Genomic DNA, 140,400 nt, shown 5'->3' with positions numbered 1-140,400 from the left:
ATTTCTTTTCTTTGTGGTGTGGAGACCTGTGTTTGATGGTGCTTAGTCACCTGAAAATGACCTGAAGTAGTCTTTTTCTTTTAAATGGTGAGGCTTTCCAAGAGTCTCTTGAGTCTAGGGAATAGAGTTAGATCCACACTCAATAACAAGCCCAAGCCGATATGTGACGCAAACAAAATGCAGAAGTACGGCTATGCCGTGTTATATCAGCTGCGATAATACAGGATATAAAAGTGTCTTATCATGACATCGTCGCTGTAGCAACTACATGCTTTAATGTTCCCTAGCATGTACAGCAGTGACACAAGCACAGTCATGTCATTGCGTGAGGCCCATCTCAGCGTCCGATGTCGATTTATCTCAAACACAATACTTTGCAAAATATGCAAAAAAACCCTTTTCCACTCTAAGTTTAAACAACAAACATGATTCACTGTTTGACGGAAAAATATACTGTCGAGCACAACCGGGCTGTTCCAGAGGATGTTAGCAGCTGGTCATGTGCAACCCAAAAGTAAACAAATGACTCAAGAAAGCATCAGTATCTGCCCTCTTTAGTTGCACTACATGGAACAGGAAGAACAAAGTGTGGATGGACATTATTGATTCGGTTTCATGGTAGAAAAGCATGACTTTAAGCGGCTGGTTAAAAAGCTCGACCCAAGATAGAACATCCCAAATAGAAAATATTTTTCAGTGTATAATGTGACAATCGGTGTTGAGCCTTTTTTTCCTATTTTACTTCTAAAGTCAAGGGAAAATGCTGCTTAGGCTACTTTTGTGCTTACTTGACTGACATGCTGACATGCTATGTCACTGAAACATCAACCATCATGCTGGTGGTTGATGTTTCAATAGAGTCACATTTCAAATTAGGTAGTGTGTAGTGCTAACCAGTGCACCACTGTCGCATTTAATTATCTTAAAAGCACAAAATCCACAATAACACCTATTTTAAATTGTCTGTAAAATAAATTTACCATGTATAAACGTTTGTAGTTTTTATATCCTTACTTTGGGCACACTGGCTGATTGTTGTCATCTCTTCTAAACAGAAGAACCTACTCCTACTCAGAGCCACAGCTATACAGCCAGAACAGTGGAGGGAACTACTTTGACACACAGGGCAGCTCAGCACAGGTGTCCACTGTGGTGACGTCACATGGCATGACCAACAATGGAGGAGGGGGCACTGGAGGAATGAGCATGGGTCTGGCGGGGGGTCAGGTAATCAGCAGCAGTTCTGGGGCTTACCTCATGGACAGTGCTGGACCCCACCCTGCAACCCAGACCGCACGAGCTTCACCAGCTACTGTAAGTTGCATAGCATCGACTGTGTGGGTCCTCAGTCTACCTTTCCCTCTTTGCGTTTGTGTGTTTGTTTCTTGATCTGAGTAGTGTTATGTAGTTTGTTGTGATTTGGTAACTTATAAATTTTGCCTGGTAAGATCCAGGCCAGTAATAGTTTGCTTGGAATCTCCCTATTAGCATAAATGCTGTTTCTGTCATGCTTCATCTATCTATGCACTAGTTTGATCCGAAATGTGGATCGGCTATTTCTTAATTAGAGTTCCAAATTTAAACTTTGAAGTTATGTCATGTGTGCAAAATTTTCATGTGTCCACATATTGTACCATATCATACATAGACAATTTTAGCGTGCTACTCTTCCTTCATTGTGTGGCGTGTGCTTTATCTCTGGTCATTATGTGGTGCTGATGTATGAAATGCACTGTGTAGGCTGGGAGTTTCTGGAGTGATGTAACTTCTACCGGCAGTGTTCACTATCATCTTTAATGTTATTTGAGCAATATAGGGGTTTGTTTTTATCCTTTATTTTATATGTCTACTATTTCCAATCTTTGAGGAAGAAGACAGGGAAGTGATAAGAGCTAAGAGACAGGTGCAGTAAGGAGGGGAAATTAGGGCATGCTTATGGAAAATCGTAGCCTTTTTATTTTGCTATGATTATCTGAATTCACTGTAAGAAAATATTTTGCATTTTAGTAAAATATCTACTCATAAAACAACATGTGCAGTCAGGTTTCACAGGACTCTATGCAAGTCTATGAAGACCTGCGTGCACCCTTATTGCTTTGCATAGGAATTAAGAGGCTAAGTAGCAGCCAGGTGCTGCTAATTATACGTTATTAATTGATCATCAGCAAGCGTGAGCACCTCTATAAAAGCAGAAGTTTGCTGGTTTGGAGCATTCAGGTGTGGGTTAACACAATGTCACAATCTTTCCAGCAATTTACCCCAAGACTGTGCAATAATCAGAGAAATTGCAAAAAAGAAGAAGAAGAAAATGACAGGCCTCAGTTAGCAATTTAAATGTTAAAGTTCATTACCACACAATTAGAAAGAGATTGAAGAAGTATGGTTTGTTGGGAAGGGTCGCCAGGAGAAAGCCTCTTCTCTTTAAAAAGAAGAACATGGTGGCTAGTTTTCAGTTTGCAAAGTTGTATCCGAACAAACCAGAAGACTTCTTCATCACTATCTTTTGGATGGACGATACCAGAGTGGAGATGTTTGACCATATGGCACAGCCCCACATCTGGCAAAAGCCAAACACAGCATATCAGCACATTCACCTCATACCAGCTGTTAGGCACGGTGGTGGAGGGCTGAGGATTCGGGCTTGTTTTGCAGTTTGTAGTGATCGAGTTCACCATGAACTCCTCTGTAGACCAAAATACTCTAGAATCAAGTGTCAGGCCATCTGTCCAACAGCTAAAGCTTGCCCAAACTGAGTCATGCAACACAATGATGAGCCCAAGCCCAGCACCAGATCTATAACAGAATGGCTGAAAAAGAAAAGAATCGAGGTGTTACAGTGGCCTAGTCAAAGTCCAGCCCTCAGTCTAAATGAGATCTGGACTTTTATGCAAGAGAGCTGTGCATAACTAAATATCTGCAAACCAGAAAGAACTAAACCAACTCTGTACCGAAGAGTGTGCCAAAATTTTTCCATAACATTGAGAGACACTGATAGTCATACTGAAAAGCTGTTGCTGCTAAAAATGTTTCTACAAGGTGTTGAATCACTGGGTCTATTTACTTTTTTCCTGGACTGTTATGTACACTTCATCTAAATTATTAGCTTTCAAACAGTCTTTTAAGAGTCATATTTCCAACTACTGCATATCTCACTTTGGAAGTAAATGTTCTTGCACTACAATGACCTGCTGAGAACTAAGAGCCAGGCGTACATACTATGCAGTCACCCTCACTTGAGCTAAGTGTTTGGTTTTTACCTTAATATATACTATTGGAATCACGCTGAGACACAGCACATATTTACCAGAAGAGCACTAAATAGTTTTGAACTGAGAATGGTTAACTTTATGCCTCGTGTTCATGCCTTCCCCCTCCCTGTAAAATAAGAGCCAGTCTGGTATTACAGAGTCATTGTCATCTCGAAAGGTTTTCCTGAATGACAGGTTGTCCTGCTCTGCTTGGGTTTAGCGGTGCTTGCTTTGGAGTCTTTTCTAGATTGCCTTTTTTTATTTTCGCTTGTGGCCTATTCATGTGTGTACATCAACTCTTTATTTTTCTTGCTTTTGTTTTCATTTTCCCCTCTTACATTTTGTTGTCCTGTGCTTCGTGGTTTATCAGATTGAAATGGCGATTGAGACTCTCCAAAAATCTGAGGGTTTATCCAGTCAGAGAAGCTCGCTGCTCAACAGCCATGTAAGTTGCTTTTATGAACGCTCGCCCACGTCTAACCTTAACTTTTGCTAAACTCGCTCTCTTGCTGCCTCTCTCCAGTCTCTGTACATTTAAGTTCAGTGTGGTGCCTGCTATTTTCGTTGCTGGTTTTAATTATTACCGCTTTAAATTTTCTGGCTGCTATAGAAGCTTTTGCAGAGCAGTGATGGAGCAGTATTATATTTACGAACTGTTGGCCTAAGGTTTTTGTAAGGACCAACATGGAAGTCTGTTAAGTTAAAAAGGAAGATAAAAAAAAAATGTCATCAAAAACAATTCTTTCTTGCTGTTGTAGCTCCAGTGGCTGTTGGACAACTACGAGACAGCAGAGGGAGTAAGTCTGCCACGATCTACTCTCTACAATCATTATCTGCGCCATTGCCAGGAGCAGAAATTGGACCCTGTAAATGCAGCTTCTTTTGGCAAACTCATCCGCTCCATCTTCATGGGTCTCCGTACAAGACGCCTCGGGACAAGGTTAGCGCCTTTTATCTTCTTCTTAAGTAAAGAAAAGCTGTTACATTAGGGATTTGACATTTTAATCTATTAGAAATATGCCCGCCTCCTCACTGTGAGTCTATCAGTGTGTTTTAACTTTGGGGTTTGTGTTGCAGAGGGAACTCCAAATATCATTACTATGGTATACGTGTGAAACCAGATTCCCCACTCAACAGACTCCAAGAAGACATGCAGTACATGGCACTCAGACAGCAGCCTGTTCAGCAGAAACAGAGGTAGAGCACACACAGCCTGGACTGAAATATTAGCAAGTTGTAGTTTTAGTAGGTAGGAAGCAATGTGATTTTGGTATTGGGGGTTTTTTGTTATTGTTTTTTTTTTTTTTTTTAAAAGGTTCAAGCCAGTGCAGAAGTTTGATGGTGGCTCTGGGGAGAATTACTCAGGTGGAGGGCAGCACCATCCTGGTGCTGCAGAGCAGACAGTTATAGCACAGAGCCAGCACCACCAGCAGTTCCTAGGTCAGCGGCTTTTCTTTTTATCCAAAAGTCTGTTTAAAAAAGGAAAAAAATGAACTGACATATACTGGCTATTATGTCTTTTAGATGATTCTGTTGTGTTCACTTCCAACAGATGCGTCGCGGGCACTCCCCGACTTTGTAGAGCTGGACCTTGGACAGAGCAATACAGAGAACATCAGCCTAGATGATGTGAAAGCTCTCCAGTCCCTTTACAGAGAGCACTGTGAGGTTAGACAAAGTGCTTTTTATATTCAATGCAGCGTCTCACACACACACTGCACACTGGGCACTTAAGTTGATGTCACAAAGGAAACGGGTCAGGATCCTCTTTCATGCTAAAAGATGGCTGAGTAATCCCTTTCAATGTTATCGCCTTCATTGATGCGTCATCGTGTGTGTGTGTGTGTGTGTGTGTGTGTGTGTGTGTGTGTGTGTGTGTGTGTGTGTGTGTGTGTGTGTGTGTGACTATTAACCCGGGCTTAACTTAATTTCTGCAGGGCCCATATGTTTTCCACTTATTTTCTAATAAGACTGTTTTTCTCTGTCAAATTAAGGTCAGTTTTGTTCTCTTTATCAATCATAACACCATCTTTTTTCTTAATCAAGAACTACAGTAAATGGGCTCTTACTTACATGGTGCTTTTCTACTCACTTTGAGCAGCCAAAGCACTTTCTCACTACAAGTCTCTTTCACCCAATCTCAGACACATTCATACAGCGCTTTTTTTTTTTTCTTCTTTCTTTCTTTCGATGTGTGTAAGCGCTTTTTAAAAAATTTTTTTTTTTAATCTGACATTCGCACTTACACTCTGATGGATGTATCGTGCCCAAGGATACTTCGACACACGGACTAGAGTAGCCAGGGATCGATCCACCAACCTTCAAATGTGTATACCTGCTCTACCATCTGAGCCACGGCCGCCCCACAAAAAGCTGCTAATACTAAAAATACAGTAAAGTACAGTTTTGCTTAATTTAAAGAAGTCTGTGAATTTAAAGTTTTGTTGGGTTTTTTTGGATTGAGAGTGGGGGAACTTTCAAAAAGATCAGGTGTGACAGAGATGTGTAAATGCCAGCAGCTGACATTTTGAAACAGAACGTTCTCCTCAACTCTGATAATGACCCAGAAACTAGGGATCAAATCATCCACAAGTGTTGACCACAGCTCTAAATTTTCATTTTATCCAAATTAAAAAAGTTAAACAAAAAAAAAATGTCCTTGCAAACCCATAGTAGTGTGTAACCTTGCAGATAGTTTGGTATTTTAATGTCCGTGTTAAAGGTTTCCGCTTGTTAATACAAAAGGAATGGAATTTCATTTTAGCACTAAGTGCAATGAAAAAAAACTGACAATATAACAGAATTGACTGGCAATAGTTTTTAGAAGTCATTATTTTCAAAAGAACAAAGAAAGCAGTATCAGTCATGAATGTTCTCTTTTCATTTCAGGCTATCCTGGATGTGGTTGTCAACCTCCAGTTCAGTCTGATTGAGAAGCTGTGGCAGACATTCTGGCGTTATTCTACCCCGGACACTGTAGAGGGTGCTACTGTCACAGAAAACAGGTGAGGTCAAGTAAATGATATACATGCAGTATGTTGTGTCTGAAGGAGAAATATTAAAATATTTAATGTCAGAAATTAAAAAAAAAAAAAAAGGGTTAATCTGGGTTTTTTTTTGTTTTGTTGTGTTTTGTTTTTCATTTTGTAGCAGCATAAGTGAGATTGAAGCGCGGCTCCCCAAATCACAGCTATTGGTGCTGTGCAGAAACGAAACTGTACTCAAGTGGATGAGCACCTGTGACCATTTAATGTACCAGGCCCTTGTGGAGATCCTTATTCCTGATGTCCTGAGACCCATTCCCAGTGAGCCACAGACACACATGACTCATGCTTTATTTGTTTGTTTGTGTTCATGTTTATGACAGCTCAATCATTAATGCAGTGTTGTCAGATTTGCCTTTCTGTATCATTTGTCAGGTGCCTTGACTCAAGCCATTCGCAATTTTGCCAAAAGCCTGGAAAGTTGGCTCACTAATGCCATGAATGCCATTCCACAGAGAATGATCCAGACCAAGGTATGTTATTGCAGATGTTTGTATTTGGCTGCATGGCTCTCAGATCACATACTTAGAAAGCATGAGTGTGTTCCTCACCCTTAAGTATGCATACATCGAAATCTAGAGACTGAGATCAACAGCAAGGAGATGGTTTGTAAAGTGGCTTGCAGATGTATAGCAATTGTGTGCAGGCTAAATAAGGTGAAGTAGTTCTACCAAAGTAAGATTTGCAGTAGGATGCATTAAAGCTTATCAGGTACATAAATAAAACTTAATTGAATTATGGTGGCTGGCACTGAGCATAACTTCAAGGCCTGGCTGTAATAACACTACGGTTTAATAATAGATAACATGAATACCTAGAGCAGACTAATGTGTTTACAATACGTATGCATGTGTACTTAAAAAAAGATAATATCTGGGCTCTTGTTTCTTTTAACAGATTGCCGCTGTTAGTGCCTTTGCGCAAACATTGCGCAGATATACATCTCTGAACCACCTGGCTCAGGCGGCACGTGCTGTGTTGCAAAACACATCACAGATCAACCAGATGCTCAGCGATCTCAATCGTGTTGACTTTGCCAATGTACAGGTAAGAACTAAAGATCTTAACTGCTGTGTCAAAGAATAGACACTTATTCATTTTTTTGTCGATTGTTTTCTGAAAATGTCCAAATAAAACCCCTGTGTGACTGTTGCATAGGAGCAGGCATCGTGGGTGTGCCAGTGTGAGGAAGGAATGGTTCAGCACTTGGAGCAGGACTTCAAGGCCACATTACAGCAGCAAAGCTCTCTGGAGCAATGGGCAGCGTGGCTAGACAATGTGGTCACTCAGGTCCTCAAGCCCTACGAGCACCGGCCCAGCTTCCCCAGGGCAGCTCGACAGTTCCTGCTAAAATGGTCCTTCTACAGGTCTGTGGTAGAGGGTGGGAAATAAGTGTATTCTGAGACACACATGAGAGTGTGCAGCATTGTTTTGAAAAGACAAAAACACTTTGGTGTTTTATATTTCTGCAGCTCGATGGTGATCAGGGACCTGACCCTACGCAGTGCTGCCAGCTTTGGTTCCTTCCACCTGATTCGACTGCTGTATGACGAATACATGTTTTACCTGGTGGAACATCGTGTGGCTCAAGCTACTGGAGAGACACCTATTGGTGTCATGGGGGAGGTAAAGATGTTGCATATCTTGTTTTCTCTTTACTCTCTCTTTTTAAAATGATGTTTCATAGTTAGTGCCGTTGTCATACACTATATTAAATAACAACCTGTAAAATCATAGAAAACAACTAAACAGAAAATTCTTTATGATGATTGTTTGTCTTTGCAGTTTGACAGTCTCAACACCTTATCCCTTACTAACATTGACAAAGGTATGTAAAATGATAATATTTGCTACAAATATTGTGAGATTTTTTTTTTATGTCATTGAATTGTGATGATTTCTGCATCTTCAGTCGTCTCTAAAGCTTCCTTTTAATGCATGTGTTTGCTGTTTTCTCCTGTCTAGATGAAACAAGTGGGATGGACAGTGACTTAGAAGAGGACACGGAGGAGTCCGGGGAGCCTCTTGCCAAGCGGGAGAAGTCGGAGCACGAGGTAATCCAGGTGATCCAGGTCGGGGCACTAGAAGATGGGTCCCACCCTGTGGTGGGTGTTGTCCAGCCTGGTGTACTTCACTCTTTGCCGCAGCCCCCACAGGACCACACTGAGCACATCCTTACCCCCTCTGTTGGTACTCCGACCATCCGCCACTGCAGCACCACAGGCAACACCTATGCCTCTGTTTGAGGGTCTGGGGGCACAGCCGACCTTGTCTGGCCTCTTTTTGCCCTGTTACTCTTCACATATCTTTCTCTTTGTAAGTCTTGGTGTTTGTGTCCTTTTTCACACATTGTCTCTGTTTGCACCGGTGTGGATGTGCTCTCCTCTTCCAGCCGGGTCAGTGGAGGAGCAATGAAGTGCTGATACACTGGCCACGCTGTTCTGTCCTTGTCTTACTGCTTAGATTCTGGATGTGCTCGTTAAGTCTGTGCTCGGCAGCTGATGGAAGGGACCTGAAGGAAAAGGACTAATTCGACCCGTTAAATGTTTCCCGTTTCTGCCTCTGTCTGTGTATGCAGATGGGTTTTATCCCGAAGACAAATTACTACTGATAACTACTGATGTCTCAGAGCTCAAATCCATGTCACTAGTCCCAGTGGAGCAAAGGCATTGATTGACTCAAGACCTTACCTATTGTACATAATAGTTTTGCTATAATTTCAATTAATATTACATAAAAAAGAAATCATGGTGCTATCATTGTGTTTTGGGTTTTTGTTTCGTTTTTCCTTAATTTTCTAGTTAATCCTCCTCATTTTAGTATGATTTCATGTTGTCACACATTCCAACTGCTGATACACTTTTGGTTGAACAAAAATGTTTCTGTATGTAGCTAACAAAACTGACAAAGATACAACTTTATATATGATTTTAAATTAAGGATCATGGGGCAGTTTTTTTCCGTTCCCTTTGAGAATGATTTAGTAGCCACCCACCGATAGACACTTATAGCTTTTAGCCACATAAAAACTAAGGAAAAAAACCCTAAAGAGATGTCACTGCTGCTACTCTTGTATATAGGAAATTGAGAAGAAAGGCTGTTAAAAAGGAAAAAAAAAAAGTCTCTAATGCTAGCTTTTCTATGCACTCCGTGCATAACGCTTGCCTTCGTTAATTTTAGATGCTCTGTAATTCTGTTTATGTGACAAGCTGTAATCTTGAAAACAACTCACCCGACATGTTCCCCTGTTTTTGCAATTTCTGTCTTAATGAAATTCCTTAAGTTTGCAGTGGACCAAAAACTAACGCGAGGAAACTGAAGAGTGAGCCAACTGGGGCCGCACAGAAGTTGTTTCCTGTCCAACAGTGCCATGTTGCAGAGCAGAAGGAATGTCAGGGATTTAATGTACCTCGGCTTTATCATAGTGCCTTATCTTTAAATGCAGCTGCCCGTGTAGTCCTGACTGTGTGCTGTAGAGAGCCTACAGCCCTTCTGCATTGTCCAAGCCACAGATTTGGCTTTTCTGGTGACTCGTGGCTGGATTTGGGCTGGCTCATCAGTGTTGAGACCAAGGGATGCAGGCGCAGACACGCCCGTTGTTTCCTCCAGCTCAGCTCTACTTAGCCCGCTACTTATCTGAATCGTGGTCTGTAGCCTCTCCCCTGCCCTCACTCTGCCCTCTCAAGGCCTATTCTTGCATTATTAGCCTTCGTTTTTGTGTGAAGTGTGTGAACGTGCGTGTTTGTGAACATGGATGCTTATGTGTGCGCTGCGTTTTTATGTACGCATGTGTGTGTTTATGCCTGTGCGTCTGTGTGCTTGTGTGTATTTGTTGGAACACATCCATCAGTCACCCTACCTCAAACCAGTGGTGCCAGCCCTTTGACGCGTGCAGCACAGTCACCTAACCTTATTGCACACACACCACTGTACTGCACAAATCTCAACGCGATAGAGAAAGTCTGCATTGCTTTTCTCTCACCTCTGACACACGTTCCTTTCAATTTTTAGCCCGTGACATGCTTCATTCTTTGTTCCCTGTTTAAAGATCATCTTTGTACAGTGGACCAAAAGTAGATATTTTCTGATATTCAAAGAGATATAGAGAGATATATATGTATAGTATATATAATGATGATACACTACATATATTTGTTGTTGGGGTTTTTTTTGTTTTTTTTAACGTGGTTGATCTGATTGTTTCTATGTGAATGTTTCTTATGGTAGCTCATCTGTAATTAGTTCATAGACTGTGAAATGGGAAAGGCATGGTGACTAACTTCTGATTCCTTAGACTACATCTATACTTGAACTGTTATAGCCTTCTATGTTGTGGAGAATATTGAGATTAATCCTCTAAATAGGAACATTTTGTTACTAAAATAAATCTGTTCTTATTTTTTCATGCTTGTTGAAATGCTCTGTACAATTTCTCTGCAAAAATGTTTATTTATTGATATTTATTGTGATTTTTTTTGTTTTTGTTTTTGTTAAATTGCTTATGCATATGTTATAATGGGTACTAATGATAACTCTTGATTATTCCGCTGAAAAAAGAGCAGACCTGTACAGAAAGGCTGGATTTTCTTTTCTTTTCTATTTTTTTTTTATTTTTGTCATTTATGTTGATTTAAGGGTAAAAAAAAAAAAAATGCTGTTATCACAGCCCTTCAGCGGCTATCTTTAGATGCTAGCAGTACACTGGTACTTTTTGTTTTTAGCCTTGCTTGTGTGCCTGTGTAGAAAACATGCTTAACATTAGGGAAGTGTGGGAAAGTGCAAATGTCTTTTCAGCTATTGGGTCAGTGGACTCTACTTGATGTTCAGCCTTTTGGGGATGAGGATATCTGAAAAGTAAATTCTGACATTTCCAAACCCAGCTTCCTCACCAATTAAACCTATGCTACATCTGTAACACTAGCCCTGCTTGCCCTGCCAACGTGTAACACTAGCCGCACTTGTCCTGCTGGCTTAAGAAAAAAAAAAGTCACTGATCGTATTGTAGAACTAGGCTCAAATAAATCCAAGATTTTAACTGTATTGAATAGGAACAGCTTGAAAAGTCTCCAAAAAGAGCCAAGCAAACAGAGCGTCGGACGAGACACTGACGCCCTGGCTCTCGATATTAAACTGAGTGCAACTTAAGAGAACAGAGAAAGTAATGAAAAATGTCCAATAAATGGAGAATTTATTAATCTCTTTTATATTGTGGAAATCCTTATATAAATATGTGTTCACGTAATTGAAAAAATGAAATGCACCATTCCCACAGGCTCCTTTAATGGGGTTGTGTCTATAAAATGTTCAAATTTGTTGTGAATCTGGGTGTACTGTTAGGAATAAAGGTTTTGCAGAATACTTTTCTTCTTTGCTTGGCAATGGCATTTTTACCTTTCTCCAGCTGGATTATGTTATCATCACTCAGAGATGAAAAGTTATTTTGTGCATTCGAAGTGAAAATGGCTTAAAATGGATTTACTGGTTTTCCTTTAGGATCAAAAGTGCTTTCTGGTCTTGCACACCCTGCCATGTGCTGCTAGAAGTTTCTTATTTTTGTATCTTTCTCACTAAGTTTAGCTCTTTACCCAGTTTACTTTTACCAGATTGAGAAAGCCAAATCAGCATCTGGCACAATCTCAAAGCCTGCCTCTTTCCCAAAAGCTGGACCAATGTTGATACAGCCAACACTATTATACTTTATTTCTGAGTGTCTTTGAGATTGATGAAGATTGTTTTTGTAACCACTATTTGCAAATTTCCAACTAAGACCCTGGTGAAAGCTGAGAATTGCCTCTTCAGCTGAACAATATGGCAGCTTCACTGACCCATAGCGGACTCCAGTGCCTTTAATTTCACCCCGGCCAGAGCAGTGGGCCTTGGTGACTATTGGGTCTCTGGTGGGCTACAGATAGAGGCTACAGAGCAGACATTTCCTTGCACAGGTGCTGCCACTAAGAATGCTGAGGAAGCATAAAGACGTCCTCAGACTGGACTCCTGATTATTTACTGGATTTGACACACACACACACACACGCGTGCGCTCATGTTGCTCATGGTAGATTGCCTGCATTTTATTGTACAGAACTGGTTAATGAACCATGATAAAAAACTGTAAGTAAAATGCTCTCTCATTAATTTTTTTTTTCTCATGATCGTGATTTGTTTTGAATATTTTCTGAATGCTGTGACCCGTTTTGAGATTTGTAATTTTCCTTTTTTTTTTTTTTTTTTTTCTTTCTAAGTGCCATTTGACAGTCTAGTGAGTCGTGGCCATCTGTAGCACCCTCTAATGCAAGCACAAGCATTTGGGAGTGGCGTTTAGGGAAGGTTTCTATTTGGCTTCACCCTAGACAAAAGTGTGTATATATCAAAAACAGAAAAGGTATATTTATTTGTGTCTTAACTATTTCATTTGTTCTTTTGGTGAACATTTTATCTGATATGTTGGCTCAAAGTGCTTTTGTGATTACTTTCCCCCTTCTTTTTTTGGATAATGTATAGTATCTGATATAATATATACACACAAACTTCATGTGACTTTCCTTTTGTGTGCTGTTAAGTTTTCTTCATATAATGTATATTTTTCAAAATTGGCAAAGCAAACCAACGTGTGTAGGATGATTTGTATCGTGTATTTTGCATATAAAAAAGCAAAAAAAAAAAAAAAAGGATGATTCGGGGGCTTTTATATTTACGACATTATCATTTAGTGTGTCGTATTGATGATCATAGAAACTATTAAAGACACATGTAGTTTGTTTTTCTGAATATTTCAGATCTCAGCTCAGGCTAGCTTTAGTGTTGTTTTTCTTAAAATTTGTGACTTGTCTTTGCAGTAATAAACGTTTTCTTGTTCAAAGCCGGCGTCCTTTTTAACAAGCTTGATCCACTCACCGAGCGATGCCCATTAAATTTTATTCAACCATATGCATACATATAAACATCAATAGCATTCGAACTCTGTATGTATTCAGATTGTATGGCAGAATTGTAAAGAAAAGCATGAAGTTGCATTTCTTGAAAATTGTACAGCATTTTTCTTTTTATCGTTTTTTTAGAACGGGTGGTTCATCACTGTAAAAGTAGCAAAAAGAGTATAAAATACTGCAACAGCTGTAGGTAAACAGAGCTCCAGATAACAAAAATATTGTTTGATCAATAATGCTGAACAAAACTAGAATGGTTCTGATAATTAAAACCGAGCTTGTACAAGCGACATAATACTGAAATGACTACGGTCCAATAACCTTTTCGCTTTTTTTGGCATCAATATGGCTTACACTTCCTCTCACAGTTCACCCCTCAGTTACTCAGCTAGAATACGTTAAAATAAAAATGGGTAATTGTGAGCCATCTTAAAGAAATACTCCACCTAAAGTGTCTCTAAAGTATTGAAGTCAGCCAAATACACCAGTCAAACCTGCTGCGGGTGAGTGTTTGAAAGTAAAAACAGATTTTGGGCAGATAGCACATAAACCGCAAGTAGTTTGAAATGAAAACCCTTCAGCTATGCTAACAGATTATATGATTACGACAAGTAACCACAAATGAGACTATGAAAAAGACAAATTAATTACAAATTAATAAAAGTGCTAAAAGACACTAAGCTAGTAAAAGAAATACAGTAACATATCAACACAGGCGTGAGATTTTTATTTTTACTATTTCCTAATTTCAATGAAAATTTGGCTTTTTCAGTCCAAGCCATTACTTTCTCAGGGTTAGAACAGCCTTGACTGGTTGTTAAAAAAAGGAACGTTTTATGGCGTTGAAAGAGAAACAGAGTTCATCTAAGATGGGCTTTTCAAAATGCTCTGTTATTACAAAAAAAAAAATTCAAAAAGAGAATATAAATCATAGCACATCAAACAAGGACTGCCAGCACTGGAAAAATAAGCAAGATTACAGTTTACGAGAGCATGGCTAATGTAGAACATAATTTTACATTAATGTCCTGATCTGTGAGGGGGAAATAACTCCAGGTACATGAAGCCGTATAAGAGAGCCATAAGAGGAGGACTGGACCGGCCGTATACTCCAGCTGAAATCACATTTAGGATGAGTTGGGATCAAACACCTAAATTGTTTGAGAGCCGAATATTTCACTAAATAATTTACGCAAGAAAATGGATGAATTGGCATCGCACAGCATCAACACTAAAGCTGCACTAATATTCTCAGTGAAAATATTTTCTTTAATTCTTATCATTGTACCTTGAGTGTTTTTGTAACCTCAGCCTTGAGGTTAGAGAGGCACAGGCCGTGTTCGTTTGATGTTAAGCAGCCTCACTTAGTAAACAATCAGCCTCCTTTTTCATGGCCGTCCTCTTCCACTGCGCTGTGAGTCCTCCCAGTGTGACTCGCATGTTCCTCCAGCTGTTTGGAAGTCACTGAAACTGCAAACCCGGAGTCTCTCAGAATTCTGGAAACTGCTTGCAGTGCTGGATTTTAAAGAAGTGTGTTTTGGAGTATACTGCTGGCCTTCATGTCCTCCTTCCTACTCCTAGAAACTATTAACCATCCCCGTGTTTGCAGTCCTCCTTTGGCACTCCAGGCTTATAGTTGGAGTTTTTCTCTTAAGAGTAGAGTCTGATTTTTTTTTTTCTGTTTTTACCTGTTATTTTTCATTTATTTATTTTTTTAGTTTTTTCCTAATACAGTTCTTATGCTTTAACTCAGTCAAGAGGTTGAGGGTCAGCTATGGGCATGGTGTGCAGAACTTCGTCCAGTAGTTGCAGGGCTCGGTGTAAATGAATCTCAATCCAACAGGGTGTCTCTTTAATGCTTTGCCGTGGGTAGTCCGGCCCCCAGCCCTTCACGAAGCTCATCCGGAGGATGCACAGCCTGCGCAGGTCATCGACCCCAATGCCTGCAGCAGCTGACAGACCTGCAGGGGAAATTACAAGCGGCAATTTTTAGATCGACGTGGCACTACAGGCCAAACCAAAGCAGAGAAACGTGAGGCAACTGAATCCGTGTGTCTGTGTGGAACATACTAAGTAGGTACAGTTACCACACAGAGACTACTACTAATATACTCGTTCGTCCCACTCACATCAGGTTGCATATTGTACTGCATTTCCACTAAATTTAATTTAGCCTTCTAGCCTTACTGACTACTCAAAGCACTGCAGACTAAAGGTCATCCATTCATACAGTGCTTTACTCTACACCCTTCAAGCACTTTTTTTTACCTTTCATCCATGCACAATTGAGCTAAATATGCATGTAGCCAGATGAAGCCCACACAGGCACAGGAAGTACATGCAAGACGCACACAGAAAAGACTCAGTCTACCCACTGCACCACCGGTCAGCTATAAAGAAGTTTCTTCTTGTCTGATATTTAACATTTACCAAACATAAATAGAGCTTGTCATAAAAACACAAGTAATCATAACAATATACTTGTTCAAGGCTAAGAGTGGTAGTAAGAAGACTCACTGATCGCAGGGGCGATGCCTCCCACGGAGCCTGGACCTGGAATATTCCCAGCGACTGCAGCTGCTTGCGCTGCAGCTGCTGCCTGAGCCGTCGCTGCCTGCTGCTGCATCTGCCTGTGGCACTGACGCAAGTCAAACACCTGGCAGGGGACAAGGCAAATGCTAAAAATCTGTCTACAAATATTGAGAGACTCCGTGTATATATGGTCAAAATTCTCTACCAGTACAACGAAAAAGGGACACTTCACATAATCTACTGAGATTATCATTAGTCCAAATCTCATAATTATGCTATTCGCACCTTAATGTAAGCACTGGGGTAGATCTTGTGAACTGCGTCACCAGGCGCACGTCCAGCCTCTCGGTCCAGATAATAGCTCTGCACAAACACTGCGTGATCACTCAGACAGCGCACCCAGACATCTCCTTCACCTTTGCACTCCAGCTGCACGCCTTTGCCGATGTGGAGCCTAACGACATGAAGGACAGGAAGTATATAGTAACCATATTTGACATGAATTTCTTCACTAAACAATATCATGATATATTTTAAAGTGTGTGACATAGTACCTGGCTCTCTCTATGTTCTCCGTCCTGTGGACATTGCTCAGTTGACCCAAGCAGAAGCGATCCCCTCCCGATGGATCGACATAGCCATCCACAGTCACTATTGGACATGTGGATGGAACTTTAAACGTCTCCCCAACTTGGACATCCATCTCAAAGTATGCAATCGAACACCAGTATTCTGGAGCTGAAACAACCAGCAAGCAACCAGAGGTCAATCAAGTTCACTCATAGCACAATTAGGGATAAAAAAAAAAATTTAAAACGCAAACTGTCTTTGATCTTCTTCTTAGTACTTACCAGGGTGGTTGGATATGGGTGGCTGGAATGCAATTTCATTGGTAACAGGCCCTGTAAATCATGTTGAAAATAATTACACGTGTATTTTATTTAGAAATGAGTATTGAACACATAGCAGCTACAAATGACCAAAAGAGGCTGACTCATAAACATAATGCACTGACCAGACGTCGATGGTGAAGACTATTTTACTAATTTTCAAATCAACTTTTAAATTTGATAAGCTTAACTCCACTCACACATTAGAAGTATTATCTCTAATATCTTCAATAACTCATAAATAAACCATCACCTATTTGGCTTCACGTCTCTGTAGAATACTAATGTGTTCTGCTACAGCAGCCAGTCTTTAACTAAACTACTTAACAGGGTTAATTAGCCTAAAAGCACATTTGTCTCCACTGGCTTGAACGCAGAAAATTACAAATGAATTTATCAGATTTGACTTGTCCAAGCTGTTCAGAACTTGTGCATGTTTTATATTCACTCACAGTAATGCCCTGTGTGAGGCATGGGCGGATGATGCTGTAGGTGCCCATTCTGGTGCTGAGGCCCCGCTGGGGTGAAGCTGGGGTTTCTGTTCCAGTTCGGGGTAGGATCTGTAAGCATACATTTAAAACAGCTCCATTAATAAATAGCTTAAAACAAAAGACTAAATAAAAGTAACTTTGGCTAAATAAGTAATCAAATTAATTCATTTCCTTAAAAAATGCTTATTTAAATCTAACAAACCCCAAGTGTAAAACAGCAACATTTAGATTCACAGTGTTTTTAAAGTAGCTGCATTATTTTAATTTTGCAGAAGGTGCTGACACTGTTTCGTGACTTACTTGAGGGTCCGGCACTAATGGTCGAGAAAGCAGAAGTAGAAGCTGAACTGCTGCCCTCTGATGGGGGAAGTAGAGCAGGGCTGTTGAATGTTTCCTGTGGGCCCGGCCTCGACGGTGGATGCTGGATCGTCGGCAGGTGATTTTCAGAGCTGGAGTGAGATGGCTGGTTATCGTAGTCATACTCATCCTTTACTAAGAGTGGACCTAGCAGAACAGGACATGGTTAGAACTGAAGAACATTCACAGAAATCTATGTTGAGCAAACAGAAAATGCTCACCCTACCTGAACTTGAGAGGGTCAGTCCTGATAAGTCTGCAAACACATTTAACAGCGAGACATTTTAATCAGCATCACTCTAAGTGTGGCTTATCAAGAGTAAAAATTAGGCAAGAAACTTGGATATTTTAACTAAATATTATGTATAAATATGAGATATGACATCAAAGAAAATGATCACGTTGAATAAACCGTAACATTCTTATATAAACCCTTTATTAGTACTCTATATATATATTAATAACTCAAAAATTAAAATCTACTCACCAATTCCAGGAGAGACAACCCTCTCGTAGTGGTATGGGTTGACACAAACATTGTCACACTTCAGGTCAAACGCATACTGGCAATATTTCACGTGTTTTAACTCATTCTTGTGTAGATCAGGCCATCGCCATAATCTGGCATAGACAACGTGGGGAAACCCTTTCCGCCCCGCCACCTAGAGCAAAGAGGTGCATCAAATTAGACAGGTCCTTAAGTTTTCCAATTTACAATCAGAGGGTGTAACACCAACAAACACAGAAGTATGAATTTGCTACTTTACCTGTAGGCGTCCATCCAGAGTCCGCTGTATGGTGACACACTTGCTAGGATGAGCTCCATTTGTAGTGATGGCTGTAATAAGGGAATCCAGCTCATCTTTCTTCTCCTTGAGCTTCTTGACGAGGCTCTCGATAGCTCGCTTAGCGAAGCTTTCGCTCTCTCCTCCCTGACGGTGGCACATGAGGCTGTGCACAATGCTCAAGCAGGCATCATTACTCGTGGGGGTGCTTGTGATTGACATCTTGCTCCTTAGGTTTCAACCTTGGGGAGGCTTTCCAGCTGTATCCTCTTTACCTTTACCAGAAGAAATGAGAAGGTAAAATTACCGTCGAGTCACTGTTGCCCAAATTTAGCAACCTAAAGCAGGAGGAGAACTGTCTTCAGTGAGAGTTGAGATAATAATCAGGATTTCACACCACAATTCATAAAGTAAAAATCAATCTGTGAATCACCTCAGGTGGGGAAGAAAACTAACTGACATAATACTCAATGTACTGGCCACAGAAAGAAGAGTTTTTCTGGCAACTTTTCCAAAGAAGACTGCTCAAGGTTGTCTCTGTATCTTTGATTCAATATTTTATGCACATATGAACAGGTGCTGATAACAATGTTGTCATTCTGACATCTGAGTTGTATGGCACATAATTAATTTGTAACCGTTGCTTTAAAGTTCCCATTCACCCATTAGCAACACTGCATTGACAAATACAGTATGTTGTATGGGGAGCAAAATAACTTCAGTTTCTGAAAAAATAAATTGATACTCAGTTAAAGTTTTACTTATTACTACAGTCTCACAAAAAACAAAATGTAACTAGCCTTTGTCCTAATAAAGTCATTCCATCTTAAATCAGTGTAAACATTCTGATTGACCACTTTGTAAAATTTGAACTTAAATGTTTATATATGTTTTTCTTTGAACTCTGGGGCCATGCTCGAGATACAAGCATGAAATTTTCATACCATAAAAGCCAATCAGAGTCTGCAATTTGGGACTAAGATAAAAGAAAAGTTCACATTTCTAATTGTCTGTTTTCGGTATCGGTCACAAATTACAACCCCTAGTTCCCTATAACGCTAAAAGAGGCTAGTGATAATTTCAGGCTTTTATCTTTAATAGTTTTTGAGATATTCGTGTTCAAACAAGTCCTCAAATTTCAAAGTGGGGAAAACGTGCTGAAAGTTGACAGATTTTTGAAAAATATGTGTCTTTAAAAGTATTACACATATGAAGCTAAAACTTCACACCCACAATTATACCTGTACAAACTATGGGTCATTACATTTTTAGGCAAATCGGAGAGGAATGAGCAAAAAAAAATGTTTTGTTTTGTTGTTGTTTTTAAAACTGGTGATTTAAGATGAAATCACCATATAGCTAATGGAAGCGGGTAACTTTATATTTCCTCTATCCCTTATACCCCAGTATGATGCAGCCCAGCCTGGTCGGTACTACACTGCTCGTGATCATGAATAAGTGTGTATTCATATTAATGCACGTTTAGCAAATGAACAATTAATGAACAGAATAAGGAGAGCCAGCAATTTCCAGTTCATCCTCTGTTAGCATTAGCTAACACTGGGTTACTCGTCAACTAATTCTATATATAAATCACAACACAAATCAAAGAGGAAATGTTGCGCACTTACAGTGATACCACCGCTGTAGCCTTGTTCCTGGATGCAGGAGATAATATATGGTTTACTTTATCTACGAAGTGCCAGCGTTAACTAGCTCGCCTTAGCGTTATTTCGGCTAGCTTGCTAGCACACGCTAACATTCATCAACTTCACGCCTAGCTCGCGAGGGTCTCCTGTGATGGACCCAAACCTAAAAACCTCGTCAAACGTTTCAGTGTAATACTCGCTAAACTCGCACTCGTTTATATGTTCGACTTCTTATACTTTACTGATAATGTGAGGGGGAAATATAAATGCTAACAACAACGCGTTTTACTAGCTAGTTAGCCACGAAAATAAACAAAAAAAATCTCCACCCACCACGCTCCATCTGCGCATGCCCACGCAGGAGATGACAGGCGTGCCGCTGCGGTGCTGTTTGTTTATTTTACAGTAAAGACAGTGAAAATCGCCGCGCTGCTGTGAGCTTAAAGCTCATATCTGAGAGCGAAAAGTGACTAAATTGTTACAGTGAACCTATTCATTTTTCAAGTATCAAAGTTTCAGTGAGTTCTAGGATATTCTACGTGTACACTGCACCAAATATTAATTTTTTTTTTTTTAAAAAGAGATGTGTTCCTCTGTACTTGATCAGATATTATTTATGTTATTCATACCATGACTTCCTGTCATAAGGCTTTCTTTTGTTACCCCTAGCAAACCAATGTTTTGAACAGCATGGCTTTGTGATCAAAGCCACAATTAACTGTTCCTGAGAGATGCATAGAATACATACAAGCATAGAAAAAAACATTAGTCTTGGGGTTTATTTGTATGCTACATATGCTGGCTTTATTTTGTGAAATTGCTTTATGTTTAACATTAATATCTGTCATTGCTACATATATAAGTTTAAGTATTTAACATTTTTTCAGATGCAGAGTTAAACTGGAGACAATGAGTCAAGTCTCAATCTGGGACTGTGAAAATGACCTTTGGTTGAGCGTAAATTAAATGGGCTACACAGAGAGATCATTTAATTTCATCTACTCGCATTTACTTTATGTCTCCAGCTATTTTCAGTTATGGTGGATCAAACTATAATCATTAAACAAAAGCTATGATTTCAAATAATTGATTAAAAACAACTGGGACACTTAAACACTAGTTTTTCCAGGAAGATCTTTTCTGGTTCTGCATACAAATAAACATTCCCATTTCCTATTTCCTGTTGCATGCCACTAGTTTCTACCTGTAAATGCATGACCAATCAGTCCCAGTCAGCTTTAACATGAAGCTACTTCCCACTGTTAACAGAGCAGTGTTTTAGTGACGTTTTTCTCAGTTGCTTTGATTCATATGAATAGTTTTACTCTCCCAAATTAGACATCATCAATTGTGTAAGTCGGCTGATCTAAATGACAAAAATCAATCAATATGCTAACAACTCAAATGTGTATTGTAAAACATTTTACAGTAGTAACAATATACTTTTCCTAAAACAGCTCATACATGCAGCATAACACTATGTATATATAAACTGCAAAAGACCATAACTCATCTCAAATCTGTGATTCATGTGTCAAAATCAAGATGTTTGCATGAGCGTATAAGTCTGTGCAGCCAAAATAAAAAATTCCTTTGGCACAGTGCAAACCAGGGGGTGGAAACGGTTAGTTATTTTGTCACAATGACTCTTGAAGTGTGTTACTCATTGTCTAATTTCCTAAGAGTTTTGTTCTGCAACGCTTCACTGACATTGAACTCCTGCTGTGCCACACTGTTAATTTTCTGAGTATAACAGACTGACATTTTGTAGTAGTTATGAAATGTTGCATTCAAAAGCAAGGTTGGAAAGGGAAAAAAAATTGCTTTCATGTCAAAAAGAACGTTTTCACAGTACTCAATGCAATCCTGTGAATAACTAAGGAGATTTTTATTGCTTCTTTTAGTGCTGCTAATCAAATACACTCTATGATCATCAGAAAGTGTGAGCATCTTTATAAAAGAAGAAGTTTGAGCACATTCAGCTGTGTGCTAACCCAAAGCCAAGGAGGAAAGAGATCAACAATGACCTTGGAGAAGCAGGAAGGGTTATTTATTATTATTATTATTATTATTATTATTATTATTATTATTATTATTAACCTTTATTTAACCGGGGGAAAAAAACTCTTGAGACTAAAAATGTCCTGGCCAAGCAGGACAGCAGTGCCATCATAGTTTCCATAAATTAATAGCACATACACAAACAAATCCATACACCAGCTAAGTGTGTATGGATACATGATCCTAAACACACCAACAAATCTAACAAAGAAATCTGAAAAAGAAACAAATCAAGATGTCCCAGACAAGTCCTCAACCTGGCTGAAGTCCTGTGGCACAACCTTAAGAGAGCTGAGCATAAACAGTTGCCAAGAAAATCTTAATGAACTGAAGCAATATTAAAAATGATGTGGGCCAGAATTCCTCCATGACAGTGTGGAAATTGATACAGTCATACAGAAAACAATCATCTCGAGTTATTAATACTAAAGGTGGTTTTACAATAACAGGCCATACTTAGCTTTTCATAGAAATCCTGGTAAAACCTTTTTACATGGATGGAAACAACAGACACAGTAAGAAAAAGACAGAAATTGTACACAGCACAGAACAAAAACCTAATGATCTGCAACATGTAAGGCATGGCTGTCGACACAGAGCACAGGCCTACTGTGTACAATAGTACGTTATAGTAACAACTGGAAATTGAGGGTGATCCTGACGCTTGCCTGGGCAGCAGATTTTCATCCACGATCTTTTCTTCTACATCTTCCTTTATACTGTTGTGCTCTGTTTTTACTTTCCTTTACATTGCTATATCATCACATATCCTTATTCTTATGGGCAGGCTGTTGCCCGCATTAAATGTTTATCTTAGCAGCTCCTGCAACACCACAAATTACTGTAACTCTGCTGCGTTCAAGCTCTATAAAAATGCTTTACAGTCTTCATACTCATGACTTCTAATGTGTGTGTTTGGCAGATTTTGACAAATAAGCAGGCTATTCTGAATATGATGACTCACACAATGCGATAGTGCTGCATTAATTTGGACGATTAAAGTATTGAACTGATATAAATGTCTGTTTCGCTCACACAGACATAAGCAGGCTGTAACTCTTCACACTGTAAACAATTGCACTTAGTCATTTGCCTTATTATTTATTATAAGCACATGTTTAGGGGGATTTTACATATTTTGAAAACTTCAGCAGAAATATTCGAAAGCAACTCGAGCAAAAGAATATATAGAAACTTGCAGATGATGTTTGAAGCACACAGTGCTGTTCGGCCAGCATTACACTGAACGAGAGAACGATGCGTCCTTTACATTACATGCAAATATAATGGCAGAATAAAGCAGAATGCAGAACCACGTGTTCTTGAAGAGTATTTCTTTGAGTACAATACAATAAAAAACACAACAGCAGTCAGCTATCATCACAACATTAATAGTCTGTAATAGCAGCTACTCAGTGTCAGTCAACATATGCAGCACACAATTATTATGGAATTAGAAGGTGAAGAATACACCTACACAGTCCACTATTGTTCTGAAAGAATATGCATTTTTACCACCCTGGTTTTATACAGCATCAAAGTAATTCTGTGACTCAGCGGGTAAAATTTCACTTTGTCAGTTAAAACATTTTGGAGGTTAATAGTGTTTTGTTTCATGAATGAACTGTTGTGGAAAGTGCATGTTCAGTACTGAGAAATCTAAAAAGGGGCCAAGAAACGTGCCAAAGCGGCTGAGAGCAAACATAAAAGAAATGGTCTAACATGAACAGAAAGCTTTTCAAATGTCACGTTCTGTACCTTTAATCTGCAACTGCTGTAACAGCGAGCTTGACCTTTTATGGGTTTCGCTGCCTTGGAAGAAAGGAAAGCCTATTTAATGAATGTTTCGTGGATATTTTAGGCTGAGTAGAAAGTGTTTACATGTAAAATGTTTAACCTTAATGAGATTATGTTTATAATAAAAAAAAAAACACTTTGCAGAAATGAAAGTTCTTAATGATAAGAAAAACAAACAGTAAGACTTTTTCTTGTCATGAATTTTCATTGAAGCTCTCCTGTTGGCTTCATTCTTGGTATATATTTGTGGCTCATGCTTTATGCTTACAGTTTTTCTCAGTCACTTTGGTGCTTTTCTCAGATCAAAATGAAAATTCTCAAAACTATTAATGCAACCTCCGCAACTTTTAGTCATTTGTGCAATTTCTCCTTCCTCTGAACAAATTGCAAATGCTCTTGGACATGTATCAGGTGCTTTCATACAATTCTCTGCCATCGACAACATTATCATTTGCTTATGTCATGTCAGTTAAAATGAACTATACTTTTGGATGCTAAATAGTAGTTTCCAATAAAACTAATAGTCTTTATTTCATTGCTTGAGTCATTACATACAAAATTGGTGAATTAGTTTTCAAATGCTGTCAAGCAAATGCTATACCTTTTTTTCATTATTTTTTCCTGTCCCTGAAATTGAACAATTTCTCTCATGCCATACTCCCTGAGAATGAGAGGGGTGGATGTCAACTCAACAAGTATGTTGTTGTGTGGGATAATGTCCCTTTTCACTACTCACATCTCAGACAGACAGTGGTTTGCAGCACATGACAGAATACCTGTTGAATATCTCCCTCCCTACTCCCTATTCCTTAATCCGATGGAGGAGTTTTTGTCTGCCTGGAGGTGGAAGGTTTATGACCGCATGCACAAATGGCCCTGCTAGCCATGGATGCACCATGTGACGACATCACAGCAGAGTCATGCAGAGGGTGGATTCGCCACTGCAGGAGATACTTTCCTCGCTGCACTGCAACGGATGATATGCGTTGTGATGTAGATGAGAATATGTGGCCAGACAGACAGGAACGTCTGAATGTGCCAGAATGATTTACGTATGTTCAGTTACAATATGTACTGTTATATTGTTCACATTTGTGCACAGCTCTACCAAAAGGGTGTTTCTCACGTTTTTTCTAAATACGTGACTGTAGAGTATTTTTCTTTTGCACAATGTTGTAGAATTACAAAAATCCTACACAGTAAAAATGTGAAACATACGTATTCAGTGTCTTGTACTCACTTACTTCCATAACTACAATAATGTCTAACTTTACTGTATATTTTACTGTACATGGCTGTGCAAAAAGTGTATAGTGCTCTCTTGAGCATTTTTAGGTAGTGTCACCGAGTTCTGACCTTTTTTTGCATTGGAAGACACTGAGAGACTACTGTACACTGTCCTAATGAAAACATGACAAAGCCATTTGATTATCTTGTTCATCAAGATGGTGTCAAGACTTCTCATTTTGATGACACTGACAGTTTCATTGACATGAATACTTGCTTTTGAGGAATGGATTATCGATTTTGAGCAAGTGACCTGCTTTTGCAGGTTATCCACTAGGTTTTGCAGTTTGCACTAATTGTTTTGAGAACTACACTAACTGCTGTGCAAATGTTAATAGTGATGTGAGAAAAGCACCAAAGCGACTGAGAAAAACTGTAAAATAAAATATTTCCCACATCCATTTTAAATAAGTTCCACAATGATAAATTAATCCATTCACTGCCTGTCCGTATCTCTGCCCTGCACACTTGGCCCATGTAAATCTGTTCGTTGCGTGAGGATCCTATTAAGTTCCACAGTGTTATTCCATTATTGTTATCTACTTCCGACTGTTAACAGCAAAAGCTAGGTGATGATGTGACATGTATTTTTTCCATTTGTACCGTTGCCTTGGCCTTGATAAGAGTGTAAGCATGCCAGTGTCAAAAAAGGGAAGTGGGAGGGTTCAGAGGGCAGCAGGGAACCTGATGGCAGAATTGTCATTAGGACAAGCTGGCGCTCGAGACCAGGAATCTGACACCACCTTCTCACAAATGCTACCACTTGGAGTGGCGTCTCATCCTGAGTGATGGCCTACAAGACTCCAGGCTCTGACACCTCTTTATCACTCTGGTATGGAAGCAGGCAGAGTGAGGCCCGCCAGGCATGTGGCGCTAGAGGGACGGGGATTACGGCTGACTGATGGGGAGTGCGGTGATTACCTGACAATGAAATATGTTGCACAAGCTCAAAAACTGCTCAGTGAACATATTTGTTTTCAGATATTTTATTTTTTTTTCCCAACCGTATTAGCATTTATGTCGAAAGCCAAAAAGCAAGATATGAATGGCTGGTATAAAGCATGATTTCACAGCAGTCGACTGCAAGATTAAGCAAGAGAAATAACATTTTTCAGACAAGAAGCCCCCGAAGAGCTCCAACATACCGTAAAATCCTCTCCTGGTCAAAAGCCATCGAAAATACATTTTCTGCAAGTATGGCAAGCAAATAGGAGAAAAAATGTCAGTCTTTAAATCATCTGGCTGGCTCCAACATGCCACAGGGCAAAGAAGTAAATTATGTCATTTAGAAATTTGTGGCTGAATATCTCAATATAAAGCATTTCAGCAGGATTGTTATTCAAATAACACATAAGGTTTTTCATAATTTAAAAAAAACACACATTACAGTTTATGTAGTGCATAAAATATGTATAAATTATTGAAATAAATATAGATATTGAAGAAAATGTGGAGACTTACAAAGGAAGTTTTTTGTTTAATTTCTCTCAGAATCCCAAAATATTCAGAAGGTTATTGCTGTTGTCTGCATTATTTAGCTTTTTGGCTCACTCCTCATGATGTGGCATGAGACGGGAACAACATTTATACTTTGATTTTCAGATATTTGCTGTCAGACAATCGTTTCCTCTCTCTTGTTTCGACTACAGTAATAGATGATTGTGGTTAATGATTTGCAACATTATATCGAAAGGCTTATAGTCTACATTAATATAAGGATTATTGATTTATCTTTATACAATTGCAAATTTACATCATGTGTTCATTTCTAATTTACAACTAAGTCCTGACCTGTGCTTTTTACACACCAATGCATAAGATCTTAGATAGATAGATAGATAGATAGATAGATAGATAGATAGATAGATAGATAGATAGATAGATAGATAGATAGATAGAGATGTTTCTAAGATGATGACTTTTAGATCCATCACAACACAGTCTTAGTAATAAGTAATACTCTGAGGACTATCTGCAGCCACACTCTGCCACCACCATTCCCTCATACTTGTGGTTGAAAGTAATCGCACCATTATCGTGATAAAGTAGTGAGATTGGCTCCAACTTTGTGGGTACACAGCAGGCACGCGGTGCTCTATCTGGATTCTTTATACTCAGCAGCGTCTGCACTATGGCATGTTTGGTGGGGGAGACCTCAGAAGTCATAGGCGGGTTGCATACGCCATTGCACTTGTACGCTTCGTAGCCCAGAGGTTGGATGATCCATGAATCCCAGCCAATGTCTTTAAAATCCACAAAGAGAGGTGTTCTTTTGCATGACTCGCTCTTAACATTGCGACGGATTCGAGGAGGTGCGTCATAGATAAGGTTGGACTGCGGTTGCATGAGAGACTGCTGGTTTAGCTCGTCCTGTTTAGCATGGCCGTTCTTGTGATTAACATGCTCCCAGAAGGGTTCTTGGCCCCTGCCCATGTTCTCAGGAAGGTCATTCTCGTGGTTAATCATTTGGATGAGCTCTTGTTTGTCCTGTTTGCGGTCTCTGCTCTGATCATCTGAGAACACAATCATTATTGTATTGTGTTTCCCGTCCAAGCTCCTGTCAATGTCCACCAAAGTTTCTGCCTCCTCTGTGGCCTCTTGTGTGGCCCCTTCATCCTCTGACCCCATACATGCAAGATGAACCTCGAGTCTGTGAGTTGCACACCCTGACTTCCGCCAGAGTGTAACCACATGCGTCAGTTCAAATGACACCCAGCTATTATCTTTTGCATGGATATGCTTTGTCACCAGTTCCTCCAGATCCTTCATCTCCAACACCTCCTCTTTACCCCTCCTTCTTCCTTCTTTCCCCACCTCTTTAGTCCAAACAACTCCCTCATGTATTTTGTAGATTGTCACCTTGCAATCAAAGCCAGCAGATGGTCTTTGGGCCTTCCAGACCAAAGTGAAAAGTCGAAGTTCAGCTAATGTTATTTGTTCGTGGTGAGGCAAGGAGATATTAAACAGCAAGGGATATATCCTTATACCCCTGGGTGTTATACCGTAGGGGGATGAATCTGAAATTAAAGGATGAAAAAGCGTGCTTCAAACTTTTTGTATGAATCTGCGTGATCAGACTTAAGGCACTCTCACTCATAAATTGTCAGGATGAAATAAAACAATGATAATTAGCATTTACAGTACATCACTTTCCCCTCCATAAGTCAAAACTGTTGAATAATTTAAATTCCTGAACACAACATTAAATGTGACAAGAGTGTGAAGAAAGAAAAAATGTAAGTGGTAATATTTAGAAGCTTGTACCTTCATTATTGAAGCTGCGCACAATGTTGGCTGATGGCACAGCAGTCCGGTCATTAGCAAATCGGTTGTACAGCTCAAGCATGTACTCTGGCGGCTCTTTGTGAGCAGCAATTTGCCGGGTCTGGGGCCTCAGCTTTGTGAGGTTCAGCGTAGACAGAAACTGGCTTAGAAAGTCCTGTGCATCAACCAGTGGATTATCAACCACAACACTACCAAGTGATGCCCTGTGATGGTTCTCAGCGGGGTTGATAGGACTGCTCAAGCTCAGATGAATGATCACCAGAAGCAAGTAGATAAACCCAAGGTTGGAGAAAAGTGAAGTGATCATGGCTGAATGGAGGAAATGCTTAATTCCAAAGAGTAGACATCAGAAAGGAAGATGAGAGCCTTTGGAGAAAACACCTTGTTCCAGAGGTTTCTCTGTTAAAGGCCAACAGGTTGCAGTTGGGGACAAAGGGAAAACAGCTTTGCCCTTGTTGATCTGGTGGTTAGGTTCTGAGGGCAGGGCTGTGCTGACCAATGTGCTGTGCATGTTTGGAGATCGCTAAAGCATGGGCTGCCCTCTCTCTCTGCACAAGGCTCTTATGACATTTAGTCCACTGATATTCTCATTTACATGCAGTGAATTTAGGCAAAAAAAAGTTGAGCAGAATGTTCCATTTTAAAATCAAATAATCTTCCGTGTGATTTGGGTGGTTTTCCATATTTTTTAACCACAAATTGAATTTTACATGTAGCACATAGACTTTCATATAACTGACGCAACCAATATTTATACTTGATACTTATTATAATCTCATAGATGTCTTGTATTTATTTATTCAAGCTTTACCCCCTGGGTTGCGTGAAACATTTCAATTCGTCATACATTCTGTACGTATTGCAGAATTAAGAGAAAAGTTGAATTTGACTTTGACTGCACTTGCAAAACGAATTAAAAATAAAATATACTGGAAATGACTTCAGTTTTTGCCTTTGAGAGTTTTTCTCAGCACTTCCTGCCTGATGTTGAGACTGATCTCAACACGACTGTGACCCACTAAATGCAAGTAATAGATTGCAAATTGACTGATGTATTGACAGTTATTTCTATTGTGTCTTCCTACTGTTATTTTATCTGTGCTGTGATTTTGTTCTTTAAGTCCTTGTAAGGTGTCCTTGAGTGTGGTGAAAGGCACCTGTATATAAAATCGATTATTGTTATTAATATTAAATAAAAAGTATGAGCATTTTATGGTTTGCAATCTTCACAAAATGTCTCAGTATCTCAATTTTTGATTCGCCCTCTTAAATAAGATTAAACATTTTTACAAGGGTGATGAAATCATAATCCTGTTTGTGCATGGTTTTATTTGATTTTTGTATCCACAGCGGAGTAGCTCTGTGAATTAGCCCTGCTCCGGAACACATGTGAAAAAATTCAAAATACTGTTTGTATGTAGGCTGGTTTATGAGATATTTTAAAGACTAATGTCTATATTATATATTACTTTCATCTGTTACCTGTCTAATACAGCTATTAATGGGCTTGTTTAAATAATCTTTGATGTCTTTGACACTATCTTTGAAACTATAGGCACTCTTTTTTTGCTTAAATTATTCTCCTAGCTTTCCTCAAGGAAAACCAAAGCCAAATGTCATTCCCATCATATGTAATGATATCTTGAGGCAGATTATAAGCGTCGCCTGGAGTGCTGCTGTGTTCAAAGTTCTGCAGAAAAGAGTGTCGCAAAATTGCAAACTGAGTGCAAAGCAGACAATGAGCATTCAGTTTCGGCATGCTTGGTAAACAAATTAGTGTCATAGTGTGAATGCTTTCAGAAAGACGGCTTCAATAATCGCTGTTTAAGCATTCGGGAAAAAAAATCTGTCTGACTAGTGGGAGGTGTTTAATCTAACAGGTGCACACTGATAAAACAGAACGTGGCATAAACTTCAGTCTGGAAAATAAAAAGAAAAGCAGAAATGAGAAATTATGCACATAATTTATTTTCATTTTCATTCAACATCGCAATGCAAAAAGGAACACTGCAAAGCAGAGTTGTATTGAATGTAGGATCGCTTACTGCTCTTTGCTAATACACATAAATAACTTTTAATTAATAACATGAGTATTACAATAAACATTACAATATAAATGCCTAAATTTAGAATATTAACAGTCCTTTGTTACACATGTACAATCCCATTTTTCCTCTCATGAAACAAATGGAATAGAGACACAGAGATTGGCAAATAGCCATACAGTCTACTCAGATTAATCGAGAAAAACAAAATTCCAAGTATATTTTTGATGGTTAGGTCAGTGATAGCCTTAATCCTACATGTCTCAAACACTTAACAAAAATAGTTCGGAAATGAACTTAGATCAGAATCTATTGTAACCCCAAAACCTACTGATGTGAACAACATCAAATCCACATTATTTTAGAATTGAATAGCTTGAGAAACAAGAAGTATACTGTAGCTAAGGAGTAAAATACAAATTGCACATGTCATATTCTTTGGAGTTATGATTCATCGCAGTTTGCATATTTGGGCTATTTCATATGTCATACTTAATCCCTCGTAAATTTCAGGAATCCAGTACACCTATAGCATCCCGAAAAGCCATAAAATCTATCAGCAAATAAACAAGGATACATGTAGGCATTTGGCACATCTTATTATTATGTAAACAAAGGAAATCATTTTTAAGTGGATCTGTTTGTTTCTCTGTACAAGAATGTTCAGGTGGCACGAGTCCAGGTATCCTCAGTGGAAAATGTCTCTGCAGGATTTGACTGGTTTGATTGGCCATGCTGTTACGTTTACACCCAGGAGTCCAGTGGTGGAGGTTTGTTATCCATGAGGCCCACAGCAGGCCTGCCAGCTCTGATGAAGTGCTTTCTTTCACTTATCGCCTAGGCCGATTTACATGAGAAAAACAAGCCACAAGAAAGAAATCCTTCAAAACAAAATTCGGTAACCAAGTTTCAATCTGCTAATCCTACATGCTGTAGCAGTTACTCTGTTAAATTACAGTAAAATGGCAGATATATTTGTCAGTTTTCAGCTGCAACCGTTTGTTTTGTTTTTTTCAGTGCGCTGACTGCATAAAGCACCGTTCACACAAGTAGCCCAGCCCACAGCCCAGAAGGCTTCCAGGCATCACATGACAGAAAGTGCACACGAGAATGCAAATGTCTAGCGCTGAGATCTCAAACATTAGCATGTCTTTAACCTGTCAGCTACCTAATAATAAAAAATAATGTGATATTGGAGTGTGCCAATGTGCAATTACTGCAGACATATTTTATATTGTCACGTGGTCAGCCTCCTGAATGTTCTATGCAAACGGCCGATTGAGCACAAACAGCATTTCAAGGAGTATGAATGTCCACGAAGCTGTGTGTTACATGTGAGAAAGGACAACTATATAAACTATCCTGATGAGATTCTTCCTAAAATGTCCAAAGTGCATTTGTGAAAGTTTCTTACTGTAAAAGAAAAATGACTGCACTGTGCTCTGTTGAATACAAGCTTTACTGTAAGGTGCTGTAAACTGGTTGGTTGTCATATATTGTTCCTACTGTAATCTCCATAAACAGTTTATCACAATAAAACTGACTGTGTACACCTGACTCAAGTAACCTGAATTTATTTTCGTGTCTTTTTTCAAACTATGATGATATATCCTTCTCTTTTTTGCTTTATTAAACATTTCATCAGCTACCCTGAGAATGCGAGCAGGGCTATTTAATAACTGATTAGTAACTACAGGACTCCCATAGTTCTCAAAAAATGGAAAAACCAAACCTGCATCCAGAGCAAGGTTTTAATAATGCTTTTTTTTTTTTAAGCATCAGAAAAGCATTAAATGAAAGCATTAAAATGAGTAGAACTTAAACATTTAGGCTTTGTGCACTGTTATCCTGTAAAGATGCACAGCCCAGTATCATTTAAAGCTCTTCTTCGGATGTTAGCTGCCTTTTGTTCTGTTCTCTGTCAGATAGATCAAACTTCAATAACGTTGATGTCGGGGCTCTGGGGTGGCCAATCCAAGACTGACAGGGTGTCATTGTTGTTGTTTTTCTGTGCACGTATGTGTTTTTACTGCATTGCCAGTGTGTTTGCTAGATGAAACCGAAATTTCCAATTCAGAGTTGAGACTCCATAACTTCTGTTTCCACTGACTTTCAGGCAACTGTTTCTGTTTCCCCAACTACTTTTCTGTAGTTGGGAAATACTTCATTGTTTCCCTTCCTTAAGAAAAGCATCCTGACAGTTATCCTTCCATAGAGACCATTTCTGATGAAGGGCCAAATAAAAACCTTGTGAAAATGGTCAGGTACAAGGACTGGACTAGAAACGAGTGAGAAAGCAGCCAATGTCCAAAGAAAAACTATGAAGGCCCTTCGGAAAGCCCAGAGAACTATTGCTCAAGACCCCTGTGGCGCTTTGGAAGCAAAATATAATGAAATTAACAGGTCACTCAAGAGTTCTGCATAATACTACATCTATTTAGCACCAGAAGGGTCCAAGCAAAGTCAGTGTTAAATGTTAAAAAGCCGGATTACCTGAAGAGTGTCTCTTTCCACAACAATGGGCGCCTTTCCATCTCCAATTCTATCATTTGGCTCCAAGCTTGAATAAACATCTGCAAGAGAAAAATCCTATTATATCAATAGTATCATTTCTTGAAACTGATACTGATCAGCTTCGTTTTGCATCTCCAGTGGCAGCTGTAGCGTTTAATCATTATGGTGCTGTGAGCATTACAATCAGAATCAGAATCAGAATCAGAATACTTTATTAATCCCGAAGGAAATTAGGGTTACAGCAGGCAGCACGCTAATGGCGCATGCGCACCATCTATCCATTTTATTCCACTCCAGGGTCACTGAGGGGCTCAAGCCTCTCCCAGTAGTAACAAGGACAAGACTATTACACAAACACTAGAATTTAACCTCACCTTAGACATTTTGGAGGCCACTAAAGTGAAGATAATTGCACACTCAGACATGATGATGTGATAATAAGAGTTTATGAGTAGCCTAAAAATCTATAACCATTAATCAGACACGTTTTCAGTCAGTGTGTGGCAGTCTTAATCTAAAAAAATCCCATCTTAAATGCATCAATCTTCACTCAACAGGATTTTTTTACTAATAAGCAATTAAGATAAACTATATTCATGTCAATTTCTATGCATGTTATTCATTTATTTAGTATGTGTTTGGGGGGGGGGGCACATACAAGCTAAAAGGTGTGTAACTTTTACCTTACAAATTTGCTTTGTGCCATTTAAAACCAAAAAGCTCAGAGAAAAACATTTAAATGCAATCATTCACTGAGAAGATTGCCCAAAAACCTCCACCCTTCACCAACCCCTAAAGGATGTTTAAGTGGTGTTTATGTTTTGCAAAACAGCCCTGAGAGAGAAGAGAGTAAACCTGTTTAAGGGGAAGCTAGAGGTCGCTCTTGACGTGGGAAAGTGGGTGTCCTTCTGAAATCAAATGTGACTGGTGATGCATGAGCCTGTCCTGCCTCCAGGAGAGACTGTTCAGGCTAATAAGCCGAATCTGTGCACTGATAACCTTGGCGGCACATCACTGGTTTGGGGGCAGTGTTTAAGAAGAATGTAGTCCGGGACTGCGAATGTTATGTCTTTGTCCGTGACATGAGAAGAACCTCAGTGTGTTTGACAGCTTTTTTATTCCCAGAGCTAGAGGACACTTTTCTCATTTAGATGATGATTTAATAAAAATTCACTGAAGGAATGCACGCTGCAATTTTCTGACCTTGAGTTTTGTCCATGAGAGGCAAGGTGATGTCATCACTTCCTTGCTTTCCGCTCTTGGGTTTTTTTGGCACTCCGGTAGTTGTGGGCTTTGAAAGACGACAAACGTAACATTACTGGATGACAGATGGTTTGCTTTTTGTGATGTTCTAATTTTATAAAGTGGCACGACACTGAAATCCTCTGCTAAGTGGCTTAAAGCTTACTATAAACACTGCTTTTCTGCATATAAATCAAGGCCAAAAATACACTCTCAACCTTTCTTTCTTTCCTTTTTTTCCACACAGATCTTCTTGTTTCTTCCTTATAACTATTTGGCAGCATGCATTGCCATGTGTAAAAAGGTCTGAATGATCATGCTTGTGTTAAAATCAGTCTTTTCTTGAAGTTTTAAATTGGCACAAAATCAACACAGATACCTTAAAGTGGCTCTTGTTCCAGCCGGCTTTGTTCAGAGTGTTTCTCAAGTCCTTGTAGGCCCATATTGTCTGAAGCACATGGGAGGCTGCCTTTGTCTCCCGCGCTGATTGGCTGACAACGGATCATATTGGATATTGTATAAAAAAAGCAGAGGAAATCTCTAAGACAGTAACGTCTCAATGATTAAACTCTAAATGCACTGGAACATGGCGAGACGATGCACTGAGGCAGAAGTCTAAGAAGATATTACGGCCAATAAAACTACGATGATACTATCTTTTTTCTGTTTTATCTATAAAAATGTTATTTGATCAGCCTTTTTTTATTATTTAAGCTTATATATTTAAAAATGTGTAGATGTATAAGATTCGGTTTTTAACCTTGACTTATTGATGGCCACCAGCTTCTGCACAGCATGACCCTGAATGAGCAGCCGCGCGTTCTCTGGGTTATCTGTGATGATCTCGTGAATAGTGTTCAGTATGGACACCACCGTATCCCCCTCGAGATTCTTTGCTGGATGCTGCTGCCCACACGGCAGATTACCGACGAGGTCCCTCAGAGCATAGTTCCCTGCAACCAGAGACAGACAAAGACGAAAATGTTATCTCGGCTATGCGAATAGAGCCAAACGTATACAGGCGTTAGAAACCTGTACCTATTAAATCTTTGTTTCTTCTGTCCATAGCCAGGTTGCGAAGAGCAATGGTCACAGCTCGCACAGCTTTGTCCACGTCTGAGCGCAGGAGCTCGACCAGAATAGGCAGACCTTTCTCTTTTCTCACTGTTGCCCGGATATAGCTGGACCACTTCAGATGGAAACACAGAAATGAAAAATAGCAGAGGGAAGACGTCGTGGTTTTTGGTTGTTTGGTCAGTCTTAATTCTTAGCCCTCATAAACATGAAGAAATATTTTCCAGTGAAATTCAACTGAAATATAAAAAAAATAAATGTTTGTTTATTCAAATAATGACTGAATAAGGAAAATATGCTTGGTATAAACTGAATGGGTTTAACCAGATTTTTAAGTGTATAAATTTTGAAACTGTAAGGTAGAATACAGCTTTGGCTGCTCCCTTCACAAGGGGGTCACCACAGCGGGTAGCTCCACATACATGATTTGGCAAATGTTTTACACTGGATGCCCTTCCTGAAGGGATTTGCATCTCCAGCTGGGATCAACATGGTTAGGCGAATGTGCCAACCACTACACTGGTAAAATCTAAAAATAAATACATAAATGAATAAGAAATCCAATTATGCACTTTTATCTGCTCTCTTTTGACATGATTAGCTGTAAAAAAAAAAAAGTCATTTTATTTCTGGAGCGGCCTTCTTCTTTAATGGTAGTGACATTCATGGTGCACTATATGTTACAAAGCACATTAGTTAGAAGACCTATGGACCCACTTGGGGGGGGGGGGGGGATGGGACACACAGCGGCAAAAGCTATTTTGGATGCCGATGACACGGTCAGACTAGAGAGTAAGCTGCGTAATGATGTCGCCTGAAAAAACAAAACCAACCAGTCAAGAAAAGAAAGCTTCACATATCCCCAAGGAAGGACTTGAAGAGGTTGTCTCTTTTGATTGTGATTGCTGCAGTGATTGGAATAGAGGGTAAATCGATCGCTCCAGTTTAATTCACTTACGGTATTTCTTTAGGATAGAACTTTATTTTAAGCATCTTCTTCTCTTCTCCTAATACACGTGCATTTATTTAGTGATTTTGTAATCTTACTGACCACTCAAAGCATTTCAGACAGCAAGTCCCGTTTGAAGCATTACAGTCACGCAGTACTTCATCTAACCCAGATCCACAGTACACAAATTAACCTAACATGCATGTCTTTGGATAATGCACAATGGAGAGCAAACTCCACACAGAAAGGTTCCAGCTGGGATATGAACCAAGAGCTGTCTTGCTGTGAGGCGACAGTGCCAACCTCTTCAACACCCCTTTTTAAGGCTCTTCTTTAGCTATATTCTTTATAGCTTCTCTATAACAATAGAGAGTATAATCAAAGCAAGTGTCACATTAAAACTGCATTCATTTAAAGTTTAAACACTTCTCAACAGCAACCCAGGTAGTTGTGCGTATAAGAGATAACTCTTCTATCTACTCACAGCCCAGTGTCCCGCAGCGAGGTTCTGCAGCGCTCCTGCAGCTGCCTCCAGGGTGTTGTGGTTGTGACTGCAGGTGAGAAGAGAGAGGTAAAGCCTCACCACCTCCGGCTGGTACAGCAGCTCCAACCCTTGAACACAAAGTCAGAGAAATATTACTCTAAAAAAACAAAAAGAAGAAGAAGAAGAAGTTCCCAAACCAGTTTGCAAATATATGTTTGTGTTCAAGACGTTTGTCTATGTAGGTCAGTTCAGGTCAGCAGGTTGGTAGGTCAGGGGCTAAATATATATTGTTTAATGGAAGAGTGTGGTAGAAAATTACTACTCCAGCTGACTCCCTACTGCAGAGACTTTTTTTTCTGTACTAAGCCAGGGGAGCGGAGGCTGCTGGATGCCTGACAAGTATAATAAAGCTGACCCTGAACCATAACATGCTTGTCATTCTGATTTGCATTCACAGACTGCAGCGTGGGAGGCATAAGCTGTTCTCTGATCTCTTTTCTAATGACAGCCAGATCCACATATACAGTATTCAAGCATACGGTACAATAGTGATTTCTGTTCTTTTCTCTTTTTTTTTTTTTCTTATACAATACCACATAAAGACATGTGGGTCATCCAGTGTTTTGAGCAAACGCCAGATAAAACGTTCAGTCTTTGAGTTGATGGGCTATTTTGTTTTAGTAATGAAATTTTCCACAAGTGGCGCAGGTGCTGATGTGTGGCTTTGCATTTCAATGAATTCTCTTTGAGGCCATGCCGAAATCATGCTCGCACAGCAAATAATGTAACGCAGAAAGCAGGTACTGATGACTGATAATAATGATAGACAGTGGAAGTCCTTCTTAATACAGTTACCTTTCAGCTATTTACAGTAAGCCTGATGCAAAGGTACTCTACTTTTGTTGTATTTAAAGTGCAGTGTGAGGCTTATTACTGTATTATTGGATACCTTTCATTAGCTCTGTACATTTTGGCAAATCCAATGTACTGTATTTTCTGTCCATAAATCCATTTTTCCAACCTGCACATCACAGATACACACATGCACACAAACACCATTTTTTAGTCAGAGATAATGTCAACAAATTGATCGTGGTATCACAACATCACCGCTACGGAAAGATTCTGGAGGAATAAGCAGACTGACCTTGATTGAACCACTCTTCTGATTAATGTGATTTGAAGGGAAAGAAGAAAGAACAATGTCAGAACAATGTAATTATGCCGCAAAAACGGACACATCAGCAGAAAACACATGGCTCCTCCGTGTAGCGAGACACTGAGCAACTCATCAGGCTAATGTTTTGTTCACAGGGGTATTTGTCAGCTTTAGCATTGCTGAGAACCATAAAACTTTAAATCACTGTTAACTCAAACCCTAATGGTTCCCCATTAAGTTGTTTCCTTCCCCACAGAGTGCTGCAGCCTATTAATTCTCAGCAACATGTCTAATGTTTATTTAGGTATATAATGTTAAAAATAATGGTCCAGCCTTTGCTGTCCTTATTGTTGCATCAGTGGCATGGTGCAAAAATTGCATAACTGATGTAACAAAACATATCTAGGCGTTTTCCAATTTCTGAACCTTGCATTCCAGCCCAAAAGTAAAATCTATCATCAGCTCCTCTGTCTGCAGGAATATGAAATATTCAGACTCTGAGAGGCATAAAAGGATAATAAAGAAATTTGAGGCCTAACAGCAAAAAAGGCAAAACGAACGATCTGGTCAGAGATTACAGCTGTAAAGTGTAAACAAACAAAATGTATCCCGCTGAATATTAGTACAGAAAATGTGTGTCAAGCACTGAAAAGGGAGGAAGAAGAGAATAAACATTTTGATAGTAAACTGTCCATCCCTCATAAAATTACTGCGGATATGTTTTAGACATTTTCACCTTGTATACAGCATATAGAGTCCTAGTTTTGAGTCACACATGCTATGATGTATCTTACCAACCTTTGGGTCTTTTTCCTGAAAAACAGTCCGGTTCATTTTTCTTTGGATGCCCGATGGATCTCATGAGATGATTTCCGTGGGGCTCCTGAAATCGCTCCGCTCCTGGTATTTCTTTGTGAACGTGATAGGACAGGTTCCGAAGGATGCAGACGCAGTTCTCCACCGACTACGTGAAGAGCAGTGATGAAAGATTGCAGTTTAAAAAAGGATGTATAGAAAAATAATTCTTAAAATACCAAATCAGAGACATTAGATTAGAGTCTCCTTATAAAAAGGAGAATTTTGAGAAAATCTCAAGAGCTTTGAAGAACCTCATCCATACCTAGATTGCTTTGATGACGTTTAATAACCGTCTGAATCTGGTGCTGTTTCCAATATTAACTTAAATTTGAGACTAAAGCAACTTGACTTTCAGTGGATTTTCTATTTCAAGTACTTTATAGTTAAAGTACTTCAATAAATATACTCACAAACCATCCCTAAACTCTAAAAGACAGAACATTTTTAAAAAAAATAATAAAAACAGAACTTCCACTTAAGCAGTAAGAGAGACTAAACACGGGTTTAATTAGAAAGACAGACACTAATAAACAATGAGCTCAAGTAATAAGCCAATATGACCGGGGTTTAAAGATTTTATGCTCCGGTCTCCCAATAGCAGGATCAGAGGGAAAAAAAATCTGTGGCCCGGAGAAATACATCCCGATATACCCCATCCATCCTATGTCCACTGACACTGAAACGAACAAACTGAGAGCAACACAAACAGTTTTCCCTGAGTGGAATTTCTACAAACTGTTGTTTAGAGCAGCACTTGAAATCCCCCTTGTTAAGTTTTATGGGCATTTCATAAAGAGGGGTATTTATACCCATGGTGTACTTGTTGTGCTGTGCAGGTTCAAAATAACTCAAAATACTTTACTAACTGTAATAGTCAAGTAGTAGATAAATATTTTATAAATGAACACTATAGATAGCTATGTTTATTCTACTGCTAAAAGTCATGAAAAGTCGTTTTAAAAGGAAAAGGGCATAGAATTTAAAAGTCAAAATTATGCGGCTAAAACTGTACAAAGATTGGGAGAGCTGTGGAAAAAATAGTTCAATATTTAGTTACATTTCTTGGGTACATGGCTGAGACGTTTAGGTTCTGTGTCCAAATGGTGGAGTAAATGTGAAGTTTACCAAACTGGCCCAAGCACTGACAGGTTAGCTGGGTAAAATGAATTGTAACAATACTAAAGGCCATTTTAAATAAGTTTGGAGCATGACTCGTAGTGTTGAAGAGTTACTGAAGTTCATCTGTCAGGCACGTTTGTTGGGCATGTCCAGTACATCTTTTCATCCCAAGAGCGATACAAGCAATTAATCATTCCATCAAGTGACTCCCACAGACCTGTTTGGATTCACAATTATAAGTACCTCACTACTTTGTTAAAGGGTTGGTAAACAGTGGTTGATAAAAATGTATATGACTGTATAGTAGAGGTGTAAGTAGCTATAGGGGTTATTAAGGTTAAAAACTATATGGTGTATAAACATGCAGTCAGTGATAATGTCACAAATATGCAGCTACACTGTTGTATATTAGGAGTCACCAGCATCACCAGTTATGATGTCACAATTTTAAGCATGGTTACATTTCTCTGCAGCTTTGAGAAATAATTGTCATCATTAGAAGCTACATTTAGATTTTTATTTACTCTTAAACTTGAAATAAGAGTAGTGACTGCAGCGACCTTATTGTCTGTGTCCTTGTTGACAACAGCTGACTGAAGGGCATGAAGGAGCGCAGCCACCAACCCCTCACACTCTCTCAGTCTCTGTCGAGCCTCGGCCCCATCTGAGCTGACGTTCCTGCAGAAACAACTTTGTTTGCAAAGCTGCACAAACTCCATCACAAGTGAGCTTTTACCGGCTGTTTGTCATATGTTCCACAACGGCCGGCGGGTTACCTCAGACATCCAGAGGTGTTCTTGAAGACTGTGGTCCACTCGGCGCTCTGCAGTTTCGAGGGGTCTGCTAAGTCTCTCTTCCAGCCTGAGTGTGGGATGATGATTTCATCAGTCAGTGTTTGAAGTCCGTGGTTGATTACCATCATCTTTAGTGGCTCGTGTGATGAGAGGTTCCACAGGGTGCCTGCAGTGATAGAATACAATTATGAATAAAGAATAAAGTTGAAGAAGTAGCTTTAAAAAAAATCAGCGATACCTGTCACTAACTCTTTGACCTCCATGCTGCTGGTCTTCCTCAGCAGCCTAACTAAAGCTTGGATTCCATCACAGTTCTTGATGGCCATCTTATTATTGTGGTCTTTCCCGAAAGATATGTTGCGCAGTGCACCGCAGGCCTTGCGGTGGACTTCTGCCTTAGGATGGTCTAATAGTCCCACCAGAATTGGCACTCCATTCAGGTGGCGGACCTCTTGCTTGATTCGGTCATTCTCATAACACAGGTGCTGCAGATAGGCTGCTGCGTTGGACTTGACCGGGTCCATTGGGTGGCTGAGCATGGAGATCACCTCATGCAGGTTGGGATCTCTCCAACGCGGGTCTCTTCGGATACTGTCCAGGCTGACCATGCTGCTTCGTTTGTGGGGTAACTGCAGGGTCTGCGCTCGACACATGGCCTGGAAGAAAGGATTCAGGTTCCCCTCCAGCTGTGCCATGAAGGCGTCGTCGTAGCCACTTCTATAGAGACAGATATATACACACACACACATTCATGTGTGGATCAGAATTGATAACAATACATCTCATATATCAAGTCATCTGGAACATGTGTTTACTTCCTTGCTAAAAGTGGAGATTATTAATAAGCGTTTTTTAGCTAGTACCAGTACCAAAATTAGCCAGTAGCCGCTTACCTCTGTAGCTTAATAAACAATGTGCCTAAATTTGCTTGTGCATTTTGGTTGTGTAGTGGCCACAAATTTAAAACTTTAGCATTTTTTTTTTCACCTTTGAACAAAAGCCAGGTTTTCTCTTTGCTCCTGCATACAGAATTTATGCTTAGCTATGCTAACAATCACATAGCTTCAGACTCATAGTACTGTATGTGAGGTGGCATCTTTCGTCTGCATATTCTCAACAAGAAACTGAACCATTTCCCAAAAACTATCGTATTCTTTAAAATTCAACAGCCTTAATTAAGCAGATTCACATTACAATCACTGTGTCTAATAGATTGAGCTTCAGTAAATTTACAAGTGTTGTATCTTTGGTAAACAGTTCTGTCTGTCTGCGCGAGCGAAGGAAAAGCTTCTGGCAGCCAATAACAGGTGAAACCTCCTTATTTATCAACTTTGCAGCAGGCTGCCATCACCGATTGATACCAGCTGCTACTTAACTGCTGTCCATCTGTCTTTCTATTATCCAGGCTGACTCGAGACTGGAGCAAAGACAGAATCTGGATGTTTGTGCAGGTAAATAATTTAGTATATAGTATTATCATTGATAAAAGATTAGATGTACATATTTAAAATGTTAGGTTAAGAGATTTATAATATTTTTTTCGGAAATTGTCAGGAATTTTTCTAGAAAACGTGTCAATAACCTTTTGCTTTAATCATGCTAGAAAAACTAATCAGTTGTAGTGTGGATATATGCTTGCTATGAATGTCAAAGGTCAACTGGCTTTTCAGATTAGCTTCAGTTTGTAGAGGCCATTTGTAAAAGATGAACTCGTTACCAGAGACCTTGATATTTCAATAAACCAAACTGCTCCTTCGCCTCCGACTAGCCCCTCCTCAAAACATAAATTACCCTAAATAAACTCACTCCACACCAAACCCGCTCAACTGCTTCACTTAAGAATGTCCTGTTAAATCTTCACCTCTATAGTGTAGAGACTGACTGACAAACCAACACGAACATATTACAAATTACAAATTCTCCCCTCAAATTATCTACATAAGGACTGATCTGTATTTGTCCCCATCTGTAGGCCACAATGAAAAAATAGAAACACACTGTGGGATCCGTAACATGTCATCTAATGTATCATTACCTACCTGGTTCTCGAGGGCTCCCTGAGAAGCTCCATGGTGGTGATTGGCCTAAACTGGTGGATTCCCCCCAGTGTTGGGTAATTTAGAGGTGGGTGGTTGGTCTTCATATCCACAGGGTTTTCTCCCCGTTCACTGTGGCCGTCCTGTTCTGGCTGGCTGCTCAGGCCTGCAGAGGCGTAGCTGTCTCTGAGGAAGGGTAAGGTGTAGTGAGCCCCTGACTGGAAGTTTTTGGCGGACCAGTAGCCATGGAGGTTAATTCGGGACAGGCTTCCATATCCTGCACATAAGTCACCACCGATACCTCTGTAGGCATCAGGTAGGGCGTACACTGCGCTCTGACTGTCTGGGTTAGCTGACTGAGGCTCAGAAGGCTGCACTATCAGCTGGGGTTGTGGGGGTGCCATGGTAGTGCTGATGGTTGTTGTGGTTGGTGTAACAGCCTCAGAGGGCTGAGTGCTTGTTTCAGGAGTAGGCTGTTCAGTGGTAGCGTCATCTCGAACCACTGATGGTGATGTGAGATCAGGTGAGGCTGATGTCTGCAGGTTCTCCTGCTGTATCTCTGTAGATTCTTGGGTCTCACTCGTGGCCTTTTCACCCTCTTGTTCCACAGCCTTGGACTCCTACAAAGATAGACGCGGCTGTTATCCCAGTCTTATCAGAATCTGTGTTAATCTTCCCACTTTTCTCTCTTTCCTTTTAATCCCAGAAAATTGATGTTTACAGTGACATCGGGAGGTATTTGGTCTGGATGTACTACAGTTGCACAAAATTGTTTCTGTTACCTGCAGTGTGTTAATCATTTTGTTTTTAACTCTACGGCATATCCCATTTCTTATAGTGATGATCAATCATCATCTTTTTAGCACATCCCTGGCTTAGTGAGCCTACAGTAAATAATGACTTCTTTGTTTCTGCCAAAGGATAATGAATTCCCCTTAGTTGAAAATGAGTTCAGATTGGAATCCAGCAAAAGAAGTTGAGGCCCAGCCACTGTTTGGAAGCAGAGTCAATTGCTGGAAATTTAATTGTCTGGTGTAGTAAATTGATTTTTACTTTAACTCTTGGATTGTACAGTGTACGATAACTTATTGTCAAATTAAACTAACCATATTCAATTCTATGACCAATGATTAATACACCTTTTAAGTCTGTGGACTTGCCAATCAATCAAAATCTACATTAACAAGGTGCATTAAGTTACCAGGTGGTGGCAAAGTGTGACCCTAAAGTCATTAACCTCAGTGTCTGTCTGCTGTGGGGTGTCGGTTTCTGTGGAGCTTTCATTGGTTGAAGTCATCACAGAGGCAATGGAAGTGGGCGTGTCCAGTTCGTCACTGGCTGATGGGTTATCCAGAGCTCCTTCTTTGGCTTCCTGGGACAAAGACAGTGGAGGAGGCCCCTCTGCGCTCTGCTCCTAAATAATTTAAAAAAAGAACCATGTAAAGCTTTGTCAGTGATCACATTAATGGTGTGTATTGTGTACAACCCGACCCGATCAATTAGTCAGCGTTACTAGGAAATGCATTGACTAATATGAAAAATGGGGGAAAAATACATAACATTATTCAGAAAAAGTAATTTAGAATAGGTTTTGTGAAACAGTTTGTCCAGCAGCACATGCAGCAGTGTATCAACACAGCTGAGCAGATGGTGGTGGGGAGCCAGGCAGTGGCTGTTTTATGAAATGTTAAACAATTGCCCCATCATTTTGCTTTGTCACTATACTAACTATAGCGCATTCTATCTTTATATATAGTTGTGGTCAGAAGCTTAAATACACTCATCATGGACAAATGTCATGCTAAAAAAACAAGAATTAAGTGCAGAAGTTTCTGTGGAATCCATAAAGGTTAAAATCATACATACTGGCTCAAATTGTCCTTAACAAGTTGCACTTCAACCAGATGCTTTTGGCAGCTAACGACAAGCTTCTGGGATCGTTCTAGGTGGATATTTGACCGCTCTCTTCTTGGCAGAATTGTGTTAGAATTCATTTAAATTGTTTGGTCCAGCTTTCAAGTGTAGTCCGTACATTTTTGTAGTTTCAAGTTAGGGTTTGAGTTTGTAATTCTTGGTCCTTTTTTAAGAATTTCCATATTTATGATCTGCTATGTTCTTGTAATGTTGTTTTTTGATTATGTGCTGGAGTTTATAGTTTGTTTGTTTTTTTGGAAGGTTATATTTTGGTTCTTGAGTTCTAATTATCATGTCTTTCCTATGTCTTTTTGTCAGCTCTCCATCTTTAATCGCTTGGTGTTTAGTACTTACTGTGGTTGGGTCCCTGGGCCTAGGACCCAGTGTTTTCAATGTTGTCTTGTTTGTGCATTCCCTGTCTTATCTTTATATTGCTGTACCACCTGATTCTGTTCACCTGTGTCTTCTTTTTCCCATCTGTGTCTTCTCTCCCTAATTACCTTGTGTGTGTATGTAAGCCCTCAGTTTTCCTTAGTTCCTTGTCGTGTCATACTGTTGTGTTTCCTCCACATCATTATTCCAATATCTGGACTCTAGCCATGTGAATTTCCTGCCTCGGCCCCAATAAAAGCCCCACTTTATTTTAGTTAAGTCCTCGAAGTCTGCTTTCTCCACCTTCACACTCCTTATGACAGGTTGAGGTCAAGACTTTGACAAGGCTATTCCAGAGCTTTATGCTAACCTGCTCTATCTATTCCAAAACCTGTTTTTTGGGAGGATCGTTTCCTGCTGGAACACCAAACTAAAGTGCTTTTAGCTATCTAGCTGTTGGTTTAAGGTGAAGTTGAAGAATTTGGAGATGGTCCTAGTCTTCACCACTGGGAGCAAAACTGTCCAACAGTATAAGGCTCCCACCACCATGCTTGTCAGCTAGTATCGTGTTTTTAGGTTTGAAAGCTTCATCTGTACTCCTCCAAATATACGTCTTGTCAAATAGCTCATCCATTGTCTCTTGACCATAAAACTTCACTTGAGCCTTGAAGCTATTCCTGAACATCTAACCAATTTCCTCTCATCTGAGGGTGACATTTTGGGTTTTCTTCCAGACCTTGGGAAAGTGGTGACACATCCAAATGTTTTAAGTACAATTGTCTGAACTAACGATCTTGGAATATGCAGTTTTTTAGAAATGGCTCCTTCCTAACTTGCATAAATCTCCAATTTTCCATCTTAGATCTTCACTGAGTTCCTTGGGATTTCTCATTGTTCTGATTATTGGTCAGTCCAGTGAGAGCTATCAAACAAATCATTTTTATGCTGGCAAAGAGAAACTCACTCATGAAAATCATGATCACTAATGAGAATTTAATAAGCCCTGGCCTTGTCCATTTAAAAGACTTAGAACCTTGTGCACTTGTGCAGCCTATTCTTGTATTGTAAAGTGATTAAAGATATGTGCTGTCATTCCACCCTGGAAAAGGAACAGCTTGAAGATATCATTTAACACCCCAAATTATCATGACACTCATGCCCATGATGACAGTGTGTAGACGTCTGACCAAAATATAACCGTATGCATAAGAATATATAGGATATATTTACATATACATATTTGATAGTACATAATTAAATCCAACTGATTAAAATTGAGAAATATATTGCTGTCCATGCTCTAATGTACATAATTCTTACAATACATTAAAAAGGACATTGCAATTTAGTAAACAACATTATGATAGCATACTGTGTCATTAAAGCAATTGCACATAATAAGGAAGCTGCACTTAATGTTGGGTTGTGAGCAGAGTCAGTGCTGAGAGCTCATCTCCTTTCAATTATCATGTAATTTATGTAATTCAAAACACAAACTGTGAATTCCTGATGAAAAATATACTCACTTTTTAAATTAGACTAATATAAGTCTGGAGGAAAAAAAACACAACAATCTCTCTGTGTATGAGCTTTTTTGTGAACTGTAATCTAATTGGGCAAAATGTCCACTGGGAAAACAATGACTCAAGCTGGTTCAGGGCAGTTCTGTCCATGATCATGCCTATCATGCACAAAAAAAAAGAGAGAGAGAGAAAGTAAAAGAAACGTAGCGACATAATAAGGAACCCTAAAAGGAAGCCTTATATGCATACTAGAGTGCACAGATCAGAATCAGTTGGCTTGTTTCTGCCATCTTGTAATCTAATCAAAAATATCTAGAATCCCTGGATATATGCAGAATTGCTTTCTTACTTATGTGCACTGGAGTGTGCTTCCATTTGTTTTAGCTGTAATAGGCAATTCCTGAACTTTCACACTCAATTCCCGTTAAAATTGAGAAACTACTCCCCTTATTTAAACTGATAAAGTTATCAGCCAACTTTCTCAGCACTTGTGAAAACTTAAAACGTTATGACTTCAGGGAGCTAAATTATCTTTCAATATTAAAAAAATATATATTTGACAGTCATTTTACAAGGAAGCTTTCAAAGACTAAGCAAAGATAGAGTGCTGTGAAAAAGTATTTGCCCTCAGTATTTGCCCTTGATTTCTTAGTTTTTCGCATACTAGTCACACTCAAATGTTTCAGATCATCAGACTATTTTTATTATTAGACAAAGATAACCTGGGGAAACACAATCTAAAGAAACCCAAGAGCCGCTAGGAAACAAAGTCGTGACATCTATCAGTCTAGAAAGCGTTGCAAAGCCATTTCTAAGGCTTTGGGACTTCCCGAACCACCTAATCAAAGCCGTAATCAAGAAAATGGAGAAAACTTGAAACAGTTATGAACTTTTCTAGGAGTGGCCAGCCTACCAAAATGACTCCAGGACAGCTCATCCAGGAGGTCACAGAAGAACCCAGAATAACATCTAGGCCTCGCTCACATCGGCTAAGTTCAGAGTTAATGATTCAGCAATAAGAAAGAGACTGAGGAAAAGTGGGATCCATGGAAGAGTTTCAAGGAGAAACCACTGCTGACCAAAAAGATCACAAAGGTTTGTCCCAAATTTTCCAAAAAACATCTTGATGATCCCCAAGACTGATTTGAAAATATTAAAAATAATATACATGTGTGATGGTCTAGGGCTGTGTTGGTGCTTCAGGATCTGGATAATATGCTATAATTGATGGACTCATGAATTTTTCTCTCTACCAGGAAATCCTGAAGGAGAATCACCAGCCATCAGTTCAAGCGCTTACTAAAGTTATTTTAGTCTAATGTTAATTAGACTAAATGTATTCTTAACTATTTTTTCTATGATATTCTGAATCTTGTAAGTGTGACAAATATGCAGCAAATAAATAAATCAGAAAATGAGGAAGGGGGCAAAATGCTTTTTTACAGCACTGTATATTTATTACTGCCTCATCTTCGGTGCTTGCAAACTGAAGTGGATGGGATAATGCTGAGTTCCCCAGAATTAAGTATGCATCAGATCAGCTCCACTGGCTGAAACATCATGCAGGTAATACTGGTTCCTCTGTGTTGTTAAAAACTGTATCTACCTTATTCACAATGTGTTAAGTAAGAATTTCTTGAAATGGCCCATTAGCGAAACTCTGAGCAGAGCGACACTGTAATGGCACTGTACGAGTCTCAGACAGTTAATTACTTAAAACAAATCGGTGAAACGTGGTTTAGCATCTCTGAGCCCTGAGCTGTGCTACTGCTCTGGCACAAAATGTGGATATTTCCATAATTTAATCTTGTTTATTTCAGGCAGAAGTTAAATTTCCCCTCCAATTTAACAAAACTGGTTTTATTAAGCAGAGTGGATTAATTATTGAACATCTTGGTCTGAGAAATAACTGGAGGAACTTTTTGACTGTAAACACATTTTCAGCTGACTTTAAACTTCACATTTATTTCAGTATGTGTCTGCAGAAATTTGATTAATGGCTCTGCTCATTGTAATAAATGGCTAATGTACATCCTTGGGTCTTCAAGACCCTCTGAGTGAAGAGTTAAAATTATACAGGCAATAATGAAAGCGCCCAATCAAAACAGTAGAGTACAATTAAAATCTTTTATAATGAAGAAAATCATTCAACTGCATCATCAGTGAACCATCCTCAACAAGTCCTCCAACTAATCGAAATCAATTTTCCCCGTGATCACTCAACGGCACATGCACAATATACTGAGATAAAACAAAATAAACTGTTAAATCTCCCCAAGCTTTCCTCTTTCTGAGGCTGCGGCATTAAACTGAACAAGAGGCGAGAACTAAAACCCACTGCATTAAATCAGGCTGCAGTGAGCAGCTAACTGAATGTGTGGAGAGTGCGAAAGAGAGCCTGATTCGCTTTCAAACACCTCACCTCACAAGAGCCCCTCATATCCATGTGCAAAATGTGTCAGTGGGGAGTGGAGATGAAAGGGTCACCCAGGAGAAACTGGCAGCGGGGGGATGATCCTAGCCTGAACACCTCTGGGGGAGGCTGATTGGATATTGTTAGGCAGCATTAAATGAAGGCCTGGCCAAAAGACAGAAGGGGTACTACTGTCCTCTACAGAAGGTTTGATTAAGGATTTGCAGGATGTTAATAGGCTGGACAGTGGCCTGTGTGCTGTCTCTGTCTGATTCAAGCTCCAGGGAAGGCCAGGCCCCTGTGAGTCAAAGCTCATTTAAATAACTCACTGCACCATCACTAAGTATGCTCGCAGAGCCAAATAGGTCAAGATGATGATTCTGAATCCGACTGAGATTTAAAGGGGGAAAAAACGAGTTATAGTATATAGATGTTAGGTGCAGTGGTGCAGGGACAGAATGACATGATTAGAATCTTGTTCCCATCAACTCTCAGAATCGAGGCCAGCAGCAGCAGCACTCAGGGTTTTATTTTGGGAGGAAGAGGCTGATCTAATGCTGACTAAGTTCAGATTTTGGTGACCAGCTCAAGGGCATGACAGACACAAGCCATGATTCAATCTGGTCTCAGGTCTATTTCAAAAAAAGAACAACGGGCATTCTTGATTGCATTTACATGTGAGGGTCAAAGTCGTTTAGGAGTGATCAAACTGAGGTATAAATTTGCTTAAACAGACAGCTTGTCTTTATCCGAACGGAGGATTGAAACAGTAATGCTGCCACGGGATAATAAAACATGACATCAGCCTGCTGATGTCAGAAGACATTAGTCACAACTTTGTCACAACTCATCTGCCCTCTACTATCTGTTGAATCAGTGATGCTTAAGCGCAAATGTGCAGAATAATTGCACTGAAATGGCAGACGCTTTAATAAACTCCTCTTATTTGTGGCTAGTTTCCTGCAGAAGGGCCATTATGCAATGCATCATGTTTAAGCTTGATGTAGCCACGCTTCTCTGTTTGAAAGAAATACTGATTCAAAATGACAATCCAGAGTGAAAAAAATGGGAAGAGGAAATTCTTCCTCAACATTTCCATCAGAAGCCAGATTTCACTCCTGATCACAGGCTGATCCTCAAATAGTTAAATGCTGCATGGTCAGATTTAATGTCTCACTGATACAGTACATCATGGCAATGCACTTAGCAGAGTGTGTGCAGCATCACACCCCCCCCCCCCCCCCCACACACACCACCACCCCCCACACCCCTCAAGAGGAACAACCTTTCCTCTTAATGCAATCAGATATGATTCTCCTCATGATATTGCCTACAACAACAAAAAAAAGCATGCATGTTCACACGAGCACACTCACAAACATGCGCACACTTGATGAAGACCTTAGCGTCATGTCCCCATGCACGCAAGGAGACCGCACCGACCAGCAGCAAGAGGTAAGGAGGTGAAGCTACTGATGCCTCTTTCATTCATCATGACAGAGGCAGAATGCAAAGCTGTGGATTGCTACAGTTTTCTCTCTGCAGGAAGAAAAAAAACTGATGGGCAAAAAAAAAGAAAAAAAGAGGGAGGGTACAGAGCAAATAGAGCCATTCCACCACACACACTTACCTCTTTCACTTCAGCAGGCATTGCCAAACCTTTTCTGCTTCCCCACAAATGATGAACAAGATGCGTCCCCCAGTGAGACTTGTGTTTCTCTGCCTCTGCTGAATATTGCCTTGACTCTCTTTCAGCATCTGAGGCAGTTCAGACATGAGCAGCCATCCTTCCTCCCTGCTTGCACTAACACACGTCCGCGCTCTCCCTCTCTCTCCCTCTCTCCCTCCCGCTCTCCCTCTCTCTGCCTCTATTACTCTTTCTCTCACAAACACACACTAGACGCACCATGCACACATTTGCTCAACACAGACGTTCCCTCGCATGCGCTCTCTCTCTCACAAACACACACAAACACACGCACGCACACATGCTCTGAGCGAGAATGAACGCGGGGCTCTCTCTCATTACTGCACTCCTCCTCTGATCTGTACTGCAGTTAATGTGTGTGCTATTAGCGAGGTGCTGAATCAACTGTGTGATGCCGAGCTTAGGTAAGTGCAGAGCCCCGCAATCCCTGTGCTCTCCCCAATATTTTCTGCCAGCTCTGGTCCAAGGAAACACGTGTACACACATGCACTCACACTTACAAGTGTGTATTATGCACACACATGCAGCTACACACCATCCCCTGTGGGCTCACAAGCTGATGCAGCTGGAGCAGAGCAGCCCGCACTAGTTCAGTACTATGTCACCCATGTGCAGCATAACAAGGAACAAGGGGGATTTGAGCAGTGGAGGGATGGTAGCATGGCTAAACACTGCATGCAGCACTGGACAGAGGAACAGGCTCCGTGATTAGTGAACTAAAAGATTAGCTCAGAAAAGTGAAACAAACAAATCAAGCCCCTTTTCACAGCCTATCACTGTCTGCCAGCAAAGCCACCCCATTCTTTACCTGCTCAATTCATTATCATTTAGTTTATATGCGCCCCCCCCCCCCCCCCCCCACAAAAAAAAAGAAAAAGCACACTAAAACAGCAGGTGAGGTAAATGCTGCACCTTTTTTTTAGGTGTCATCGCCATAAAATTTTGAGTTACTCATTGCAGATGTCCTTTGTGAATATCACAGCTGATCTGAGGCATAATCCACCACTCGACTAGATCATGATAAAGTCCTCTGTCTTACTTACTTTCTCAGATGAAAAAAAAAAAAAAGCAGTCCAGGACATCTTCCAATTTTCCACCAGACCACTTGTACTGAGACAGCAGTAATTCACATAAAAAATGATTTGCTATCATCCACAGACCAGTGCTCTCCAGCTGTCTGTCTTATTGATTTAAGAGAACCCATCGCTATCATTGATCTTTCATATTGCATAGTCTTTCACAGTCTACAGCTTGTCCTTCTCTAATCTAACACATCTGCATCTTTGAAGTGTGTTTCTTTTAACAGTAAGGCAATCATCCTTTCCTCTTTGTCATATTCACGTAATCCTTTGTTAGTGAAAAACCTGACGTGTGCAATTTCATTTAAAATATACACATCAGTGGAGTATCTACTAAAATCACTCATGTGGCTCTTCCAAAGGAGCCTTCGTTTTTATGTCTCAGAGATCAACAGATTATGCTTAATACAACATTTTCATGAAATTTAAAAAAAAAATGCAAAAGAAAATCAAAGCAACATCCATATATATATATATATATATATATATATCCCTCATTTTTGTAAATATATTGTTATATCTTTTAATGGGACAATATTAAGGATATGACACTTTGATACAATGTAAAGCAGTCAATGTGCAGCTTGTATAACAGTGTAAATGTGTTGTCCCCTCTAAATACCGCAACACACCGCCATTATTGCCTAAACTGCTGGCAACAAAAGTGAGTACACCCCTTAGTGAAAATGCCCAAATTGTGCCCAATTATCCATTTTCCCTCCTTCGTGTCATGTGACAAGTTAGTTTTACAAGGTCTCACATGCAAATGGGGAACAGGTGTGTTGAATTTGGTGTTATTGCTCTTACACTCTCTCATACTGGTCACTGGAAGTCTAACATGGCACATAATGACAAATAATTCTCTGATGATCTGGAAAAAAAGATGGCCTAGGCTATAAGAAGTTTGCCAACACCCTGAAACTGAGCTGCAGCACGGTGGTCGAGACCATACAGCAGTTTAACAGGACAGGTTCCACTCAGAACAAACAAAATGATCGACCAAAGAAGGTGAATGCACGTGCTCAGTGTCATATCCAGAGGTTGTCTTTTAAAAATAGATGTATGAGTGCTGCCAGCATTGCTGCAAAGGTTGAAGATGTGGAGGGTAAGCCTGCCAGTGCTCAGACCGTACGCCACTCACTGCATCACATGGCTGTCCTCCAAGAAAGAAGCCTCTTCTAAAGATAATGCATAAGAAAGCCTGCAAACAGTTTGCTGAAGACAAGCAGACTAAGGACATGGATTACCTGTGGTCTGATGACACCAAGACAAACCTATTTGGTTCAGATGGGTCAGGGGTGTGTGGCAGCAACCAGGTGAGGAGTACAAAGACAAGTGTGTCTTGCCTACAGTCAAGCACGGTGGTAGGATGTCATTGTTTGGGCTGCATGAGTGCTGCTGGCACTGGGGAGCTATAGTAAATTGAGGGAATGGATTTGTGGATGGCAACATGTACTGTGACATATTGAAGCAGAGCATGATCCCCTCCCTTCAGAAACCTGGCCACAGGACAGTATTCCAACATGATAACGACCCCAAACACGCCTCCATAAAGACCAGTGTCTTGCTAAATAAACTGAGGGTAAAGGTACTTGACTGCCCAAGCATGTCTCCAGACTTAAACCCTATTGAGCATCTGTGGGGCATCCTCAAATGGAAAGTGGGGGAGCGCAAGGTCTCTAACATCCACCAGCTCCATGATGTCATCAGGGAGGAGTGGAAGAGGATTCCAGTGGCACCCTGTGAAGCTCTAGTGAACTCCATGCCCTTGTTGCCAATTTTTTCCCCCTAAAATAATCTTCACTATCACTATCCTCTGTAGATATGAAAACTATTACAGCTGTTGAGTCTGGATAGGAGTGCAAAGAGGCAGACTGATATAAACGTACAAGTCAATCAATGTGGATTTTGCAAAATCCATGAACAAAACTAATGAAGTCCTACACACAGTTTAATAAAGTAAAGAACATAAAACCAAGTGAGCAAACAGAATGGTAACCATATGACAAGACAAATTCTCGGGGGAAGGACTATTTATACACATGAGATAATCAAAGAATTGAAATACTAAGGAATGAATGAGAATCAGAATCAAAATATTAAACAAAACTAAGAACCAAATAGTAAACAAAAATTCAAGCCATAAAAACACAAGATCCTGGTACCACGTCAGGGATCATGACAAAGAAAAGTATGGTGCAGGATTTCAGAGAGGATTTGGTCACAAATCCACACATGATTATTAGTCAGTTAGCAGATGGCGCAAAACTTTGTGAATGGGACGGAGATGGATTTTTTTAAAAGCTCACAAACCTAGAGAGTGCTCTTTAAACCAAACACCTATTAAATCGTAATCTTACATCTTGACCAAACCTTGTCTCAATTTGTTCCAGTTAGTTTAAAAAAAACATGAATATATTCAGGCCTATTTCAAGTTATAAGTGACCAGATTTAATATTTGTGACAGATGAATTTGAGTTAGTGTGAGAGAATGACGCTGCTGAGCTCTTTAAATGTGAATTATGATGGATGAGGCCTTTTCATTTTTAAAATGAATTTGATGACATTTATTGACATTTACAAGGTTGTGAATTTTGGGAAATTACTTTGACTTTACTACACTTAAGGGTACAGAATGCCAGCTGTATTAATCTGTGAGCCAAGACTAATCTGTCTTTTTCTGTGGGCTTCTTTCCATATTTCAGACCTTAAACTTGCAACAGATTGCGCATAAGCATTAAATAAGTCTAAACCGCAAATTTCACTCAAGGAGTTTTTTCTTTATTTTGTCTACAAGCTGAATAGAGAAATTGCTTCACTGCTGAATGACAGTAAGAGCTGCTGTGGCACAAAGAGTCTGTACCCACCTGATATACACACATCTTTTCAGTGTGACAGCATGTGTTGCCTGCAGGCTCCTTCATTTTTACTGAACTGCTTTTAACTTCCAGCCGTTAACTTCAGCCTGAATTAACCCTCCTACAGTGAACTCATTACTCAGTCCGTCCACTTAAGTGGCCTTTCTGGATTCAAACCCCAAGTGACCATTTACCCTCTCTCACCCATGTGAGCCTCAGCACACCAACTACCATAGACATTTTCAGTGTTTGGAGACCTTCCTCCACTGGGTTTGCCACATGTTTAATCATCAGGTGTCATTCATCTACCATGGCATTCATTTAAAAATAAGCACCAAATAAATATCCAGTACTACAGCAAAACATAATGACAGTAGCAGCAAAAGAAAAAAAAGAGGATGAGGATGTAATAAATAAGCCACATGAGCTAAATAAATTAGTTTTCTCTGCTTTGACCCAGACAGCAAAGTCCAGCTCAAACATGTGCAGACGTCAATACTTCAGCAGCTGTTGATAAAACAGCACGTGGGGGTGTGAAATGGTGTTGCTAAAAGATTTCATGTGTAGGAAATAAATCACCTACTTAAGAATAACATCAAAATAAAAGTATTTCCTGTAGTCCAGGTACACTGAAAAGGGACATGAATTTATTGATTCTAAAAGAAATATGACCAAATTCCTCGATAGCATCAGCAAAGTCTTGATGCTGCTCTGCATTTTTATTTGTTTAATCAATTAGTGAACAGATCATAAACACTGTAGAGTGCCATTAAATATTAGAGAGTGCGGGGGTGTGGGGACATTAACATTCAGGAATTTTCCATGATGTTGCTGCTGTAATCACTGCAAAATACATGCAACACACCTAAGACTGCTTGCTGATTTTTGAAGAAAATACTTTCAATTTGTCAGTTTTTAAAGAAATTTTATATTAATATTATGTTTTTTCTTGGGTACTTTTATTCAAGACTTTTATTTGTGACAAGAAAAAAAGAAATCAAGGTCTGATCAACAGGGGAACAGGTGCATAAAGATGGGGTGTGACACCATCAAAGGAGGCTGTACTGTCAAAAATGACATCAAGACTTACAATTTGCTTGAAAACAGCTGGTAGAGAGAGGAGAGCAGCATTTGGCTTTAAATAGATATAAACCTGGGTGTCATCAGCATAGCAGAGCTGCCCCTAATTAGTGCCTCACTCTGGCCAGCTTGGACTGATCATTTTTTGCTTAAATAAACATTTTTCAATGGGTGGGTTTGTTTTGTGTTGTGTGGTAAAACCACCGCCTGGATTTAACTAAGCAAGTGAAAGTATACCACTGAATAATGACTGGAGTTGTTGCTGACAACAGATTATTTAATTATGTTTGAATGCATATCTGGTGGGTTGAAAAAGATTTTACTCGATTTCAGGAGGGCCACATTATTAGCCTGCATCAAGTAAATGGAAAATCGAAGGAGGGTGCAGAACTAAATATTGGATTAAGAGCTTATCAGTGCATTATTAAAACTTGGAAGAATCATTTTGAACTGGCAGATTCAAAGAAGAGATGTGGTCTGGAAAAAAATCTTGAAATTGTAAAAAGTCAACTGTAAAAATCACAGCGAAGTCACAGCCAAGCGAAGAGACTCAGAGGATTGGAAATTTGAGAATATCTGGGATGTGCTGGAGAAGACTTTACACAGCGGCCCAATTCTCCAATTGTCGGTGGCAGATCTTGGTAAAACAAGCTTGTGACATTGCATCAGCTAATTGAAACGATGCCACAGCGAATGTGTGCCACCATGAAAGCTAAAGCCTGTCTAATGAAATATTCAAGTGTACAACTTTTATTGACAGGTCAGTGTATTTATATTAGATATTATGCAAATAAAAAGTCAAAAAAGGAGGGAAAAGTAGGTTATTGTGCCGTGCTAAAGCACTTGAAATAAAATTATAACTATAATCCCCCATTTTCCATAGACTTCCATAAACATTGCATATGCCTTACACAGGTATATATTTATATACATAAAAATTGAATACTGTGTTAGTCCATGGACTAGATTGAAATTTTCACTGTCCTCCCTCGCCATATTTATTCATGTGTCTTTGGTACTTTGCAAATGCTTTTTGCATTTTTTCCCATGTTTTATGTTTATACTTCTTTATTCAGTGACCCTGATTAATGCAATAACAGCCACATTATTTTAACGTTCATCAACCTGTCTCGCAGTATCCCCTCAGGGTCTGTGGATCATGGTGGAAAACTGCACCATGCATCTAGACAAGAATTCAGCTATCAGTGTGGTTTTGTATTCAGTGACTCTACTTTAGTTTCCAAGGGATACACTGCTCTTAAACCTGAAGCACATCTCAGATCATAATAGCAAGACTGCAGTACATTTATGAGAGTTTAAATAATCCATCATTTTGCTGTGTTGTTTAGAAATGCGAGAACTGACTTTCTGAGATAAATAGGAGATTTCTCTCTTCTTTGTTTCCATGGTCTCCAATATTTCTTTATTCAATGAGTGCAATTGGGAACAGAATGTAAAACTGGACTCTATCGTTGCTAAAAATACAACAGCCAGCACTATATGCAGAAATTTGTATCCAGTTTGCACATCTATCAGACAAAGACAAATCACTGAAAACTGGGGCAATCTGTGTTTATAGGTAAATGCGTTATTTTACATACTCGGGTCAGATAAATAGATGTTTGTACTGAGCTGCATTGTTTTATAACACTACCACTGCACTATGACAAATCAGAAACCTTTTTAATTCTACCCTTTGCAGCTTTGTGCACAAACAGGCCATTCAAACAAGTCCCTCTTTGAGAATCGCAACATGAAAGGGTTAAAACTTTCCACAGATTCAAGGTTTAACGATTTTTTTTCACGCCTTTTATGATAGTTTAATAGTCTAACAAGTGCAATTTAATCTTTTGTCACAAACTGATGAATTACAAGACTTTCCTTGAAACTCAGAAACCCAGGGACCCTTTGTGGCGAATACAAAGTATCAGTTAAGGTCATTGTTGAGTGCTTAGAATCTATTTAATATATGAGCATTTGCCAAGACTCCGACCAACTGTTATACCAGGAAATATCTTCATCTCATAGATTTTCTCACATCTTTTATTAATTTCCCACACCTTTACGCAAATATGCACATGAAACTATGTTTTCTAAAGTAAAGAGTGAATAGTAACCCTGTTCTGCACTGTTTATTACTTCATCTGAAACACACACACGCACACTTCTGCGGTCACACACACCACCTTTAAGTTTCAATAATGCCGTTTGTGGCTGCTGTGCATGTGATGAAGGCTACTAAATTGCTTCTACAGTATGGCAGAGATGAATGTAATTATTGCTGCCCATAATCTATACACACAAACACACTGAGGCTGAGCAGTACAGTGCAGCAAGAAGGGTCTGCTGACAAACACCCACAGAGAAGAAAACATATTACATTACACTGTGTATTGTGATACATTAATTGCAATGAAATGCCCACACAGTCTTTGGTGCTCAGCGGGGCATTTCACAACCTTTTCCTGCAGCCGCACAGAGGCACACGTTCAATGCAGACTTCTGTCCTAATTAAACCCCCGCACTACCCACCTCTGCTCTGTTCAGCTGGCATGTGCAGCTGAGGCTAATTCATTTCAATACCGAGACAAAACATCTACAAGAGTTTACAAAAAAGAAAAAAAAAGCACAGGAAATTGGTGCCAGCAGTGTTGAATGCTGCTCATATTTCAGATGGTGGGTGCCACCCAGAGCACATAATAACGCTGGAAATACCAGAAAAGGTCACCGATTCGGCTCCAGGAGCGAAAGGTCAGCTTTCATTTTCATATTCAAATATTTAAAGATGATCTACACATTTATTTTCAGCGAGTGAAACTTAAAACTTAAAAACTGCTTCTAGAGGGGCTCCTGTCAGACTGAGAGTCTGTCTTCAGACTATAGATGGCAAAGCTTTACCTTGTGTCCTGACTTTTCACTTTGACTAAATGCTGCGCCCCGTTGGCAGCCTGTAGAAACAGCAATAGCTGCCTCCCAGCATCACCTGCACGGAGAGCAACTTTGCTTCAAGCGGTGCTACGTGGCATCCCCTTCCCAGTGACTTTATAAATAATGTAAATATTATAAAATGTGCCCTTGTCTGACAAAGAAAAAGAGCAAGTGCTGCTATTAATCCAAATCCTCCTTGTCGAGTGTCACTGCAGCGACTTCTTAATCACACCAACAGAGAGCCCGGGGAGGGAAATGAAATGCATCAGTGCCACTGCAGCTGAAAATGACAATCAGCTAGTTCAGCGATGCCTCTGATCATCAGGCATATCAATGAGGTGGAAAGAAATAGAGAGAGAGGGAGGAAGATACAGCTCCACAGTCATTGGCACGAATGTAGGTCAGTCAGCTGCAATTGAAGAAGTTTCATCAAAGATTTAGGCGACTTCCGGATTGATTGGGATCAAATCAGATCATGTAAAGAGGTTAGCACGAGTCCCCATAACATGTATGTAAGAAGACCAGCAGCACTGCAGAAAAGAAGCATTTATCCAGAGGCACAAAGCATATATTACAGAGTACAGCTCAATAGTTTAAGTACTGAATATTAATTGTTATATAATTAGGGTTTTTCTTTTGATTAACGCAGAAGCGGTGCTCGGGACACTAAAAAGTGAAGCTACTGCTGCTTTGACTGACACAAAAATAAGACCGAAACATTTCTGATAAGAAAGCCGAGGAAGCACAAAGGAGAAAAAGCCTGCGCTCAAAAACCCGGCGTGGTGGGTTGTGCGTCTCTTCACTCTACGGGGGAAACAATTACAGAAACAAATAACTCTTTCAACGTGCACACAAACCCTTTAATGACTGTTTAAAGTTGGATGTGTCATTTAAATCCGCCAGCATGCATATTTGGGGTTTATGTTTTTATTTTTTTGCACAGCAACCAAGCTGCAATAGTTTCGCACTTTGAGATTAAAGCTGAGACGATGTAGATTAGACAGACATGTTTGCAATGCACGGTAAAAATAGCATGATGTAAGATGGAGGGCTTTCCAGACAACACAGCCTGCACAGAATACTTTTGATCCCTTTCCTCTAACTCAACGACCTGCAATCCCGTCTTTGCACAGCATCCCTGTCATTACCGTCATTATCACTTTACCCCCGGCTAGAAAAAAAAAGGAGGCTGGAGATGGGGAGACGGGGGAGGAGGGCGAGACAGCAAGAAAACAACAGAGCGAAGGAGGAAAAAACATCACATCATGGCATCCAAATGCATTTCATTAAAGTGAGTGATTTCTACAGCACACGCATGAGTAAGATTTGAAGTCGAAAGGGTGAAAAGTGGAAAATATGAAAACCACAAGAATGATGTATGCTTCTGGATATGTAGCCTCAAATGAAATGCATAGCACATGCATGTGATGTGATGTGTGGGTTTCTGCTACTGTGTTGTGTGCTCATCTGTCACAATGGGATTGTGATGCTTCATTGTGTCCCTGATGTACATTTGAACAAGTACAAGGCATTAGCGCTTTAAATTAAACCATCCTTAAGAACAAAACCTGACCAAGTGTGAAAATCGTCGCCAAGATTTGTTCGTGTGTTGATTGATGCCATTGTTTTAAGTTTCAATGGAGCAGAAACAGAAACGTTTTCTCCTTTTTAAGCCCGTGGCATCCGTCTCAGCGCTGAGCTGTCTTATTTTTTAAAAACATGTGATGTTTGCCCACGCTGTTTCCCAGACATTTTCATAACGACATCTGTCCAGAGTGGAAAGAAAAATCTCAATTCAGCCACAAAAATTTTATTTGTTTCCTTTTTCATCTTCTTTTCATTTGGCAAACAAAACTATGCATCACAGCCTACATCTGCCGAGTGGAACAGACAAGGCAGCAGCTCAATTACTGTCATTTTAAAAATCTTGACATTATCCAATTAAAGTCTACACTCACTGGCCACTTTATTAGGTACAACTTGTACCTTACTTTTTGGCTAATTTTTCATGGGACCGATTCAACAAGGTGCTAAAAACATTCCTCAACCAACTGTTGTCATAAAAGGATGGACGTGGTCAGCAACAACACTCAGGTAGGCTGTGCATGGCATTAAAACGAGGCTCAGTTGGGCTCAAAGTGTTACAAGAAACTATCCTCCGTACCATTACGCCACCAGCAACCTGAAATTTGTGTTGTTGATACAAGGCAGGATGGATCCATGCTTTGATGTTGTTTACACCAGATTCTGGCCCTATGATCCAAATATCACAGCAGAAACCAAGTCTTAGCTGAACAATTGTCCAATTTTGGTGAACCGGCGCAAATTGTAGCCTCTGTTTCCTGTTCTTAGCTGACATCAGTGTGTGGTCTTTGCTTGCTGTAGCCTTCAAGATGCTTCAAGAGATGCTCTTCTGCATACTGTGATTGTAACACGTGGTTACCTGATTTACTGTTCCCTTCCTTACGGCTCAAAGCAGTCTGATCGTTTTCCTCTGCTATCAGCAAGACATTTTCACCCAGAGGACTGCTGCTCGCTGGATATTTTCTCTTTTTCAGATCATTCTCTGTAAACCCTAGAGGTGTTTGTGTGGTGAAAATCTGAAACACTCACACAGGCCCATCTGACATCAACAACTATGCTATGTTCAAAGTCACTTAAACCACATTTCTTCCCCATTCTGATGCTCTGTTTGAACTTCAGCAGGTCGTCTTGATCATGTCTGCATCTTTAACTGCTTTGAGGTGCTGCCAAGGAAGCTCTTTTTTACCTACTGCTACACATCCAACCAGTCCTCACTGGGTTGTTTTACTTTACATACTCTGAAGCTTCACCTTTTTAAACTTTAGCCAGCTCAGTGTTTACATATTAAAAGAGCGCTGCCTACTAGCTCTTACATTAGTAGCCAAGGAAACAGCAAGTATAAACCCGAATCAGAGCTTCAGAGAAGAAATGTGCCTGTTATCTTAAAAAAGTGATATTTAATAACCCGATCCTTTTACATTTAAGCTGAAAAGGCTTTTAAAGAGGAATTGGAAATGCCTCGTCACGATTGACCTGATTGAGTCTTTTATGGCTTTTTACGACTGTAGTGTTGGGTTTTGCAACGTTTCACTGCTGCACATTTGTTGCTACTGCAAATAAATAATAGCGCACTTCTAAAAAGTGGCATGGAGCACTGGTTCGCAGCTCCTTGACAAGAATATGTCAGTGACTCGTATAATTTGCAGCTTATTCATATTCCTCCTGGATTCTCGCATTGCTTTTAAGGTCCCGACATTGTCTGTCATCCTCCTCCCTCTGAGTTTCTCACTGTCATCTTCACAGTCTTCACAGAAAAGGCTGTGTAATGCAATCTGTAAACGTGTTAGACATTTTTTCCAATAACAAGCACTCTGATGACTGCCTAACAATGTTGTTTACATTTTAATTGTTGCACTCTGGCACCGTAATGGAGAGGCTTCCTTTTTGTGTGTGTATGTGTCATGTTTCACGTCTTTTGTTGTCAGGTCTTTAACTAAGCTGCGAAGCGTGAGCTTTTTTGAATTTACCACACTGGTGAGAGATCTGTCAGCAGTGCTGGAAGTTCTTGCCAGCACTTTAAATCATTCAGGCCTTTCAAGACTTTCTGTCATCTTTGCACTTCTGTCCGCCCTGAGGTCAAACGCAACAATAACTCACCTGAAAACTTGGCCTCAGAGCATTGAATCTTGTCATTTATTGCCTAAACAAAGACAGTCTATCAGGGCTGGACATAGTAAAAGTTCCTGTTATCAGAAATATTTCTGCCAGAAACACTGAATTAGTCATAAGTTTGCTCTGACGCTGAAGGTCGACCAGAAGAACGGACCCGTTAAAGCTGTCGGAAGCAGAAAAAACATAGAAAAATCTGTCACTTGATTCTTCATCTGATGCTTGTGAAGCATTAACACCACCTCTTGCAGATGAATGAAGTCTTGGTGACATTTCTTTTTTCTTTCTAATTAACTTAATGTGACCCACTCGTACTGTGTAATAAAACTGCATTTGAGCTAGAGCTTCCTATGGTCTTTTCCATTACTCGTAGCCCCTGACATAGACATCATCATGCTGTTTTCTGGCATTTTACCCAAAACTGCATCATCTGCTGGATCATGCTGTTCTAGCTGAACATTATGCCTCCTTCTGAAATTGTTCACTAGAGGGTGCCGTGCACAAATTTGGTGCAGAGAGTGGCAGTATGGAGCCACTACCCTAATATACCTATCGCACTCCTTACGGACTCATAATATGTTTTTATCCTTGTATTATCATCATTGCTAAGCAAATATGTGTTCTAGCAATTTCTATTAAAGCGTGAGGTTTTTTATTATTATTATCTTTATTTATTTTGCCTTTTTCAGTTTTATTACACACTCTTCAGGCTTTCATTTATAGCAGGTGTGGTTAAACTTTACATAGAAGGGAAGTAAAGCACTTTATTCTCACGTCCTGCTGGAAATACCGTTATTTTGCTTGTGACGTGATGTGTCGCAGTCATAGCAGAGTTTCGATTGGCCCAAACACGGCTGGCAGTAGAGACACAACTGCTCATTTTATAGGTTCCTATGAGTATATCCACGTTTTTTTTAGTATTATAGAAGAATTTTATAATTTATAGCGAAATATTATTGTGAGACCCTTTATACTGAATGAACTGCTGGAACCCTGGATGGTGTTTTAGTGGCAATTCACATCACAAATAAATAACATAAGTGGAAATTACAAAATAGGTTTATTCATATAAACAGCTACAAAATTCTACTAAACAGGGAGTTTTCTTTTTTTGTTGTTCAGGAGGAGGCAAAGTGTATTGTTACACTGTTTCACAAAAGCATTATCAAATGACATACAAACAAATAAGTTAATCTGTATTCTTCACAAAGCTCTTCTGAGTTTATAGAGCTCCCTCTGTCTGTAAGAGGAGGCACAGCTATCCTGAGATTCACAGGGTTGTTTTTTTTATTTATTTGTTCAAACTTACATGACCTTGCAAGAATATAGTTTCTATGTGTATCCATCATTGTGTATTTATTTGTCCCACACCCTCCTACAAAGGGAAGTCCCAAATGGCTTCTTATTTACACGCTGCGGAGCTGTGAAGACTGAGACTAACGCTGCATAGATGAGTCATTCACACCACCAGAAACATGACTCTTTTCTTCTTTTCTTTTTTCATTTCAGGGCTCCCAAAGTGACAGAGTCTTTCCCCTCGCCGGAGTATGGGAGAGAGGAACGTTTCGTGTTGGCATAGGAGGCGTACAGGGGGGCAGAGGAGGTTGAGGAAGAGGAAAAGCGGGGCAGGGTGGACGTAGAGGAAGGGAAGCCTGGGGCCGGCCTCTCGGGAGGGTAATAGGCCGGAGAGGAAGACCTGCCCCTGCTTTGTAGGCTGCTGCTGCTATTCTGCAGAGGAGAGCTGGAGGTTTTTGGACCATGTGTGAGAGAAGATGTGGACGAGCTGGAGAGAGGTGAGGTCCTGATGTTGTAACCTAGGACGCCCGTACTCATGAGAAACTCCCTGGAGCCGTAGGCTGGCGGAGTTGGTCCCCGGGAGCCCGGAGGTCGAATGTTGTCCGGTGGTAAACTTCTCCTGCTTGGGATGTCATAGATCCCCATATCAGGGCTGAAGAGCGCCTGGGTCCTGACCTGGCGACGGAGCATCCTCTCCCGCTCCTCCAGCTCCCGTCTCTCATGAATAGAAGCCATGATGGCTTTTGAAAAGTTATCATAGCGCGCAGCAGCAGACAGCGGAGGTGTCATGTCTGGAGGAATGAGATCCCGAAGACTACCTCGAGGACTCTGAGAAGCAGCATCTCGCATCGCCAAACCCAAAGGTGGGACATCTCGCGACATTACGCTTTGGGATGCAAGGTCTCTTGGCAACAGCCCTTGGAAAGCAGGAGAAGGGACTCTTTGAATAAAACCTTGGAAAGAAGGCGAGGCATCCCTGGAGGTTAGACCCTGCAAAGAAGGTGAGGGATCTCGAGGCTGAGGAGACTGTCTGCTGATGCCCATAAACACGGGACTGTATGTGCGAGGATGCGACCGCTGCAAGTTCCCGTCTGTGCCCAGGGTCATAAAGTGATGGGGGTAGCTGACTGGAGGGGCCCCTCTCTGAGCCATGGCCTGAGGGTCTGCAGGAATGACATTATCATAGGAGATGCTGCTGCTGCTGCTGGTGTTGTGGTTGGCCAGCAGGCTGGAAGAGGACAGGATGCCAGGCAGGGGACTGGATTCCAAATTGTCAGTATGCATGGCTGGCAGCTGGGATTTGCTGCCACTGCGGCTGGTGTGTTTCAGGGTGAGAGAACGGGAGTTCAGCGGCAGAGAGTTGAGCTGCAGCGAGCTGGAGACAGCGCTGGTCTGGAGGGAAGGCTGGACAGGCAGGCTGGCCTGTTGGCTGCATCTCACAGGGCTTCCTTTAGACTCAGAGTGGAGGTCAGGACCTTTGTTGCTCCCTTGCTGATCTGACGTCTTGAGCAACTTAAGCACAACAATACAAAACAGACAGCAGAGTCTTTCAGACACAAATCAAAACCAAGGCTTATATACTGAGGAATAAACTCTGAAAGTCACCTGTTCTGGAGGAACGGGCGATGATCCTCTGGATATAGCCTCAAGGACAGGTCGTAGCTGTGGCACGGTGGGAATAGATGCAGGAAGGACTGTTTTATTATGATGCCCCGGATCTAAAAAAGAAGTCAGCTTCAGATTAATGGCATGCAACAGCAAACATATGGAATAAAACCACCAATGCATCTGAGCAAAGATGGCTTAAAGGAGTTCTTGGCTTTTCATCATCAACAAATCCCATGGAAAAAAATAAAAAACAAAGCAACAGTGCATTAGTTTGTCTCTAAATACTTCCATAATCTCTCTAAAGCACACACGCCAAAAGCCCTCTGATAGATAATATAGATGTAAACCTATGAAAAGTGGGTCACAAGTTTCCATTTTACCGATTTCGAAAACCAAAAGTACTTCCAATAACAGAAGATGTATCTTTTTAAAAAAGACTTGATAAAAAAAAAACCTTTTAAGATGTAATTATTGCACATTTGGTGCAGTAATCATTGCAGTATGCACAGGAAGAAGAGTATGAGCCCACAATCCAACAGTACATGTTTATTTATCAAATTATAATTAAGTCCTCAAAGTGTCCCCCTTTTCTCTTACTTAATTAAAAAAATGTTACAAAAAATGTGGCCGCTTCACTTTACAGATGCATGCTTATCACAGGATATAAACATATGTGTCATTTTAAATTACCATCCATGGCAGCTACTTGGCTCTTCAACAGACCGTGGTCTGGTTTCGGAGGCAGCGGCGGTGGAGTTTTCGGTTGTTTGATGTCTGACAGCTTGACAGCTCCGGTTGAGGTTTGCTGGCAGAAGAAAAAAAAAGCCAGAGACATGAGAGATATAGCTCATACATCATATATCACTTGACAAGTGTGTGAAAATATTAAGCTCTTCGTGCTTACCTTATTCTGGAGACTCTGTATCCCGTTGCCTCTGACTTTCACTGGCATCTGCCTTTCAATTTCTGGCCTCAAAAACGGAGGCTGAATGTGGATGACTGCTTTCCTACAGGGCCTTGCTGTGTACCTGGTGTCCCAGGACAAAGACAGACAGCAAAACAAAGTTAGTTTAAAGGTTTAAATTAAGCAGAAGATGTAGGAGGAGAACGTTTCTTACTTTGGAGAAATGGGACTGCAAACTAGATGCTCCAAGTTGTTACAGCAGCCACGTGTAAAAGGGTTTACTCCTCCCTGAAACTTTCCAGTTACCTGTGAAAATATGAGGAAGTATATTAGAGTTTTTACGTGTATACATACAGTACTGTGCAAAAGTCATACATTTTGCTATGAAAATGGGAAATAGGTGCAGAGATTTATTGAAATGTGCAAACCTACATGGAAGCACAGTCTTCAGTAATAGTTCCCCAGGACTCTGAAGGACATCAAAGCTGATTCTGTCTTTTGTTCTGCTCTCTGTCAACATGATCCCACACTGCTTCAGTAATGTTGAGGTCCACTGAAGAGGCCGATCCATAACTGATAGCGTTCAGTTGTGTGCTTTTATATCAAGCTATGCTTTTATAGTAATAGCAGTGTGTTTTTGTCATGCTGAACAGTAAAGATTATTCCCAACACCAGCAGCTGAAATACAGCCCAAACCATGACAGAGCCTCCACCGTGTTTTGCAGACAGCTGTAGACACTCAGTCTTGTTCCTCTCTCCTGACCTCCACACATATTGACAATTTAAACAACTTCTCATGTGGATTCATCACTCCATCAGCCACTGATTTCTAGTCTAGTTCTTGTGTAATCTGGCATACCTCAGCCTTTTCACCTTGTTTCTCTTCCTTAAGAATGGCTTCTTGACAGCCAGCCTTGCACTGAGACCATTTCTGATTAGGCTTCAGTGAACAGCAAATGGATCAGCTGAAGGGTCAGATGCATCTCTCAGGTCCTGTGTCAGTGCTTTGCTATATTTTCACCTATTTCATACAGACCTGACTTTATGATACTTAATACTCCATCTGCTGTAAGTAGTTTTTAGACTTGCCTCTTCTGTACTTCTATACTATTTTATGCTTGTCAAACTGTGTTATCTTTGGCATTTTTCATAGATTCGGCTAAAGAAATGGGAACAAATGATGTGCATTTGCCACAAGCTGCTAGTAACAAAGCACAGATACAGTTTAAAACTGATTCTTTGCCAAGTTGTCTGTCTTATGTAGATAGTTAGGTGCTTTTTTACACTTGGACAATTTATAGGTCATTGTTTAGTGGCTTAACAATATTTTTTAAAAGAAACATTCCTCTGGAAATAGTCAGTTAAAAGCCCTGGACTGAAAATAATTGAAGACAATCAGCCCTTGTCCAAAGGAAAAGTTTGAAAGACCCTCAGAAAACATGGAGAACTATTGCTCAAGACAACTTTAAAAAAATTAAAAGTCTGGCTCCTTGGAAGTATATGACTTTTGCACAGAATTGTACAATACAACATCATTAAGTCCTTCAGTTTCATTCATATGCTTCTATGTTCTCAACAGTAATGTACATGTATGGAAAAAACTGACTTGTTCATTGGTGGTTCGTCCTCTGGATACCAGATACAAGTGGAATCCAGTGAGACCGAGGACAGGGATCAGAAACAGCCCTGATATACTGATCACTACCAAACTGGGAAAAGCAATGATAAGGAAAACTACTTCTAGTTAGAATCAGTTAGACAAAATAGTCAAAATATGCAAGCAAAGATAGCTGCACACATATATTGAGTGTGCATAAGGATACGTGACAGTGCAGTGCAGCTTCCATAATTCATCCATGTGGTGCAGCACATATATGAGGCCAAAAGTGAAGACACCAATCATGTGAAAAGTCAGTGACAAGAGAAACAGAAAGAAGTAGCGGTAGTTTCGCCTCCCGATGCAGTTGTTCACCCAGGGACAGTGATGATCAAAGTCCTGAAAGATTGAGAAAGGGGGAAAAATACTAAAAATCAGTTTTTCGCTGGTATGGTGTAGAACAGTTTGTATGTATGTAGCATGAAACAGTATCCCGTACTGCAGCATTTATGGCTTAAGCTAATTTGCGATGCTGATTCAAAACAGGGCCTTTAAAATGCAAAAAGCACCCAAGTACACTGAAAATTCTATAAAACGCGAGCTACACAACAGAAATATAAAGACACAAAGCTCACAGCACAATAAAAACACAGAAAATGAGAGAAAAAAATAAAAAAAGGCAGCTATAGAACAGTAATACCTGCTGTGCTTTGTAAACACATACTTTTCAGTAGATGCTGTCTGAGCCCGTTTTTCAAATTGTATTTCTACTGAGTCCACAAAGGATCTGAGGAAAGGATTAACCTGATTAATGAGATCTCTCCCTCTCTCTCTCCAACACCCTCTGGCCATCATTCACCCTGCAGAAATCCCCCTTATTGACTTTCCTCCCGACACACTGCTACACTCACTCAGAAGCAACAACTCATTTTCCCTCTTGATCTGTCCCTCCGTGCCTTCCACACCCTTATCACACAATTCCTCCATTTCAATTTCCCACCGCATTTGTTTTTGTGTTTTTTGGTTTTTTACCCTCTCAATCATCTAGTTTTTCTTCCGCTCACCTCCACACAGTGATCACAGATGCTGCAGTGGGAGCAGCGTGGAGGTCTGTAGAAATGGCAGGACGCGCACCACTTCATCCGCACCTGGACGCCCTTCACGTTCACGTTCTTGTACAGCGGAGCGCGGAACTCATCATCCTTGTCTTCATCCTCGCTGGCTGGGAAACAAGATGTGAAGTTGCTAAAATAAAACTCCCAAATAAACTAGTGATCTAGTCTGCTGTAAACATAATAAACATGACCCCTTCGCTTTGATTACTAACCCACTGGGAGCACGCCGGCATCCATAAAGGTTGCCATGGTAAAGTTGGCCAGCACGAAAAGGAAAAGGACGGCACAGCATGGCGGCACCGCAGGGCAGATGGTCACAGCCAGCCACGGGCACCTGAACACAAACACACACATGAGAATATTCATAAACACTATTTCCTGCAGTTGCACTTATGCAAATCCAAATTCCAGCTGTAATAACTGGATGGGTGTTTTTGAGCCCTGCAAGCATCCAACACTTAGAGGTTAATTTTAACGCAGCTATCAAAATTTTAAAAAAAGAAAACGATTGTAAGGGATCATCTTCATCCCATTTATTGTGATGAGAGCTGTGGATTCCAAAAGTAATTGTTTACAGTGACAGATAAGCATGTATTAGCGTGTGCTCAGCAGTGCCCACAACAGGAGATTAAACGATGGAGGTCTCTCCTTGCACAGAATCTTTCTGCACCTTGTGCCTCGTTACACAGCAGGGTTTGAACGATAGGTAACTTTCATTACCGAATAATCTGTCGATTACTTTTGAATCGTTTACTCTTTAAAAAGTCAGAAAATAGAACGACGGCCACCGCGACATCCCTGATCCCAGCACAATGATGTGAACGTTAGTGTCTATGTGATGAGGCAAAACAAAAAAAGCTGCAGATAATTACCCTACTAACTCATTAAATGTTCAGCCCTCTAACCACAGCCTGCACACTGCTACTAGACAGAGAACTACAATAAAGGGTGACTCATATGGATATAACTATTAATATTATAACTATAATAAGCAATTAAATGGACAGAAAAAATGTCAAAAGAAGATTTGGCGGATTTAACGTTAAGTTGGATTTTGATCTGTTTAATTGCATAAAATGTTGCAAACTATGAGCGCTACTAACTAATTAAAACCGTTGTGAATGATTCTACTCTACTGCATGAGATTAGAGCGAGAGAGAGACTAATATCCACTGGATTATGTTAGCAGTGTTTGATTGAACATCAGTTGATTGGACTATCTAATCTATGAGTCTTTTGCTTATGGATTTATCAGTATGGGTTCAGATCAATAATAAAATACTATAATATGATGTATCTTTTAGGACTGAAAGGGAAAACGTGTCAAAACAGGTTACGTGATTTATTTATTTATTTATTTCGAACATGACTTCATGGAACATAGTTGATTAAAAACGAAGTCTGATTTAAAGTGAAAACGCCACAAAATTAAGAGTCCTCCAATCCCCAAACCCCCCTCTCAACCTACCCACCAAACCCACACCCAGGCTGGTTTTAGGGCAGGGGTGGGGGAGGGGTCTCGCCCCGCAGGAGGAATGCCTGCTGATGCCATGCCAGCTGCAAACACAGTAATCCCTGGATTATGAACTCTGGATTACAGACAATTTCTGTCAGTCCAGTTCATTGTGGATTCCTCACATCAGATGCTTAACACACAGAATACGCAGTCAAGGCGACCATATATCACACAGCACGATACTATATATTCTATAACATGACATAAAGCCACTACATTTATTGTTGTGAGGGAACTTCTCACAAAACTTGCAATCTTTGCTCAGCGCTTTCAGAGCAAAACACATCTTTTGAGATATGAAAAAATGCCGCACAATAAAAAGATTTGAATCTTAAAATATAAAAATATGTGAGAAAAACATTAAGGAGCAGAATACGAGCCTCCAGCCCACGTAGTTTTTTAGGGATTTGTGTCCAAGTTCTTCTCACATAGTGTGGTCATGTTTTACATGTCCTTAAACTGTCATAGTTTATTGGTTACGTTAAGCAGAGTAACACTGCTCATTGTCATTTGCAGTTATCTCTTAAATTACAAGCACGAACCACATTTTAACCGAAGAGAAGCTAGATATGGACCAGACTGTAATGTGGATGCATCCACCAATTGATCTGAGACCATCTGGACCGCAGGGAGGGACAGTTTATTACGCCGCAGGCCCTACCTAATGAAACAGTCTGGGCAGGGGCGCTATTAAATCACGCAGAACAGTAAGCTGCTCTGCAATCTGCACACTGCGCTCATCCCTGCAGTGGGTCAGTGGCACGGCAGACACCACTCAGTCGGTCAAGCTGCAATTTCACTACTGCCAGTAGCCAGGGCTCCTTTTGTGAGCGCTGCAGTTACATAAATGACATCATAATCTGTCAGATTTCTAGAGACAATAGCCGTGCAGAAAATGCCGCTCGTGAATACATTCTCCACACGCAGTGTGAATGCATTTTTGCACCTTTAGCTTGGTGTTTTGAATTTCAGTGAGAAACTTAAAATAGCAATTTATCAATAAAATGTCAGATTAATGGGATCAGTACACTCAAAGGTTTCGGTGGTGCAGCATAAACTTGGTCTAGTATGACCGTGAGAGGCTGAAGGTGATCAGCCAACTTTGAAAAGTCTTTACTGTGTAAGTTATTTAAGCGTTAAGCATATTATAACTGTCTTCGTTTGACTATTGTGAAATAGTCAACTGCTATACAATAAGCAGATCACATGCAAGATCTTGAGAAATTTAAAACCAGTATTTTTGGAGTTAGGGGCCCATTTAAGCAACTGTAGCTTTTTTAAATGTCAGTATTTGTCAATGCAAAAATGCTTGCATCCTAGCAGAGTGGAACACAGCACAAGGGGGATTTCTGCTGCACTTTCTCATTTCTGCTCTTTGTTGGTGGTCTGGCAGTGTTCAACAATGCACCACACCTAAAACACTGACCCAAACAAAAGTTCACGGTCAGAGGAACAAAAGCAGGAAACCGGTTAACTGGTGAATTTTATCAGGCAAAGGAAGACAAAGGAGCCGCCACGGATATAAAGGTCGTCCTCTGACACTCCCAAAGCCCGACTGGAAACAGAAATGAATGTATGCATGCTCGTACTGCTAATGCTCATAGAGAGCTGCTGACGCTGATAATTGCATGAATATTAGCAGATGAAAGGAGATGTGGCTGCAGGGTAACTGCGATTTCTGGAGAGGAATTTTCATGTCACCTTGCTCTGGTTTAAAAGCTAAAAACACTTTAAAAACATGAACAATGATACTGTGAATGTGCACGTGAGCACACACAAAGGACATAACTTCAAGGGTGCAAGGCCGTCCTGGTTGGTATTCTCTAACTACTGTGTGTTTCCATGATTCACAGGAACCAAAACGATGATGTTATGGCAGATGACAACGATGTCCCTTTGATTCAGTGTTACAGGGGACGGGCTGAACAGAGTGCAGCACCTGTCCATCTCTGCTTTTCGAGGAAAAAATACATGATAAACAAGCTATTTAACCGGCAGTCCACAAAACTCAGTGTCTGCTGTTTATTCCTCAAACAAGATGTTTCTGCTTAAGGCAGTTGTGAGTGACCTTTAAGTCTGCTTTAGCTGCATGCAGTATGTACGACCGCACAGCTAGAAGAGCATTTTAGACACTTACATTAAATTGCACAAATAATAACAAAATGTTATACTGTTGGTCGGTAAGACAGACATATTGTTTTGTTGTTTATCTAAAGATTGGGATACAGTCTGTGGGATTCAGAGGTCCTGTGGTCAGAATATGTCGATCTCTGTTCTGCAGAAATGTGATAATTAATTAAAAGTGTATGTTATAAGGTCGCTTCAGCTGACTTGCACTCACTTTCAATCACTTGCAGTGTCCTAGTTTTGCTGGTTTGGCATTGCAGTCCCAATTAAGCAGTCTCTTTTCAATCTATCATGTCAGGAGTTCATCGACTTCTTTTTTCTCTCATAGGATATAGATGGTCTGCAGGGATGCTCAAGAGTTTCTGGCCTATGAGCTCTATGTCTCTATACGTCTCAGGCCTGAAGAGTTTTCCCCGTTTGTAACATCTCTGTATTCTAACATTTAAAAACTTCTGAATAAAGGAAATCATTCCACATTAAAACACTCCATAATAAGAATGCAATACAGAGACAATGATCAGCCCCAGCATCAAAAAACACTGAGCATTGCAGTTGATTTTACTTTGATATGCAGCACCCACTTAAACACTGTTGCACCCCACCCACCAATGGGAATGATGCTCCAACAGCACCAACCTCACACAGCTGTACAATGTGACCATAGACTGTATATAAAAGAAGGACATGGCTTCCGTGTGTGAGAGGTGAAGCCAATGCATTTCCCACTTCCCATGATGCACTGAATGTTTCTTCTTCACTCAGCTCTTTTCACTGTGTGTGTGTTAATAAAAAACTTTGCATTTAATCATTAGTTATTATTAATCTCTGACTCTCTTCCACAGTGTGTCTTTTGTCCTGTTTTCCTCCCCTCACCCCCAGATGGGAGAGTTGAGGCTGAAATTTATGGTTTTCGGGGGGTTTTATGGTTAACTCAGTCTTTTCCCGAGTTGTAGTTGTGTGTCTTATTTTGAAAGAAATATTTACGCGTTACCATAGCGACCAGAGAGCATTAAGGGGCAGAGAGGAGGATGTTACTCTCAATGTTGTTGGCGCATTTCAGGAGGACGCTGCTAATAAAGTTACACAATTACACAGTGAATTCGCATTTACTATTATATTTACAAAATACCACAGTGTTTGTCTTGGTCGTATCATTTTATTTAGTTCTATTTATCCGCGACACCTTAATCACCAGTCCGTGAAAATTTTATCGGCACAAAAAAGGTTGGGGACCGCTGCTTTAAAGAGGGCCTAACTTGTGGGTGACATGGTGCCACTGTATGCCCCTTGTTTTTTAAGTTAGATCTGAGCTAACACACCAAGGCCAAAATGCTCGGCTTGAGGCTTAAAAGCTGGACTTCACAAACCAGTGGGTGGCCTAATGGCAGCTGTGTCTATGTATGTGTGTAGACAAATCTCAAAAATTACTCAAGAGCAGAGCCCAGTCTTCCCCAACCTCCAACAATCCCAGATCCCATCCAACTGACCATCCACAAGGTGTACCAAAACAAACCAGAGACCCCACTCCTCAACACACATGACCCAAAGGTTCAGCTGTCAATGTTCTGGTGCCAGCACTACAGGACACCCCTAAAGGTCACTTATTCATGCCCTAAATAATTAGATCTCCTTCAGAAGTACAGGAAGAACCGAAAATATTAGGCAGATGGTTTTAATGTTGTGGCTGATCCACCCACACGGATTTCTACAGCTACATCTCTGCAGATTAACCAGATTAAAGGTGCATAGTTTTAAACAGGAGAGCAAGAATTTAATTTTCACATTCTTCTAAAGCAGGGATATTTAAAACATTTCAGTCACATACACAGGAAAAATATTCCAGGAAACTATCAAAGAAAAAGGAATTGCAAAACTATCCCTTCACATTTACAGTAAACATTTTCACTTATTCGGACTCTTATCTCCAAATAACCTATTGTGAATTCAAAGATTGCAGACTTGGTTTTCCCAGATGGGGGATGACATGACATCAACCAGAGGAATCTAATCCCATACCCCCAATCTGGTGTCAGATTCCAGTGGAAACAGTGCACAGCCTGAGAATAGAGAGAAAAACTAGGGCAGATATGGCTACAGAGATTGAGGGGTCAGAAGGCTGACATATAGCCTATGATGTGGGAGCCTGCAGAAAGTCAATGATGAATATGGAAAAGCTTTATCATTTAGTGCATTAGTATTACTTTGTAGTTCTCTGTGTAGCTTTGAAATGTTTGGACAAATTACACAAATTTATAGTCATGGTTTAAATTGGATTCTCAGGGTATTATAGAATATTATATTCAAATTTGGCTTGGGTGGAGTCTTTTCAGTCTTGGACATAACCTCAATTTCCTCACAAATAGGTCAAAGCCAGTATGACTGAAACATCATCTCTAACATCTCTATTGCATATTTAAAACTATATTTTCTTTAGTTTGTCACATATTGCGAGAAACCTTGAAGTGAATTTTCAGGGCTTTTGCAAGAGGGGTAGCCTCTTTTGATTTCCTTTAGCTAAATTTATGACACATATGGGTCACGGTGACACACTGAGACATGCTGATTGTGGGTGGCTTATCCCGTAAAGTAACTGTGCTCACACTTGGGTCCTTAGGGTGCACCGGGCAGGCACCCAGACCCAAGTCCAAACTGCCAGCTAACCAGGTCAGATGTTAGCGGCCCCGTCGGGTCTGCCAGCAGAGTGAAGACAGTGAAAAGGAGAGGAAATTTTGCTCTTTTTTTAACAGCTTCTTGGATTTTCAAAATAAAATGTTAATTTAAAAACGGGAGAATAAAAGTGGAGTAAATTGCATTCAGTTTAATAATCTTTAGCTGTGCCAGAGAGGACACTGGGGGTATGTGTGATATTTTTCTAACGCTTAAACAGGTCTATTTGATATTTAGTAGCTGTGGATGACAGGTGTCTGAATGCATGGCTCAGCTGAATGATCCGTGCAGTAAAACACCAGTTTCCCGTGACTCTTTCGTACTTACGTGAAGACGAAGAACAGGGAGGAAGAGCCGACCAGGAGGCAGGCGGCCGTGCACACCGGGATGAAGGCGCTGGGTTTCAGCGAGTCGGCGCCGCTGGCGGGCATCCTGTCCTCTCCACGCTCATCAGTGTCTCATACCGACGAAACGCACGGCGAATACACCGTAAAAGTCCCTGCTGGTTTGTTTGCAAAGCCCTTCATAAATCGCAAAACGCCGAGAAACGACAATCATAGTTAAGGGGTGAGGAAGAAGAAAAAAAGCCCGAAAGCTCAAAAAAACAAAATACAAATAAAAGCCCGCAGAGCCGCTCCTCACTCCTGCGTCCCGGTTGGTCTGTCCCGGCCGCCAGCAGCGCACAGATGCCGCCTCTCGTCTGTCCCAAAGGTGGTGCTTTTACTCATCAATGACGTGAAGCACTACTACACTTGGCCGACTGAGACCCCCTGCTGTGATCTCATGAACTACTTCTTTTCCTCCAGTTCTCCCACCATTGTTGCACATGACCACTGCTGCTCATACCAGTGCTTAATAACACCACTGAAATAAGATCGGTGAAGGGTTTGCAGTGATGAAGTTAGTAAGTTATTTACTGGTGCGTGGTTCCTAAGAAATTCATTCATTTTCACTTAAGAGGCTGTGGAAATTCTTTGCCTTGTCTTGAAGGCTTTTCAGGGGTGTTTCCACTAGGCAGGAGAGGGCGTGAGGGAGGGGGTCCCGGAAATCGCAATAATCAGAAATAAATTGTGCCCTGTGTCCTTTTACAGATTTATTGCGTTAAAGTGGCAATCATTTTGTGTTGATTTGCAAAGTGAAAAAAAACAGCATTTAGTCGTTATATCTACGATAAAAATTTGTTTAAAGGACCACATGCGCAAAAGTGTCATTCCACATAATGAGTATGTGTAGGGGCAATTTTCAAAATCGTGCACACTGTATTATTTTAGCTTTGTAACCAATTATCTTAGTTTCTTGCTGAGTAATTTGAGCTATAATAATGCAATTTATCAGCAGATTAATAAAAAAAAAAAAATACATCTTTAAAAACTGGGGGGGAGGGGCTGGTGCCACCTCTACCCCACCAGACACGCCCCTGCTGTGGTTTAACCAGGAAGACCAAGGGATTAGAAGATTTAAGGATGCACAACAGTTATATTTTCAAGATTTAGCAGGCAGAGGCAGAAACTTTGTAAAATTAAAAGGACAATGTTCCTTCTCTAATCGTTAAAAAAATCATGGAGAAAATCACAAAGTCTAGCTACAGTACAAAAGATGATAATTAGGACACTTTTGTCATGATTTCCTACGCACCAAAGATTAGTGCCGATGAACTCTCAACTGCTGGCAGGAATTCGTTCGGTCAGAGCTCCATTCACATGTCTTTGAACAAGCTTTACTTGGATTGTTGGGAAATTATGCATTTGGTGCCCGGAGATGACTGAGTGTTTCTGTTCTTTGTCTCCATACATGTCAATTATCAGAGGACTCACAGCTTTGGCTGCTGGCCCTTTTATCTCACTGTTTGTTCACTGAACTGTCAGATTTGGCTTTGGATTTACCTCTTTCTGTGTTTTACTCAGATGGCAGTTTCTATAATCTACCAGGGGAAGTTTCCTGGGAAGGCATGACATGAGAAACACACGTCCATCTCAGTGGGACTGCACAATGAAAGCTCCATGGAGTTGGGCCATTTCTCCCCTCCTCTATAAATGTCTAAAGCTAACAGCATCCTCCTCAGATTATATAAAGGTTGTGAAGCTCCCACACTGATCTAAAGGCTGACAAGTTGTTGCCTGATCTTGTGAAACAATGGAAGAGTTGATTGAAGCCATCATCAGAGCACTCATGTTTATTGCAGGGATCCTGGGAAACAACTGGCTGGCTATATGCTCCCTGCCCAGGCACAAATCCAGCATCCGCACAAACGAGGTCCTTTTCATCAATCTGGCCATCTCCAACCTCATCACCAACTACCTGGTGGACCTGCCTGACACCATGGCAGATTTTGCTGGGCGATGGTTCCTGGGGAAGACCTACTGTGGAGTGTTTTGCTTCTGTGCTGGCCTCTCTGAAACCAGCAGCATCTTCACAACCTTCTTCATCAGCGTTTTCTGGCACCAGAAGCTGGTCGGCTCCCTGAAACGAGGCGGCGCACCGGTGCAGATGGACAGCCTGTGCCTCGTGGGCTGTCTGCTTGCTGGGAGCTGGACGGTGGCTGTGGTCTTCAGCATCCCACACTTCTTCTTCTTCACACTGGAGGTGGCAAATGACAGCCACGAAGATTGCATAGAGATCTTCCCTAATCCAAACGCTAGGCAAATATATGAAGCAATTTATTTAACCCTGGCTAACGCTTTACCTATGGCTGGGATTGTATTCGCCAGTGCCCAGATTGTCATCACTCTGCTTCAAAACCACCAACGTATAAGGAGTCATAACTCTGATCAAACCAAGGAGATGGTTAAAGAGGAACGAAAGAGATCTGAGACCAAACGCAACAAGGCATCGGTCAGCATCATCTCTGGTCCAACCACCTCAAAAGATCTCAGAGATTCTACATCTACAAACCACATTTATACAGGTGTGCCTGCTCCTTCCTCTCCAAACCGACAGCCATCGGGCCATAGTCTCTGCAATGCTCCCCAGAACTGCAGCGTTGGAGCTCAGCCAAATCTCTCGAGGCCCTCTCAGATACCATCTAAACCCCATCCGAACTCAAGCACTCAGGTGAGAGCTGCCAAGAGCGTGGTGGCTGTAGCCAGCGTGGTGCTGGTATGCTGGCTGACTCATTTGCTTCTGCACATTACTAACAACATCCACACTTCATCAATAGTAGTGGAGGTGTCCAGCTACATCGCAGCCTCCTACACGTGCATCATTCCCTACATCTTCCTGCACGGAGTGAAAAAACTCACTTGCTCATCCAAAAGATAAAAAGACACCCAGCTCTTTCTCTTGAGCCTCAGTGTACTCTCTTTTTACTCAGCTGTCCAACACATTATATCAAACTGCTTCACTGTTTATTCATCTGCATTTATTTATACATTTTATTTCTCCTGCACTATAAAAGGCTAGATCCAAATCGGTCAGCACACCGTTTTACAAAGAGGACAGAGAAGTCAGAACTCAGACCTATTTTAAGCAAATATTTCGAAGGCTTTGCAATGCCCACAGTTGCCTCTAAACCTCTGAGAGAAGCACGATATCTTCAAGACCTCCTGACTATCATTTAAAGAGCAGTAAATTCAATATGACAAGTGGCCCTCACCTACTTAGAACAAGCTCTCTGGTAATTTCAGAGTGACAGTGTGTGAATAGTTTCACTGTGACTGGTTGTACGCTTAACAGAAGGTACTGTCATCTTTATTGTATCTGAGATTACATCGTCACAAATAAAAGATGGCTTTTTGCTTGTACCAACAGGTTGCCATATGTTCAGTTTGCTACTTTTCAGCTATAAAAACACATATCTGACAATCATGTGTCTAAAACAAACAAATGGAAAATGTTTACACATACTCCAGGAAAACCCTGTATTTGTTCTGGCTTAGGTTTCTACAAAAACATTCAAGCATTAGGAAAACAGATGCAAACAGATGCAAACCTTCAGACATTTTCCCTCACAGACAATTACTATACTGGAGCGCGTGCAAGTATACCAACAAAAATAAACCCAACATCAGGTCAAAATCTGTTTATTTCTCATGAGGCTAAGAATCAAAACACAATTGTGTACTCCAACACACAGCTAATTGTAATTTAGCAATTACTGCCTTGTAGGGTTGATGTTTCTAAGAAAGCATGAGTGAGGGAGTCAATTAAAGATAATTATGTAAACAGTGTCACATCCACCCAAAGCAATTAAATGCCCCTTTCTGCTGATCATTTGTAGAGTTTCACACAGATATATCTCAACCAAGAACACGTGTGTGTCTAGTTCACAGACAACACCTAGTTTCTGTGTAGTGTTTTGAAAACATCCTCCAAAGTGCTGTTTTATTTCATTAAAAATGAGTTTTATTTATTTTTCTTCCAAGTGGGCCAAAGTTTGCAGAGTTAAAAAAATCGTTCTGCTTTCAAAACAATCACAAAAAAAGCACTCACACACAATGGCACCGTTAAATCTAACACCCAAGCAGACAAAACATTCATTGTAAATAATAAAATGAAATGTGTAAATGACTTGTGGCAGAAAAGACAGCATTATGGCCAAGTTATGTACATAATTACAACATGTAAAACTAAACTGTTTGCAGACAGGCAATAGAACAATCAAAATCACTCCCCTGTGAAGAAATGGCTTCAGTTGGGGACATTTTACCAGAAAAATCAACCATCACATAACTGCATTTCCACTATAACCAATAAGCTGTAAAATTTAAAGGGATTTCATATTTGTGATGAAAAAAAGTGTCTTCTCATCTTTAGATATATGACAGCTATTTGCACACAATGCAAATAACAGTCATTCTTTCCAAGGTTGTATTTCTGCATAATGTTTAAACTAACAAAATGTATCAAATAAGTTATAAAAACCTGTCTCTCCAAGCTGCAAAACAAACTGGAGGGGAAAAAAAAGAGCCAAACTCTACTTTGTAATACAAACGTCATCATCATATTGTCCTTTGCTGACAATGTAAACACACTTTAAATCAGCAGTTTTCACTTAAGGCCAACAGGGCAACACCCACAAGTCACCCGACTCTTGACCACAGTTACATCAGTGGAGTTTCTCCAGCTTTGCCTGCAGGGACTTGAAGTTGCCGATGGTTTGTTGAAGGACAGAGTTTGGGCTCAGGGACTGCAGCTCCACGAGGTAACCGCAGATGTTGTCAAGACACACGTTAGTGAAGCGACGTCTGCAAAAAACAAAACAAAAACAACTTTACAATGTTTGGAAATGGGATGCTTCATATAGTCTTACTGAGCTCTGACCTGAATAAATCACAGAGAAATGATCAAAGTGCAAACTAAACATCACACGTGGCCAAACGAGGTGAGGTTTTACATGTTTGTCCACGGTATCTGACTGCCTGCTGGGAGCTGGCATGACGGGCATGATCTGTTGCTTAGAAACAGCAAAAATGCATCACACTGAAGAGGGGGGAAAAAAAAAAAAACCACACTAGTGTGATCAAGATAAGACCTGTATTTAAAGCGTGATCATTTTGCTCCTTTTATGGAACATTTAATACATTTTCTATTTTTGGTGTAAAATTAGAAAATGTAGTCGCTTACTAAAAAAAAAAAATGTTCAGCGTCATTACTCTGTTATGCTTTTTAAGCACTTTCTTCCTGTGCTGACAGCATTTAAAATTTAGCTTAAGATTATATCTAAAGTCTTGAAAATAAACCAAGATCATACTTTCCGGTGTAAATGTCTCGCCAGACTCGTCCCTGGAGAATTTATATTTTAACGTACCAACTACACATGTGCATAGCCAGCAGACTACCAGAAGGAAGACTACAGGAATGCCTGCTCGTGCATCGGATCTGCAGCTGTCCTTGTCCAAAATGGAGAATAATCTGGGCCTGAGAGGTTCTCAGTTCTGATCTTCACCCCCAATGAGTAAACAAAAGCATGCCTCTTATGACTTCTTTGCATGTAATCTCGGTTAAAGTTTCACAGGTTCATCTGTAGTACAAGAGAGATTAAGTGATTGTGTTTTAACTGCCTCTGCAAACTTAAACTCCCTTCCAGTACTATTTAATATTAGTGGTTTTTATTGTATATGGTTCATTTTCATGGACTTTTTTGCTCTGTTCTTTTAAATGGCTTTAAACAGTGTGCTTTTTTTCCTTTCAACATCTGTCCAGGGGACAAAAGTTCAACAGAGATTTAACCAACACCGGCACATGTACAGTAATGTTGATGAATGTGTATCGTCTCTAAAAGAAATAAAATAATCAGCTTACACACTGACTGATGGCAACAGTTGTGATAGTAATGCTCACTGGGGACCTTAGGTTAATGCTGTGAACACTACAGCAGCCACTACAGGCCAGGAGCTGAACAGACCGTAATTACCTGTCATAAGTTGGTACCCTGCTGGGGTCTTCTACATATCCTGAGAGAAGTACATGGATACACTCCACTAAATGAAGCGGTTTCCTCAGACGTTGCCAGCAAGGATCCTGTGAAAAATTTAGAAACAAACAAACAAAGGGTTGGTTTTTGGATTCATTGAGATAGGTGGATCATTACTGAACAGACTAAAAGAAAGTTCAGCTTAAAAAGTCACAGGGTGATGCATGTACCCGAGTTTTGAAGAGCTGGTCATAGACTTCCAACAGACGTGGCAACTGCACTCCAATCTCCTGCATAGTGGATGTAACGAATCCTACATCCCAGTTGAGCCGGCAAACCTCCTGCTCCAGGAACTTTACTAGAAACTCTGCAATCACAGGACACATCAGCTCCTTAGCATCGCATACTCAGCAATATGTTCACTCCCGGGTACGTAATTGATTATGTGCATGCATGCAAGTACCGATGATTTATATAAAATTAATAAATGCCTCCATAGGCATGACAAGCTTGAACATGCTGGTTATAAAAAGGAGGATAGTTAAGCAATTGCCTTAATCACCAACATGACCCTACAGACCTGCACACCAGAGACATGCTGACATAAATGATGCTAAAGGGAACTCCAATTATATTACTGTTGACAAAATTTTAAAGTGCAAGCTGGCAAATTTTAATCAGACTAAAACTCAATGTAATTACAGCTTACCCAAAGGGAAATATCTCGGTGTTCCAGCATAAATCTTTCCAAGCGATACCAGCTTCAGATTAAGAGACCTCATTCTATCTACTGGACTCATGGCCACAGTATCTTCCAGTTCTGAAAGAGAGAAGAGGCATAAGTGAGATATAAAGCATGCAAAAAAATACATAAATAAAAATATAAAGCAGAAAGGGTGTGTGTGTGTGTGTGTGTGTGAGAGCGAGAGTGAGGGGGATGGGGTGTCCCAGGTTGCATTTTTGCAGGATGTTGACATTTCGCTCACCTTTCTCCAAAATCTCCTGCCACAGCGAGTGCACCAGGATCGGGTCAGAGTGTCCAGCGCAGTGAATGATGGCCAGTTTGCATTCAGACAATTTGAAATGATCGGCAAACTCTCCATAGAGCTATGCAACAAAAACAGTTCCACAAACAAATTTCTATTCACTGTAAAAACAAAACTCTTTATCCATCACCTTTAAATTAGGGCTAGCGTGTTAAAATACTCCTAAAAACACTCTTCTCTGTTCCACAGTTGCACGTTACCTTTGTGATGTCCATTAGCTCCGAGTCCAACTGAGAGATGACATTTTTCACAGAGGGATGATGGGAGTACTGTCTGATCAAGGTTTCCTGTATCTGTACTTGGATACGCACAAGCTATGGCAGACAGGAAGTAGACAGAGCGTGAGCAGAATGTGCTGAATTTCAGGCTAGGATTTCTTTCACTGTAAGCGTTACAACGTCAGGGTTACCTCCATCTTCTCCTCCAGCTCATGGAGGAACTCTCCGTCAGATGCCTGAGCTGAGATAGAGGATGAACTCTTCGCAGACAGGATGGCTCGAGCGATGTACTCCAAACGCTGCTTCAGTGAGATCTCCGTGCTACATGATCAGAGTGCAAACATCAAGGTACTTTTTCTAAATTGTTTTTTAATAAGTTGAATATAACGTATACACTTGCTGAAGGAGTCAGTGTTGGAGGTGGCCAATTTTCCATGTTAATGTGTTGCATGTTGTGGCGTTGGCATTGTGCTGCTGTGTCCGAACCTGTGCATGTCGGCGAGGCGGGCCAGTACGTGGGCAGCTTTGCCAAAGTTACGATTCTTCTCGTAGTAGCGCCACAGGAGGTCCATATTATGAACTTTACTCTGGTCCTGCTTGATCATATGCATCAGATGTTCTTCCAAGTATGGAGAATTCACCTGAACCTCAGAGCACAGGGACAAACACAGGTATCATATACTGGTGTGCAATCACCATGACAATGCCAAAAGGCATCTTAAATTTGTTCATACACAAATGTGTGGAGGTGTAAAAAATAAAACTGCAAGAATCAGAGTAAAACAACACTGAAAATGCAGTAAAATGTTAGATTTAAACATTTTTCTATTCATTTTTTTATTATTTTAGGGGAGTTTTTAATGTACATTAGTAGTCTTACGTTAAGTGAAAGACATTTTAGGAATCAAACATTTTTTCTTTTTTTTTTTTAAAAAAAATGCAGTTTCAACTTGCCTTGATAAGTATTTAAATCGGTTTTAATTCTCCTAGTTTTTGTTTTTACATACCAGTTGATTTTTATACATCTTCATTTATATATTTTTTTCATAAAACAATTTCTTTGAATGAAATTGAGGTGCAAAAGCTTTGGATGAATCAATAAAAAGGAGATGTGAAAAATTCACGAATAAATAAAAAGGTCATTTGGGAAAGCAAATAAATGAGGAGCTTTATTTAAAAATCTAAATAATAATCTACAAACAAATTAAAACATAACTAGAAATTAATTCATTACTCGATTAATTTGAATTTAAAGAAACTATTTTTTCCTTTCATTTGTTCCCTTATAAATTTCAGATTTTCGCAGCACCTGTCTTCCATGTATATTAGCTGTTATGTTTGGGGCAATAAAATCTGGTTGAAAATAGAATCTAAACCATGGGTGGGCAACTCCAGGCCTCGAGGGCCGGTGTCCCAGCAGGTTTTAGATGTGTCCTTGAACCAACACAGCTGATTTAAATGGCTAAATTAGCTCCTGCAGTTCTCCAGAGGCCTGGTAATGAACTAATCATGTGATTCAGGTGTGTTGACCCAAGGTGAGATCTAAAACCTGCAGGACACCGGCCCTCGAGGCCTGGAATTGCCCACCCCTGATCTAAACTGATGTAAGAACCGATGTCTGCCAACTAAAAAGAGAAAGAAAAATGAAAAGGTAAAACAAGCTTTACTGAAACAAAACATTTACGAGCAAGCAGACAGTACCTCGAGCAGCTTGTCAGTCAGGTCGGCCTGAATCAGCCAGTTGTAGAGCGCGATGTGAAACAGCTCGTCCTGAGACCTCTGGGCCAAACCCAGCATCTGCTCAAACTACACAGGAACAGATTTTTATTAGAAATGAAGATGATACACAGTGCAGCGGAAAGAAATGAGAGAAACTCCTACTCACATGAGCTGTCGCTTCCTCATTGCTGAGCATGTTGGGGTCAGAGGTCATGACAGGAGGACCGGGCTGTTTAGGGACACTGGGGGACTGTGGGGCAGCTTTGCTCTGGTTCACCAGCTCCTGCATGGTGTCTGTGATGCACTTATAACATGAAAGTCTGGAGGTTTAAAAAGCAAAGATAAAGAACGGTGATGACTACATCTCTGATGTGGGTGATTTGTTTAAGGCTTCCTCTACCTTTCCTGGAAGGCCTGCTGTCCCACTCTGTCCTGCTCAGGTTCTCCATTCTTGTAGAAATGAGGCCCTAGCCTCTGTGGATCTTTCTTCTCTGCCGCAGTGAGACACAACTCCAGGATTCCCTCGTAGAAACGCACTGAGAAGATAAGCAGCGTTAGAAAATAAATCTCACGAACAGTATATATATATAAACAGAGATAGTGGAGATGTCTTGCATCTCCTTACCCTGTCTGTACTGGGAGCAAACAAGTGGGAGGTCTGTGTGCTGGCTGATCTGTTGGTAGAGCCGTAAAGACTCTCTCAGTGTTCTCTCTTTATCTGCTTTATTCTGGATCTGCTTGGAGCTCTGCAGCAACTCATTAGCCTGAGTGGGGGACAAGAGCAAATTCAGTGCTGAGACACATGGATCGATGTGGATAAATCAATAACCTCTTAGTACAAGACCTCATTGCCTTAAAAAATACCATGATTATAAGAAATGTGAAAACAAGACACACACATCAATAAAATAAGAATGTGATACCCCTGAAGCAGCAATAATTATAACTACACTTAACACAGAGGTGAAAAAAAAAAGGTGTGTGTACGAACCTTGGAGCAAACGCTGTCATCGCTGCTGTACAGCAGTGGACAGATGTCGCGCAGGTGATTGCTGATAGCATCCACGGAGGCGTTATCTTTGATGTAGACATTAATGAGTCCTGTGATGAGCGCTCCAGATAACTCCTTGCCCCTTATCACAACATCTTTAAAACTTGCTCCCTTCATCTGCTCTTGAAACTCCTGCAAATAACAAGAAATGGCAGAATGACAAAGGAGCACTCCAAAAACAACGGGGAGCTTCAATTGAATACCAGGTTTTACTGCAGGGGTATGAGCATCTGTTTGCAGTGCACATATGCACCTTTGGCAGCTCAGACATAATGAGGCTGAACTGATGATCACAGAGAAGCTTCCAGAGGGCCAGAGTCTGATATGAGCGATGCACTAACTGCTGGATGGCCTGCAGGGACACTTTCTCATAGACTTGAGCCTTGGCTGGAAATGGAAATGACAAAGGAAAAAAAAACTTACACTGTGTTTCCTTTCCCACATTTATATATAGTGTAATAAAAAAAATATTCAGGGGAAAAAATGAAGCCTGTATTCATGACTCACTGTGATATTTCCTCTGGAGTTCCTGCTGAACCTGCTGAGAGCTGGCTCCATCAGGACGCATGAATCCCAGCAGCCTTTGCTGCAGGTTGGCAGGGGAGCTGAAGATAAGAGGAAACAACACAGATGTTATACAAGAGAGATAGGAAACAAGAGTCTGTTGAAGTATATTTTTATCTTTTTAGCATCTACAGATCCTGTTTTGTGCATTAACCCTTTAGAGCCGGTCGGAGCGGGCACGCTCTGTTTTGCGTAACTATTTTTAAATCCCGGTAGCTCTGCAACCACGTAAGCTAGCGCAATAATTTTTTTTGCATATGAAACCGGAGGAGTTGTACTTACATCTTATGCCATCAGCTTGTCCTAGGTCACAGTTTCCTTCCACATAAAGCTTTGCAAAAACTGCATAAAAAGCACTTGCAGCAACAAAAACATAATATTCCAGAAACAGGCTTTGCCGATCCGATCAGCTGTTCATAACACTTCCTACGTTGGAATAGACGTCAGCGCAAACTTTTGCATGTCCGCTATTACCTGCCCGAAACCGGAAGTGACGTCATTTTCGCGGAAATGTAGTTTTGTTTTTGTTTTTTACCATCGGGGCCTCAGGGCCTATACTGGTGTTTTTAAAAGTTATGTTTGACTTTATGACTTTCTGTGTCTTTTCTGGGATGCTTAGGACTCATATTGCACTGCTGGAAATAGTTTATTTTGATGCATATGCTGCTTTTTTGCAAATTTGCAGTATAATATTTATTTTCGTTTTTCCTGCAGTATATAAAAATTGGTGTATTTCAAAAATAAAACTATGAAGACACTCAAAATAAATTTCCTGTGGTAGGAAACTATTTTGTGCAACTTTTTTGTATTTACAACCAGCGGACTTGGTTCTATGGTAGGTCTTAAAGGGTTAACATCAAAAAGGAAAGTGTTTTGGTTTTTTGAGGGTTTTGAACAGAAGCTAGTTTGAGGGGACATCTCATCTGAACAGAACTTCATTTGATACCTTTTTCAGTCCTTAATCACCTGAGCTGAACTGTTCTCCGCAGACTAAAACATTCAGCAAAGTTAAACCATGTGTTCATATCCCAGCTGGTGTTACATCATGTATTCTGCTCACTGAACTGAAGGAAATCTTTAATTCTTTTTACATTTATATTATTCTACTCCTTTAATTTGAAGGCAAAAGATGCAAAAGATCTAACAACTTTCTGAGGTATCAATACAGCTATTAACTCAAAATAAGAATAAACAAATCTGTAAGGAGCTTTACCTTGCAGCACCGAGAGAGGAGGGACTGAACTGAGAGTTTTTATCCAGAAACTCCTGCAAGCCGCAGAGCTCGTGAAGGACTGACTCCACATCAAATGAATTAACACTGCTTTCCAACTGTGGGGGGCAAAGGATGAAAGCTAGTGTTAATTATTAACAACATGTAAGAGATAGGAATAGTTTTATTTACTTAGCGCCATTCAAAATAAAAATCACAAGGAGCTTCACATCAAATAAAAACCACAAAAGAAGGACAATAAGGACAAATAAAATGCTAAATGAATCCACTGAGCTCACAGATTGAATTCTAAACTTGATTGGGAGCAATGAGATCAGTAGAGGTATGACATGGGAACGTTTGGGAGGATCTTCTGTAGATCATCCAAACTGCAGACGATCTACCTGCCTCAGTAAAAGCTCGTTAAAGAGTGAATTACAGGACAGATTTAGAAATAAAACTAATATTTCTCAGCTGACGAAAGCAAGAACAAACCAGGTCCTTAACATGCAAATCCAGTGGCAAGCACCAATCAAGTGTCAAAGACTAGATCTCTAATAAATGGAAAGCTAATCCAGATTTCGAATGAACCAGGGGGACAGGCTGGCAGGGGCACAAATTTTATTTCCATTCAACTGGAGAAAATTATCTTGACATCCAAGATTTTTTTTACAATCCAAACAATTCTGCTGTGAGTAAATGTAACTGTAATGTTACTTACAATACTGACAGTCTGATTCCCTTTGCTGATAGTTTTCTCGACAGCAAGGCTGCCATCCCAAATATTTCTGTTCAGAGTCAGCAGGAAAACAGGAGAGGAAGACATGTGACTCAGCAGGACAACATCAACACACATCAGCAACCAAAGCTTTGAATCAGAGGCCGAGTATTTAAGCTGTGACCCAGAAAAATGTGACAAATGATGACAGGCTTTACTAACCCGAGAATGCGTGCAAAGTAGATGCAAATGCCGTTGTGCTTCCCGGAGAAAATCACCTCAGGGCCAGCTGACATAGGTGTGATGGGGGCAGAGCCAGACTGCATTGATGCAAAGGGTGTGGCCAGTGCTGGGGGTATAATACCTGAAGGGGACATTAATAATGCACGATGGTAAATATTATAGTTAGCGATTAAAATGATTCTTTTCTTCAAGTACAGATCTTGTTTTGCATGATTTGGTCACATCCCACCAGCCAGGTGGACACAGCAAAATGTTTGTTCATTTACCCGGTGCTGGAGAGCTCATCACAGGCCCAACAGTACTGGGTGACGCCAAGGCTGCAGGAAATCTCATCTGTGCTTCTCCTCCATATCTGATCAAAATAGTAAAAAACAGCACTGACTTTAGTTTGTGCACACTGTGAACGACTGGAAATATTTACATATATCAAACCATTAACTGACCTGAAGAAGGCTCTGGTAGCCCATTGTGAAACCTCTCTGTCGCAAGCAGCACTGGAGCAAGCGAGGATTAAGGCTGTGGCACAAGCCTGCTCCTCCTGTACAGAAAACAGTAATGATTCAAAAATATGTTACATGTGATGAAGGTGTCTGTGTGTCACAAAGGCTGCTAGCTAGTCACATGCACAGGCTTACTGCTACATGGTATGATAAGGGGATTATAAAACATTACACAGTGATTGTCATTGTGATTTTACCCGGTGGAGCTTGAAGAAGCGTTCAATTTCTTCACTTTCCCCTCCAGCACAGCTCACCAGGAGGTGACGGAGCTGATCTACTGGTCTCAGCTTTTGAAAAATATGACTCCCCTGAAAGAGATTTGACACTTTTAGTTGTACAGTTATGATATTGTCTTGTCACATTGTAACAAGATTAAGTTTACGTATGCAACATGAAGCCTCATGACAACAATTTTAACCTTTGCAGAGAGGAGGACAAACTTCTGTGGAGGGATGTTGTGCTGCTGGACCACCACAGGAGAACTGGTGATGGGGATATGGTCCTTGTTCAGCGGAGTAAAAAAATTGGCCGGTCGCTCCTCATTAATGGCACAAAGAGCCCAAGAGTGTCCATCTACATTAGACATCATCTGCAATGCAACATGTGCAGCGAACATGACAGATAAACTGATCAGTATCTAACAAAGTGCCAAAGAAAGGGAAAACATACATTTAATTTATTCATTGCATGACTTTTTTTGTGCTAACCTGCGTCTCCATTAAGGGCTTCTTGAATGGAAAGGAGTCGTGATTGATGCACCACAGAATGTCACTGTCCTCTGTCTCAGAAGCGGCCATAAGAAGAACACCTGATAGATTTCAAATGTATTAAAGACAGATGTGGTTCCTTGCCAACGAAGTCCCGGTACGTTACTGAACGAACAAATAAATGATTCAGGATCTGAGTGCCATTTGCTTATTACCTTTGCTGTGTAGTGCCTTATGTACTTTGGAGGGTTTCTGGAGGGTAGAGGAGGCAGAAAAACCTGGAGGAAGGCGAACGTGTACCATAGCTAGTAGGCTAGGTCGCACTGCAACGTTCTTCTGGTGCGGAGGTGCAAAAGGTGTAGTGCTGAAGTAGAGACGCACACCTGCAGAAACACAGTATCAGTACAGACCGATACATAATGCACGTATTCTAGTATTTCATCTCATACTGATTAATATTTCATAACATACCTGCGTGGGTGACGGCAAGAAGATGGCAATCTGAGGACTCTGATCTGTCAATCACAGAGATCTGTACGATGGGTTTGAAGACCGAACGATCTATTGTCCTGAAAATGGAAAAACTGAATTTTTCAAATAGGCAGAGAAAAAAAAGAAATACTCTCCTCTGAGCGGATAACGACACAAAAAGAAGCTTGATTGATGTTTATTAAACTAAAACATGCCTCGCAATGTTTCCAGCAGCTGCAACAATTGAACTCTGTGACATTGTTGCCACACGACTCATTCCTTGCCCGTCAGCACCCAGGTCATACACCTGAAAAATATGAAAGTATTTCATTATTTAAAACGACAGGTGATTACTGCACATTTATTGCTTTCCGGGCCGATCAGAAAGATATGTACGCACAAAATGTGCCTCATACCTGAAGGACACCTTTTTCTGAGCGTGTGAAAAGTGTGTTACGAGAGTTATCTATTGCAATCTGCACAATGGGATCTGTGGAGAGAAGCAACAAAATGTTCCAGTCAGCTTTAATCAGGCAGATATATTTCGCTCCACCTGGAAACGTGAACCTGCTCCTTACCATCTTCAGAGAAGGAGAACTGAAGCACAGAAGGGATTAGGAAGGACAGAGAGCTCTTAGAGTGGTTGATTTTTCTGCAGCGTTGGCTCAGCCAGCCTGCCTCAGCCTGGTAAGCGATCTCATAGAGACAGCCGTCCTTCCCCGCCATAAAGATGCGTCCCAGATCTGTGGAGGTGATGGACAGGATGTAGGTGTTGTCTGTGGGGATTGAGAACAGAGGGTCTGGTAGCAGCTGCATCCCACCAGACATGCTGTCATTCAACCCTGAAACAAGAGAGAGACACAAATATGACCCAGATAAACCAGCATAAGCACATCATGATATCATAGGCACTACTCCCATTACCCCACTCTGACATCCATACAAAATATCCTCACACTGATTCTTAAAAGTGTGCTTGTCTGGCATTTGTTGTTATATAGTTGACAATGTAAATGGTAACAAACTGAATACATGCCTTTAAAACAGCTGGACATAATTTAATGTACTGCTGCTTAATACCAGGGTTGCTGGAGGATTTGAGATGGAATGTTTAACTGTTAATGTTAAAAGGAAAACCTTTTCTTTTCTTTTCTTTTCTTTTACCTACAAAATATTACAAAAATTCTGATGAGGAATCACTTACCAGCTTGACCTTTGGGGAAACTGAGCCCAAGGATGACCACGTCCACAGAAGTGGCCAATACTAAGAGGTAGTGAATGTGTGGCTGTAAAATCCCTGAGAAAAGAAAAACAGAACCCATAAGAATTACTCAAACAAAAGATGACAAATGCTTTGCGAGTGCCTAGGCGTACCTTGTTTTGGTTTTACTAGGCCGACTGCCAAAATAGTTTCAATCAGGCCATCAAAATAGGCCACGTCTCCTCTGCAAGGAATAAAAAAAGAGAAAAAAAAAATGCCTCAACTCCTGGTTTTATCTTCAATAAAGACTCTCAATAAAAATATTATTACTAATAATATTAGCAGAGTTTGTGCACTTGACTTGGTTTGTAAAAGTCAGTCAGTCCTGTTTTATCCAAGAGGTACGCACCCATCTTCGTAATTCCACATAAAGATGTCATTGTCGATTGTAAGCCACGCTCGAGAAATTTCAGGGAAAACTCCCATCATGCAGTTGAACTGCATGTCTACAAGTTGGTTAAGCTGAAACTCGTATTACTTGTGGAACAAATACAAGTGCAATGAACATATTTTCTACTCGATATGTCAGATGAAAATCATTGCATTTGTTTTTCCTGAATGAACGAAAGGATACGGCTGAATTGCTCTACGAGCTCAGGTGGCAGAGGGACTCGGCGGACTGCACTGAGCTCTGGCAGGTTAGGCACACTGAGTAAACCAGGCCCCTGGAGTGGGTAGTCCATATCTGACACCCCGGAGAGGGACGGCATATCTGTGAAGAACAACAGGAAGTCAGTTTATAGTATTAAGTTTTTCTCCATCACTGTAAAATAAGGTAAGCAATGTAGTTGTTGAAATATATAAAGATGTTACACTGAAAGGTGTTAAGACAATGGTTCATTCTATATCAACTGACCAAATGCATCAAGCTTGGCCGTCTCTGGTTTTCCTGAAAAAAATTCCAGGACTACACTTCCAAATAAGGAAGCTGACAGGCTTTAGCTTTTAGCCTAGTGCATGACACTCACATTGTGAAATTTAAGCTCTCTTAAATACCATCTGTAAAAATATATATTTTTTAAAAGTCATGCTGAGAAAGTGAGGCTGAAGTTATAAACAAAGACACCAAATCTTTGCAAAAAAAAAAAAAAAAAGAAGAAGTAACAATTAAGTTGTTAAGGTGATGTTTTGGCGGGTTTTCTGGGGGGGCGGGTCTGGAATATCAACGAACCATTCATCTGATATGAGTAATTTGGTAGTACAGAAAACACCTCATATACGGAAATCTGTGTTCCAAAAACTATTAAAATTTTCATCAAAATTCACGCTGTCAGAAATATATGTTGAACTTCAGCTACACTTTTGAAATTCCATATTCCTTCAGTCACATCAGCAGATATTTGGCCTAAAATATTTGAACGACTACTTAGCTACTAGGAGAACTACCTACAATATATGAAAATGGCTCCACAGAAAATGGTGTTTAGAAAAGTCTTAAAAATGCCCCCTAAACACAAAAACAAATTGATAATAAGTAGCACAGTTAGCACTGTTGTCTCACAGCAAGAAGGCACCGGGTTCAAATCCAGTGTGGCGTTTGCATGTTCTCCCAGTGTCCCCTGGTACTCCAGCTTCCTCCCACAGTCCAAAGACATGCATGGGGTTAGGTTAATTGGTGATTGCCTAAACTTCTAAAGGTGTAAATGTGAGAGTTAATGGTTGCCTGTTACTATCTGCTAGCCCTTCGACAGACTGGAAACATGTCCAAGGTGTACCCTGGCTTTCGAATTTTTGTCAGGAAAATCAGAGATGGTTAGGCTGGGAATTTTATCCAAAACTTGGTCAAGTGATATGAAATAATTCCAATGTGAACTTTGCATTTCCCTTATCTAGCTTTTTAACTACTGAGCAACAGAATAATTTAGCCCCTTAAAAAAAAAATATCACGATGCAAGCGTAACATAGAGATGCTTCATTTGCTTATAAATCTGTGGAGCAGATTTAGCTTTCCTCCTTTTACAGTTAAATTTTAAAAAAAATAACCAAACAAAAAAAGAATCACATATGGAAAATACATTCTTACAATGAGATGATCTATGGGAGTTTAACCAAATATTTTGATAAAGCTTTTTGCCTTAAATTATTTAATTTAAAAAAAAAAACCTAAGTGCTAAACCTTCACATTTTCATGCTTTTCAACACATCACCCTGAACTTTTTAAACTGTCTCTCTTCACCCAAACACATCCATATTTCCCACAGTCACTCCTGAAATCTGTATTTTACAAACACGAGCAACAACTGCTGCTCAGATCCTCTGTAGGAAAGTTTTGTCCAAAACCTCCTGCAACATTTGCTTTCACCGACATTATCCATCCCAGTTTTTCCTCTACTCCTAGTGTTGCATGAGCTGTAAACAAACAGCTATCATTAGGTCTTTCCTTCGCCTTAGCTTACTGTGTGAGGGGACTCCGAGCAGTTCTGACAGGTCGGGAAAGCATCGGTCATCCTGCAGGTGTCTGTCGATGAGCCGGGAGGAGTTCTCCAGGGCTTCAGCGAGCGCAGCGGCGGGGCTGCTGGGTCCAGCGGGGGACGGCATGGCTGGGCAACCACCGCTCACCTATCCTATCTGCACAAAAAGCAGTTCACAATTAATCGACTGCACAATTTGGCCAGATGCCCTCCGTAAATACCCGAGAGAAATAATCAAGCGATACACCAAAAACATAACTTTAACTTTTTTTTTTCAGTTGCTGCTAGCTAATGTTAGCTAGTTGACAGAACACCGGTTAGCTTTCTGCTGCCACTAAGAACCTATTATTTAGCATACAGCTAACTGCCAGCTAAGAGTGAAATAAAGCATTTAAAAGTGCGGTCATTGCTTTACCCAAATGAAACGATTCCGCGTGTTTCTGGTGTGTTAGGTCAACGAGTTGAGTTGATCAGTTGAGCAGCAAAATTCAAAGAATTACCCCCAATACACATATACAGCTAGCAGCCCGCCAACCTCATGCACAGGAGTAGAGAAAGGGTTATTTCCGGTGTAACTTCTTCTTCGTCTCCTTCAGAGTGTGTTGTACTGCCATCCACCAAAGATACACAAGAAGAGCTGTAAAATATTCCGCAAAATAACCACTTAAACCATTGAAAGACGTGCTGTATTCTGTTTCATCTGCAGTGCTGTTTCAAATAGCGATGTTTTCAAATCTACGTATTCAATTGTTCTTGTAAATTAGATTTTTTTTAAACGTGAGACGCTCATTCTATAAAGGTCAGCAGTTTTAGTTTCTCAAACAGAAACGCAACTTTTATGTTTTATTATGCATTCAAAAAAGGTTTGCAATCAAAAATTAAACCTTAGAGTGTAACATAATGTTTTATTGCAAAAAATAGTGATTAATTATGAATATGTGTAATGTGTGCTGAATCTCATGATACAACGATAAACTAATGACAGATACTAAGTATGGTTTTATTTCAAACAGATCAACATCACTGGCATTATTAAACTAAACACGTCACAAACTCCCTAGACAAAACAAACAAACAAAAAAAAAACAGTGTGTTTGGGCTATCAAGAAAGGCGTTTTATACAATAGATCATGATATTTTAATAACAAATAATTGATTCAGTGTGAGGTGTCCACCGTGTTAAAAATGCTAAATATTTGATCTGAAGATCTGGCTTGATAAAAACAAATTATCATTCAATTTGATCAAAACTAAAATAATGGGATTTGGAAATAGTAGATTCAATACGAATGTAAAGATTCAGAAAAATTGGGCTGATTGAAAGAGTCAAAAACAGATTGCTTGGGATAACAATGTTATTGTACAGTACGATCTACTGTACAATATAAAGCGCCTTGAGGCGACTGCTGTTGTGATTTGGCGCTATATAAATAAAATTGAATTGAATTGACACATGGCATGTATCTCATGCATGGATTTTGTGGGATTTTCCCACACAATCATCTCTAGGGTTTACAGAGAATGGTCCGAAAAAGAGAAAATATCCAGCAAGCAGCAGTTCTCGGGGCAAAAATGCCTTGTTGATCCCAGAGGTCAGATGACAGGCTAGATTGCTTTGAGTCGAAAACAAGGCAACAGTCACTGTAATAGCAACTCCTTACAACCAAGCTGTGCAGAAGAAGATCTCTGAATTCACTGAAATCAGAAGCAGATGAACAGTGGCAGAAGATCACACCAGGTGCCACTCCTGCCAGCTAAACACAGAAAACTGATACTACACTTCACCACAACTCGACAAAAGAAGACTGAAAACATGTTACCTGGTCTGATTAGTTTCAATTTCTTATGGTAAGAATTTAGGGTAAACAACACAAATAAACACCCATCCTGCACTGTATCAACAGTTCAGCCTGCTGGTGCTGTAATGGTGTGAGGGATATTTTCTTGGTACACTTTAGGTCCCTTAGTATCAACTGAGCATAATTTAAGCACCACAGCCTACCTGATTATTGTTGCTGACCATCTATCTCTTTATTATCACAGTGTACCCATCTTTTGATGGCTGCTTTCACCAGAATAACACAACAGGTCACAAAGCTCAAATAATCTCAAACTGGTTTCTTGAACATGACAGTGAGTTTACTGTACTAAAACGGCCTTCACAGTCACCAGATCTCAATCCAATAGGGCACCTTTGGGATGCAGTGCCAAGAAATCTTCAGCAACTGTGTGACACTGTCAATACGGATCAAAATATCTGAGGAATGTTTCCAGCTCCTTGTTGAATCCGTGCCCCCCCCAAATTAAAGCCCTTCTGAAGGCAAAAAGGGGGTAAACTCAGTGGTAGAAAGGTGTACGTAAAAAAACTGCATATACCTATTAGTATGATTATATTTACACTAATACTTATAAAACACACAAGCTCGTTAGACAGGAACAAAGTGCCCACAGCAGATTAAAAATTCGTACCTTTTATGACAAATTTTGCTCAATAAATTGAACGTGGTAACATATTATGAATCATTGACAGATGAGTTTAATCTTTCTGTCACATGGGCTTATGTGCCTTTTTGAAATTAACTTCATAGAATCACTTCTATTTATCTGTGTCAAACACACAGTGGGAAAATAAAAACCAAGCACATTACACGGTCTGATGCCTGCAGGAGAAAAAAACGCAAACAAGTAACAAAGATGTAAGAAAAATTTATTGCAGTATTTATTCCATCAGAAGAGCAGGCGCTCGCTCTTTTTTGTTCCTCTGTGCTCTATAACATCAAAATCTATATTAAAAACAATAATGGCACAGATACTGCACTTGTCTGAACATAAATAAATTATATCAAAGATAGTCCATTATAGAATGAAGGTAATAAACAAAAATGTCTAAAACAGGAGAAAAACAAAAGTTAGAAGTTGTGGAAGTTCAGGTCAAGTGAATAAATCCATCTGGTGCTAGTTTAAATTCAAAAACCACTTTATTAAGAACATCATCAATACACTAATTTCCAACATTCACTTTGTTTTTTTTTTTACAGAATTATGTTCAGATATAAACACGTTTTTTTAGTTCATCTATAATACAGTGGGAGTAAAAATCAAACAACCAAGTTGCTGCACAACAGCGAAGGAACTCCCACACAATGTTTTCCTAAACATTTCCTTCTTGTCTTTTTCTTGCCTTTGAACACGTGTGTATTTAGACAGACGTGTTTACAACACTCTTCCACCACCAGGACGTTAATCTAACTTCTGTGTATGTAACATATTGGATCCATAGTGTTGAGCTGTGCAAGATGTTTCACTAATCTCTTTGATTAACTCTTAGTCCCCTCCTTGGCAGCGTACAGCGCCCGTAACGTCTGTGCCACTTTGCTCGTGAGCTTCTGTCCGCTTGTCAAAGAGATTTTCTTGCAAATAATGTCCGACTCCTTGATATTGTCAACCCAAGGCACCTTTTTGCGGCCGTCCCGTTTCTTTGCGACAGCCCAGGGTCCAGAGTAAGATCCAGTCATCCAGTGTATACTGTAGCCATTTCTGGTCTTCTGGACGACCCTGGCAATCTGCGGTCTGTCTTTGTATTTGCGACAGTAGATGGCTACGATGTCCATTACCTCTACTGTCTCGTTCATGTTACCTGAATCCTCTGCACAGTCTCCATCTTTCCTTGGCTTTCGCTGTGAATGACAGGCAGTGTCAGAAACTCTTATTTATGTGGGGATAATACGTTAATGGATATGCTGTAGATACAATGCACTGTTAAACACTGAAAATCATTCTTCACGTCTGTTGTTTGTAAACATTAATATAAATGTACAGTACAACTTTGTAATATCGGCGGTGTTGAAGTAATCTACTGTAATTTATTTGGTTATGCTTTGCAGGGTTTAAGTACAGTGATCTGCCCTGTGGCTAAGTTGCTGCTGTATAAGTATGCTGCTAATCGAATGCACTTTAAAGCTGATCGTCAGCAAATTTGAGCACCTTTGTAAAAGCAGAGGTTTTAGCTGTTTTCTGCTCTAGAGCATTCAGATGTGTGTTAACATAGCGTCACATAGTGCCATGGACATTCCAGCAAAATCACCCCAAGGTCAGATTGTGCAATCCTTAAGAGAAACTGCAAAAAAATCCAAAAGCTACATCTCAGACTCTACAGGGCAGTAGAAAGTTAAATGTTAAAGTTCATTAGCCAAAAGACTAAACAAGTACTGCTTGTTTAGAAGGGTTCCCAGAAGAAAGCCTCATCTCTCTAAAAAGAACACGGCCGCAGGGCTTAGATTTGCAAAACTGCATCTGAACAAACCACAAGACTCCTGGAACAATGTCCTTTGAACAGATGATGCCAAAGTGGAGATATTTGTTCATAATGCACAGCACCATGTTTGATGAAAACTAAGTGAGGATTTAGGTTTTGCAGCTACAGGATCTGGACACCTTGCAGTCGACAATGAACTCTTCTTTATAACAAAGTATTGTAGAGTCAAATGTGAGGTCGTCTATCTGGCAGCTGACAGCAGCTTGGCTCAAACTGGGTCATACAACAGGGCGATGATCCTGAGCACATTAGTAGAAAAAGAATGAAAAAGAAAAGAATCGCGGTGCTGTAACGGTCCAGTCAAAGTGCAGACCTCAGCCTGACTGAAATGCTGTGCTGGGACCTTAAAAGAGCTGCGTCTAAATGAATGCCTGCAAACCTCAATGAACTGAAGTAATGTTTGGGCCAAAACTCTTCCATAAAAATGTAAGAGGCTGATAAAATCACACAGAGTTATTGCTGTGTTATTGCTAAGTTATTGCTGCTAAAGGTGGTTCTACAAGGTGTTGAATCATGGAGTGTTTTTCACAGGACTCCAGTCTGCTGAAAGCCCTCTTTTACACATGATTTTTATATCTATAATATTTGTCTGACCTCTGTAGAAGTGCTCAAATCATAACACTGTACATACTAACATTACCATAAGCCCCTCTCTACAGAGGAAAATCCAATAAATGTTCAATGGTGTGGGCGTCTTTATGTGTATGCATGCAATAAAAGTCAGTTTGCTTCAATCTGTCATTTTCTGGCACTTTTAACCCAGCATAACAAACACCACCACATATTTCCAGCATTGTAGCAGATACCATGAGGAAAACAAATAAAGTTCTTACAGCAGGGGGATCTTCATCCTCGCTCTCCTCATCATCTGTCTCCACTGGAGCTGCATGATTACTGTGGTTGTGGTTTCGGGGTTTTGGACCCCTCAGCAGTGAAGTAATGGCTTTGTTTCTGGCATTGGCATTTGCTTCACCGTCCTCGTCCTCTTCATCCCGATCCAAATGATCCATTAGAACCTTGAACTAAGAAATTGAAGGCAGGAAAAATGTAATAATGATCATTTCTACCCTGCACGTGTTTTACAAACAAGGACAAACAGTTTCTCGGACAGAAAACCAATAAGACTTCCCGTCATTATTACATGCAGACTAACGGACACAGCTACTGCTTATGTTTCCAAACGGAGACACGAGTATATTGAAAGCTTACATCCAAATACTGTTTTGCAATGTTCTTCTTGGCCTCGTAGCTGAGATCTGTGTTGGCCAGATCACTCCTTAGGTAATCCAGTGTCTGACTAGGGTTGAAGTGCACCTTAGATTTCCTGTTCACTGTCTTGTCATATACTTTGGCAGACTCTGTCGGTGAATACTTCTGGATTTTGCTGTAACACAAACAAAATTGCTCAGTAAAGTGATTTGCATTGCTCACAAAGAGATAATAAAAGATTAACATTTTCTCCGAGGCCCACCTGTCCGAGAAGCCGTACAGATTCTTCAAATGCTGTTTGAGCACCAGCAGCAGCAAAATGCCCTGTGACGCACTGGCAAACTCCAGCAGAGGTTTGGTGTTTTCAGGCAGACGGTCCATCACTGCGTCCTCATCGTCCAGGTCAGAGTCGGAATCGGAACCCTTTTTCCTCTGCACTACATCTTCCTCCTCGTCACTGCTGCTGGATGTGCTGCTGCTTTCATCATCCTTTTCATCATCGTCGTCGTCATCAGAGCTGTAGCTCCTCCTCCGAGAATGCTTCTTCTTTTTCTTTTTCTTATTCATCTTCATCTTCTTTTCATGCCTTATAGGCTCTTTCCGTAAACACTGCACAAATGACAAAAGAAAGGTCAGATATGCATCTTCTCTTGAGCACAGCGACCAAGCATAACAACTGATAAACAAAACTAGACAAAGCTTTGCACCTCTTTAAATGACTGGAGCAAGTTGCTACCAGAGACAGACAGGGTAATGTCTATATGATGCATGATGAAAAGAGGTTCCTCCTGGGTCTGATAAGGGAAGCAGGCCAAGTTATCTGCTATGAACAGCAGCATGTTCACCTCTGTTTTCTGCAGGAGACAAAGTCAAAAACGCACATTTTTAAATAACAAACAGGTGTAATTGCTCTTCTGAGGGCAAATACAGCAACCTAAATATCTCCTGACAAAGGCCAATCATGCCAAAGTAAAGAGGTGAACTTACAGAGCTGTCGTCAAACAGGTTGAGCAGGGAAATTAGAAAAGCCCGTCTATGTTGGCGGTTCCCACGGACCATGGTGTAGAGATGAGAGCAGAGAGCCGAGTCGGAGTCGTCGTGACGGAAACCACGAATGACAGCGTGTTTGGATCCATTTATGGCCTGTTGCACCTGATAAGACATCTTCAGCCCTGCGACAGCCTTCATCTGCAAAACCCCCCCCCAAAAAACAGTGAGATAACTCATTAGGTGGGCACGTTAAATGATGACGTTTGAAATACAATTTATTTTTAAAGCCTGAGTTTTTTAAGCCAGGTGTGAGTTAAAAAAACAAACAAATTGCAGAATGTAATAATATAAAAGTATTAGATGTAAATACATTTATTACACAGAAAGTTCTATTTTCCCACCTCTTTTTACACTTTCACATTTTTCCAGTTGTCAAAAACCACAAGCCAACTCACATGAATAAAGCCTGAGTATTTTTTGTCGATCTCCACCAGCTGCTGATCGGCCTTGTTCTTCATTGTTGGCTCCGGGTCTGTTCCCATAGCGATCAAGTAGGGCACACACTGAAACAACAATTTACAATTCACGAGTATGCAAACTGCAAAACATAAAAAATTAATTTCAAAAACCCACCTAAAAAAATATTCAGAAAATGTAAATAAACCTTATCAGGCTATACTGATGTAAGACTGTGAACACACCTGTACAGGGTGAATGAGGCCCTGACTGAGAGTCAGGGTGATGACACTCAAGGCAAAGTGCCGAACTGTGGACTGCGAGTGGAAGAAGGACTCCAGAACCTGCTTCAAATAAATCTGCATTATGGAGCTGCTCATGCCCGATGAGATGTCCCCCATTTCCTTGAGATCCTCTTGCTTGGCTTTATTCTTCCCTGAAGAAGCAAAAACATCAGCCTGGTGAGTGCGCAGGTGTCACATTGAGTGGCTGCCATGTTTCACTGCATGTGCATGGATAACAATGGACGTGAGCCGGAACTGTTAAACTCACATTCACGGTCAGCCTCCTGCATTCGAGAGTCCTCCTCCTGCAGGTATGTCTGCAGGTTTTTGAGGACCTGGATCTTCAAATTGACTGAACTGTTCTCGTCCGACAGGATGCTGTTATAAAGAACCTTCAACTCCTGCACAAACATGAGCTCTGGGTGCATGATGAACTGAAACCCTTGGAAGAGAGGAATTGATTTAAAATACAGATTTACAAAGAAAACAAAAGTCAAAGTTAAAAGAAAGCTGTAAACATTAAGTGACACTATAAACACATCTATACGAGCCTTTTCTGAGGTGTAGGATATATACCTAAACCTATGATTGCCTTGATCTGGACCTCCTCCTCTTCGTGAGTAGTGAAATACAGCAGAAGCTCCAACACTTTGTCCTTGATGACAATCTAAGAAACAAAGAGACCCAGCAATCAAAACAGCTCTTGCAGTCTTCATTCACATTCATTCATGCTGGGTACCCTTCATGCTGAAACCCTGCCTCCCAGTCTCAAAACAGGTCGATCTTTCATGAGTTAAGAGAATTTCTTAACAACAACTCCATGGAGCCACTACAACATTTAAGCGAAGGGCCAGGGTTTACCTTGTTAGCACCTTTGAACTCTTCTTGATCGAAATCAAAGTGTCGACACAGAGCCCCCACAGTGAAGAGCGAGCGCAGAAGAGTGGGTTTGTTAGCAGCCAGGGTGGAGCTGGTGGGATCCTCTTGGTGCTGTGTCTTGAGTTTTGCTAACGCTCCTATAAGATAACACAAACAGTCAAGTGAGCTTTAATGTGAAGTAATAAGTTGAACGACTGCATTTCCTGACCTGCGCTTATATAGTTTAGGTTTTCACAGAGCTTTTCATTTCAGGAGAATTTTTATCCACCAATTTGTACCTTTTCTGCTTTATTTCACAGTAGAAATGCCTTTGAAACAAAAAACTCAAGCATTAAGTGACAGTTCAGCATAAAGTGGAACACATCACGGTGAGGTTCTCAGAGACAAAAACAAAGACGTGAAACAAGTAGGCAACGATTCCTTAGTAACAGTTCACAGACTAGCAACAACCCTTTTAAACCTGTAAAAAGGAGCTCACAACTAACTAGCTTTTGAGAGGAGAAAAAAAAAAATCATAATATCAGCCATCATCCTTTTTCTTTCTGGCTGCTTATGGATCCACAGCGACAGAGGAAAAGCTGTGATCTACTGACTGAAATCATAACATTGTGTTTTGTGCATCAGCTTGGCACAAACTCATAACTGGCTTAAAGTACTGGCTCTATTAATACCTGATATTGATAATTTGTCGATATTTTGTTACTAACATTTATAACAGCCGATGACTGACAATTTAAAAGCAAGCAGGAGAGAGAACAAACACATTTCAACCATGTTGATGTTGGATACTTTGCCCACCAGAGGGCACTCTGCAACTTCCCTATTGGCAAAGTTTTTCTGAGTCACAAAGAAAACAACCAGCTCGTCTGAGAGTGTGTGTTTGTTTTTAAACTCCACTGTCATATTAGATTAGTAAGGACTCTTAAATAACTAAACACAACAAATGTTTGGGAAATGTGGTTGTGTTTTGTCTTAAAAAAAAGAAAAAATCCTTACCATAGTACCGATTAAAACAAGCCCAAACAAACTTGTAGTTGTGTGTGACCTTGTTCACGATAGCACCAAGACAGCTCACACAGTGTTGCACAACCTGGGGAGCACAAAAGGATGTATCAGAACAACTGTCTCACACGCTGTTTGTGGTTTTTAAAGCTACCTCTAAAAGCAGCGAGCTGCAAACGAGACCTACCGTCATGCCGTATTTGATGATAAGCTTCATTAGGTCTTCTTCGATGGTAGTGAGGAAAGTCGCACTCGGGTGTTCCATCAGAGGCACGACCAGCTCCAGGATCTTAGCCACGTTGCATATCACCATGAAGTCGTTCTGACTCTGACAGATGACAGCACAAAAACACATGGCAGCTTCACTGTCCAGGTCCATGTTTAGCTTGCCTGTGAGTATCTCAAACATTCGAAAAATAAAAAAAAACTATCACAGTACTTACATTGCACTTGGTGGTCAGGTAGGGCTGCATAGTCATGGCATGCTTAACCATTAACTCTGCCCTGATTTTACTAAACAGGTAGAGAGTGGTGATGCACGCTACCAGACGACCTGAGCTGACCCCTTTGTCCTCACAATCTGAGACACAAACACAACAGGGTTATTATCTGTAATAAGACTTTTATAAGCAAATACACACCTATGTTTGTTCTTTTTTTAGCAAAATACATTTACCCGCAAGAGACTCCTCATATTTTAGTATATGTTCCACTAGATTGTCCACTAGCTGAACACAAGCCTTCCCTGCAGGTTTGTACGAAGCATCCTCCTCTGATTTCAGCAGCTAAAAAGAAAAAAAAAAGAAAAATGACCCAACACAGTAATTAAAAAGAGTGCCAAATGAAAAAATGCAGACAAGCAGCTTCTGAGACAGCAACAAAGTCAACTAACATTTTGGAGAAGCTGCTCAAACCAGTCGTAGCCTGAGTCTTTACATGCCAACACCTGGAATAAAATTAAAAAATTTAAAAAAAAAAGAAAAAGCACAAGTTAGTTCATTTTACTTATTTAAATAAGATCACTTTTTGTTTTTTTGTTTCTCCCTTTTGTCCTGATAATACACACCACGTCTGTGATGTTCAGGATCTTTCTGGTCATGGCTTCTTTGTCGTGGCTCGGCGTCGGGGAGAACCAGAGTTTCTGGAATGTCTCATTCACCAGTTTCTGCAGAGGAAAAGATGTTTAGTTAGACACACTGTATATGAACGCTACTACCAACAGTCGACTGTAAAAATGTACATTAAACAAAAACAACAACAAAAACACCAGCCTTGATCCCTTCTTCATCGTTGACCCTCCGGATCATCTTCACGCACATCTCGGTGATCTTGTGGAAGTCTGGCTGCTCTAGACAAATATCCCTCATGATCTTAATGACTCTTTTTCTCACACTGATGCCTGTGTCCTGACAAAGACAAAGGAACAACTGAACATTAGTAGTTTCCTTTTGTTGTCACTTATGGAGCTAAATCCAAAAGTATTACTTATCCAGTGTATGTATGTATGTATGTATGTATGTATGTATGTATATATATATATATATATACACACTGAAAATGATAGATAAATATAATGGCAAACAGGAAGAATAAGAGAAAATAATAACAGAAATATATTCCTGCAGTTCTTCACTTGATCTTTAGGTGGCACTGTAGGAAAAAAAATGTTTTAAACTCTTATGAACTTTTGTATTTTGAATTAAACTTTCCAGGACAAATTTCTCTTTACAAACCCATAAAAGAACACATGTTGTGATTAAAGTAAATCTAGACTTTAGCACATCAATAGGTTAACACTCATGTAGTTAAAGGACTGGAGGAAAGAAGAAGAAGTTACCAGTATCCTTTCAATGAGCATGTCATAGTACTGTTCAATGAGCTCAGGTCGACTTAGCACAAAACGGCCGAGGAGCTCCACAGCAGCCTCTCGCACACTGGTGGAGTTGTCCATGAGGCGACAATGAACCCCACGTTGCATGTCCAGCTTAAAAAATAAAGAAGGAAAATTAGTTTAGGACAGTGACAGGACAGAACTATAGCTATCAATCTCTGTGGCATCGAGCCATGAGCAGCACGTTAGCAGGGCAGCATTTACAGCTCTGGTGCTCAGTTGCGGACAAATCTGCACAGTCACAACAGCTGAAACACGTTCTGTGTCAGACAAGCTGCAAGAGCCAAGTAGCAGTCGATACTGAATGACCTACCCGTGCCAGGATACTTGGATCTACAGCCACTACTTCAGAGAGACACTTCATAGCTTTAGTTCTGACTGCAATAGCGCTCTCTCCCAGCACTCTCAGGATCTAGTTTGAAGCCGTAGAGAGAAAAAATTAATGACAGCTGACACAATATAAACAGTCACTGGTGTTTAAGCTTATTCAAGCTAATGATCATCTTACCTGTGATAAATAAATATCAAAGCTTTGTGCAAACGGCCTCATGGAGGCCAGATATCTAACAATCAGACAGGAGTCGTTGTAGTTTATTGTGTCAGAGTTCATCCTGAAAGAAAAGTCGAGAGGATCGTTTACTATAAGGATGAGAGGACAAACGAGCAATGTGGCGAAGTAGTGTCGTGAGTGAAGCACTATTTACCTCAGGGAACTGAAATGCGATGTTGACGTCTTGACAGCCTTGCGGAGGAATTTCTTCCTTGCCTCCGCCTTCTGCATGATCTCAGCGGTCGAGTCAACATCCCTGGAATGATGGTGACCTTTCAAGTCCTCGTCATCCTCACTTTGAGACTTCATTGCCTTTTCTGCCTCACTTGTAATGTCCCTGAACCACTGGGCAATATAAAACTTCCTAGCAAACTGGATGAAACAAACACATAAATATATAAGGGCAGAGTATAATACATCTTTTTAAAACACGAAAGCAGTTCCGTAGATTTTAGTTCATGAAAAATCAAGTTAAAAACACACCACCAATGATGGATCCGTCTCAAGGTTCTCATCTAGGTAGCCGAGCAAAGCCTTCTGTAGTTTTGGTATCTCGTCGCTGCCTTCAGTCTGTGAAAAAATGCCAAAAGCATTTTAAAAGCAGATCGACATCTCGGTTGGTTTTTTATCTGTTAAACAACTTCTGGTAGTCTACCTCTCTGAGGATGCGGTCAATAGCCTTTTGGTCCATCTTGCTAGTGACAGCATCTTTACGCAGACGGGAAGCGACAGTGCCAAGGTAGTCCAGCGATGCCACCCTGAGTGCCATTTCTGTCTGCTTGTTACTGAACTGGTGCACCTGGAACACAAGACAAGGAGGAGAAATGTCATAAGAAAACCAAACATCTGCAACTTTTTCCTAGTGGGCAGATGACGAGTGGTGACACTCACCAGCAACCGGCCCAGTAAACTCAGGAGCAGCTCAGCAGCAGGCCACTCAGGCTTGTTAACTGTAGACAGCAGGTCATGAACAAAGTTCTCAAACAGCGGCCTGTAATCCTCCTCTCCCTGTTTACTGCCACACCTGAAACATGCAGAGTACTTACAGAATAGCAACACATGCAGTGCAGCTTATTCCACAGAAAAAGATACAACATATAAGGAGTCACAGTCACACAGACATGACAGGTTATAGCAAGAGTAGGAACAACGACTTACTTCTTGAGGAACACAGATAAGAAGTTCTGAGCTGTCCTCATGGCAGTTTCATAAGAGTTTGTAATAAGGACATCTTTATCCACCTAGACAATAAATACCCAATAAAAAACAGTTTGAGCATCTCTTAAAATACATGTTTTGGGTATTTATTGAAGGCAAATATGGTTTTAAAAAAATCTATTAAAACCTTAATGTCACCTTCTTATTGTGCTCATCCTCTGTCTCTTTCTCAGAGGGAAGGTGGACCACACACTGGATGAGCTGAAGAACAAGGGCTGTGACCATCTGGATATACAAAGGTTCTCCATCTGAGTCACTGCTGTTCAGCCTGGGGAGTATGAGACATCAGTTTCCTTATGTTACACTGGGGGCCTCAATAAACATCTGATATTGAGCAAATATTTACTCTGGTTGTAGTTACCTGAAATTCCTCAGGCTGCGTTTACTAGTCGGCAGTCTGGCCAGGGAGGTGAAAATCTCTTCAAGAATGAGCTGCCTGTGCTTCTTGTAATGAGAAAACACCTACACGAGAGTCAAACAAGAAACAACCGCATCAAAATACACCAGTCCAGACGTCACACTGAAGCATCCCATCAAAAACCTAATCCAAATCAATTTCAGAAGCACCTATAGTAATACTCACCGCAGTCACTAGTGTGATGGCACATAACTGCAGTTCACTAACATTCTCCACAAAAAATGGTGTAATGCCAAGGGTGGAGACCTAAAAAATGGGCACAAAAGCAGTGAGATATGAGTTAACTCAACAGCCAAGGTGACATGAGGACACAAATCTGAGTGATGTGAAGGCAGATTCAAAACTGCACCTGCAGAATTGTGGTGTCAGTAAGCAGCTGGATTTCAAGGAGCTCAGAGATGCTGCTGATGATATCGCACACTTTGTTGTAGAGCAGGACTACCACCTTCTGTTTGTGGGTAGAACATTTGGCTCTCTTGGACTTTGAAGTATGCATGCCACCTGGGTGAGGAAGATCCGATAAATAAACAAGAATAAATTATTTAAACAAAAAACAAAAAAAAACCCAGAAGGAATATGTTAGAATTTCTCAGATATTCTGACACAATCTTTAGATTCAAATCCAGGGTCTTAACATCAGCTGATAAGAAATACTTGATGTTACAGCCCACAATGTATGTTACATGGGAGGAACTTTGGTAAAGGTAAATGCATTAGTTTTAGATTTAAAATGATTTGTGGCCAAAAGGAGGACAAGAGAATTTGAAATGTATAAAAAACTTCTATTAGTCACACCAAAAGTCACTGGCTTTATTATCAAGCACTACCAAAATACCGTAAGAAATTCAAGTAAGTAAAGTTTTAAAAACTCCAAAATGCTAAAATACACACATTTTTTTTAATCTCTTGGAAATCATGATTATTGCTGTACGTGTTAAAACAGCTAAAAAGAACGTAATAAAGCTGTGGCTGACCTCCGTGGGGATCCACTCTGTAGACTGGGTCATACTGAGGGTACAAAGAGTTTTGCAGATGGAACTTGGTGTACTGCAGCACCCTCTCAATCACATCTTCTATATAAACAGCCTTTGGCATGTGCGGAGACGTCATTATGTTGAGTGCAGTCAAACAAGCATCGGCCGACTTGGTCACCCGCTCCATGATGAGGTTGCGCCACAACCGCTCCTCATCCATGGAGTCATTGCCCTGTGATTCAGTTTTTTAAAAAAGGAAATAAATTTCACATTTTGAGCCTGAACAGCATAACTAAGATCAGGCTGAGAACTTACATGGTTCATTAGTGTAGAAAGTTTGACGCTGTCCTGAATGTTCCTCTCCAAAATATTCAAAAACTTCACCAGTTTACTAGAAGAAAACTGCAGGAAAAAAGAATTGGTTACTTTAACCGTACAGTAGGTGTCATTTAAGGTTGTTTACAATGACAAAATGCTGTCACCATGAGTGTAACAATTTAACACTGCAAGAACATGTCCTTCTCACCTTGTTAGAGATGCCCATAGCTTTAATCTTAGCAGAATCGCTGCCCAGCTCACTCAGCTGCTGCTTTCCAAGTAAGAGCTCTTGAGGTATTTCGTCATCATCTGGCACAGAGTTACAATGTCACTATTTTTTAATGTGACACTCGATAAATGTCAAAGAGTCTGAAAACAGCAGAGTAAATCATAACTACCTGCGGCAGTGAGGTCCACGTCTTCGAGATTCTCAAGAACGCTGTCAATATTCGATGCAAATCTCTTAAATGTGGAGGAGTCCATCATCTCTGTTAGATTAACGTCATTGAGAACTGATTAATACAAATACATTATGTTTTAATAAAATAAATTGTGAATTAATTCTAAAAGAATTCAAAGTGCCAGGTCAATACCCTCTGGTGTCAACTTGGAATCATAAATCTTCCTGTTTTTCAGTTTATCCTTTTTCTTCTGCTTTCTGGCAACTAAACACACACACACACACACACAATAGTACCCAAATCAGCAGCAGCAACAACCAACCCTCAAGCCATCAACAGAGAAACAAATTGATGTCGTATTCTACACACCCCAGGAACTGGAATGACCAATTATTTTAAATAACAATAATCTGAATGACAGGACAGCTGTAATCTAATCAAAAAGTGAAAGCACCCTCTTCACTGGCCACCACATTATTTGATTATCCACTTATCCACTGGTAAGCGTATGCAAAAAAAATAAAAATAAAAATCTGACCATCACTCAGGCTCGGTGGGAGAGAGCCTTCATCTGAATCTTCATCTCTCCAGTCGCGCTGACGGCTACCAGACCCTCGGCGAGCGTTATGAAAACCTCCACTTCGACGGTGTTCTCCAGAACCTCTTCTCTCTTCATGCTTCCACGTCTTATCGTGGTCTTTCTTTTTCTTTTTCCTTGCATCTAAAACAACAACAACAGAGAAAAGTACACGTTGAGACAGCATCTGCATTGTAAATTACTGCTTTACATGCAATTAGGGCTATAATTTATAATTAGGTCTAATTTTTAGGAAAAAGTTACATTTTTGTAATTTTGCTTTTGCACACCAACACTGGTGACTTTAACTCAAACAGTCAAGGTGTGACTGAAGTGCACACTTTGAGCTGTAATCCGAGAGGTTATAGGTTTGTACTGCATTAACTCCATTGTTAGAGGGTCAAAAGTAAAGGTTTTATTGTCATTCTGACAGGTTTTGTTTTGTTTTTCCCGCCTAATGATGGCGTCTTTCTCTCATTACTCTTTGGACCTCATGCTAAGTTCCAATTAAAAGCTACCAAATTCAAGTTAAATACTTGGGAGTTAGACATTTTATCTGATTCATCTGTCATTAAATAACAAGGGAACTGGCTTCTTCTGGCCACGAACCTGCTTTTATTTCAACTGTCCACTTGCTTTTGAGCCTCTGAAAATAGAGGACTATGTATAAAAATGGCCATAATTCCTAAAAAATTCATGTAATACTTTTGTTAAATACTGGTTTGACTTAAAATACACAATAGTGGTGCACAAAGAAAACAAAAAAAATGCATCACTGTCAAAATACTGTAAATAAATAAAAGGAAATTCCATCAGAAGTAGAGACAGTAAAGCACTTTGGTAGATTTTACAGAATTCCCATGTGCTCTTCTAAAAACTTGCAATTTTTAAGGCCTAACGATATCACTAATTTAACTGTAATTGAGATTAAACATGCTTCAATAGTGGTCTGGACAAGTGGGCAGCAGACACTTTAACAATATTAAACAAAAACAGATAGAAAAGCAAGTGTAACACACTACAAAAGGATGAACACAATTGCCAGAACACATGCAATAAAAGCTCAAGGTCAAAACAGGAACAATTTCAATTAAATTTCTGTGCAACTTTAAGAGGAAGCACATCCACCAGGAGTAATATTTTCTCTTGAACTGAACCATAGCAACAGGTACTGACTATTTCAGGTCCTTATGCAGATCGTGGAAAAAATGAGCAGCATTTTTAGAAGCTACTGTGGGAGCAGAGGCGATACATGACTTCAGTTTTTACACGACTGAGAACATGAGATTATAAAAGGCAGCGATACTCACACTCATTGTCAGAGTCTTCATCGTCATCCTTGTCTTGGTCATCATCCGAGGCCAACTCAGCATATTTGGATCTCTTGCTAATCATACTGTGGCTTCGCTTGTTTGTCCTCTCACAAAATGACCAGTTCCTGGATCTGGAGCCGTGCGCGTTCCTGCTTTCCTTAATGATCTTTTTCACCTCATCAACGCTGAGTTTTTTAACCACGACAACGGGTTTAGCTCCTTTGTTTAAGTTATCTACCAATGAGACTCTCTCCAGCCTTACTCGCGGTTCGCTCCAGCCTTCTACTAGTTTATTTGGGGGATCTTTATCTTTTCCATCTCGTTTCAATTTAGGAATCACAAAGTTCTTCAGGGTCCCTGACTTGCCACCCAGCAGGTATGAGGGGAATTCGCTCGGTTTGGCCTCAAAGGACTGACGTTTGTCTCCAGCTTGGCACTTAATGTTGCCATCCTCGCTTGTCTTTTGGTCCTTATTTTGGGGATTTTTAAGGCTGGAATTGCCTGTCCTCTGTCGACTATTGGGGTCAGCTGATTTTTTGCTTCCATCGTGCTTTAGTCTGGTGCTGTCAGGTTTAGTATGCGGGTCAGCTAAGTTTCGACTGCAGTTTTCTCTTAACATCTTCTGTTTCCTGTCCCTGTCCTTGGCTTTGTCTCTCTCTTTCTCTTTTTCTATGTGTCTGTCTTTGTCCCTGTCTCTCTCTTTTTCTATGTGTTTTTCTTTGTCCCTGTCTCTCTCTTTTTCTATGTGTCTGTCTTTGTCCCTGTCTCTCTCTTTTTCTATGTGTCTCTCTTTGTCTTTGTCCCTGTCTCTCTCTTTCTCTTTTTCTTTGTGTCTGTCTTTGTCCCTGTCTCTCTCCTTCTCTTTTTCTATGTTTCTCTCTTTGTCCCTGTCTCTTGCTCTATCTCTATCCTTGTGTCTTTCTCTGTCCTTATCCCTGTCTCTATCCCTGCCTTTGTCTTCTCCATGTCTCGAGCGCTCTGTCTTGCTCGTGTTTTTTGGGGTGTCGGGTCGGTTTTCAAGCATTCGGTGGCTGTTGTGATTCTTTTCCTCTTTGTGGCGTGACTTTGAATGCTTGTCAAGTTTCTGCCGTGAGGGGTCTGGCCTTCTGTCATCTGACGGTCCCTTGCTGCTGTCACTTTTGTCGTCATGTCTGTGTTTTGATTCACGCTGGCTTTCCTGCTTCTGTTTATACATTTCCGGTTGTCCATCTGAGCCAGACTTCTGGAGAGTGTCAGCATGCTGCTTGATGATCCCAGGTCTGTCATCACCAACCCTTTTGACCTTTCCATCGGGGTTTGACTTCAGACGACGTAGGTGATCCTCACACAGCGGCTGTGATTCCAAGACCACTACAGGCTGTCCTATTACTCTGCCAGCTTGCTGTAGATCGATACTGACCATCAAAGCAGGCCGACTGGCACCATTACTTGCAGCATTCGTCTTCTTGGGTGTCATCTTGCTGACACTGTTGCCCCCATGAATGACAGCCCCATCATTTGACTCTGTCCCGGGTTCCTGGGGATAGGAGTCTTGTTTCCGTTTCTTCAGCGGCTTGTCTGAAAGAAAGAACACTACAACTTAGCACCTCTACACAAACAACCTGACAGATGAGAAAAACATGCTAAGAAGCACAGAGGAAAAACAAACACAGATTTTCACCTTTGTCCTGAACTTCTTTAGACCATCGTTCTCGGTCACTGGCTGACTCACGTTCTATCCTCTCAATCTCTGCAAGTGTGTCTATCTCTGTATCATCAAAGGAAACTCTGCCAGTGACACCAGTTTCAATGGTATTTGACCGCACAGCAGCCTGTTGACAGTTGGCTTGATCGTCAGCTCCTAACTTGTTTGGAACTTCCTGGGCAGGTTTTGATAACTGGTTATTATTATTATTATTGATCATAACTGTTTCATGGTCCAATTCCATATCTGCGTCAGGGGGAAGCTCCTCAGATTGATCCATGTCTTGAACCTTTACTCTGGACAGTTTTAAGGTCAGCTTGGTCGAGTCTTTTGGTGAACTAACTATATCGTACAAGGCATTTTTTTCCATCGGATCACTTTCTTCTTTACTCCTCTCCTTATGTTTCTTCTTGCGATCAGACGAGGTGAGGATTTGGTCAGGCGGTGCACCTCGTGGCACATCAGCCGGAGGCGACTGCATTATGAGGGAAGGCCTAGATCCTGCAGAAACACAAAGTACTTGATGGAATTGTGAAGACCACAGATTTAAGCCAAACGTGATTTCTGTAGCAGTGTATTAGGTTTTTTTGCGAAGACACAAAAATGAAGAATTAACTTGTTGCTAAGGCAGCATACTTTGTATAGTCTCTTCACTCCCAGCTGGAGAACATGCTGACTGTGGGGATCTCACTGAAAATGCGGCAGCCTTCATTGGAGAATCATGCTCCTATTGAAACACAAGACATTTCTTATTATTTTAACAGTCAGCTAGACGTCACCAGACACAATACAATATTTTTCTGATTTTTTATATTTTGGGATATCCCGAGTATTGCAATAACACATATTGTGATTTATCACCTTTTTCAACTGCAAATTACATCCTCAAAGTTAACCTTTGTCAACATCTGCTTTATCCAATAATTTATCTTACTTTAGTTGTGACAAAATTCGATTGTTAAGCACACACTGCCATAAATGTTGCCATAAGATGGGCTCAGTCTGCTATCAGTCCGTGACTGAATGGGATCAAGTTAGCTGTCCTGTTTTTACTCATTAGTTGACCCATTAGCTTGCTCTGAATTAGTCGGTAGCGTTGTCAAGCTAAATGTGTCCAGTGTTGGGTCGTTTTTTGGTTGAGCTGATTTAATCGAAGTTTGCTCAGTTAGCATCATCTCATCTGTATGAGACGAACCATTTTGTTTATAGTATTTCCAGAGTATTTTAATTTATTAAATCAAATATCAATATTTGGTCTCCCTGTATTGATGCAATAATGCCATGTAAAATATCCCGACACTGTGCTCTATTTATTTTTTCACCCACGCCTAGTTTGAGCTGAGGTCCAGTTCATGATATCTTGAATTTCCACATTACCTCATTTCCCAGTCTGTGAGCCACGTTCATGTAGTCTTCATCTGAGCCCAGTCTTGTATTGTGATTCGATAAATCAGTTGATAGATGTCCAGAGACTTTGCTGTCATGGATATTTCTCAAGCCACTCGTAACTGAAATGAAAATTAAATTAAAATTCTAGTTAGATATTTGCTCATTTTCTCACCACTTAACGGTGTATATAAGTTAATAATGTTATTAGGGATCAGTTAAGTAATTTGCATACAACCAGCTAGGTCTATCCAAGTCACCATGTGCACTGTTACTGGTTGCTGAAGTACACAAATGCACATAAAACTTCAGTTTGCTATTTTCTGTCGTTACTAAAGGCAATTCGACATGCAGCTTATGTGATACTTTTCTCTTGACCAAACATTACACTCACCTTGCTGAGCGTGTTGGTGTTGGGAATAACTGGGTGGATTGTACTGCATGTAGTCCGCGGGACTCTGGGGTGTGTAGGGACTAGGTATAGGGCTGTTCTGCTGGGGTACAAAGCGTGGCCCTGAACCAGACTGCGGTGATGTAAAGCATCTGCAGATGAGGAAAGCAAAGGAAAAGAAGCCTTAGCTGAGGAATACATGCCTATGATTTTCATCATCAGACAATACGGTGGCACTGCTTTACCCAGAGGGGCTCTGAGGGACAGTGGTTTGCTGATAGTTTGAGGCTGGACTCCCATGGACCTGATTCTGAGTAATCTTATACTGCTGCACTATTGGCTGCAGCATTACACCTATGAGATAAAGACAACAACAACAACAAAAATAAGACACATATCAAACAAGAAGCTCAGCATGTGCATTTCTCCAGCTAAACCAAGCCTGTCTACTGAGTAGGAATACTGGGTTCACTATATTATAATATAAAGCAGGTTATTTTTCTCATTCCAGGATATTAAGTCTATAATAAGTCTTAGCAAATAAGTATTTTATAAATTATCCTGATCCTGTTTAAACATAATAATATACATTTTCTCTACCACTGAGGCATGAGGAAGAAAGTTGCAACATTAAATATGCAGGATGAAAAACTGTGTTAAAGACAACATTTCAGATGCAAAATAAAGTTAACACTTAATACAACAGGCCTGCTACAATCTTGCCCATCCTTTTCCATTAACCATGCAGGAAAGGTGTCCATTCCAGTCTGCGATCATTTTGAGGGCATGTTTAGTGATGGTGGTTGCATTACACAAAACATGGTTTCACAGTCCTAACAGTGGGGTGATCGTCTTATAATGCAAGTTTGTTTGCAATGTCAGAGCGTTTGGTACTGAACTGAACTGCAAGAGCAGCATTATATTTTCAAGTAATGAAAATAAAATCTGACAAAGTGAATTTCAGAGTGACGAAGAAAGAGGTTAGTATGGCGAGAATAAACCAAAGCGGGAGGCTATGTACATTATCATCCATTAGCATTAAATGATGCTTGACTCCACATTTTTACGGGCTGTGAGTGTGGTCATTACCACAAACACTTGTTTACTTTTTCTTGTTTTCATTTTGCATTTGCCACTGTCCTCAATAATGATGCCTAAACGTTTGCTTGCTATATTTAATATTATTAATAATTGCTACAATTACCACCTGTGACTGTGAGATATTGCGGCTGTTCCTATAATAATAAAACTTTCCCAAGCTAAAGCCAAAGCCAAATATGAAAATGTCTATGGCAATGAGCAATCTAGCCAATGACAACAAAACAAACAGAGCTAGGCTGTTTCTCTCTCTGGCTGTAAATTTTTTTTGACAGATCCTATTTATTATTAATTCCAGAGAACCGAATTATATTAGGGTGAATAAACATCAACAGGTATTTTTTAACCTAATGAAGACATCAAACAAATAGTGTTCTGTTTTTGTTTGTTTTTTTGTTTTTTTAATTATCTGAGTTTATAACCAATATGAAGATAGATTTAAAGGGCTTTTTCACACAAGTGCCAACGAAGAGCTTAACCTCTAATGGGAAGCCAGATTTTGAGACATTTGTCTACCAGATTTATACAGCTACTGCAATCCACTAGAAACAAATGAAAAGATAAAAATTCCCTACTTTAAATAATCAACAGACCTGGATAGAAGAAACAGTCTCTGTAAAAAAAAAAAAAAAAAAACTAATTAAAGGATGTGCTAAACAATAAAATTGTATAAAAGATATTTCTTTGGTCCTATAGCTTAGACCTTTAATGTAGTTTCACTTGACAAGCTAAAGATTCCTGGTTTGACCCCAGAAGGAGACACAAAACCCTTTGAGGTTTGCATCTGGCAAATAAAAACAATCAAAAAATTCTGCCAAATTAAACATCCAGAGCTACCCACTGTGGTGACCCCTTGCAAATAAGGGAACATAGCTTCATTTAAAGACTAGGACTTTAAAGACTAAAGTCTTTAAAGACTTTAAAGACTAGGAGATAAAAGAGCCAGGATCTGTCCAAACAACTAGGTGAAGACGCCTTGTGACTGCCGAAACTGATTTAAGACAATTATTTTATGCACGCTGTAGGCAATTGACTAGAAAGCTGGTCACCAAAACAAAGAATAGCCCTGTTTTTGTTGTTAGTTACGAGACAGCGCAAACCTGGCCATCCCACGACAAACACAAAACTTACTGGACCATTACTGTTGTTGATCAAGTGATTAAGATAACTTCTTCAAAAATCCATACAGGGGCTGTTTTTCACTTTCTACAGGCTGGTCTATCGGTGCAAAGGGCAAATACACAAGTATCTGTAGTTAACATTAGCATTTGTCCTCACCTTTTGTGCTGAAACAATGTAACCGCCAGTGCTCACCCATTAAAACTAAACCTACATTTATACAAAAACTCGGCAACACACTTGCCAGTGGTTTCCATATTTGTCTTGCCACTCCCTAGTATGTCTTACAAGGGGGGGAAAAACAAAACAAAAAACATCAATGACAGCTCAGTTCTTGTAATCAGCGCGATGCAATCCAGCAGTAACAGTGTGAATAGTTGCACTTTCCTGTAACAGGCTAAAATGCTTATTCTGTGTAGTGTGGTGATTCCAGAGTTTCCTCCTGTGGTGACAATGACTGCAGTGTGGGAATCACACAGGATGAAACAAGGCCTAAGTAGCACATCCGGCAAAAGATATGCTCAGGTGAATAATTAAGCTAAACTAAGGCACCCGCAGAGAGAAAGCATGCAGCAAGATCAACTGCAGAGTCAACAGCAATGTCTCAGTGTCTCCTCCTTACCACCCAGAACCTTGTGCTGGGTTTGCATACTTTTGTCCCTGAAGATTTTGGGATTCCTGGACAGCAAAGTTTGTAGGAGCATTGGCATGTCGCCCTCGGGTTCATCGTTGCCCAAGTTGTCCTTCAACTCTCTGGAAAATAAACATAAGAACAATCTATGTTACAGGTAAGAGCCACCTATTCCCAAAAGCCAGCTACTGTAATGTGCTCACTGGCATTAAATTGGCAATACCCGACTATAGTACTGAGCTAAACAGTCATTACTCTGAAATAACACACTGCCAGGGCAATAGTTTATGTGCAATTCAAAAATAATTTAAGAGTTAAAAAAAAAAAAAACAGTACTGCAGCGAGGTATGAAAGATCAGCGAGTGAAACTTACATGTGTTCGGTGGAAACCTGGTTAAGGCTATGCGCCAGCTGAGTCACTAGACTCTCATCTCGACACACCAGCAGGCTGCTGACCTCTTCTGAGATCCTTCCATTGTAGAGGAGGCTCTTAGCAGTGGTGGCAGGTAGGGGAGAAGGCAAAGGAAGCTGGTTCAACACTGAAAGGACAGTTAAAAGAAAATCATGGCATAAAACTGTACAGGGAAACGCCTGTAAGGACGCCCAACTTACATGCACTATGTAGAAGTAATGTAAAAGTAACACTTTGTTTGGCAATGCACTATTTAAATTTGCAGCAACACTCTAATCTGGATAAACAATCCAAAGGTTTCAGAATGTGTATTAAATGCAATGATGCACACAATATATTTTACATATGTTTCTTTTTTATTTTCTGAAACTGATATAGGGCACATAAATCTATAACCTCTGAAATGACAATAACTAGTATTCAGGCGTTCTTATAACTACATGCCCAGTTAATTTCGGCCTGCTTGGCATTCAAGTAATCACTAGTCTTGCCTCATTTTAGTCTGAATTCTAGTGTTTAAGCTGTGATGATGTTGCACTTACAGTCTGTTAGGCTAGCAATTCCAGCAAGAGTAGTGATGGGAACATGAGGCATGTCACCATTCATGCTGAAGATGAGGTCAAGAGGTCGTGTCAATGCACAGGTTGGTCAATATCACCAATCGTCCTATATGTCACATCGCCAAAGTGCTGCAAAAGACAGAAAAAAAAAGTGGCAACAAGACTGAATTAAGAAATGGCCCATTATTTTACAGACAGCTATAGTGTACTTGCTCTGGGATGGGGATTAGAAATGGTATGAGTTCACGAGTGGGCATTATTACAGTGCCAGCATAACTGAATCTCTGAGGTACACGATTCACACAGGCCCGACAACAAGCCTGGGCATGGCTTTATCAGTTATTGATTTAAGGCTCTGTTGGAAATGCTACCTTGCTCCCGGTACAATTTCCCCTTATATACATACACAACTTGAGGATATGCAATCCAGTTGCAAAATTTCAACCTGCTCTAAATCGAAAATACAGTGAGAGCGGAAACACACCGGCAATCAACTACTTTAGATCTCAAACGCACGTCGTGCACTGGCAAGTAGACTCGAGTGGTGACAGCTCTCATTTAATCACTCATTTAAAAAACACAATAAAGTGACACCGATTGTGTTTCTGTGTGTTGTTTTTGTGTCTCTGGCCTCTTGAGCTTGCTTGTCCGTGTTTATACTTTCAGTTTCGCCGACGGAACATACAAAACAAAATCCAAAGGCGATTTAAAAAGAAAAAGCCACTGTTAGCTAATTATGTCTCAAAATTCTTCTTTTGTTTCAGAGCCAGTTAAGATTCCCGGGACTGCCCGGAAACAAAACAGAGACATTAGCTCGTCTTGACAACACTTATAACTACATTAATACTCTGTTGTTATTATTTTAGTTGTTTCATACCCTTGCTATGAGGAAGAGCGAAGCGACGACGTCTGTGAAAGTGACAAAAATGAACTCGCGGTTAGCCGGCTAGCAACAACTGAAGATGTAGCTAATGTATGCTAACTGGCTAGGTGTAGCCTTATCTGTAACTTGCATTAGCTAGCATCACCGGGAGTGCATCAAACCCGGTTAGCCGTGTGCTGCTTATTCGATATCGCTCTTTTTACCGCACGGGTCGCGTATCGCTTTAGATTAGCACTTCGCACTTGCTGTGGCCTTCATCGTCGCATCTCCAGCTATGAAAGTGGACCTCGGACTTGCCTAAGGAAGCGTAACCCCGACCCGACGCCAAGGAGGCAGGGGTACAAAGCACAGACCCCCCATCACAAATCAGAATTACCCCCTCGGCTGATTTCTGTAACGGCTCCCGGTGGCTGTCTGATGGCGGAAAACGCGCAGGGAGGTAAACAATCTGCCCGAAAAGAGGCTGTAACAGTTGAACCTAGCTTATTTACCTCTGGATGTGATGAGAAAGAGAAGTGGTTCTGGTGGAGAGGAGGAGGAGGAGGGGGAGGAGCAGGAGTAGGATGGCAGCTGGAGCAGGAGAAGAGTCTCTAGCTCCCTCTCCGTCCCACTGTTCAAACAGCTCCCTCGGAACTGACACATAATCCCTGGCTGGCTTTTCTTTTTTTTTACCCCTTCTTTCTCACGGCGGACATATCTGCCGTGAGGGGAGAGGAGCTTGGTTAGAGGCGATGCTAACGAGTATCAGGTCATTTTTCAGGACAAAAAATAAAAAAGGCTGATGGAGGGGAAATCAACAATTTACCCCCTACAGAGTGACCCTTAAGAAAAAGCCTTGAACTAACGCACTGTGTAACCTGTGTTTCATTATTGCTATCACAGAGCTTGTTATAATAATAATAATAATGTCTAGAGTTTTTTTTTAAGCTTTCCCCATTATGCTGCACTTGTTCAAATAAAATGATGTGCTTTTCTGATGACTTTTTATTTTATTATATATATATACATATTGGTCTATTCAAGTGTGGACAGAAAGCAGTCAATCAACTGACTGCCTCCCACTAAAAATTTAACCACAGCTTGCCCAGAGCTACAAAATTCACTGCCCCCTCTTTAAAATGTTCTCACATGACCCAAACTAATTAGGACTGTAGCGGTTTGGGGACACGTGAGTATATTAAAACATTTATTCACACTACATTACAACGCTACATAATAGGCCAGCAGTAAACCATTTAGCTTCGGTTTGAGACACATTAAGATTTCGTTTCATAAACAGGATTTGGTCTCCCTCTTGTGGAGGAAAAGTCAAGTTATCCCAGATTAAAACAAACAGCCTCCCCTGCGTCACTCCCCACAACCTCTCTGTCTCTCTCTAAAACTATCAAAGTTTCTGTTTTCATTTAATGAGACAAAAAAAGATCCCTCCAGCAGCAGTTTGACTTATGAAAACAAACCCAAAACAGTAACAACTACTGTGTAATTGAGAATGGGCCAGTGGAATGAGTCCTCTTTTATTTTCCATCTTCTTTTCTGTAAAATTAATAAGAAAAAAAGAAGTTTTAAAATACATTTTATCATAATTACAAAGCAGGAAGAACATATTTACTATCCATCCATCTATTTATTCCACTCCAGGGATAAGTGTGCCAGTCAGACAACCATTCACACTCACATTTGCACCCATATGAGCAATTTAGGATCACCATTTAGCCTAACCCCACTTTGGACTGTGGGAGGAAGCCAGAATACCCAGAGAGAACTCACACAGACACAGAAAGAACGTAGAAAACACAGAAAGCGTTTAGCCCACATTTTACCTCAGTTTAATTATATATCTTAAAAAATGTACTTTTTAGATTTAAACTGTGAAGGGTTTTTTTTTTAGCCAACCATAATTTCTTTATATTTTGTTAGGAAAATTTGATATATTTTCACCAGTTTATTGAAATATGCTAACATATATTAGGCAAAATTCATTCACCACTGGCCAAAATGCAGACCCAAACCATGACAGAGCATCCACTGTGTTTTACAGATGGCTGCAAACACTTACTGTTGTACCTCTCTTCTAACCTTACATATTGATGACTATTTGAAACAAAGGTTTCACATTTGGATTCATCACTCCATGAGACCTGCTGTCACTGATTTTACAGTCCAGTTCTTGTGTAATTTGGCATACTTCAGCCTTTTCTCCCTAGCTCACTTCTTGAATGGCTTCTTGACAGCCACCCTTCACCTGAGACCATTTCTGATGAGGTTTCAGTGAACAGTAGATGGGTCAACTGAAGGACCAGATGCATCATCAGGTCCTGTCTCAAGTCTTTGCTGGATTTTTCCCATTTCTCAAGGACATACCTTTCAAATACTGCTCATCTGCTGTAGATAGCTTTTCAGGCCTATCAATTCTTCATTTGTCCTGCACACCACACTGAGATGTGCCAAGCTTTTAGCTAAGAGCTCTTTGGGAGTCCCCTTTTTAATGCAAAAATGCTGTTTTGCGGCTGTCACACTGTGTTATCTTTGGTGTTTCTTTGTTTTTTTGTTTTAGATTCATTTGTTTTTAGAAATGAGAACAAGTTATGTGCTTTTGTGACAGGCTGCAAGTAAAAAAGTGTACAAAAAGATACAATTTAAAATTGGTTGTCTGTAATATATCCACACAAAATTGGTTCATTGGCGTAGGTGCCTGTTTTGCACTTGATGATTTGTAGGTTAAAGAAAAAAAAAACATTCCTATTTAAATTGTTAGGTACAAAGACTAAACTAAAAATAAGTCAAAAACCTTCAGAAAACTGGAGAACTATTCTTTAAGAGTACTTCTTTGAAAATCGCAAGAAAGTCTGGAAGCAAAACATTAAAAAGCAAAAAAAGAAAAGAGTAATAGCTCAAGACTTTTGCATAATATTGTATCTTTGCACTACAGCAGATGAAAAAATTACTTGAGCAGAAGTTTTGTTTTGTTTAGGAGCTGAGATAATCCAGGCAAATACTCCTCACAAATCTAAAACAGTGATACTGGGATCAGAAATGTTTCCTTTTGTTGTTTGTTTGTTTGTTAGACTTTATGACTGAAATTACTGTTTAGGTTTATAGTATTTATGAAATTGTTATATTACATTGTGGTAATTTGAAGGTATTTTATCTTTTATGATAAAGGCGTGATATCATTGAGATACTTAGCCTGGTATTGTATTGAATTTTTGTATTCCTTTCCTTATATCTATATCATTTCATTAGAATATTTATCAATAATAATGAAGTTGGTATACACACACAAACACACACACACAGTCATATGAAAGGCCAGCAGCTGACGCCTGTAGTTTCACGAGTGGATAATAATGTTGCCGTAGGGTTTCACGGTAATTACTCTGCTTCAATGGGTTTAACCATGAGTCTCTAACCCGTGACGGTCATGAGGGTTTTTTGCCCCTCTCTGCTCTCCAGCACACTGAGTTAAGATATTTGAGGAGTGAAGAAACACAGCGCTCCGTGGACCCAGTCTTTCTGAGAAGCCAAGCTGACCAGAAGAGCTGCTTTCTGAATCCTTTCTCTCAAACCTGGTAAGGTAGCTGATTTTTCTGTTTGTCTTACTTTTCTATAAAAAGAAGGCTTGTTAAAGGCATGTGGGGCATTGTGCTTTTATGAAAGGCTCAATTTGACATGACATTAATGTGAATTAAGGAAATGCTAATTAGGGTCTTCTTGATAAGGTTCATTTCACTGCACAGATGTAGGATACTCAAAGACAATCTTAGTAGCAGTCGATTTCCATTGTATCTACATAATATATATGTGATTTGTATTGATGTGCACTTAAAGTCTGTAAGATAGCATCAGTCAACACAAAGACAGAGAGAATAGACAGATAGAAGAGATGCAGCCAAGTCCGGTGTATACACTGGACAGACACAGAGTGGAAAAAGTAAGTGGTCCAAAGCTTGGAACCCCTACACAGTTACACTTTTGTGTTATTTTAAAAGTTTTAATAATTGTATCAAGACATACTGGCTTTACATTACAGGCTATTAAAGAGTGAGGACTATCTGAACTTAATTTTACCTTATCAAGATTGGGTACAATATAATATTTTCACTTAAAAAATTTGCATGCGGGTAGATAATAATGATTTCACAGTGCAGAGCTAAGCTTTATAGCATGTAATTGTGTCCAGACTATTTGTTTGGCAGTTTATGGACCTCCCTCTGGGATAATATTAGACTACTGCAATTCATTGTATTATGGTCTAGATCAGGCCACCATCCATCGTCTTCAGATGGTTCAAAATGCAGCTGCTCGCCTGCTAACTGGTACCAAACGGAGAGAGCATATAACCCCAGTTTTAGCTTCTTTACACTGGCTTCCTGTCTCCTACAGGATCCAATTTAAACTTTTACTTTTTGTTTTTAAGTCACTTAATGCCCGAGCCCCTCCTTACCTGTCTTAGCTCCTCTCTGCCTATGCTCCAGGAAAAACCACGAGGTCTAGCTCAAAACTAATGTTGTCCATCCCGACTAATCTCAAATCCCGTGGTGATAGATCCTTCTCTGTGGCAGGTCCCAGACTTTGGAATAGTCTCCCCTAAAATATTAGATCTGCACAAACACTTGAGCAATTTAAATCATTACTAAAGACACATTTCTATGCCCTGGCTTTTAACACACTATGACCCAAGCATTTTGGTCTTATTTGAATTAGTTTAGTTATTGTTTTAATTCTTTTATTGTCCTATTATTGTTTTTTATTGTTATTATTGTATTACATTGTTGCTTTTTAATGCCATTTTTATATTGTTAAGCACTTTGTGCAGCATCGGCTGTTTGAAATGTGCTATATAAATAAATTTGACCTTGACCTTGACCTTAATATCAAAGCAGCACCTCACATCATATCCCATTTTCAATTATTATATGGCTATATAGGCTACAATGGGTTTAAATAGTCAGTCATGTGAGCGTATTGTCTATTTGTTCCTTATAAAATGATCCCTTGTTGACTTTCAGCTTGATGTTGTGTAATCGTACACACGGCATGCCTCGTGGGGACTTCAACGTTTATTTTGCCAGCAGCAGGCGAGGAAACGTCAGAGCTGAGGAGTATGTGTCTATTGTCATCTTAAAATCATTGCTATTAAGCTACTGCTGTGCCCAAATTTGTATTGTTGTGAACAATTTAAAACCCACATGCAAAGTAAAGTTTTTCTCAATTTGAATTGTGTTGTGGACCACAGGGCAGTGGGCATAGCTCTGCTGGTTGTCATCCTTGCAGCACTTCTCATCCTGGGCTGCTGGTACTTCAAGAAAAGGAGTGGCTACAAACTTATCAGAGTGAGACCATCACACTTTATAACTGATTTATGTTATTCTGATTTGTTGTTGGTGAACATCTGTAAAATGTCAAAATGAAAATTCAGTTCACCCTATTTCAAAGAGCATCATGTGTTCAGTTTGTACCCATCTTTTCCCAGCCTGTATCACTAAGTTCTCATTTTGTTTCATCACAAACCCTCGTACACCTTTCTGTAACTTGCAGAGCCCCAGATCGGGATCATCAGGTTATACAGGAAGCCAGTACTCGGAGGCAGGATCTCCAGCAGAAAACAAGATGGCTCTTACTGATTTTGGCAGCTTCCAATCTGTGGTGAGACAATTACTTCAGGAATAATAGCCACATATACAGGATATAGTAATGCCCCCCAAATCACCAATCAGTAGGTATTTCATTTAAATTTTGTGCAACCTGATATTCCACACAGAGCCTCAGAGCTTTGAAACATGATGTAGAGCACGTGAAAGCAAAAGCTGTGGATGCCTGAAGCAAGGATTATGTCACCAGACTGGAGGGAGGTATAAAAATGTTTAATTCCCAGAGGAGATGTGTGTATGGTGGAAAAGTGAAAGGAGGATCAGAGCAGCAGTCTTTCAAATATCATGCGGAATCCCGTGTGTGAAAAATTGACATTTTGCATTTGTTGTAATGACATGTCCCTAGGGAAATAAACTTTGGCTTCACTTTTCAACGCTGCATAAACATGTTATTCACATATAACTGAACTGTAGCTTTCATTTTTGTTGTTGTTCCACTTCTCTACAGGTTCCTAATGCACCTCCAGCCTATGAGAAGATTTCCTCTGGGCCATTGCCACCTCCGTATTCCCCCTGAAGCACTGTGGCTGAAGATGGAAGAGGCAAAGAAAGACAATGAAGAAGGAACTTCAAGCTCACCTTGCTGTTTGAAAATATATAATCTTATGTCCATAGCAATATAGCGCATTGTAGCCAAATATAGGTGAAACTACTGTATCTCTCACTTTGTAAAATTAAAAACTACACAAATGAACACAGCTTTAATACTATAGCTTGTTTCAATAAACAGTAAAACACTATTATTGCATATTTCTGAGGATAAGAAAGCAGACACGCTTGTTTGGGACAGTTGCATTGTTTATTTCCATGCAGTATCGTCCAGAATTGTTCCATGAAAATGTACCTAGTAATTTTTTTTATTTTTTGGGGGGGAAAAATCTATATGGTAAAAATAAATAAATGTGACTTTAAAACATTTATATTGGCTCAAATATGTAGTACAAATTTCTCTAGTAGTTTATTTCTAAAAAGTAAAATGCCTCTTTCAAATGGTTACTAGTTGAAAATAAGGACATGACAGACTGGATGCTGATGGATTTTTCCTTTCTTTTCTTTCCAAACTGACAGACAAAAGTAGAGCAAGTTGTAATGATAAATCGTAAACAATACTGGGACTGAAATGCTAAACTGCTAAAGCTCAACTTGAAATCTATTTCATCTACCTTCCTGTTGTATCAATTGGTTATAACACTTGTAATTACTCAAGGAAGGGTCTACACATTTGAAATCAGGGCAACCTTAGTAGTGTCCCCCTCCAGAAACTCTTCACAGTATACATTTTTCACCATGTCTGACTGAGCAGGTTTACATGTAAGACAATTAAATCAGAGGATGAAACCTAATGTAGCATAACTTTAAGTTAGGAGTCAAAGTAAAGCTGAAAATGTAGTTCTTTAACCAGGATTAAAACAAGCAAAAATATGTGAACCCTGCTAAAACTAAGCAGCTGAAAAGTGGTGTCTGAGCTTTCACACTCCACTTTAATTGGTTCACTTTGTGTCTGCCGTTGAAGGCTGTAAAGAGGAATCATGTGTTTGTAGTGCTCCAGTGGAACGGTTGGTACAAATCACCAGTGCATCCCGAGGTTCAGTCAGCTCTGCTGAACTGACCGGCCGCTGAACAGTGCTCAAAACAGCCCCATCGGGACTAATGAGCATCTTGGAAGCTACACTTGTATGCAGACCCAGGGCTGAGGTCTGCACAGAGTGTTTTCCAAGTGTCTGATTGGTCAGTACAACAGGTGGATGGATGGTGGTGTTCGTTTTACTCGATGGGATTGTTTGACCTGGAGTGATTATTACAGTTGTGCTGGATGAAGATGTGGTCTCCACAGTTGCTGTTTCAAATGTGTTGACAGTGCTTCCGATGGGTGGAACAGTAGCAACAGGCAGTGCCTGCATTCTAGAGACTCCACTGATGATTGGTGGAACAGCCACAGTTGGCAAAACCTGTGTCCGTGTGCCAGCAGGCACTGTTTGCACGAGTGGGGTCTGTTTTTTGATTGATGTGTTGCTCAGCCCTGAATGCATTAAAACCTGTGGTTGAGCGGTGGTCGGTGCTGCAAATCGGACAGCTGTCTGCTGAGGCTGTATGCCTAGGGTTGTCACTGCAATCACATGCTGGGTAGGAAGAGAACCATGCAAAGCTGGTGTGTCTGCTATTACTGGTGCTACTGGCGAAGAGAGGGGTGCAGGAACTGGTATAACAGGGCTGGGTAGGGTAACAGCTGATGGCCTGGGTACTACAGGCAATGACAGAGGTCCCGACAATCTGGCCAAGGGGGGTGCTACTACAGGTGAAATGGTTGATAAACATTTTGCTTGTGTAGTGGCAGCTAGTCTGACTGTGCCCTGTGCTGATCCAAGACAAGGGGCACTTGTTAACACTGGTACAGTTGGTACACTTTCTAACCTTGCTGTAGGGGAGACCAGAGTGGATGTACCTACTGGAGATAATGCAAAGTTACCCACGTGTGCAGTTGGCAACCTAGGAAGTGCCGATACTACATTTGTTTTACTGGGTAACAAATTTGAGCCCAGGCCAGGTGTTCCTGTTAGTTTTAGTGACAAGACATTAGGAGTGGTTGCCAGCAACGGTGGAACGACAGCAGGGGTGCTTGCCACAAAGGGAGAACTTACAGCTGTGACACCAGGCAGCCTGGCTGGGGGTTGGGGCAAAACTGGCGCCCTGGGGGCTACCATGGCATGGCTTGCACCTTGAGAAGGTACTGATGGTCCAGTGCTTGTAGGACTGGCAGGAGGCACTTGTTGTGCAGGGCTAGAGATGATAAGGACGTGGCTGCCTGGAGCCAAACCCTGGGGAGGGACTACAAAGCGTGCATTGTTGAGGAGAATTTGTGTGCCAGCAGCAAGTGGCGTAGAGGTGTTAATGACTATTCTCTGCTGGATTGTGCTGGTTGCAGAGGTGGTGAATGGGGTACAGGTGGTTGTTGCAGAGGAGAGAGGGAGTTGGGTTTTATTGCGAGCAAACTGAGATGAAGAGAAGGAGGAGGAGGAAGTGGTTTCTTCACCGATACTCCTCTGACAATCAAGAGTGAGTGTGGAAGTTCGGTCTGGCCTACTCTCCACAGTAGTAGCTGTCTGAACAGGAGTGGTGATGGACACTACGCTTCCTGGGATATTAACATCATTCTTTATCATGTTTCCCTTTGGCTGAGCAGCAGCAGTGTTTATGGATGTATAACAGCCTGTTTGTGAAATCAAGGAGGATGCCGGGATTCCCTGGAGGTGAGAGCTGGTGCTGACTGATCCATGAGAGACAAGCTGGGAAGAACAATTAGTGATGGCATTTAAACTTGTTGCTGGGACCAGTCCAGTGGTAGTGGTGAAGGTTGTTGGACCACATGCATTTGAAACAGACCCTGGTGTGAACTTGGAAGCAGACTGTGACAGGGCATAAGTAGTCTGTCCAGTAGTTGCTTTCCCTGGTAACTGGATTTGAACCCCTGGTGAAACAAAGATGAGAAAAATATTTATTAAATTTGTGGTGAAAAAGGTTTCTTTGATTCCAGCAAATCAAGCACTACAGTGAAGTAGTCAACAATGCGAGTCCAACACATAAGTCTTTTTTCCAAGCCAAACCAACTGTGAAGATGACATCATCATATAGCCATGCTCTCTCTCTCTCTCTCTCTCGCTCTCTCTCTCTCTCTCGCTCTCTCTCTCTCTCTCACACACACACACTGAGTAAGAAGGCAGCATGACCAAGACGTGTTGTCCTCAGTTGTTCTGCAAGATAATGCTTTCTAGAGAAGACAAGAGCAGCACACATTCCTGTAATCACTATCAAAATCACAGGTAAGTCATTTATCAAACCATCTTCTCTTCTTATTTTGCCTGCATCCTTTTAAGGTTGCCATAACGAATTATCTGCTTCCCATTCTTTCAAATCAACCCTCTCCGTGCCCTTCTTCACTGCATACATGAACCTTCTCTGTGGTCTTCCTTGTTTTCTCCTGTCCACATGGCAACTCAATCTTGAACATCCTTCGTCCAGTAAATCCACCATCCCTCCTTTGCACATGTCCAAACCATGACCTCAAGTTAACCTGTCTATCACCACTGCAACCAAGAAGGGGTTCAGAGCAGATCCCTGCTCACCAACTTCACTGCTTAAAAAGCTTCACCTGCTCTGCTACATTCGATTTACTTATATGCCAACATTGGATAGTGTGGCATTTCTCCCACTATGAGATACATGTTATACACATAAACTTTACAAAGTTTTCAAAATTGAGCCAACCCAAGACAAACAACAAATAATAATAATAATAATAAAAAAACAAAAACTCACCTTGGGGCAGGGTGATGTTTTTGCCCTTGGACAATGGCTCCAAGCTGATACTTCTAGCAGGTTTTCCTGGTCTTAATCCCACCTTCAGAGTCTGACTTGATAATGAAGTAGTTGCTCCCTGTCCACTTGCACACGTTGCCATCGCCGGTGCTGAAAGGCTTCCAATGACGGTGGCTGATGATGTCAATGCGGGCTGAGTGACAAACATGAGTCTTGAACTAGGACCTGGCTTCGGGGAGGAGGGTGTCCCTTTGGATGCAGCTACATTTGAGGATGAGGATGAAGATGGAGTAACCAGGATGAATTTGGTAACTTGGGATCCTTCATCTGTAGTGGTGCGTTTCATACCAGTCTTGCTGGTGGCTGCTTGGGAAAACCCTGAGCCACTTTGTAGTGGCACGGCAACACTGCTATTAGCTACTGAAGCTTGAAAATGAGAACCCGCAGCAGGTGTGTGGACTGGCTGAGAAATGTTTGTCACAACTGTAGAACCAGTTGAGGTACTGAGGCCCTGACTTACAGCAACAGCACTGGCTGTAGTTTGACTTTTTGGGCATGTTATACCACTACCAGTGGTTGCAGTGAGCATGGTATTTTTGAGAGAGGAAGGGGTTTTTAACACAGGATGAATCTGCTGCTGGGGTTGGGAAATTGTCATTGCTTGGACAACAGAAGGTGCGGTCTGAGTGGGAGCAGAAGTAGACTGTGTGGCCTTGGACAGAAGGAAGGCTTTAAACTGAGGCGAGATAGTGATGACTGGACTGGTATGTACAGAGCCAAGTGTGTTTTGGTCCGAGGATGTCTGGACCTTGACAATGCCCGTGTTGCCACATCTAGTTGTTACCAGGATTGACTGTGAGTCACGGATGCACACAGTCTTCAGCTCCTGTTTCGGGTCTGTAGGTTTCTCAGGCTCAGTACAAACTGCATTTGAAACTGCTGTGATGGAGGTTGTGTTTGGTGTGGTATCTTGTGAAGCACTAGCTTGGACACTGCATAACTGTGTCTCTTTAGATCCTGCTCTGTTTAGAGCCCCGTGTTGAAGACGAGGTGAAACCGAAGGAGAAGGGGTCTTCACTGTCCTGGCATCTTTTAGGGGCGCCACTTGTTGAACAGGAATTCTGTTTTCAGGAATCCTGAACCCAGGCACATCGGTAGACATACAAAAAGAGCTGGCCACTTTGGAAACTATTGCCTGAAAGCCTTTAGTCTGTTGTTGAGCTAAAGAGCAAGACTTTGCTTCAGTTTTATGAACGAGAAGGTTAGAAGGCAGAATCACTACTTGCTGGACAGTCTTTTCTCCAGTGTCTTGGCCCAGGACGGGCTGAACTGAGATCTTTATTGGGCTATTGTTGTCTTTCCTTACAAGGTGACCCAGTCCCTCAGGCACCTTGTACACCACTTGGACTGGATTTTTAAGTGCAGTCTGTGTTGGTTTGCCTTGTGGAGATTTAGGAAGAACTGCTGCCACAGTGGCCACTTCTGACTGCTCAGGGGCTTTTGTCTGCTGTGGTCCTCGTACCTGAATCTGTTGCTTGTTCTGTTGGGAACTGGATGGAGAACTTTGTGCTTTTGAAAGTTTGGTGTTAGCTACTGCAGTTGTAGGCAGGGAGACCAAAGACCTCTTGCTCGGTTCATCTTCACTGTTAACACCTGGGCAATCAGCAGGTCGATTCATTAAGGTCACTTTGTTTCCCACACTCTTAGCCAGCAGGGTGGGGATGGGCGTGTAGCCCTTAGGTAGTCCAATGGTTGGGTGAAGGATGGGGGATCTGGGAGGCGCTGAAGCATGGGCTGTTACCCTTTCTGCCCATGCTGAATCCCTGGATTTATTTGCTGGGTTCAGGTCAGATCTCGACTGTGACCTGGAGTCGGCATAAGCAATTATGCTGCTTACAGTCTGATCTTTTTGCCGCAGACCAATTCCTTTCTCTGCACTGGCTTGAGGGTGTTTTAGGTGGTTTGGAGGTACACATGTCACCGTGTTTTCTCCAGTAGACTCAGCCTTAATGTCTCTAGTGCTTGCTGAGAAGAAAATAGAAAAGTCTATTACAGATGTATTGATTTATAAGCTTTACTATTGCCTATGAAGGTTCAATAGGCAGTGACTTTCATCTAGTACAGTCAAATAAGCTAAGAACAGTGTAAACTGACTGCACTACTGCCTACAGAATGAGGAAAATCTTACATTTCAGTAAACAAAACAACAACGTTAGATTCAAGCGCAATTACCTCCACTCCAGAGACCTCTAGGAACTCTGTTTTCCATGTCTTCCTCTTCTGATCTCCCATAATGACCTGACAGTGAAGGAACCTCCTTCCCTAAATCCCTTTCTTCATCATCATCAGATGATGATGATGATGATAAATTGCTCTCTTCGCGCTCAAAGTTACTGTACTCTGGGTGCTTCTTGAAATCATCAAATTCCTTCTTCAAACGGAGCCTGACAATAGAAAAACAATGAAAAAAATCAAGACTTCAGTAATGATGCTATATTACAATGAGCTGTTTAAATAAAGTTGTCATCATTATACTTTGTTCTGGACAGACGACCACCAAATGAGCAAACATACCATTAAGACCAGCAATACAACTTAAACAGAAGACAACACCAACAAAACTCAATTATGGTAAACCTTAAATTCAATTTGAATGTATTTGAATAAACACTCACTGGCCAATTTATTAATTACAGTAGGTTAACTGCTTGTTATCATAAATAGCTAACAAGCCTATCACATGCTTCCAACTCAAAGCATTTAGGCACGTAGACAGAGATAAGATGACCTGTTGAAGTTCAAAAGGAGCATCAGCATAAAGATAAGTCAGGTAAGATTTTTCAGCACAACCCTCTCTAGGGCTTACAAAGAACGGACTAAAAAAGACAAGAGAAAATATCCAGTGAGCAGCAGCTTTCTGATTAATAATGCCTTGTTAATACCAGAAGTCAGAAAACAATTGCCAGATTACTTCAAGATGATAGAAAGGCAACAGTACCTCAAATGGCCATGCCTTACAGCCGAAGTATGAAAAAAAGCATATCTGACTGTAGGGTTTTGCGATATGACGAAATATATCGGACGACGAAATTAAAACATCTATCGTTTCATATTATACCCTACTGTTTGTTTCATGGTGTCGCAAAATACACTGTTTACAGCAATATGTTTTCATCGTTTGGATGGTCACCGTGTGGATGCAGGCACAGAGAATACCAGCATGGCCAGTCAAGATGGGGCAGAACCAGGCAGCTCCAAACAGAAGGACCTCTGTAGCATGGACATGGTTTGGTTATGAAAAGTCTGACACGGACCAGAAAACTGTACTATTCAAATTATGCCACAAACCGGTCTCCACCACAGACTCAAACACGACAAACCTCTTCTACCACCTACGCAAGAATCATGTGAAAGAGTACGGAGAGAGTTTACGGATGAGAAGCCTACAAATGATACAGGCTCACCAAAATCGACAATAGGTGATTGGAAAAACATTGCCTGATCTGACAATTATTGATTTCTGCTACAAAATACATTATTTCGTATATTATTTTCCTGACACACTTTGAGCCCCTCAGTATCAGTTGAGCATCATTTTAACACCACAGCCCACCTGAATATTATTGCAAACCATCCTTGTATGACCACAGTGATGGTGATGGTTGACAGCTGCTTTCATAAGAATAACACACCAACTACAGAATTCAAATGATCTAACACTGGTTTCCTGAACATGACAGTGAGTTCTCTCTGTACTCAAATGCTTCCACAGTCACCAGATCTCAATCCAACAGAGCACCTGTGGGATGTGGCGGAAAGCGAGATTCACACCATGGACGTGCAACCGACAAGTGTGCAGCAACTGTGTGATGCTATTTCGTCAAAACGCCCAAAATCTCTGAGCAATGTTTATAGCACCTTGTTGCCTTGTTGAAGCTGTGCGATGAAGAATTAAGGAAGCTCTAAAGACAAAAGGGGGTCAAACCTACCTACTGTTGTACCTAATAAAGTGTCCAGTGAGCTTGCATAAATATGAATGAAGAATAAATCCAATGATTGTGTAAGCGTCAAACCTGTTCCTTTGGTGTGCTTTGACAAGCTTGGGTTCCCAGGGTGAGAGCTCATTCAGTAGTCTGATTAGTGTGCTATGGAGGTCTTTCACTGCTTCTCTCCTATAGTACCACCGACCCTGCGAGTTCAAACGTGTAAAGGAAAACTTAAGTGAGTGGGCAACACTGAAATGTGAGGAAAAACTTTTTTCCCTCTGCTTAATAAAAATGACTGTGACCTACCAATCTCTTTTTAGTGCTCTCCAGGTCATCAAGCTCATCTTCAGTCTTACCGATCAGCTCGCGTAATTCCTCGAGACTGGTGCAGACCAACTATACAAGAGGAAAAAAAGGGCACAGAAAACTGTCAAGGACTAAATCAGGTCTAAAATTAAAATAGGAAAAAACAGACTAACAAAGGAACAAGATCAGAGTGTACAGTGAATCTGACTACCTTGAATGAGGGCTCAGCTGAAAGTTCCTCTTTGATTTTCTTTGAACATTCAGGTTTTTTACCTGTCAGAAATAATTAATACACAAATGATTTTGATGTAATACTGACGGAAGCCACATGAGCGACATCATTACCAATCTTTTTTCCCCTCACCTGTTTTATGTTTCTTTTTCTTGTCTTTTCTCTTGATTGTTGTGCCAACTTTCCGCAGTGTAGACTTGGCAGCCTCAGCTGGGGACAGCCTCATCCTGTCCACATGCTGTAGCTGCTTGTGCTCTCCTTTTACCCTCAGCAGCTGTTCCCTCCCTCGCTTTTTCTTCCGCTTTTTTTTTTTAGTCCATATTTTGTCATTCGCCCTCTCTTCAGTCGAGTTTTGAGTGCTCTCAGAAGACAGCTGTGTGGCCAGCTCTGATGGACCACAACAGAAGCCACACTCCTCAGATTTAACACTGCTAGTTTTCTTTTTACAACATTCAAAACACGAAGATCTTTGGTGTCCCTGAGTGGGACTTCCTCCCTCCATTTTGACTCCCAACAGTTTAGTTGGAGAGGCCAGATTCACAGATCGAGCGGGAGACCTGCCTGTGTAGCTGTGCTCCCCTACATTCAGACAAGGCTCTTGTGTTTCTGCTTTAATAGTGCGAACTGCACCCAGTGTCAAGCCCGGCTCCTGTTTTATTGTGATTCTCTTTGCTTGTTGCTCCACATCTAAAGTCTCTTGCTTTAAATGAATTCTTACACTACCTCCTTCACTGGGACTGATGTGTGTGTGGCGCAGTGAGTTTGTGTGTATTTTTAAGTCCAGTTTAGAGTCTTCACAAGAGTCTCCATCAGAGGACGCCAATTCAGAAATCTGCTCCAGCGACCACAACTTTAACTTTTTTTGATCTTCTTCTTTCTCGTTTTCCTTTTTGAAAACACTAAATGTCTCTCTTTTCCGTTTTCCCAAATTACCAGTCTCTGCAGTGTCCATGGAGACTCCAAAACACCCCCTATCACTTTTATTGCCCTCATCCCGCATGCCATCTGACTCATCCTCCGTACCTGGCTTAAAATCAACTCTTTTCACCCATACCGAAGGAAATGGGAATGCTGGGGGTGTGCTGGGGCTCTGGCGATAGATCCTCAGGTCTGCGCCACAGAAATGTGGGAAATGTATATAGGTATTCTCCTTGCTGTCATAGCCCAAGATAGACTCCCTACATTCGTGGATGGGCTGGGCGAGCACAGCATCCTGTACATCCTTCTGTGTTTCATACACATGATCACATAGCCCCTTCAGAAGCCATACTCGCTGATAGAAGGGCAACAAGTGGAAGGGTTTCTCTTCTAAAGGGCTAACCTCCCCTAGGGTGCTAAAAAACTGGTGGCAAAGTCCCAGCTGTTCAGCGCGACCTGGCTGATCACGGGAGGCACCAATGGTTCGATACCAGCCTAAGACACGCTGCCTTAGCTCTGACTCCCATCGCCTGTAAGGCAACGTAGGCCGGCGGTGCAGTGTGGCCCTCCTCTGTGGAGGCGAGAGCAGGGAAGACATTATTTTGGAGAGGAGCAGGCTGCAACGGGGCATCAGCAAACAACGTTCCACCTCAAAAAATATGATCTCAGGGAGGTTGAGGGCAGTCTGAGCTAGGCAGAGAAAGTGTCCTATAGCAGGGAGTTCCCAGAGGGTCTGCACAGTGTGGGGAAAAGCCAGTGAAAGCAAGCTCTGCTCCCACTCTTCCACCTCCTTGGCTGACATTTCTTCGGCCTCTTTCTTCTCAAGCTCACGTTGCCTGCAAATGCAAAGGTATAGTTGTGGTTTTAAACTCTGCTTTACTTTTGCACTAAATCATCACAAAAATCAACACGCAACAGAGACTTTTAGTCTTTCCTTTCAGCAATTCACTCACCTCTTCTCCTCCTTGGCCCTCTGTTGCTCCTCTAGCCGCAGGGTCTGCACCATGATCGACTCGTGCCCACCGACAGTGATCGTAGCAAGGCTACGAGGTGTGGATCGCCGCCGCGTGGAGGTGCCCCCCGTGCCCCGTTCCTCCTCTGCCCCAAAACGTCCTTTAGAAGTAACTGCCAAAGTTGTTTTCTCTCGCAGCGTTCTAGTTTGACAAATGGAGAAATAAAAAAAGGAAAACAAAAAGCCGGGTACACCAAAATGAATAAAGTTACTTTATAAAACCAAATGAACATGGAGTATATTGACACTACTAATGTGATCAAACAGACAAACAATTATTTAAAATGGGATAACTGTAACATGCAAGTACATTTTGTTATTAATAAGCAAATAAATACTAAATAAGATGGTTGAGACATAATTTGCTGTCTCGTTACTTTATAAACATTACTTTTTTATTATTATTATTAATTTTAGTTTAAAATAATATAAACATTACTATTATTATAAATTACTGATTGGAAACTTGTGAAACACCAACTTGTTGAGAATCCAAGTGACAGAAAACACCTTTGGTATGATCGTGATTGCAAATTTACAATACTTTGGACATTTCTCTCCGCAGCAATCTGTTCAAGAGTGTAGTTTCATTATCTTTACCTGGACAGCAGCGTCAGCTTCTGCTCCAGCATAATTTCCAGCTTTTGTGCCTGTTTGGAGATCCAGTGGTCCACACCATGGTAGCGATAACAGTTCTCCAACATCAGTCTGAAGTCCGCAACAAACTCTGTTATGGTCTCGTATTCCTGGCTGACAAACTTCTCCTCCATCCTCCGCAAGCACATCGACTGCCTGAGCTGTGACTGCACCCGACCCTTGACCCCTCCGATACCATGCTGGGCCTCCTGGTGGCCAATGGGATAGAGGAATGGGCTGGCGATCCCTTTGTGCTTATCCAAAAGAAAGCCAGTAAATATCCTATAAGCTTGCTGGACCTCATAGTTCATGTCCTCTTCGAAGGTATTGCTGTTGGTGGAAATGCAGACTTCAGGCAGTGAGAGGTCACTGTTGGAAAACTCTGACATACCATCATTGCTCAGAGCCAGGTGGTCACCCTCTGCAGTGAGATCTCCACTGTCGCCAGGGCAGCATAACGCCACCACTGTATCAACGTCACAGGTGCCATTACTGAGCCCCTCTTCTGTTATAACCAAGCCGGTGTTTTCAGCGTTGCTGCGCACCCATTTTTGACTTTGTGAAGACATGACGATGTCAGAGGCGAGCTGCTGAGGTGCGGAGTCTCGGTCAGTCACATCTGCTGTGATTTGCTCGGTCATGTCCTCCTGATCCATAGCACTGACGCCTGAAGAGGGTGACAGGTGTCACCTATGGCGACTTCTTATTTTACAAATAACACTCAGTGATGAAAGACTAGACTTGGTCAAATATACAATGCATTTATACAGCCCCCAAAAACCGCAAAATGGGAAAACTGTCAATTAATTTGATGCCCAACATCACTAAGCTAAGTTTGCTTTCATTTTAAGCGATGTCATGAACAGTGAACACATTATCAGAGACACATGATAAAACGCGGGGGTGTTTACCTCGTAGAATTAGCGGGGTGACTTACCTTACCCTAAATGCCCCATCTTTCAAAACTTTCCCTGCATCAGTGTCTAGCTAACTCGAAGTTAGCTGTTCACACGCTAGCGCAAAATCAAGTCAGATCAACGGTAAGCAAACAAAAGTTTGCTCTGCCTGTTCTTCAACAAAAACTAAAGGGCACCCCCTTATCGCTCCTCGCATCCTGACCACGTGCAAAATAACAACAAAACAAAGTGACCATAGACAGAATTTGGTTGGTTCAACGACATACCTCGCCGTTTTCAGCTCGGCTCCTCAGACGCACCAGGCAGGGCAAGCTTAGCAGCCACGAAGGCTTGCTAGTTCTGCTAGCTTTGCTATTGTTTCCAGCCTAGGGCCTGCAATTGCTGCGTTTGCTCTCCATGGTGAAAATGTTGCAGCGGTTACATGTCCAGGTAAAAAAGTTAAGCGGGCGTATCATGTCGCCATCGCACGGAATGATGTCAGTGACAACTGGACGGCTAACGGAGCATTAGCCGATTGTTTCAAAACGCATAACAGTTCATTGTCACTAGCTACCCAGCTAACCAGCTAGGTTTTCAACTTGACAGCTACTTTATGGCGGGTAAAAATGTACACATTCACTTCAGAGACAAATATACACCGTGTGGCAGGTATACTATGAACGCTGAGCGCTTACAAAAACCTAGTAACTGACTCCTCTGGGTTGTTTGAAGACAACTGAAGTGTCCAGTTCGCTTCCACCCTGCGTGCCCTCGATGCAAATGTGCGCAGCTTGACGCAGCTAGCATGTTCCGTGTCACGCCGAACCGTTGTTTTGTTTTGTTTATTTCTTACGAGGGGGGAAAGGCGGGCACACACATACATTACACACACTCGATGCTGTATCATTGAGCTTTTTATAAGTATGTCTCTTGTCGTCATGGAAAATGCGAACGCGCTGAGACACTTATCATTACACAAATTAATACACGCGTAAAAATCCACCAACTGATAAAGCCACAATGCACAGAATGACACTGTTTAAAGTTCATTTACACTTAAGGGCTTAAGCGCCTTTAAATAAGTTAGATGAGATATAAAAGAATGTTCGTGTACGATGTAAAGTTCTGCAACGCACACGTCTCACGTTTGGCCGGTAGATGTCGCTAGATGAGCGTCACACGCCTGTGATTAGAGTGAAAATTTCCCTTCTTTTAATCTCTCAGGTCGTCCCTTAACCTCTTTATTAATTACCCCAAATCACATTGTGGCTATACTTGTAATTAGAGTGTGATTTAGCACAACATGTAATACAACTCATAGGTTTACATTAACAAAGCACGTGACATGGAGCCGCAGTAAAATGAGCAACTCTGACAACGAGGAGGTCTCCTGCTGGGACAACTGTTAATTAAGCAATTATGCCACCAGGGAACCGTGCTGTACAGAGACTTCAGCGCAGCTAAAAGGTGGGTTTTCAGTCCAGTATGGGCCCTCATTTTGGCGCAAAATAATGGATGATTATGAGTTATATGACACTTAAGAAATACATTAAGAAAATCCGACTAATATATAAAGCACAAAATACGAAAATATGTGTACTTTCTCCAGTAAATCGTTAAAGGGATATCCAGAAGGTTGGAAATACTGAAGATGGTCAAGAAATTGCTTCCATATGTCTGCAGCATAGTTGCGATACTATCACTGCATTTTAAGTGCCCCGCATGCTTTTGTAGAACATAATGCATGTATTTGATCCCATGTGTCATTAAGTGAAAATATAAATGAAAAAAAAAGAGCAATTGGTTTCCTTGCTGGAGCAAGAGCAGCATCTTTCTCAAAGTGATGCAGCTGTAGGCCTTCTTGTGAGAAGGTGGAAGGTTTGACTAAAATTCAATACTGTGAAAAACTCTTGAGTCACCCTTATTTCTTTATATTTTTAAGATGAAACTTAGAATAGGTGCCAAAGTTAACTGATACATATGCAAACATTAATGGAAATTCAGTATGCAAGACAAAAACAGTTGATACAATTCTAAAGAGCTTGAAAGTCAGTATTTTCGTATGACCACCTTTGTTCTTCAGCAAAGCAAGAAGCTTTCTTGTCATTTCTTTAAATATTCTTCAGGAATACTTCTCTAGATTTTTTTGAAGACATCTAAAACTCTGTTCTGTCAAGATGGTCCCACTGCTTCAATAATGTTAAAGTCTGGCCTCTGGGGAGGCCAATCCATGACTGATATCGTACCACTGTTTGTTTTTCCAAATATGCTTTTACTGCATTGCTAGTCTGTTTGAGATCATTGTTATGTTATTGTTATTGTTATTGTCAGTCAGTCTTTCTAGACAATATTGTATTGTGGATCAAAATCTGATGGTACTTTTCTGGCTTAATAAATCCATATTAACAAGATCCCCCAAGACCACTGACTGAACTGTGGGCCCAAACACGATAGAACCTCTGCTGTGTTTTAGGTCTTTCCTAATATTGACAACAATTTAAACCACAAATGTCAAATTTGGATTCATCACTCCATGAAACCTGTTGCCACTGACTTTCAGTGCAGTTATTGTGTAATTTGGCATACCTCATCCTTTTCTCCCTGTTTTCCTTATGTAAGAATCATTTCTTGACAGCCACCCTTCCACTGAAATAATTTCTGATGAAGCTTTGGCCAACATGGATCAATTGAAGAGCAAAATGTATACTGTACTGCACAAAGTCTGTGCAGGCCAGTCAAGTTCTTCCAGAACTCGCTCATCTCTGTCTTTATGGACCTTGCTTTGTGTGCAACACGAAGAGGCCATCTTCAAACTGTTCTGTCGGCATTGTTTTGGCACAATGCAGAGAGACAAGTACCGCTCTCCTGGCAACTGCCAAACCCAGACTTTTCCATCGGCATGCCAGATGAAGAACCATGATTTGTCACCCCAGAACATACTGAACAAAAAGAACATACTGTTCTTGAGCCAATCTGAAGGCCATGTGAAGTTTGGAGCTCTGACTCTGCAGAAAGTTGTTGACCTCTGTGCACTATATGCCTCAACATGCACTGACCCCGCTCTGTGATTTTTCATGGCCTACCACGTCATGACTCAGTTGCTGTAGTTCCCAATTGCTTCCGCTTTGTTACATTACCACTAACAGTTGTCTGTGAAATATTCAGATTGAGGAAATTTCATGACTGGACTTGTTGCACAGGTGGCGTCCTATCACAGTGCCATGCTGGAATTCACTGAGCTCTTGAGAGCGACCCATTCTTTCACAAGAAACAGTAGAAGCAGTCTGCATGCCTACGTGCTTCATTATATACACCCGTGACCGTGGAAGTGATTGGAACACCTGAACTCAATGATTTGGATGAGTGAATACTTTTGGGAATTGAATGTATCTCTCAGGTCCTGTGTCAGGTCTTTGCTGGATTTTTTCCCGTTTTTATGGACATGACTTTCATATACTGCTTACCTGCTTTAGATAGTTTCTCACGCCTGCTACATCTTCTTTTGTCCTGCACACCATGCTGAGATATGTCAAATTTTCAGCTAATAGCCCTCTGGCAAACCCCTTGTTGGTGCAAAAATATAAATTTATGTCTGTCAAGCTGTGCTGTCTTTAGTATTTGTTAATACTTACTAAAAAAGTACAAACAAATGGTGTGTTTTTGTGATAGTCTCCTAGTAACAAAGTGCCTAAAAATTTAAAAAGGGTTCTTTGGTAAGTTGTCTGTTATGTGTAGACACAACACTGGTTCAGCCCTTAAACTAGGCTCAGTATATATAGGGCCTTGGTGGTCGGCACACTGAACGGCATCCAGAGGACGGTCTGTTTATTCAGCCTCACCTATGGTGCCGGTGCCCACTTCTCAATTTTAAATCGCATGTAGACATTGAGGGTTCCTGGGAGGGGCCGAGCTGTCACCAGCTGAAATCAAACAGAGGGTTGTTGGGACCGTGCCTCTCTTTTAAATGCACTCAAGAACAGCACCCATTAAGACCA

At 40.7% G+C, this 140,400-nt stretch overlaps 10 protein-coding genes across 14 annotated transcripts in view; 3 read left to right on the top strand and 7 right to left on the bottom strand.

Moving 5' to 3' along the window:
* Positions 1–12,660, top strand: part of rfx3 (regulatory factor X, 3 (influences HLA class II expression)) — an 18,792-nt gene extending 6,132 nt beyond the window's left edge. Inside the window, exons 4-17 of the mRNA XM_040000188.1 lie at positions 1,056–1,314; positions 3,619–3,693; positions 4,007–4,188; positions 4,326–4,445; positions 4,564–4,688; positions 4,801–4,916; positions 6,138–6,253; positions 6,399–6,553; positions 6,668–6,765; positions 7,190–7,339; positions 7,451–7,659; positions 7,765–7,918; positions 8,078–8,120; positions 8,258–12,660. Coding sequence (XP_039856122.1) covers positions 1,056–1,314; positions 3,619–3,693; positions 4,007–4,188; positions 4,326–4,445; positions 4,564–4,688; positions 4,801–4,916; positions 6,138–6,253; positions 6,399–6,553; positions 6,668–6,765; positions 7,190–7,339; positions 7,451–7,659; positions 7,765–7,918; positions 8,078–8,120; positions 8,258–8,538 — 2,083 coding nt within the window. The 3' untranslated portion in view covers positions 8,539–12,660. The remainder of the gene's footprint in view (positions 1–1,055; positions 1,315–3,618; positions 3,694–4,006; positions 4,189–4,325; positions 4,446–4,563; positions 4,689–4,800; positions 4,917–6,137; positions 6,254–6,398; positions 6,554–6,667; positions 6,766–7,189; positions 7,340–7,450; positions 7,660–7,764; positions 7,919–8,077; positions 8,121–8,257) is intronic.
* Positions 12,661–13,182: 522 nt separating this feature from the next.
* smad4a (SMAD family member 4a) lies at positions 13,183–20,261 on the bottom strand. Its single transcript, XM_040000189.1, has 11 exons — positions 19,905–20,261; positions 18,256–18,548; positions 17,976–18,150; positions 17,715–17,744; positions 17,432–17,635; positions 17,093–17,200; positions 16,602–16,652; positions 16,305–16,488; positions 16,036–16,204; positions 15,736–15,874; positions 13,183–15,179 (listed from the first exon to the last, which is right to left on the bottom strand). Exons 2-11 carry the CDS (start codon positions 18,493–18,495, stop codon positions 14,968–14,970), a joined length of 1,512 nt encoding a protein of 503 aa, XP_039856123.1. The 5' UTR covers positions 18,496–18,548; positions 19,905–20,261; the 3' UTR covers positions 13,183–14,967.
* Positions 20,262–25,039: 4,778 nt separating this feature from the next.
* On the bottom strand, positions 25,040–28,805 carry LOC120714491 (bone morphogenetic protein 10-like). The gene is made up of 2 exons (XM_040000743.1): positions 28,332–28,805; positions 25,040–28,084 (listed from the first exon to the last, which is right to left on the bottom strand). Exons 1-2 carry the CDS (start codon positions 28,657–28,659, stop codon positions 27,036–27,038), a joined length of 1,377 nt encoding a protein of 458 aa, XP_039856677.1. The 5' UTR covers positions 28,660–28,805; the 3' UTR covers positions 25,040–27,035.
* Positions 28,806–30,300: 1,495 nt separating this feature from the next.
* On the bottom strand, positions 30,301–50,890 carry arvcfa (ARVCF delta catenin family member a). Of its 2 annotated transcripts, XM_040000741.1 has the most exons (16): positions 50,479–50,890; positions 43,864–44,040; positions 42,630–43,246; positions 40,829–41,307; positions 40,573–40,756; positions 40,357–40,474; positions 38,618–38,783; positions 37,808–37,825; positions 37,610–37,681; positions 36,661–36,788; positions 35,192–35,342; positions 34,914–35,106; positions 34,533–34,644; positions 34,115–34,202; positions 32,891–32,970; positions 30,301–31,234 (listed from the first exon to the last, which is right to left on the bottom strand). In XM_040000741.1, the coding sequence occupies exons 1-16, from the start codon at positions 50,497–50,499 to the stop codon at positions 31,142–31,144; spliced, it is 2,697 nt and encodes an 898-aa protein (XP_039856675.1). In that variant the 5' UTR covers positions 50,500–50,890; the 3' UTR covers positions 30,301–31,141. The 2 variants fall into 2 exon arrangements, with proteins under 2 accessions (XP_039856675.1, XP_039856676.1); XM_040000742.1 differs by lacking the exon at positions 37,610–37,681 and having other exon boundaries at positions 30,303–31,234; positions 50,479–50,888.
* A 12,345-nt stretch (positions 50,891–63,235) lies between these two features.
* On the bottom strand, positions 63,236–75,975 carry zdhhc8a (zinc finger DHHC-type palmitoyltransferase 8a). Its single transcript, XM_040000774.1, has 10 exons — positions 75,352–75,975; positions 68,927–69,048; positions 68,664–68,821; positions 67,826–67,998; positions 67,609–67,711; positions 66,217–66,308; positions 66,003–66,126; positions 65,789–65,903; positions 65,096–65,208; positions 63,236–65,002 (listed from the first exon to the last, which is right to left on the bottom strand). The coding sequence occupies exons 1-10, from the start codon at positions 75,453–75,455 to the stop codon at positions 63,695–63,697; spliced, it is 2,412 nt and encodes an 803-aa protein (XP_039856708.1). The 5' UTR covers positions 75,456–75,975; the 3' UTR covers positions 63,236–63,694.
* Positions 75,976–76,455: 480 nt separating this feature from the next.
* Positions 76,456–78,678, top strand: LOC120714363 (rhodopsin). The gene has a single exon (XM_040000543.1). It carries the CDS (start codon positions 77,158–77,160, stop codon positions 78,280–78,282), a length of 1,125 nt encoding a protein of 374 aa, XP_039856477.1. The 5' UTR covers positions 76,456–77,157; the 3' UTR covers positions 78,283–78,678.
* Positions 78,679–94,075, bottom strand: nup155 (nucleoporin 155). Of its 2 annotated transcripts, none has more exons than XM_040000541.1 (34): positions 93,911–94,075; positions 93,481–93,652; positions 91,659–91,796; positions 91,434–91,530; positions 91,198–91,268; positions 91,028–91,120; positions 90,402–90,665; positions 90,240–90,313; positions 90,039–90,130; positions 89,824–89,921; positions 89,568–89,735; positions 89,353–89,453; positions 89,064–89,234; positions 88,843–88,953; positions 88,589–88,683; positions 88,412–88,497; positions 88,125–88,266; positions 87,906–87,972; positions 87,188–87,303; positions 85,918–86,015; positions 85,664–85,797; positions 85,351–85,542; positions 84,985–85,123; positions 84,760–84,895; positions 84,526–84,679; positions 84,342–84,446; positions 83,127–83,287; positions 82,832–82,961; positions 82,623–82,736; positions 82,363–82,483; positions 82,086–82,196; positions 81,607–81,743; positions 81,377–81,483; positions 78,679–80,207 (listed from the first exon to the last, which is right to left on the bottom strand). In XM_040000541.1, the coding sequence occupies exons 2-34, from the start codon at positions 93,620–93,622 to the stop codon at positions 80,069–80,071; spliced, it is 4,104 nt and encodes a 1,367-aa protein (XP_039856475.1). In that variant the 5' UTR covers positions 93,623–93,652; positions 93,911–94,075; the 3' UTR covers positions 78,679–80,068. The 2 variants fall into 2 exon arrangements, with proteins under 2 accessions (XP_039856475.1, XP_039856476.1); XM_040000542.1 differs by having other exon boundaries at positions 83,127–83,281.
* A 2,110-nt stretch (positions 94,076–96,185) lies between these two features.
* LOC120714080 (nipped-B-like protein) lies at positions 96,186–118,944 on the bottom strand. Its single transcript, XM_040000122.1, has 47 exons — positions 118,831–118,944; positions 117,554–117,700; positions 116,973–117,138; positions 116,591–116,721; positions 113,997–114,105; positions 113,755–113,903; positions 113,352–113,482; positions 112,611–112,701; positions 111,951–112,475; positions 111,120–111,847; positions 110,288–110,999; positions 108,939–109,121; positions 108,593–108,664; positions 108,398–108,487; positions 108,208–108,308; positions 107,997–108,083; positions 107,682–107,913; positions 107,057–107,208; positions 106,873–106,953; positions 106,651–106,751; positions 106,428–106,557; positions 106,230–106,312; positions 105,963–106,095; positions 105,727–105,870; positions 105,555–105,641; positions 105,226–105,443; positions 105,030–105,132; positions 104,835–104,933; positions 104,468–104,614; positions 103,902–104,036; positions 103,697–103,795; positions 103,523–103,576; positions 103,307–103,415; positions 103,074–103,210; positions 102,818–102,958; positions 102,625–102,718; positions 101,611–101,765; positions 101,326–101,416; positions 101,018–101,191; positions 100,711–100,901; positions 100,465–100,572; positions 100,007–100,207; positions 99,727–99,873; positions 99,282–99,628; positions 99,020–99,194; positions 98,644–98,832; positions 96,186–97,172 (listed from the first exon to the last, which is right to left on the bottom strand). Exons 2-47 carry the CDS (start codon positions 117,615–117,617, stop codon positions 96,813–96,815), a joined length of 7,956 nt encoding a protein of 2,651 aa, XP_039856056.1. The 5' UTR covers positions 117,618–117,700; positions 118,831–118,944; the 3' UTR covers positions 96,186–96,812.
* Positions 118,945–121,849: 2,905 nt separating this feature from the next.
* On the top strand, positions 121,850–124,845 carry mlana (melan-A). Its single transcript, XM_040000732.1, has 5 exons — positions 121,850–122,023; positions 123,464–123,556; positions 123,691–123,787; positions 123,993–124,100; positions 124,554–124,845. The coding sequence occupies exons 2-5, from the start codon at positions 123,468–123,470 to the stop codon at positions 124,620–124,622; spliced, it is 363 nt and encodes a 120-aa protein (XP_039856666.1). The 5' UTR covers positions 121,850–122,023; positions 123,464–123,467; the 3' UTR covers positions 124,623–124,845.
* A 40-nt stretch (positions 124,846–124,885) lies between these two features.
* LOC120714483 (uncharacterized protein KIAA2026) lies at positions 124,886–137,497 on the bottom strand. 3 transcript variants are annotated; one of them, XM_040000726.1, is made up of 10 exons: positions 136,447–137,497; positions 135,474–136,176; positions 134,815–135,015; positions 133,076–134,697; positions 132,923–132,984; positions 132,712–132,801; positions 132,493–132,608; positions 130,652–130,863; positions 128,420–130,444; positions 124,886–127,571 (listed from the first exon to the last, which is right to left on the bottom strand). In XM_040000726.1, the coding sequence occupies exons 2-10, from the start codon at positions 136,163–136,165 to the stop codon at positions 125,596–125,598; spliced, it is 6,996 nt and encodes a 2,331-aa protein (XP_039856660.1). In that variant the 5' UTR covers positions 136,166–136,176; positions 136,447–137,497; the 3' UTR covers positions 124,886–125,595. The 3 variants fall into 3 exon arrangements, with proteins under 3 accessions (XP_039856660.1, XP_039856659.1, XP_039856658.1); XM_040000725.1 differs by having other exon boundaries at positions 136,693–137,497; XM_040000724.1 differs by having other exon boundaries at positions 137,101–137,497.
* Positions 137,498–140,400: the final 2,903 nt, after the last annotated feature.

This window comes from Simochromis diagramma, unplaced genomic scaffold, assembly GCF_900408965.1.
Source record: "Simochromis diagramma unplaced genomic scaffold, fSimDia1.1 OVJJ01000596.1, whole genome shotgun sequence".
Classification (NCBI taxonomy): Eukaryota; Metazoa; Chordata; class Actinopteri; order Cichliformes; family Cichlidae; genus Simochromis; species Simochromis diagramma.
This window is presented reverse-complemented; position numbering and strand designations above follow the sequence as displayed.

Coding starts and splice junctions, on each gene's coding strand:
- smad4a (XM_040000189.1), bottom strand. CDS start 18,495: ATGTCAATCACAAGCACCCCCACGAGTAATGATGCCTGCTTGAGCATT. Junction 18,151..18,255: donor CTCTGGATGGACGCCTACAG/GTAAAGTAGCAA, acceptor TCTTTGCTCTAG/GTGGCGGGGCGGAAAGGGTT. Junction 16,205..16,304: donor GAGAACATAGAGAGAGCCAG/GTACTATGTCAC, acceptor TCATGTCGTTAG/GCTCCACATCGGCAAAGGCG.
- nup155 (XM_040000541.1), bottom strand. CDS start 93,622: ATGCCGTCCCCCGCTGGACCCAGCAGCCCCGCCGCTGCGCTCGCTGAA. Junction 91,269..91,433: donor ATGTGGAATTACGAAGATGG/GTGCGTACCTCT, acceptor TATTCCTTGCAG/AGGAGACGTGGCCTATTTTG. Junction 89,922..90,038: donor GCTGCTGGAAACATTGCGAG/GCATGTTTTAGT, acceptor TTCCATTTTCAG/GACAATAGATCGTTCGGTCT.
- arvcfa (XM_040000741.1), bottom strand. CDS start 50,499: ATGCCTGCTGAAGTGAAAGAG. Junction 40,475..40,572: donor AACACCTCTGGATGTCTGAG/GTAACCCGCCGG, acceptor TTGTTTCTGCAG/GAACGTCAGCTCAGATGGGG. Junction 38,784..40,356: donor ACAAGGACACAGACAATAAG/GTCGCTGCAGTC, acceptor CTCTTCACGTAG/TCGGTGGAGAACTGCGTCTG.
- LOC120714491 (XM_040000743.1), bottom strand. CDS start 28,659: ATGATCACTTCACTTTTCTCCAACCTTGGGTTTATCTACTTGCTTCTG. Junction 28,085..28,331: donor GCGCAGCTTCAATAATGAAG/GTACAAGCTTCT, acceptor CTTTAATTTCAG/ATTCATCCCCCTACGGTATA.
- mlana (XM_040000732.1), top strand. CDS start 123,468: ATGTTGTGTAATCGTACACACGGCATGCCTCGTGGGGACTTCAACGTT. Junction 123,557..123,690: donor GGAAACGTCAGAGCTGAGGA/GTATGTGTCTAT, acceptor TGTGGACCACAG/GGCAGTGGGCATAGCTCTGC. Junction 124,101..124,553: donor TTGGCAGCTTCCAATCTGTG/GTGAGACAATTA, acceptor ACTTCTCTACAG/GTTCCTAATGCACCTCCAGC.
- LOC120714363 (XM_040000543.1), top strand. CDS start 77,158: ATGGAAGAGTTGATTGAAGCCATCATCAGAGCACTCATGTTTATTGCA.
- zdhhc8a (XM_040000774.1), bottom strand. CDS start 75,455: ATGCCCGCCAGCGGCGCCGACTCGCTGAAACCCAGCGCCTTCATCCCG. Junction 65,904..66,002: donor TACAGAGTCTCCAGAATAAG/GTAAGCACGAAG, acceptor TTCTTCTGCCAG/CAAACCTCAACCGGAGCTGT. Junction 65,003..65,095: donor CGCCCGTTCCTCCAGAACAG/GTGACTTTCAGA, acceptor GTTGTGCTTAAG/TTGCTCAAGACGTCAGATCA.
- LOC120714080 (XM_040000122.1), bottom strand. CDS start 117,617: ATGAATGGTGACATGCCTCATGTTCCCATCACTACTCTTGCTGGAATT. Junction 112,476..112,610: donor GAGTGAAGAGACTATACAAA/GTATGCTGCCTT, acceptor GTGTTTCTGCAG/GATCTAGGCCTTCCCTCATA. Junction 101,766..102,624: donor TTGTTTTAATCGGTACTATG/GTAAGGATTTTT, acceptor GTTATCTTATAG/GAGCGTTAGCAAAACTCAAG.
- LOC120714483 (XM_040000724.1), bottom strand. CDS start 137,212: ATGCTAGCTGCGTCAAGCTGCGCACATTTGCATCGAGGGCACGCAGGG. Junction 136,177..137,100: donor GAGTCAGTTACTAGGTTTTT/GTAAGCGCTCAG, acceptor CACCCTCTTCAG/GCGTCAGTGCTATGGATCAG. Junction 134,698..134,814: donor AGGGCCAAGGAGGAGAAGAG/GTGAGTGAATTG, acceptor TTGCATTTGCAG/GCAACGTGAGCTTGAGAAGA.